The sequence below is a fragment of the Cibotium barometz genome, chromosome 9, assembly GCF_041138505.1.
Source record: "Cibotium barometz isolate CiBa-2024 chromosome 9, ASM4113850v1, whole genome shotgun sequence".
Taxonomy (NCBI): domain Eukaryota; kingdom Viridiplantae; phylum Streptophyta; class Polypodiopsida; order Cyatheales; family Cibotiaceae; genus Cibotium; species Cibotium barometz.
The window spans coordinates 27,321,708-27,465,886 of record NC_141054.1 but is presented as its reverse complement, the minus strand read 5'-3'; the positions used below and the strand labels follow the sequence as shown (position 1 = coordinate 27,465,886).

Below are 144,179 nucleotides of genomic sequence, written 5' to 3'. Positions count from 1 at the left end.
TCATACATTCATGATATGAAGCAATAGTGTCCAAAGCTACAACTTGGACGGGCGCCCGTAATGGTGTGACAGAGTATTTATGGCAATTCCCACTTCAAGAGCGTGTGGTAGCAAGTTAGGATGAAGTCCTAAGTGATTACGATAGCAGTCATTGTAATAGCATCAGGCCTCTTATGAGCCTAAAGTGCTCGGTCAGCCATAGTTTAAGTGAGTGTGAACACTTATGGCCATGTATATAAGTGAATATCTCTCATAATACAAGAGACTCTCCCATTGTGCAATGAGTCTTTCTCTTGCTAATCTCTCTCTCTAATGCATGCTAGTGAATGTGTGTGAGCGAAGTGAGGTGAGAGGAGGGACGAGGACCTGTAGTGGAACGTGACGGAATTGCTTCTCAAGGAGTTGTAGAGTTTGGAGACCTCAAGGGTTATGAGCTCAGCCATTGGAAAGATCCTCACGACAGTTGCGGTTCACCAAGTAATCTCTTTTTGGATGTAATTCAAGTAGGATTAGGGTGAGCCATAACATTTCGGCACCGCTCTGTCGGGGAGCCATCCATTGGCTTTTTCCATCATCTTGCCTCTAATCTAAGCATAACCCATTGCCCATTATCTTGATTAATGGTTTCCCATGGAAAAGATGTGGATTTGATGGTGATTTTTATGAGATTTGGTACTGTTTCTTCTCCTATTAGTAGGTCTGCAACTTCTTCTCCTTCCACAGGTAGCAACAATAGGTCTGAGAAGGCTCTTGATAAAGGTAAGAAAAAAATGAGGTGCAACTATTGTAAGGCAACTAATCATGTCATTAAGAATTGCCCTAAGCTAAAGGCTAAAGAGGCAAAGAAGAAAGAGTCAAATGCAGCCACAATAGCGGATGCTTCTACAAATGCAGATTCTGCAAATGTTGTGCAGGATACAGAATGGGCGTTTAGCATGTATTTCCAGTATGACCCATCTGTACATGATGCATGTTTGGCAGTTTTTGTTGACTCTCATGTATGGTATTTTGACAGTGGTGCTACAAAGCACATTACCTCACATCGTGATATGTTCACTTGTCTTGAGGCTGTCCCTAATGGGAATACTGTCATATGTGCCAATAATGCTTCTTACCCAGTGAAGGGCATTGGTAAAATTATGCTTACTGCTACAAATGGCGGTGCTTTCACACTTTCAAATGCTTTGTATGTGCCAGGGATAAAGAAGAATCTATTGTCTGTCTTTGCGCGCTTGCTAGACTTGGACTTGTAGTCAAATTTGTGGATGACAGATGTACTGTTCATGATTTGACTTCTGGTGATACGATTATTGTATCTGGCACCTTGTTTCATAGGCTGTATAGGCTCAATTCTTATGACAAGTGTGTGGAAGATTCAGGAAATGTAATTTTTGATGAAAAGGCAGTTTTAGATGCAAAACTATGGCATGCTCGTTTTGGTCATCTGAACTTTGCTAGTTTGCTGCGTTTGCAGAAATTTGATATGGTTGCTTCATTGCCCCCTCTTGAGGCACCATTGAAACATGTTTATGAAGGCTGTATTTTGGGCAAAATGCAGCGTTCTGCGTTTCCAAAGGATGGTTCTGTGCGGGCCACTCGTAAATTGCAACTTGTACATAGTGATGTATGTGGGCCTATGCAAACTCCATCATTGGTAAACACTTGTACTTCGTGACTCTCATTGATGATTACTCAAGGCATGCATGGGTATATCCACTGAAGGCAAAGTCTGAAGTGTTTTTGTGCTTCAAACAGTTTTTGCTTATGGTTGAGGGCACCCTCCATTCTGATCAAGGGAGGGAGTACATGTCTAAAGAGTTTGATACATTTCTGGCTAGTCGTGGAATAAAACACCAATGTACAGTGCCGTATACCACCCCTCAGCAAAATGGTGTTGCTGAGAGGAAAAACAGGTCACTTATGGAGATGGCACGATGTATGGTCAAGAGCCAAGCTTTGCCACATGCATTTTGGCTTGAGGCTGTCATGTGTGCTGCATATTAATGTACTCAACAGGTGTCCCACTAAGGCCTTGCAGTCTATTACTCCATACGAAGCTTGGCATGTCAGCAAGACTTCTATTGGTCACTTGCGTGTCTTTGGTTGCTTGGCCTATGCTTTAATGCCTGTGCAACAACGTAGAAAATTGGATGGATGATAAGGCTGTCAAATGCATTTTTGTTGGTTACAGTGCTGAGAGCAAGGGTTACAGATTGTATCATCCACAGTCAAAGCGTATCTTGATTAGTCGAGATGTTGTTTTTGTGGAAGATGCTGTGCAACCTTTGTTATCATGTACCAAAGAGACAGGTGTGAGCTCATGGGATGTATTTGATACGTTGTTGCCTCTATTTACAGTTGAAAATTTTAATGTAAGTCCTAATGAGGTAAATATTCAGCCTATGTAGATTTCAAACGACATCATAGATCAGCCTATTTCTGATGCAGATTTACAGGATGTAATTCATGAGGATAGGGCTGAAAATGAGCAGGCTAGAGGTATGCCTAAATGGCTGGTGCAAACCTTGCGTGATAGTAAAATTGATGCACCTATGTCTAGTCGTACTCGTTCAGGTTTTCAGCATGCCTCTTATGCATCAGATTGTTATGCTTTGGCTGTGTCTAGTGAAGAGGAAGAACCTCTTTCATTTGATGAGGCACAGAAATCAGAAAATTGGTTGGCTGCAATGCAAAGTGAATATGATGCTATAATGAGGAATGGTACATGGTCTTTGTGTGATTTGCCTATTGGTTGGATGTAAGTTGGTTTTTAAGTTGAAACGAAAGCCAGATGGTAGTGTTGATCGCTGTAAGGCTAGACCTATTGCAAAGGGTTATGCTCAAGAAAAGGGCATTGATTTTGATGAGACCTTTGCTCCCACTTGTCATATGACTACCATTCGTAGTATTTGTGCATTGGCAGCTCATAATGGTTGGAATGTACATCAGTTGGACATAAAGTCTGCGTTCTTGAATGGAGATTTGCATGAGGAGGTGTATGTATCGCAGCCTCGTGGTTTTGTTCAAAGAGGGCAAGAAAAGGCTTTGTATGGTTTAAAGCAAGCTCCACGAGCTTGGTATGAAAAGATACGTGCATATTTGACTGCACATGGTTTTTAGAATAGTCCAACAGAAAGTACTTTGTATGTTAAACATGTGGATGATGTACATCTAATCATTGCTCTCTATGTCGATGACATGCTGCTCACAGGACCAAATGAGAGTCATATTACTGATTTTAAGGCTGATTTGAATGCTTCTTTTGAGATGTCAGATTTGGGGCATTTGCATCATTATTTGGGGATACAATTTAAGCAGTGTGATGGAGGTATTGCTTTGTGTCAGACAAAGTATATTGAGACATTGTTGCAGAGATTTGGCCTTGAAGACTGCAAGCCTATTGCTACTCCAATGGAGATAGGATGAAGTTGAGTCTTCATGATGCTGGAGATCACTTTGATGTCACACTCTATCAAACAGCTGTTGGTTGCCTCATTTATGTATGCATTACGAGGCCGGACAGGTGAGGAGGTTTATGCATAGCCCAGGGTCTCAGCATTGGAAGGCAGTTAAATGCATCTTTCACTACTTGAGTGGCACCATACATCTTGGGTTGTTTTATCCGAAGGGGGGATCATCGCCGCCAGATTTACATGCTTTTTTGGACTCGGATTGGGCTGGTTGCTATGACACAAGAGTGTCCACAAAGTGGTTTTTGTTTCATGCTCGGTAGCTCATGCATATCTTGGTTGAGCAAGCAACCTACTGTGGCCACTTCTAGTTGTGAAGCTGAGTACAGGGCAGCTTTCACAGCTACGGTTGAGTGTGTGTGGCTCAGACGGCTTATTGGCTGACTTGGGTGCCAACTTTATCTACACTGACAGTCAGAGCGCATTGGCAGTTGCGAGAAACCCAATTTTTCATGCTTGCACAAAGCACATTGAGGTGCATTATCACTATATCAGGGAGAGACTCTCAGCAGGAGAGATCAGCTTGGTCTATGTGCCAACACAGGACAACCTCGCCGATCTTTTCACAAAGGTGCTTCCTCGTGAGAAGTTCAAAGCTTTTCGCAAAGCTTTGGGCTTGCTTCCCTTTGTGGACTGATCTACTTCGGGCATGACACTTCCCTATACATGAGTGCCAGCTCTCGTTCACACCATCACTCCCAGGGGGGATTTGTTGCCATATATATAGGCAGTGATGTGTGTGAACACACTTAGGACCGCCGAGGCACTTTTTTCCTCTTTAGGAGGTTTTTTTCCCCGGCTTGTATATACGCCCATCATTCTAGGGCTAACTTATCTTTTGTACATTGACACAATCTAATACATTATGTGTTGTGTGCATTCTTGCTTCTTCTTCTCCAAGCTTTGGGTGCTTTCCTGCAACCCTAATTCCAACATGACCAATCCTAGAATATGGTAGGAAGTAGTCTTTTCACACTATGCATAAAAATGAGTTATGTATTAATTTCTAAAAATTTTACCAGAGCTTCGCTCTGCTATTACTGATAATTTTTAATATTTCTAGAAAGAATAAGACTTTGTAATACAATTATGATAGAATAACTATCCTTAGACTTAAATCCAATTTATGGAATTAAATTATAAGTTTACCATAATTTTATTAACATAAAAGCATAAAAAAGCCATTTTCTTAACCTCCAGCTTAACTAGCATAGAGTTTTATTTTTGAATTGAGAATTTATCAATGAGAAGCATCCATTTGAATAGAGAATTAGTCATAGGAAAGACTATTCTTTTGGGAGAAAGAGATATACACAAAAGCATCCTAATTAAGCATCCTAATTAAGATTAACTTTTTTATGATTAATCATTAGAATTCTTATAGAAAGTTTGATTTGCATTGAAAACAATTAATTTGAAACTTCTCAAGCTTGAGAGGGGTTGAGAAGTGAAATCATTTGAGAATATAATCAAAAACCATGAAATTACTTCTTACCTCTAGATTTTGCTTGCTTATTTATCGTAGAAGGAAGCCCCCAACCAATCAATTGGTTTAGTGTGTTGAGAGGAAAGCTCTAAGAATTGTTGAAGAGAGAGAGAAGCTCCAATCTCTCCAAAAGTAGAGGATTTTTAAGGGATAATAGAAAATATGAGTATTTTAATATAATACTGACATGGTCTAGTTCACAGATGAGAATACAAAAGAATAAGGGTCTATTTATAGGTGAGGGTGAGTCCAACTAGGTTCTAGAATTTTCTAGCTTCAGTCTTGGTGAATTTGGACAAGATTTAGAGCAACTTAGCTCTCATTTTGATCCAGTTTGATCCAGGAGAGAGAATAGATAAAAATATCTTAATATTTTTGAATCAAAAACCCTCCCAAACATGTGAAGGAGGCGCCTACCTCAAAGGTCCCCCTCTCCTTACCAAGGTGTCAAAAATTCATCATTCCTCCAAAATATCTCATTTTTTTTAGTAATATCTCTTAATTTTTAACTAATAAACCTTGTACTCAGTCAACTCTTCATCTTATGTGAGCATTTACTCATTTTTGGGTATTTTCTTTTATTCATTGGATTTATCTCATCCCAACACTTGGATTAATCCTATTGGCCCATAGGAACCTTAATTGGACCATAATCCAGAAATTTTTAAAAATCTTGACCCTTAGGCTAAGGTCTTTTAAATCATTTTTAATTGATTCCTAATGCACCTTGGAGAATTTATTTTGAACTTCTGTTTCAGTGAAATATGTTTTTGATATTTGTAGAATTTTTTGTTGAAAATTCAAGTGAATAGGGTATATGCGGGAACAAGCCCTTGGTTAGAGGCTGTAAAAGAGAAGATGTAAATGTGAAAGAACCTGTGAAAAGGTGAGAAGAATCTACTAGGAGAGAATAAAGGGTAGCATGAGAAGATTTAGGAAGTGTGGAGATATTCTGGGAAAGGTGAAGAGGTAGAGAGAATCAGGAAAAAGAGGTGGAGTGAATCATGGAGAAATCAGTGGGATTAGATGCTTGGATGTAAGCTCTATAAATTGAGGCATTGCCCTAATGAGAAGTTGCTGGTTTTTGAGTATCCATGCCTACATTAATTTATTTGTTAATTACCTACTAATTATATCTTAATTATTTGCTAATCACTTTGTTAATGATGTTGATTCTAGTGTTTGATCCACCATAGCTCATCACAATGCTCAAATTTCAACATGGTATCAGAGCCATGCTAATTTGTGAGCCAATTATCTTGCTAATTATTTTGCTAATTAGGATTAGTAGAAAATTATAATTTTCCCTCTTTTTTCAACTCACCTTTGTACCCCCAGCCAGTGGAGGAGCTCCCTCTCCTTGCACATATAAAATTAGGCCAAACCCTTCTAGCACATGATAGGTATCTCATAGCTCTTCAAGCTCATCCAAACAACGTAGCAAACCGCCGTCGGATGAAGGAAAAATCGCTGTTTTAGCAAGCTCCGTTTTTCAGCAGAAGATCTCAGATCTACACTCACTCAGGGTGAATCACTCTAATTCCTCTTAGCCCAAGGTGTTTTCAAGCATGCTCTACAAGCTGGTGAAGACAGAATTCAATTTCATCAAGTCTACAGTGAGATCCAATCTCTTCATCAAATCTGTAGGTGACTTTGGTAAAACAGAGATTAAGCTTTCAATATTTAGTCAAATCTTGTGTTTCTTGGCTTAATCCTCTACTAGACTCATTTCTATTGATGGCTTTGAAAGCATTTGAGCTCATTTGAAGTCTAAGGCACCAGATCTGGACTCCCCGCATACTCTGTTTTTTGCACACAAAATAGTGGATTAATTTGCTAATCAATGATTAATCAGTGCTAATCACTGTATTTTGGTACAATTGATGGTTCAAATCAACCATTAGGTATCTGATACAGATCCCTATAACTTCAAATTGCAATTCGGAGTTGGTTTGATACTCCAACCATTCCGTACAAATTGGTTACCCTTGATTTAATGTAATTTCTGGTAAAATTGTGCTGATAAAATTGTGATAATCATCATTTTACATTTAACCCTTGGTTAATACCTGTAAATCTCACTCAAAATCAAGATTATTCACAGCCAGAGTTGCATTTGGGAATGTGCATGAGAATGAATGCTATATGCATTATGTATTGGGCACATTACATCAGTGTAAAAATGGGAACAGACACTGCCCTTGTCCAGAATAAGGCAAGAGGTAAGACCTCCCACATAAATTTGGGTTTGCATTGCATAATGACATAAGATGAACATCAAAATCCCAAAGGAACTGTCAGCAAAACATTGAAACATGTTGCTCACATGGAGCAAAAAGACCTGACGAACAAGCTCATGGCCCCAACCATGAAAGAAGAAGAATATCTCTTTCCAAGAGGAAGATCCACACCAAGAAGATCTAAAGGAAGACATGGACACGAGAAGACAAGCTGCCACGACAAGAAGACTGAAGAAAAGAGAAGATGTGAGGCTCCAAAGAGTAAGGAGCCATGTGAAAATCTGAGAGAGAGAGAGAGAGAGAGAGAGAGAGAGACCCCACAACCCAATGTAACCTGCCCCAACAAAGTAAAACCACCTCTGAGCCACCGATGATGTAGGCCACGTGGTAGATAGATGTATGTGTGAGCACTTTAGTCAAGGTCGCGGGCACTTATAGTAGCCTTGGACACATAGAGAGAGAGAGTGTCAAGGACTATGGAGTTTAGGGACTTGAGGCACTGGTCGCAGACTATCAAGTAAGAGAGAAACTTGGTACAGGGTCCAGGTGTGCTAAGTTAACTTGAGGGGAGGAGTAGACACTAGTCGGCGGACTATCAAGTAAGAGGAGGCAAACTTGGTATAGGGTCTAGGTGTACTAGGAGTATTCACTTGAGGGGAGGTGTTGAAAATACAAGTGAATAGGGTGTGTGCGGGAACAAGCCCTTGGTTAGAGGCTGTAAAAGAGAAGATGTAAATGTGAAAGAACCTGTGAAAAGGTGAGAAGAATCTACTAGGAGAGAATAAAGGGTAGCATGAGAAGATTTAGGAAGTGTGGAGATATTTTGGGAGATATTCTGGAAAAAGTGAAGAGGTAGAGAGAATCATTGAAAAGAGGTGGAGTGAATCATGGAAAAATCAGTGGGATTAGATACTTAGATGTAAGCTCTATAAATTGAGGCATTGCCCTAATGAGAAGTCGCTGGTTTTTTAGTATCCATGCCTACATTAATCTTTGCCGTCTAATGGACCTAACTCTAATTGCGTGTGGTGCTATGGAAAGGATGTGAGATGTGGCACTCACCTTACCCTTCATTTAGGAGCTACTTATGGCTGCCCCAATAGCCCATCGAGCAGCCAAAGTGTCCGCGCAGAGTTCCTCTTCTTGTTAACTATATAGGAACAACGAACACTTTGTAGCACCGCCATGCCAGCTCTCCTCTCTCTTCGACCTCCAATGTTGGAAAACGCCCCTACAGTTGGCCATGTTGGGCAGATCCATCAAAGCATCAAGCATGCATGCCCGTGATGAAGGCGTGAGGTCTTTCAAATAGGAATGGAAGATTGCATGGGCATGACGATGCACCCCTAGCTTTGATAGTTCTTTCCTATCCCCACTATGGGCCCAAAAAAGGAGGCGGGTGGGTTCTTGTGGAAGAGAAGGGGGCTCAGGAAGGGTGGGTTCATGTGGATTATCTAAAGTAAGGGGTAGTGGGAGGGAAGAGGGCGGAGGGAGAGGAAGTGGAAGAAGAAGAGCAAGGCTTGGATCATCGCCAAACAGAAGGTGTTGCTTGTTGACGTGCTCTCCACTCTCTCTTTCTCTCACGAGCTACCCTTTTACTATCCTCCTCTTGAACTTGGTGGACGGGGAGAAGTCTAGTCCTATCACGTTTCCGACTCCTACGACTTTGAGAACCCATTCTCAAGGAAGCTAAGAGAGTAAAAATTATGAAGGCTCAATGATGGGATAGTACTAGAGATAAGTGTGGGATAGTACTAGAGATGTGTGATTATATAGGAAAAATAGGTTATCCACTTCAAATCTCATTGGATTTCCTATCTAAGATTGATTGGATAATTAAGATAAATATAAAGATAATTAAAGATAAACTATTATCCACTTAAAAATTAATATTATTAATAATATTTATTAACAAGTCTAAATATTTATCATTACTAGATATATAAATTTATCTTTTATTTTATAATTATATAACTGTATTTTCTTTTCTAATGTATTTTTTTAAATTTTATTCAAAGGTTTATCCTACACAAAATATTTTTAAGAAATATTAAATTTAAAATTTTATTTTTTTAAATTGAATAACATGAACTTTAAAAATAATATTATTGATCTAATTCCAAAATATAATCCTTAACAAATTAGTGATTTTAAATTCTTTTATATTAATAAAATATATATATTTTATTATTTAAAATTTATATTTTAATTCTTTAAATTACTAAATTAATTTTTTCAAAAATATGTTTTTGAAAAAAAATGGGGAGGTGAGAAGGAGGTGCCAGGTGTCACATGTGTGCATGACACATGGCATTTTCTTGACATGTGGTACTATTATGGCAATTCCATGATGTGGCATGCCATGTCACCAAGTGCGAGGTGGCATGCAAAGGTGGCAAGAAGATGTGGCATTAATGATGACTAGGATGATGAGGTAGGGAGTCAACTAGGTTGACCATGTTGACATGGAGGGTGGAGATGGTAAGGTAAGGTAGCAAGCTGCTTATGTGGATCCTCTCGAAGCTGATGTGGACATAAAGTGGCATGCATATATAAGATTTGTACCTACCCAAGCCTCACACATGGAATGATATCTAGGCTTTGAAGTTTACCAAGCCTAGATTTCCAAACCTAACTAGGATTTGTTTTAGACTTGAAAAGGGGAGAGTGGACACAATATGGAAATTTTCACTTGGGAGGATTGAAAATGGACCTTCCCATACTCAAATTAAGCCAAATTTTTTTTAATAAATTCATGGCAACAAGCATATTGATCCCTAGAGTTTTTAGATTGAAAGAGTCAATATTTGATTTTCTAGAATTAAATTACAATTGATTTAATGGGCCTCTTACAGTCATAACAAATTTTCCAAAGTAGATCTACAAAAATCCAACCATTAGATTTGTAATTTTACCTTATACCCACATTCTACTAATCTTTCCCAATCTAATCATCACTAGATCCATACAATTTGAGCATTTTAAATGGTAGATGTGGTGGGAGCACAAAATAGTATGTTTTTTAACAATTCTAATGCCTTTTAAATAATATAGAAAATAGTAGAACACATCAAAAATTACTCAATAAATCAAGTTAAGCTCTATGTTATTTGTATTTGTGATATGCAAAGTGGGAAAATCATATGAGTAATAATTTAAAAGTTATAGGCAATTTACTCACATTCAGTGTACCTGTCTAAACCTCCGACAGGGCTTGTATACAATTTTTGTTCCCAAAGAGCAATTATTGGATATTCAATCAGATTATAGTTTTAGGTGCCCAACTTTGCATATGATGTTTCATTAGAATACCTTGAAGTGAAACTCCTTGGCTAACTAGGAGAGATTGGCTATTCTTCTTTAAAAAATGCATGTTTTTAGGCTAAAGCCAAGGGCACCCACTACATACAACTAGATAACCTCATCTTGCAACCACCCAATCACGCCGTACCTTTTATAGATATGAGTTTGGCGACCAGGTCTTTCGGCCTAGTAGGTAGTAGGTTCTAAGGACATAACCTACATCAGGTAGTAGTAGGGGGGATGTTAATCCCATTTTGGAATAACAAATACGCTCCTCCATTTGAGGACATTAATAAGTGTCACACAAAGGCACTATAAAAGTTATACAGTATAAGATATTGGCCACCCAAGGCCTTAGTTATAGTAAGTTTTGGGCGCCCAAGTGTGAATACGGGCCAATTGTATATATAAGACATTTTCTCATAATAGAAGGACACAATACCCCTTTATGCTATGAGAGCTCTTGCCTTATCTTGTGTGTGAGAGAGAGAGTGTGTGGTGTACTCTAGTGCATGTTCCTTCTCTATGCATGTATGTGTAGAGGAGTGGAAGAGAGAGATTTCCTTTTGTTATGGTGTGAGCAACTCTATGGTGACAGTGTGGAGGCGGAGCTTGGAGGATTGGAGCTTCTGGAAGTGAGCTTGGGGACCTCAAGGGACACAAACTCGAAGCATTGGTAAGTACCCAACGATGGTTGTTGTCTATTGCTTCTTTCAATGGTGAATGTTTAAAGTTCTCTTTTGGGAGGTGTGGTAGCCATTAACAATAAGCGATAGCGCGTAAAATGCATCCCTATTTCAACTCTCTTGGATGCTTTCTACTTCTGGTGGATTTGGTAAAGTGACCCTTTGTTTTTACCTTGGCTCTTGGAGTAGTTTAGAGACATTTACACAACTGTTAGCCAGGCTAGGGTTCACACATGCTTGCCTAGGGCACAAGTTAGGCTTATATTTTAACATTATGAAATGCAAACTAGAAAAGAAAACTTGAAGCTCTTAGTGCTTTCACATATAACGGTGCTCTTATAGCCTCACGTATTTATGAAGAGGCCAAAAATGTCAACTCAAAAAGCTATGGATCCAGGGAGCTTGGCAAGGAGGGTTCAGTTTATGTAGACCCCAAGTAGGGAAAAAATTAAAAACCAAGTGCAAGAATTGTGTTGGCCACAAGCTATTGATGAGCTTTCCAGAGCAAACGGCCATGGCTGACACAAGCACTCCAGTAAATATATAAATATTCATAAAATGTACTCCATTGGCTTTAAAATTAGAATAGTATCAGTTTCATATGAGTTGTGTATTGAAGGTGCTCTTGAAGGAGCTTATTTATAAATGCTAGAGTAGAGAATAGTAACTCATAGTTGCAAACTTAGCTACAATTGACTTAATAGATTAAGGCTTGTAATGTTGAAGTTAAAGAAACTTAAGGGGATTAGGGGAGCTTTAACACCATTATAAGAAGATGACTAGCTATGAATATGGAGGTATGAAGCTACGTTGTGGCATTCGTCATGCCAAGATGGTGTATGTCGTCAATATAAGGATACATGTATGTCTAAATTTATTTCGTTTTTGATGAGCCCGCATTGTGGTAATAGTGAGAACTACATCACTAATGTGAAGCTAGCAACAAGTGCACTATGATTGGATGCTGTGGACAAAAATGATGTTAAAGCACAGTAGTGTACTTGTTACAATTGCAAAACAAATGTGGCCAGGCAAGCAAGTATAGTGTCTCCACTTCCAGATTACATATGTCGCCCGCTACCAGAAAACCAACTACATGCGCAGCTCTTAGCATCATAGTCTTATGTTTATTACTTTCGAAATTTGGCACATCTGCAAGCAATTAAGTACCCAAGCATTCTAATTTCTTTCCACTAGTCGTATGTGTTTAGTGCCCTTCATGCTTTTCCAAAAACAATAACAGTTAAATACCAAAATTAATAAACGAAATTAAAGCCCTGCTTTTTAAAAAACAATAACAACAGTTAAATGCAGACCACCATATTGATACAGCAGCATCGTACTTGCGCTCTACACTCGTATGGTTGGGCTCTACGGTTGCACTCTCATCAATACAAAAGAGAAGGTGTGTAGTATTTTTCCTCCATGCATAGCAGAGAGTCTGTCGTGGGTTGCATAATTCCTCCATGCATAGCAGAGTGTCTGTCGTGGGCTGCATAATCTGCACAGCATTAGTGTGTTTACTACAGGTAACACTGTGATTATGTTCTTCTTTGTTTCATGTAGGGTGTGAGGTGAGCCCTCAAGTCAACAGTAATGCTCTGCTACAGTAGTAAGTATGCTTCTTGTCTCTATGCAGGGGTGAGAGTGAGAGTGAGTCCTCAGTTTTGGAGAGTTACACATATATATATATAAACACACATATATATATATATATAAGAGTTCAACCATGAGAAAGGCCAAAGCTGCGCGGGTGAAACGATTCATCATCCCCACCAATGTCTTGGACAAGGCACGGATTATTTTGCAAAGCAGAGATCAAGATCCTGAGAATGATGTAGAAGAAGAAGGCGTGGCTCTTCTCACTGACCTCTCCCTTGAAGAGGCTCTGGTCTTAATGGAAGAGAAGTCCGACATGATCATGTGCTACAAAGGTGCAACTTTATTTGCAATAGATTTAACAACTGTGGAGCATGGAGAGGTGGCGGGAGCCCTCATGCTCGAGTTTTTCAAAGACTCAAGCATGAGGAACTACCTAAAAAATGGGGCAAACATAAATGTGCAAATTGGGCAATATGCTCGTCAACCCGACGAGTATATTGTTCCGATTAGCCGACAACCATCTCTCAAGGAACCCCAATATTGTGATCGAGGCTGCCACATCTCAAAGCTTGTGGAGTTTATATGGGTAAGTCTCTTTATCTTGTGCGAAAATCAATTCTAATGGTGTTTTATTGCATTAGGTCTGCAAGTGACTACCTAAGGCCCAATAGCACTGTAAAAGGAGTCATGGTGACAAAATTGTGGAAACAAGCATCCTCGAACACGTGACGGATGCTATTTATGTACTTTGACTCAAACAACATGGACCAACGGGTCATATTTTACCCAGCCACATCATTTCATTTGGCAATTGGGCTTTGCATCGAGCTACACTGGATAATCTTGAGAGTTGGGGCGTTCCTTCTGGCTCTCTGTTCGAGGGAAGCACCACGGCAGCCAGGACCCTGACTTCGTGGGCCCAAACCAAGCAGTTTATCAGCTCAGTGTTCCAGCGAATGCAGTTTTTTTTGGAGCGACATTTGGCATTCCTCAAGGTGGCGCAAATGGGATACTCATTGATTTGTATCGTGCTCAACAGATAGCACTTTCTTGAGCTAGTTATTCATGTGGAGGGGCACTTCTTATCGTACAACAATGGTTTTCTTTTATTCATAGTTGAGGGTTTTTTTTTTGTTTTTTTTTTTTTGGTATGCTATGACATTGACATCTAAGTCTGCACTAGTTGCACAACGCTTCTAAGATAAGATCACTTGTGGATGAGGTCTTTTTCTCACCAACAATTCTGCCTGTTGAAAGAAGAGTCTTTTAGCTGATATTTTTCTTGGTGGTCTCAACTCTGTTTTGGGACCTTAAAAACTTCTGCTTGCAGGCATGAACTCCTCCATTGTACATCATGATTAGGAGATCAAGAATGAATGTCTGTAAAAGGTTTAGGTCACTGAAATGAACCAGAAGCGGGAAAGCTGATGACATCAACTTTTCCAGCTCTTTGATTCCTTTTTTTGTCTTTTTCCGATTTGATGACATCTGATATGATATGAAGTTCGAAACATTTGCTGAATTCTCTTCTTATTACAAGACAGTGAAGTACAACTGTGGAACCTTGTTCCGGATGCTTGTGAACTTGACTTGAATGCTTCAAACACATGCACTTAAATGCTGAACTGTTATGCATATGAAAATGCTAATGTACCTGTAACAGATGCAGTTCTTACCCCCTTTTGATGCCTGAAAACTGGTTGAAGATTGCTGCTCTGTAGACACTCCAAAACGCTGAAGAAACAGCTCTGAATGGGTGCCTCTATGCTGAAACAAAACGCTTCCTGTGTAGGCTACTTCTGTCCCAACTCGAAGCCAAAAGTGCTGATCCCTGTGGCGCCCTTTAGCAACCCTGTACCAGCCCCTTCTTGCCTGCGAAACGCCAAATGAGTAAGGCTTGCGGTACCGCTGCATGAGCTCTGATTGATATATTGGACGAGCACTGTTTTTTGGTATCAAATGTCAATAACCGTATTTAAATGATAGTTCCACTAGTGTTGAAGTCTTTTTTGACCTCTGTCTAAATGATGTGCCTTCTAGATTTCTGAAGAAGAAGGAAGGTTGAAGAAAGATGAGGTGGAAGTAAGAGAATTGAAGCAGGAAAATGATCAGAAATGGGAAGACACAAGGGTGAATCAGGTATTGTCTTTAAATTTTTTCGTGGCACAGTGCACAGTACAAACTGCATGTAATAAATTTTAGAGTTTTCTTCGGGAGTAAAAAGAAAGTAGACAAAGGCACAAGAGCGTTGCTTTGAGCCTGAACAATCTTTTAAGGGCCTCTTTCCACAGTCGTGGTTTATATTGTCTCTCCCCTGCGGTTTTGCAGCAACATTTCCACTTCTAGAATGTTGGCTCTACAGGCGGCCTTGCAGATAACTTTTTGCTTTGGCTAGCAACATTTTGGACATTCTTCACATTGGTGGTGAGCATGTTCTACCTGCCTTCCTTGGATAGCTTTTATACTTCAGTTGCCCCTTGCTTGTGCTTTTTTGGTGAGTTTAGGTGCTGATTTTGGCCTTGGCAGTAGCACAACATTATCCACCCGCTCTCCTCTTTGGTGACTTTCTCACAAGACTTTAGATTGTTTTAATTCAACTGCACTTGCTAACTTGAAGAATAATCAAAAGAGCTTTCCATACGTGGCAAGCAAGCTCCTTCAGAGGACTTTGCAATTTGTTCTGTAAGGAGTTTCCAATAGGTTTAATAATTTTCTTGTTTTTGTAATAGATTCCTTTTATAGCATGAAGACTGCGTCTCCTTTTGACTCTTGTTGTCTTGTACATGATTCTAGGCTTCATTAATGCATGCCTATTTAGCTCGTGTGTTGCTTGTAGAATCATGGCAAGTGACAAGCAATGCTTAGAATGTAAATAGAATTGAGCTAATTGAAATATGTGTAAAACTTTGTGGTGAGTGTGACAAATATTTTATGCAAAAACATGTCAGCCCAGAAGAGCGCAACTTCTGGCGTTACTGTTAGGCCAGAAGTTGCACTCTTCTTGCCTCACATGTTTTTTCACAAGGTTTGGCCAGACTAGCTCGCAGAAAGCACTTTTAGGCTATTTCATGCAGTCCTATGCAAGCTGGACAAGTTCTATACACATACTATGCGCTAGGCTTCAAAGCACATTCTTCAAGAAGAGGATATTTTGGTTGTAAAATTTGCATACAATGCATGCTCTAGCGCTCTACAATGCATGCCAGAGTGCATCACACTTTTCTAAAAAATTCCCAAGCTAGAAGAGGGCAACTTCTGGCGAGACAGGGCTACTTGCAGGCCAGAAGTCGTACTCTTCTGGCCTGGCATGTTTTCTCGCAAGGTTTGGCCATATATGCTTGCAGAAGGCACTCTGAGGTTATTTATGCCCTCTATGCATGCTGGACAAGGTTCTATGGACATGCTAGGCTTCATAGCACATTCTTTAGAAAAAGTTCAAATTTAGGCTATAAAATTTGCATATATGCATTTTCCTTTACCTAATTGTATTATTTTTGTGAAATATCATTTTCTGTTCTGATTCTGTTCATTTAAAAATACTTAACTTGAAAGAACCTTTAAAAACGTTGGTTTAAGAAATCTTTTTACGTCCAATATGGGTTATTCTGCTTTCGACTGAACTCGATAAATTTTGATATGATAACATTATTGTAAATCCTCTATACATGTTCTGTGTTTTGTAATTATTTAGGCCTAGCCCTAGGCATTATGGAAATGATTACTACGGCTATATGGTAAAAATGACCTTGCTTGAAGATAAGTAAATTTTTTCCATCATTGAAACCCAAAATGGGAATCTACAACTGATTTGACTTAATAGTACTTTCTATAGAAGGAATGCTGAAACCAAATCTCGTGACCAACTAAATTTGTTACGATTGTTATAACATTGGGTGAATGGCCATGCCATGGGTTCTTTTAAGTGCATTCAACAGTCTTAAGTTGTTTTTCTTGACATAGCTTCTGACAAGTCTTAGTGTTCGCCTTCTATTATAATTTTGTTGGCTTTGTGCTGACACTTGGTTAAGTTGGCGTAAGATAGTTTTGTGTTTCTAATACTTAATAGCAGTTATATTTTTAGATTTTAGATATTGAATGCTTACTTGCTGGTCTTGGCCACCTCCAGGTGCACAAAAGCCAGAGTCTTCATGATTGCTGCTGAGGAGTCTTCACCCTTCTCGGTCTTCCGCTTGGGACACTGTCTCCAATAGTGGCCTTTCTCGCCACAATCATTACAGGTCCTCTCTGCCTTCAGTTTCTCGCGGTCAGCGTCGGACTTCTTCTCAGAAGACTTCTCCGATGAAACCTTCCCTTTGCCCGAGTTACGACCTTTCGACCGTTGGCCAGTAAAGGCCTCCGAACATCCACCCTGAGGAGGGTTCGTGACTCGTTCCTCCTGGTCCAGGACCATGGGCACAAGCTCCTCCCACGTGATAGTGCTGAGCCTGCCACTGGTGATCAAAGACGAGTAAAATGCTGAGTACGAAGAGGGCAAGTGTGACAGCAACGTGATGGCCATGTCCTCTGACGATATCTCCTTCCCAGCCTGAAGAACTTCCTGCTGAAGAGCCTGCAGCTTGTTTATATGCTTCTGCATCGTCGACGACTTTGCAGGGCTCATAACCCGCATCTGTACTTCCAAGGAAATTCTCTTCATGGGCGATACCCTGTTGTAAAGTGAGGCCAAATGCTGCTATATACTTCTGGCCAGCGTCATGTGCTTTACATGATTGATTACCTGCGGTGTGCAGTTGAGGAAAAGACTCTTGCCTTGGCTTGCTCTTTGATGAGTATTATCTGTAGGTTTTTTGTATTTGCTGGTTATTGATCTATTCTACCTGTTATATCCCTCTTGCCGCCTTCTAGGCCAGAAAGGCCTTCTCAATGTTGACAAGACAACAAGAGTCAAACAGAGACGCCGTCTTCATGCTATAAAAAGAATCTATTCTTTAGTAACAAACCAAGAAAATTATTAAACATGTTGCAAACTCCCTATAGGACAAATCGCGAAGTCCTCTAAAGGAACTTGCATGCCACATATGGAAAGCTCTTCTTGATTATCCTTCAAGTTAGCAGGTGTATTGAATAAAAACAATCTAAAGTCTTGTGAGAAGGTCACCAAAGAGGAGAGCGGGTGGATAATGTTGTGCTAGTAGCCAAAGCCAAAATCAGCACCTAAACTCACCAAAATAGCACAAGCAACTTAGCAAGGGGCAGCTAAAGTAGAAAATCTATCCAAGGAAGGTAGGTAAAACACTCTCACCACCAATGTGAAGCATACCCAAAATGTTGCTAGCAAAAGCAAAACAATGTTTGCAAGGCCCCGCCTATAGAGCCAGCACCCTAGAAGTGGAAATGTCACTCCAAAACCGTAGGGGAGAGACAATATCAACCAAGACTGTGGAAAGAGGCCCTTAAAAGATTGTTCAAAGCAATACTCTTGCAGCACTAGAATTTGAAGGTTTTGAGGGGGTTAAAACCTTCACAAGAAGGGTAAAAATAAAATTATCCTTCAAAAGAAGGGAAGGGTTTTAAGAAATTTAGTTATATGCCCTTCCAATCTCTTCATAAAGAAAAGCTAGTTAAAGAAAAGCCCTTCAAAAGAAAAAATAGGGGTGCCCTTCAAATTCTAGGCCTGGCTCCATTATTAAAAAACGAACGCAAAGTGCTTTTCATTTTTTTTAGCTACGTTTTGTTTTTAGCAAAAACAAATGTAAAAGTATTTTTAAAAAAAGCAATGAAGGTAGCGTGGCTTTTTTTTTTAAAGCCTTATGCGTGGCTTTTACCAAAGCCATCTTGCATGGTGTTTTTTGAAAAAAAACAAAAACACAAAAGCAACTTTTAAAAAACAGCTTTTGGGGGCTTATAAAATACGCCTAGAGTGGGCTTCTAGCCACACATCTTTTGGAGTTCTCTTGCACCATTTCTTACTTGTAGCTAGGCTTTTCTCTCACTTTCCAATTTTTCCACTTCGAGATGTTGACCCAAGAATCTGAGATGGAACCCATTCCCGAACATGAAAACCTGTTGGGCTACCAAGGCCGCCGATGGAGATCGTTTCGAAGATTTAGTTATATGCCCTTCCAATCTCTTCATAAAGAAAAGCTACTTCCAACAAGACAAGGAAACGATAAAATTGCCCTTCAGGGTTTTGCGAAATTTAGTTATATGCCCTTCCAATCTCTTCATAAAGAAAAGCTAGTTAAAGAAAAGCCCTTCAAAAAAAAAAAGGGGTGCCCTTCAAATTCTAGGCCTAGTGAGAGTGACAAATATTTTATGCAAAAATATGCCAGCCCAGAAGAGTGCAACTTCTGGCCAGACGGGGTTGCTGTCAGGCTAGAAGTTCCACTCTTCTTGCCTGACATGTTCTCACACAAGGTTTGGCCACACTAGCTACTTTGAGGCTATTTCACGCAGTCCTATGCATGCTGGACAAGGTTCTATACACATACTATGTGCTAGGCTTCAAAGCACATTCTTCAGGAAGATCATATTTTGGTTGTAAAATTTGCATATAATGCATGCTCTAGCACTCTACAATGCATGCCAAGGTTTATCACACTTTACATATGAAAAAAAATCCCAGGCCAGAAGACTGCAACATCTGGCGAGACAGGGCTGCTTGCAGGGGCCAGAAGTCATCCTCTTCTGGCCTGGCATGTTTCCTCGCAAGGTTTGGCCACATGTGCTTGCAGAATGCACTTTGAGGTTATTTATGCACTCCTATGCATGCTGGACAAGGTTATATGCACATGCTATACCGTGCTAGGCTTCATAGCAAATTCTTCATAAAGTTGAAATTTAGGCTATAAAATTTGCATATAATGCAAGCTCTAGCGCTCTACAATGCATTCGAGGGTGCTTCACACTGCATATATGAATAAAATTCCCAGGATAGAAGAGTGCGACTTCCGGCCAGACAGGGCTATTGTCATCCTAGGGAGTTGCACTCTTCTGGTCTGGCATGTCTTCTCACAAGGTTTGGCGACATGAGCTTGCAAAATGCAATTTGAAATGGGGAGGGACTGGGCTGCCTTATATAGGCAGCCCCACAACATGGCTGGCCACCTCACGAGTCACGACCTGAAAGGGGGGTAAAAGTGACAAAAAGAAGGTTGGCTAGCCCACAAATGAAGGGCAAATGATGGCCTGTCAAGTGGCAGCCATCAGGGAAAAATGAAGAACCAAAAATGCCCCGGGGGGGGGGGGGGGGGGGGGGGTGGCGGTTTAGAAGCTATCTTACTTCTGAAGCTAAAGCTGGATCAAGAGTCTGGTTCATGAGATATATATATATATGCCCCTGGTTTAACTGTTTCAGTGATGGGATTAGTTCTTGTCATTTCGTATGTTATTCAATACCCGATTCTGTGTTTGAGTAATTGTTGAGATAGAGTAAGTGTCCTAGATTGCTAAGTCTTAAAGTGTGGCAAGCTGTGTTTTTTCTGCATATAGAAGTTACGTCCTTGACAATCTTGTTCATGGTATACGTCCTTGGTTTAACTGTTTTAGTGATGGGATTAGCTGTTGTTGCCATTTCTTATGCTATTCAATACCTTATATCCAGGACAATGGTTGACAAAAGGTTTTCAGGTTGTCAAGGGTGGATGTTTCTTTACCGATTATATCATTTTATGAAATATCATTTTATGTTCTGATTCTGATCATTTGCAAATACTTAACCTTTAACAACATTGGTTTAAGAAATCGTTTTACGTCCAATATGGGTTATTCTGCTTTCGGCTGAACTCGATATAAAAAATGATAACATTATTGTAAATCCTCTATACATGTTCTGTGTTTTGTAATTATTTAGTCCTAGCCCCGAATGATTACTGTGGCTATACGGTAACAATAAACTTGCTTAAAGATAAGTAAATTTTTTCCATCATTGAAACCCAAAATGGGAATTTGCAGTTGATTTGACTTAAAAGTACTTTCCATAGAAGGAATGTTGAAACCGAAGCTCATGACTAAGTGAATTTGTTATGATTGTTATAACATTGGGTGAATGGCCATGCCATGGGTTCTTTTAAGTGCATTTGATTGTCTTGAGTTGTTTTCTTGACATACCCTCATGACTAAGTCACACGGGGTTGGAGTGTTGCCAATGGGATCAATGGCTGATGAAAACGTTGGTGATCACATCTAGCATCGTGCACCATCAGATCTCCGCCGCTGCCACCAAAGTAAACTCGGACCACAAGTTGACCCATTTCACCAGCCTTGCTGACGAAGCAGCAGCATCTAGCTGCCACAGCAATTTCCATCCCATCACTTCTTTCAAGAAACATCTGCATTAGCTTGGTCCTGAGATCAATAGCACAAGAGCTTCGAGCCCATTGATCACAGAACCCACGATAGAAAAATCTGACAATTGACGAGCTTTCGAACAGCAGTAATTTGATCCTATTCCCCTCAACGAAGACCTGGGCCAGTCACTGGAGGATGTGGGAACCTGTCGGAGCGAGATGCGTGCAAAGGAACTAGCCCCTCGACGAATCACAAGGAGGTGGAAAGCTCGCACACGAACCAGAAGGTCTCTACGTTGGTGAACAGTCGGGTAAACTCAGTCTGAAAAAGGAATATTGGGAAATCAAACAAAATCCTATTGTATCCCACCGTACAAACATTAACTAATCATCAATATCACATTTATTCCCTTCACACCCATTGCTCGATAAATCAGAATTGGAACTCAATTTCAATTTCACCTCCGGCGATGGCGTTCCCATCGACCCCCTAGGCCGAGTTTACTTATGGGCCGTGTTTACTTAATGGCGCATGATGCCCGTATCCAACGGATGGCCTCACAGCCATTGATCCCAACACTCTCCCCCCATGTAACTTAGTGCCGATGTTGACATACCTTCTGACAAGTCTTAGTGTTCACCTTCTAATATAATTGATGGCGTTGTGCTGACACTTGGTTAAGTAGGCATAAGTTAGTTTTGTGTTTCTGATACTTAATAGCAGTTATATTTTTAGATTTCAGATATTGAATGCTTACTTGCTAGTCTTGGGCTCTTGCCTTGACGTGCTCTTTGATGAGTATTATGTGTAGGTTTTTTGTATTTGATGGATATTGATCTATTCTACCTATGTGCGCGCGTGCGCATGCATGTGCACATGCGCACACACCCAGTGTTACTCCCACTCGTGTGCGCACGTGTGCACGAAGTGTGTGTTAGAAACACACACTTTTTTTTGTCCATAGAGCCCAACATCTAGCTCATAGAAAGAAAACATCAAAATCCGGAGGGTCGGCAAATATCCAAAATTACTTTCCATATCATCTGCTTCGAAAGCGGCATGTGATATCATTGGCCAATCATCAAAGAAATGCCCTAATGTCCAAACCTAGCTTGCAGGAAACGTTTGTGGAAGAGTAGGAAACGCCGTTTTGGCGTTTCTGTAGAAGGGCCACGTTTCTCACCATGGGAAACGCTTAGGAAACGGCGAGTTTTTACCCCCAAAAAAAATGATTTTTGACCTTGGGTGTGGCCCGTTTTGGTGTAGCACATTAAAAGAAAAACGGTACAAGTGGCCCAGCCCATTAAAAGAAAAACGGGGACCACTTATAAAGTGGTCCGTTTTGTTGCAGTTTATTAAAAGCATTAAAAAAAAAGGGCCAACAGGGCCCGTATATATATATATATATACACTTTTTGGCTTTTTTTCTAAGGTCCATTAAAAAAAAAAGACTCTCCAGCCTTTTTTTTAAGAAAAACGATTTCTCACAGTCTGTGTTCCCAGTGTTCTCTCTACTCGCCTTCATCCTCCATGGGTCCATGCAACCTGAATGAGTGCCTTGAGGATCTAGTTGAGGATGAGGGTGTACTTCCCATGTAATAAATTTGTATCTTGCATTGTCATTGATGGCTGAAATTCAGCCCTTATGGACTCCTACTTCCCATGTAAACAAGTTGTATCTTGCACAATCATTGATTAATGAATTTCAGCCCTTATGGTCTTCTTTTCATCTATTTTGTTACATGCTTTTACATGTTTCCTCCCTTCAAAAACTATATGTAAACATGTGCTATATTTTTTCTAAATGTTTCAAATCCTAGCCTACCCCCGACGTTTCCTAGTAAATGGGGTTCGCGTTTACTTAGGCTTGCCGTTTCCTGAACAGAAACGTTTCGTGCAACCTAGGTCCAAACAATGCCATAACAGATGTGGTATAGCATGCTCCACATCTGTGGCATGTGGCTCCAACTATTCATCTAACATCTCCGCAACAGGGAGGACACCCCCCCTAACATTGCCAAAGAAACAATCTTTGCTTTAAAGGCGGCTTACTTTTCCATACATGATGGTAAATTTTCACATACTGAGTAGCTATTTCCTTCGTCTTTCTTTCGAGGAAAATGAATGGGTACGGAAAAAGAAAGTGGAAATTTGAGGGCTGAACGTCATTCCCCCATTGCAGGCTAATGTGTAGAGTGTAATATAGTGTTGCGTCAGCATCACCCATGGGTCTGGTTGTTCTCAAGCTGCTGTGATGCAGTTTCTTCCTAGTATCTATCTGCCGTAGGTTGTCATTGATGATAAGGACGTGGCTTTACCAAAATCCTACTTGGTGACACAAGTTGCTAATGTCTACTATATCAATGCCTCGAGGTTTTTGATACCAACTTTGGGGGGTGTAAAAACCCAGATCACAAATGCAACAAAATCATCACAAGCAGCACATTTAGTCGACGAATCGCTCACAGAATGGCAGTCAACAATGGTAATGCTCACACATGGCCAAGTTTTGGGGCGTCCAAGTTATGTGACATCATCCGTCTTCTTTTAGCTTTACATGTGAGCGCGCGCGCGCGCGCACAGAAAAAAGGGGCCAGCCGTTTTGCTAGTTGACCTCAAAAGGGAAACAATACAACGAGGGAGGCCAAGTTTTGTGACATTAGCATATTACTTGGACTTAGCTGCGTGGGAGGATCTCCAATCACAATTGTAGGCATTGGTGCTTTATGATAGAGTATTCGACCCAATTGCAGTTGCTGAACAGCAATGCGCTTGTTGCATCCTGTTTGATAACAAAGTAAACAACTTGGGCATTTACTTGTAAATTCGTTCCATGGATTTAGCCTCAAGAGATGCCTATCATTTGGTTTAGTCTCTGTTAGTCCCAAGAGATTGGACAATCCCATTTGCAGCTCATTGTTGAGTAATGCATGCAAGCATTTTGCCAGTTTTGGGTCACTTTTAAGTCTTACCAACATTGAATTATTAGTGTTTTTTTTAAAGAGATCTAGTAACTCCTAAACATGCGAATTGAGATCCTTCCTTAATTTTGTTGTATGAGGGAGTCGGTGAGGTAGGTAAGTCCGCATGGATGGGCTTGGGATATGTATTTTGTGTTGCAGGACTAACAAATTTTTGTTGAACTCCTGCTCCAAGGACCCTTTCACCCCCCTTTTTGTAATCGTCTTAGGTCCTTGCTTAGGTCCTTGCAAGGGTTTTTTAATTGCCCTTGTTGGTAGGCACTTGAGGGGTGTATCGTATTGTAAGTATGAGTGTTCCAGTTTGATTGTATTTTGCAACTTGGTTTTGAAAGTCAATCACCCTAGTAATCTATTCATTAAGATTGGGGTAGATCTTGGCTTGTTCACCCTCTTGCTAGGTTTCATGATCTTTGTGCTCTTTTTGCCAAAGCATAGTGGGTAAAGGGTGAGCAACCAATGTTCGTTTGGGTTCTATGCATTGCTCCCCAATATGCTATTTTCTTTGGCTCTTTTTTATTCTTTCCCCCTCTTTCCTTGGTTTTAAGGTATCTGTGTCTTAGATTTAGTGGAAGTTCTTTGCTCCACGGTGAAAGGAGCATTTGTTTGTGAGCTTGTTTTTAGGGGTTTATCAAAAGGTGTCATGCTAAGGCATGTTGAGGGGAATGATGTTGTTGTATCAATCACATGACTAAAAGTGGATTCACGACCATTGTATGCTGCATCTAGGTTAATTTAATGGGATATTCCAATGTGGATCCTTGCAATGACAGCCATGTGGAGCTGGCCTTGTGCCAACCATGTTGTGTGTATTGCCCCCTTTCTAATGCTAACAATTGGAACATTGGCTTGTATCCTTCTGTCATGTCATGGTTGTAGCACTCTACATGGGGTCATATGCTCCATCTTCATGAGTTGGCTTTGATTCAATTTGCATGCTATATTCAAGATACAATTCAAGATACACCTTTACAGGGTGTTGATAGTGAAGTGTGTTCTTGCTCTCTATTCTCTCTCTTTTGCCAAAACAGATAACAAATCGGCCATTATGTGCACGAAGCATATATGGTATATTTTTAGAAACACCATCATTCGACACAAATGATATAATAGTAAAGAGGACATTTGGCATTGTTTCCCATAGCTACCAAAATCTCATCTCCTATTGGATGTAGGAAGGAATTCCAATATCTATGACTAATCATGTGTTGGGTAGCACCTTATTAATGATCGAATACCAGTGGAGTGAATTAATTTCGCACAAACCTCTTCTATTACAACTCACAATTCAAGCCCAAATTGAGTGTTGTTCTTAGTTGGCACATCATCATGTCATTCTTCTCACTTGCAACTTTCTTTTAGCATTCACTCTGAATGCATCTTGCTTTCTTGCAGTAGAAGTGTTTTATTATCTTCTTCTTTTCTTAAAACTTTTAAAGAAAGTTGCATCCTCTCCTTGTTGGTGCATTTCTTTTCAATGCACTTGCTCTTCTTATAGTATAGAACAAAATCTCTCAAAAGTAAGTGCGAGATCTCTTACATGAGTATTCAAAGTAGTGATGAAACTAGCATACTTTGGTGGAAAATTTCAAATGCATTTTCTTGCAAGGTCTTCACTTGGAATATAAATCCTAGTTGTCACCATTTGGTCCCTCAAGTCTTTCACCCTTATATTAAACTTTTCAACAAATTTTACCTTGGACGTTCTTGCATTAGCCAATTTAGTCTCTCAAGGTTTTGTTTCCTTGTCTTGTTGTTGGTCTTGTATTAGGACTTAAGAATTTCCCACACTTTTGCAATTGTTTCGATGCATTGAATTAATGTGAAAACAATTTTTTTAAACACTAGTAACTATTGAACATAAAGTGCCTACATCCCTTCTACTTGTTGCTAATAGTGTAGTTGGTTTGTGTTGAATGGTCATGTTGGCGTGGTTAGAGTCTTGTGAAGGTATTGGCCAGCCATCCCTCGAAAACTTCTCACATATCTTCTTGTTTAGAGTCTATGGTTTGGGTTGAATGGTCATGTTAGCATTGCTAGAAAGTACTGGCTTCTTATCTCTATAAACTACAATTTTTTGAGCCATTTCTCCAAAATTTATAATTGATCTCCTCGTTTAGAGCCTATGCTCTAATACCATGCAAGAACTAGAGGATTCTAAAAACAAAAGCTTTATAAACCCCCCCCCCTCCCCAACAAACAAAATACAAGGAGGGGTGGTGTGAAATTGTGCATTTTAACATAGTCTACTTTTAGAATTCCTTTGCTGTTAGGTGATACTTAACTCGTCACACAAGAATCAGCCTAGTTGGCTATGTGCCAAATTTCTCTAGAATAATCTCTAGCTATGTGGTCACACTTGGCCACCATAGCCACTATTTAAACCAAGATCTACCACGCACCCATATACTTATAAATGCCTTCTCCTTGTGTAGGGGGCTTAAAAAGGAAAATTAGCCAGTACCGTGTAGTCACCTAAAGGTGGAGCATTGATATCCAATATTGTGTTAGATGTTTTATCAATGGATTTATAGGTGGTGAAGCATTCATATCCAATATTACTTTATATCACTCATCAATGGATTTATAGGTGGTGGGGCATTCATATCCAATATTACTTTATATCACTCGTCAATGGATTTATAGTAGGTGGTGGAGCATTGATATCCAATATTACTTTAGATCACACATCAATGGACTTATAGGTGGCACCACCCTTGTAAATACACATATACTTGTAACCAATCTCAAGGAAGCATGGTTTAATGCTATTTATGCACCAATTGGCAATAGAGTTTTTGGGTGAAAGCATGCTAAATGTGTGCAAAAAAGCATGTCTTGAGACAACTGCTAACAGATGTAATATTAGAAGCCTTTGCCATATCAATATGATTTTGAATATATATACCTACTTGTTTATTGCAGTATTTCTACACATAGATGCACCATAAGAAACATTCAAATCATAACTTATATTCAATTAATGTAGTGATAAATATATATTACACTACTAACTAGCATAAAAAGTGTAGCACGTTAACATGTTTTCACCCTTTTGTATTTATATTTTACTTTCGGAGTGATTAATAGAAAAAGTGATTCGCAACTTGATAGCAAGATTTAGACATACACATGGGCATGGTTGGATGATTAATTGACTACTTTATTTGCAATAGTGCTTATAGTTTTAATATTTATTAGATTTATATCATAAATTGTGTGCTTAGTCTATGGTTTATTTGATGTTTAGGGTGTTAATACTCTATTTATTTCAAGATTAACACAAACACTTATGGGGGTCTAATTTTTTAAAAGGCAATATATTTTAATCATATTAAAATACAAACATCAGGAAGTATGCTTATTCATGTATGGGGGAGATTAAAGTCAGTCTTTTTGTCATAGCTTAAACTCTCTTCTATTTTGAGATCTATTGTTCTATGCCATATTTTTTGTGTAATCTATCTTTTTTATTAGTGTAAGCAAGGTACATGATGATGATTTGCTATAACATGCATGTAAGAAAGGTGACATCTTCATGGAGGGATCTTGAGGTTTATCCTTTGGTTGTTGATAGCCATCCTCACTATCAAGTGAAGTATTTTCCCTCATTGTTTACTCATTAGACAAAATATTTCACCCCAATCACCTTAAAGCACTTTGCTTGGAGTCTCCTTGACTATGGAAGCTTTGAATTTCAAAAGAAACTCAAGGTACAAGAACTAGTTATAGCATATCTTCCTTCTTTTTCCACTTCCATGAAAGTTTGTGCATGTTTAACACTTTATTTCAAGCTTTTGAAAGCTTTAGTGAAGACTTAAAACTAAATCTTTACAATATTATTGGGTTTAAGGGATTTAAAAAGCCTTTCAAAAAGAAGAAATCCCATATTGTTACATCAGGCTCTGTGTGTGTGTGTGTGTGTGTGTGTGTGTGTGTGTGTGTGTGTGTGTCTTTCTCTCACTCTCTTTATTCATCTCCCTTTCTTTTTCTCTCTCATAGACACATACACGCAAACAGAGATAGATACACGCACCTCTCTCTCTCTCTCTCTCTCTCTCTCTCTCTCTCTCTCTCTCTTTGTTTCTCTGTCTCTGTGTCACATACACGCAAACAGAGATAGATACACGCACCTCTCTCTCTCTCTCTCTCTCTCTCTCTCTCTCTCTCTCTCTCTCTCTCTCTCTCTCTCTCTCTTTGTTTCTCTGTCTCTGTGTCTCTATCTCCGTCTCTCTCTACCTTCGTGTGGTGCACACATGTGTGCACGTTATTGACCCTTGATTGACTTTGCACAGTGACCAAATAGGATCCTTAACCCCCTTTTGTGCCTTCTTTTACACAAGATCTCTAATTCATGTCTGCTCCCATATTAACACATAAGTTAAAGAATTTAAAGGAAAGCTACAAAAACTCAATGCAAAGCTTTGAATAAGGCTTTTAAAGCAAAAGCTTTCAAAGAAAAAACTAGACTTAAAGCCTAAGAAACCAGTGGAGCTCACCCATCTACAACAAGACACTGATCGTACAATTATGTTATGAGATCAAGTCACCACAATTTAACAAGAAGCCCTTAAAACACTTCTTTCTTTTCTTATATGGATGAAAACATATAAAAAAATCATAAAATAAACCATTTTCTTCAAAATAAAACAAATACACATTTGAAAAGTTAATATAAGTCAATATGGGGCCATTATATGTCATTCTCTACATTGACGCTTTGATGAAACATTGCACCAATTGAATTTTTTCTTTATGGAAAATTGGTAATCCTTATACCATAAAAAAGCAATATATTATTAGAAAAGGTGGCATGAAACTTGGAACACAGTATCTAAATTAGCATTATATGTAAATGTATGAAAAGAAATCTTCATCGTGTTAAATTTGCAGCAATGTGATGAGCTATGGTGGATCAAATGCAAGAATCAACATCATTAGCAAATAGATTAGATGATAATTAAGATGTGATTAGTGAGCAATTAACTGATAGCTTAATGTAGGCATGGATAATAAAAAACAAGCAAATTCTCATTAGGCCAATGCCTCAATTTATAGAGTTTACATCCAAGCATCTAATCCCACTGATCTCTCCTTGATTCACTCCACCTCTTTTGCTTGATTCTTTCCACCTCTTCCCAAAATATCTCCACACATCCTAAATCTTCTCATGCTACCCTTTATTCTCTCCCAGTAGATACTTCTCACCTTTTCACAGCTTCTCACTCATTTAGAGATTCTCTTTTACAGCCTCTTGCTAAGGGCTTGTTCCTGCACACACCCTATTCACTTGTATATTTCAACACCTCCCCTCAAGTGAATAATCCTAGCACACATGGACCCTATACCAAGTTTCCCTCTTACTTGGTAGTCCGCGACCAGTGCCTCAAGTCCCTAAACTCATAGTCCTTGACACTACCAAGGCTACTACAAGTGCCCGTGACCTTGACTAAAGTGCTCACACATACATCTTGAATTTTTTGCTTGAGTGCCAAATAATTTATTGAGTTCATCCCATGCATCTTTTGCCCATTGTATTCCTATGATGTGATGAATGATTTCATCATTAAACTGAGTGCGATGAGTCCTAATGCTTTCTCATTCCTGCTCTTCCACTCATTTTTTCCACTCACCTCTGGGAATTCATCTCTTCCCTTAAGTCCCCCACCACCACAGATTTTTTCTCATGAGCAAATACATGGTTTTTGTTTGCCATGTATAAAACTACTCCCCATTAAATTTGGCTATCTCTTGTGCCGTGCTCATGAGTGATGATGTGAAGGGGGTCTAACCTGTTGATCCAATTTCAAGACTCAAGGGTAGTTTCTACCCTTTTACAACTCAATCTGGTGTTTAGGTGATGATTACAACAACAAATTTATCAGCCTAAATTCACCGCCTAAATTCACCAGAAATTACATAAAACCAAGGGTAACAAATCTGTACTGAATGGTTGGAGTATCAAACCATCTCCGAATTGTAATCTGAAGTTATAGGGATCTGAAGTTATAGAGATCTGTATCAAATACCCAATGGTTGATTTGGACCCTCAATTGCACCAAAATACAATGATTAGTATTGATTAATCATTGATTAGCAAAATAATCCTCTGTTTTGTGTGCAAAAAATAGAGTATGCGGGTGTCCAGATCTAGGGCCTTAGAGTTCAAATGAGCTCAACTCCTTTCAAAGCCATCAATAGTAGTTAGTCTAGTAGAGAATTAAGCCGAGAAACATAAGAGTTGACCAAACATTGAATGCTTAATCTTTGTTTTACCAAAGTCACCTGTAGGTTTGATGATGGAGAGCTTGGATCTCACTGTAGACTTGATGAAATCAAAAACTCTCTTCACCAGCTTGTAGAGCACCCTTGAAAACTCCTAGGGCCAAGAGGAACTAGACCCATTGTATCTGTGGAAGAGAATATCTCAATTTTGCTTCAAAGAGAAAAGGCGCCTGAGAAATTGCGATTTGCAGCACCAGCAGAGCAGCCGGCAGTTTGACGAATTGAGTAGATGGGCTGATGAAGCACAGGGAGTGTAGCTATGTTTGGCTAAAAGGGTTTGGGCCAATGTTATGTGTGAAGGGAGAGAGAGCTTTTCCACCAGCTGGGGGTACAGAGGTTAATCAAAAAAGAGCTAAAAATTTGATTTTTTCCTAATCCTAGTTAACTAGGTGATTTAGCAAGATAATGGGCTCATAAATTTGATGGATTCTAAGCTAGGCTCTGATACCATGTTAAATTTGCAGCAATGTGATGAGCTATGGTGGATCAAATGCAAGACTCAACATCATTAGCAAAGAGATTAGATGATAATTAAGATGTGATTAGTGAGCAATTAACTGATAGCTTAATGTAGGCATGGATAATCAAAAACTAGCAAATTCTCATTAGGCCAATGCCTCAATTTATAGAGTTTACATCCAAGTATCTAATCCCACTGATCTCTCCTTGATTCACTCCACCTCTTTTGCTTGATTCTCTCCACCTCTTCCTAGAATATCTCCACACATCCTAAATCTTCTCATGCTACCTTTTATTCTCTCCCAATAGATACTTCTCACCTTTTCACAGCTTCTCACTCATTTAGAGATTCTCTTTTACAGCCTCTTTCTAAGGGCTTGTTTCCGCACACACCCTATTCACTTGTATATTTCAACACATCGGTCATGTTAAATAATAAGAAATTAAAAAATCAAGAGAATAAATAATGGTTTTGTACCATGCAACCGTCCGTTCTAGGGTAGGGATCACAACACTTAGAATATGAATCTCTAATTCTTACTAGCCGCTCGTCCCACCACCATATCGGCACAACTGGCTACAGCATAATTAGGTCTACTAAACGTGCAATCATTCTATCTATGAATTGTGTGTGTGTGTGTGTGTGTGTAGTAGGAGGGGGACCCGGGGGTAAGTGAACTCTTCGACGGGTTCTACTAACTCTTAGACGTGCCTTCAACGGGGTGAGCCCACCTTTTAGTGGGTGGGTCTTCATCACTCATGATCGCTTCACGAAATTTGATGGCCGCCAAAGTAGACCCTCTATTAACGACCATAGCTGGTGAGCTTGCCACCTCCAATGACTGGCAGTTATCGTTCACATGTAGTGTGAACTCTCTCTCTCTCTCTCTCTCTCTCTCTCTCTCTCTCTCTCTCTCTCCAAGATATTTGTATACCTGTGCAAATAATATGTAGGAGCCTCTATTAACGACCATAGCCACTGAGCTTGCCGCCTCCAATGATTGGCTACTACCATCCACATAAAGTGTGCATTCTCTCTCTCTCTCTCTCTCTCTCTCTCTCTCTCTCTCTCTCTCTCTCTCCAAGATGTTCGTTTACATGTGTAAATAACGTGGATCAATCTTTTAAAACAAAAGAAGGTATTACATAGGAGACTTACGCACATGAAATGCGTATCAAGACATTTGAGTTCAAAACATACCCATGATCATCAAAATTTTTCCAAAAAAGCATGAGTTAATCGATGAGAAAAAAAATTTGCCGGATATGAGTCCAAATCAAAGCCATAGCGGAAGAATTTGTGACAAAGGACTCTTTGAGTAGACTCACACTTCAGTTTCTTTGTTCACTTGCAAACAAACACATAAGGGAGATAGAGAAGTAGTCGACACAGACACTGGATGGGGTCCCAACCCTCTCAAGGCTCCCCTACCCCGTTACCAGAGTAAAAAAGGTAGGGGTGCACACTCGTGAACTAGAAGTGGTTATGAAGGCATATTATAGCTTGCTCATAAACGGAGTGGTTTCAACCACTGGTGTGTACTTACATGCTTGTGTGTGCATGGGGCAGAGAGAGAGAGAGAGAGAGAGAGAGAACTGTAAAACCACTTGTGTGTACTTACATGCTTGTGTGTGTGCATGGGGCAGAGAGAGAGAGAGAGAGAGAGAGAGAGAGAGAGAGAGAGAGAACTGTAAAACCTTATATATATGACTATTTCTGAGCACATCACCCCACTTGGGCATGCCTCATATAAACACGAGCATGTATGCCCATGTAAACTCGGGCATGCATGCCCATCTAAAGTCGGGCATGTCGTTGCTGTGGAAGAGTTCCAGCGGATCAAAGAGGCCAAGAAGATTGTGAAGGAGTGCCAGGAAAAGTATGAAGCTCGTCTCAAGGCTAGAAATGTTTGGCCCAGCGTGTCAATCAAAGACTTTAAAATGTGGTGCATTCTAATGTTTGGTGACCAACAAAAAGACATCAATCAGAGGATGCCCTTATTATGCATCTTTCATTGACAACAATAGAAAACTATGGGTGTATTTCATCATGAAAGAGGAAAGTGAAGTGTTTACTCACTTTCAGGGCTTCAAAACTATTCAGTGACTATTTGAAAGTATGGGATAAGGAGGCAGTTTACATTCAGGCACACCCCACATCAAAATGGGTTTACAAAAAGGAAAAACATGTATATTGTAGAAGTCACCCATGCATTAATGAATGAGAAAGAGATGCCTCATTATTTTTAGGCTCAAGTAGTAGCTATTGTAGTTTATATCATGAACAAGACATCCACTATAGCAATTCATAGCATGACGCTTGAACCAAGTTCACTAGTAGAAAACCAAGTTTGTTAAACTTGAAAGAATTTGGATGCATTGTTTATGTATGTTTACCAGATGAGGTGAGAAGTCAGTTGGATCCCAAGGGAGAAAAATATATATTCATTGTTTATTTCCTTGAGAAGATATTATAATCCCACTATACGTGAGATGCGAGAGTGAGTAGGGCTATTGTGTTTAAGAAGATGAGTAGCTGGTATATGTCAGTGAAGACCAGAGAGTCCATTGTGAGATCTTGGTTAGGTAAGTTGAGCTAGAAGGTTAGACATTCTCATGTGTCATGTGGTGGTACAACAAGTGCTAAAACTGCAGTAAGTTCACGTGTATGATGCAAAGGAAAAGAAAAGGTGGATCAACCTTTTATAATATGTGATATTATTTTAATAGATTACTCCTTTGTTGATGGAGATACTGGCCCAAAACAGAGTCTTTATATATGGTCAAAGCTATATAAGAGGTAGAGCCCTCATGTTTTGAGAAGACACTTGGACATAAGCATTGGAAAGATGCCATGGATAAAGAGATGGCTATGTTAGATGCTAATGAGATATGAAATTTGGTATCTTTACCTAAGGAAAAGAAGGCAATTGTGAATGTAAGCGGGCTCGAAGTAGAATTCTAATAGTTTTGTTAGCAAGTACAAGGCAAGATTGGTTGCCAAGGGATATGCACAAACATATGGCATTGACTACTATGAGAAGACATTCAGCATGTTGCTAGGATGTCAACTATGAGAACAATCATTAGTATGGTTGCAACTACAAGGATAGTCTTTACATTAGATGGATATAAAGAATGCATTTTTACATAATGACTTTCTTATAGGAGGAAGTTTACATGGTATAACCACCAGGATATGACAAGCATGTAAACTCACATTTTGTTTGTAGGTTGAAAACCCTTGTATGGCACTTTTGGAATTTAAATATCCAATGTTGATTTCTCAATTTATATGAGAAAGACTAATAAGGAGATTATGATAATTGTCATCTATGTTGATGGCTTGATTATCACAGGTGATAGTGATGATGAGGTAAAGATGCTTCTTATTAAGAAGAAGTTTGAAATGAAAGATTTGGGTGAGCTACGATACTTAGGTAATTACATTATGTGACAGGATTGGGTTTTGGAGAGGCAATATGCTTTGCTCATGTTGTCGAAGTATGGGATGACTGTTGAGATTTGAGGTGACATGTGAGCTAGCGAGAAGACTGGAGACTTATCCCACATTGATGTAGTACAAGCCCAAGAGTGTACCTCCTTATATAAAAGGGAACCATTTCAAGCAGCAAAACATGAAGCAAGCTCTCAAGCCTCTTTACGAGTACAAGTCTCAATCTTGTAACCTAATTATGCTTGAGTCTTAAGCTTAGCTAGCATAATCTTTTCCTCATTATTATGTTGTTAATTAGGTTGCACCCACCATAATATTAGTGTTTCTTAATCACATTAATTAAAGTTAACCATGTATAGTGAGGGTTCATCTTTTCTAACATTGTATCAGAGCCACCCTCTCCATTAGCTTAGCCTTAGCTCACATTAGTCTAATTACTTCACTAACCATCTAATTAGCCACTAATCTCAACTTATCCAATCTTTCCATTTGTGGTCCAAATTTTAAATGCTTACCATTGCTCATTTTCTCATTCATTAGCCAAGATATTTTACAAGGTTCTTGCTCATCAACCCGAGGCTAACCCATAACCAAGAGGGTTTGATTAATTTTGCCCTAAACGGCCTGAAATTGATGCTTTTGTCCTAATTATTTTTTGTGTTGATTCTCTACCTATGCAACAGATTGGGCCAAGCCCTTCTAGCTAAAGATAGACTATGTTATAAGCTTTAACTTAACCAAAGGGCTCCTCATTTGATGCAGTATAGCGGCTGGGGCAAGCACATAACCAGTCGCCTAAAATTATAAGGTTGCGCCAGTTTTTTTTTTGACATTCTTTATAGGACACTTTTCCTTATCAAGGGCAACAAGCTGGTGTAAAAATCCCCTTCAATGTCTACTTCCACTAGCTCAATTGAAGGCTCTAAGTTTTAGCTCTCTTAATCACTGTAATCAAGTACTAATCACTATTATTAGTGTAGTGTTCGCAGAAATTGGGCTAATTAAAGTTCAAAATCGAAAAATTAGGGTGTAAATCCACTGTGGAAAATCATCTTGCATCAAATTCATTGCACCCTCTTGCATTACTCAATTGAGGAGAGTTTTTTATCGCCAATCTTGTACCGAGACTAGACACTGGCCGTGAATTATTATCGTGTATAAAGACCTTCTCGACCTTCTCATTGCATATTGTAAAAAGGGATAGACACTCCCAATACTATTGGTAAGACCCCTTTGTCGTACATGATAAAGAAACTCACATTAAAGTAAAATAAGTTTAATGGGGTTAATTTTTACACTTAGCAAATGAAAACCATGTACACATTGATGTGAAAACGGCTATCGGATCTAATTGAGCCTAGTGAAGATAGTGATAGCACATCACTTAACACATTCAACAATCATAAGACACTTGGCAAAGTTTGGGAGATGAAGTCATACATCACATTGCAGGGATAAAAGATTGCAAGAAGGCATGGGATGGACTCAACATAGCCTTTGAAAGTGAAACCAAGAGCTCCAAGATTAACCTTTTGATGTAATTTTACAGATTGGGCAAAGAAGAAGCTGACACAATGGTGGCTCACATCAACAAGTTCAAGGTAGTCAAGCAACAACTAGTAGGAATCAAGAAGAAGGTTAAAGAAGATGAAATGGTTACAGTTCTCCTCAATAGCGTCAACAAAACTCCCTATGATGTTCTTGTGTCCACACTTAAAAATGTCGGCAAAACCCTAACTAAAGTTGAGTCTTCACTACTTGAGCACGAGTATAAACTCAAAAACACATCAAATGGAACGTCAAAATGCTTTGTATATGTAGGAAAAGGAAAAGCTGTAAGATGTAATCATTGTGGTAAGCTTGGTCACATCTTTACAAATTGTCAGTTCAAGAATAAACCAACTTGTGTAATCCATCTTTAGTAGTGCTTGTGGAAGAATTGGACACTTCGAATAACAATACTACTCTAAAAAGAATCAAGAAAACAATTATGTGGGACATGATCACCTTGTGGCAGAAAATGATGTCGCTAGCTCCAAAAAATTCTCTAAAAACATTGTATGTTCTACCCTCTGGCACCGATGATGTATCCAATGTAGAAGAAATAGCCAAAATTTGTAACCTCACTCTTAGAAGAGACCTCTTGACCTCAAAGATAGGTCAAGTCTCTATCAAGGGGGACCTCGCTCTTAGAGATGAGCTCTAGGCCTCAAAGATAAGTCAAGTCACCATTAAGGGAGGGGTGTTGAGATTTGAGGTGACGTGAGAGCTAGAGACAAGAGTGGAGACTTATCCCACATTGATGTATAAGCCCAAGAGTGTACCTCCTCATATAAAAGGGGACCATTTCAAGCAATGAAACATGAAGCAAGCTCTCAATCCTCTTTATGAGTACAAGGCTCAATCTTGTAACCTAATTGTACTTGAGTCTTAAGCTTAGTTAGCATAATATGTTCATCATCATTATGTTGTTAATTAGGTTGCACCCACCATAAGATTACTGTTTCTTAATCATAGTAATTAGGGTTAAGCTAACCATGCATGGTGAGAGTTCATCTTTTCTGACAATGACAAGGTGTAAGCTAATCTTAGTGCCATTCAAGAAAAACACAAGGTTTTGCAATGAAACATTTACAGTATAAACACATTATAAAAGAAGTTGAATCTCGTAGCTATCATAAAAGAAAAACACAAGGTTTTGCAATGAAACATTTACAGTATAAACACATTATAAAAGAAGTTGAATCTCCTAGCTATTGATAAAAACAAGGTTTTGCAATGAAACGTTTACAGTATAAACACATTATAGAAGAAGTTGAATCTCTTAGCTATCATAAAAACATAATATGCATGTTGTCCACAAGTGCATACCTTAGTGGTGAAAGAGGTTCACCTCCCAATCTATGACCTGAATTCAATATGTGACCTAGATTCAATCTATGACCTGGGTTCAATACCCACCTTACTACACCCAAACACAAAATAACTTTATGCCACAAAAAATAAAGGGTTTTTCACTGTTACAAAGAAACCAGGAAACACATCCAATTATCTAAAAAGAAACTCAATATAAATTCTTTGGAAGATGTAGAATTGTTGTTGGAAGATGGAATTTTGGACTACAAGCTCACAACTTTGTTTAATAATTGCATATGATGTCCCCTAAATTCACAAAGATGATCATTGAATATTTTGATACATTTGGCGCTCATGGAGGCACTCGAGTGTCTATTGACCCTCCCCTTGAGTCTGTGATTCAAAGTTCTTGGTGTCTATGATTGTATGGTGGATGTTCCATTAAACATCTCCCAATGGGAATGGATTGAGTCGTCTACCTTTCTTCAGTTACACTAAGAGAAATGCTAAACGATTACTACTTGGACATATTCATAGGATTTCTAGCCTCAAGTCACACTAAGAAAGCTTCCATTAATTCAAAAGAAGTTTTGGCATCGCCTTTGGCACTCTTAAAAGATGAGCTAAATATCCCATTTTTCTTGGTTATTGCTACACGATGGTCTTCCTCTGTTAACAAGTAGAGAGCTGTCTTTGATACAGATCCAACTTACACTAGATGCTCGTTTAAGTTGAAATATGGTGCTCGTCATGTCATGTATGGGGCAGATGTATATGGGAGCAAAGTAGATGGAGCCTATATTGAAATGGATGAAGGCTAAGGTTATAAGGAGATGTGAATGGATGAATGTAAAAGGGAGTCAATGGTCAAAAAGTAGGCACATGAAAAGTACAAGGGTACATGGACACATGGATGGCACAAGGGTGCATGGAGCATATGGATGGGAGCTCTAGAGAGCTTTATAAGCATGTGCTTGAGTCAAGCTAATCTGATGAGATTATTAAGCTTGTGCCTTAATCATTGTGTCATTGCTTATCCTTTATCTTAATCTTATATTAGCATTTTCTTAGTCTTTCATTATGGCGGCCTTGATCACTTGCTTTTTGAACCACCTTAGATTCACATTTTTAACATGGTATCAAAGCATAGGTTTAGTAGGCTTAGTATTTGGTTAAGGGTTTCTCACATCATTAGGGAGTGATTACCATTATGTTCTCTCTTGTAAATTAGGTTTAGAGTGTGTTTTTCTTTTACTATCAATTAAGGCCCGTTGAGACATCAAAGGGAGCATTAGAGTTGTGAGCGCTGGGGGGAGAAGGTCTCGAGGCTGAAGAAATCGCTCGCGAGAGATCTCCCATGTAATTGTCCTCATCGTCAGCCATGCTCTCACCGCACATTGTTCAACACACCTCCTTTCTATAGATTATAGGTCAAGACCGAATACAAAACCTGGAGGTGGTTTTGCTTCCTTGAAGGCAAAGCTGGCACCTGCCTAGCAATGTAGCTCTTCCGAGGAGGACTCTTCTAATGACATTGATGTAAAACAAGAGAAATCAGTCCCTATAAAGCCAAGTGTATTGAAGAAAAAAAAAGTAAGAAACTAGCTCCGATAAGTCATCTGATAGCGATGATGAAGAGCCTACAATCAAGGCAAAGAAGAAACCTCCCAAGAAGATGCAGTAAGACAGTTTAGAAGAAAGTGACAAGGAAGAGCCTGATGATGAGGGTGGATGCAGACTGCCCAAGGGTGTCACAATACCGCCCAGCATATGGGCAGCCAGAAAGTGCCTTGTGCACTCTTGAACGGGCGTACCCCATTACACAACAACTGCCCATGCCTGCTTTTATTAATAAAGTGACTGCCCATGCATGGGCGCCACACCGCCCTTTACACAAAGTGCATCTCCCAAACTTCATCAGACTGACATGGAACAGAGAGAGCAGTCTTGTGTTTGGTTTGATGCCACCTTGTGAAGCACCCTAGACTGACATGGAAAGGATGCATCACTCTGAAAAACTTCTTCACATTTAATATTTCACTCCAATCTACCCCTGCAGGGCTGAACTTTACAGCGTTACTAAGGAAGTTCCCTCCAATTAGACAGCAAAATTGCTAGGTGAAATGTGGAAATTTCTTCAAAAGCAAACATGGAAAACTTGATAATTATGAAAGACTGCAGTCCTGGGAGGTGTGTACCTAGAGTCTGGAGGACCCTATGCTTGTCACCTAAGACACGATTTCATCTCAGAACTGCCTTTGCAATGGGATCTACATTCATGCTGAAGGACATCTATTTTTGATACAAGTCCTTCAAACACCATGACAAGAACTTGACTACTCCAAAAAGGTCAAATTCTTCGAGGTTTAGCTCCATGACACCCTCCTCCCACTGACATGTTGGAAGCAAGAGAACAAAATCTGCTTAAATAAGTGTCAAAAACAATCCAGCATCTACATAATTTACATTAGGGTCAATCTATGCAACACAGACAGAGCTCGCATCAATATCAAATACGTACCCATATCTGTCACATCATCCAATACAGTGGTCATTGTCTCTGCACAATTTAGCATCATTTTAATAAGATTGTTGTTCTCATTGATCTCATTGCTAGAGAGCTCCTTATCTGCATTTGATCTCAAATGTCCCAAACCAAGAACAATTGCATTGAAGGGAACTGCAAGAAAACAAAATAGAGAGTTGGGGACTTGAACCCCATCACCACAGTGAATGTGGCTACACCATGCTCTCTTCGAGAGGAGGGGAGGGGATGAACTAGATTTATCTTACCCCCTCCCCTCCTCCCATCTACAAAAACCGAATGAGTGTTGAAATATACAAGTGAATAGGGTGTGTGCGAGAACAAGCCCTTGGCAAGAGGCTGTAAAAGAGAATGTGTAAATGTGAGAGAACCTGTGAAAAGGTGAGAAGAATCTACTGGGAGAGAATAAAGGGTAGCATAAGAAGATTTAGGAAGTGTGGAGATATTCTGGGAGAGGTGGAGAGAATTAAGCAAAAAAGGTGGAGTCAATCAAGGAGAAATTTGCTTGGATGTAAACTCTATAAATTGAGGCATTGGCCTAATGATCATTTGTTGATTTTTTATTATCCATGCCTACATTAAGCTATTAGTTAATTGCTCACTAATTACGTCGTAATTATTATCTAATCACTTTGTTAATGATGTTGATTCTAGTATTTGATCCACCATAGCTCATCACATTGCTGTAATTTTAACAATGAGGATCAGTAGGCATATGAGATTTCAAAACCAAATAAACATCCTAATTAAATAATCCAAAAGATGTTTGGGAGATATTTTATAAAGCCTACAAAATATAATGTCTTAGAGATAAACAAAATACCAACATTGTGTCCAAAGTCTGAACATCCAAGCACTATTTCATCTCCTATGTTCCCCATTGGCCCAACGCACCACTCATGCATGAGCGCGAGTGGGTGTGTAAAGGGCCTGAGCCTCAAAGCAGCAAAAAACATGGGGAAGCTTTCTATAAAGCCTCCTATGAATAAGATCGAAATTAGTGGCAAGGAGCTTGAGAGTTCAACCCCACACCTCTCCTCTTCATAACCACAACCTGCATTCTTTAACTCTCAATTGTCGAAGCTTGCAAGTTATCATCCATTGCTATGGAAACCTCTATGATCAACACTTGGATGAACTTGTCGCCCCGATTGAAGCAACACGTCGGCTCCAACGAGAAGAAGACGATGGACCACTCATTTTTTAAAAGATAAAATTCTATTAATAAAAATAAAAATAAAATCTTAACTTTTGGTGATAAGGTTAGGTGTAGAAATAAGAGTGTTCTCATGGACTTCCACAATAAAAATGTTTTGTCAATTCTCTTTTACCAATGTCATGATAAATGAGATGATGCTATTGTGAATGATCATTTCCAAATATTATGATCCCCTAAATATCTTATGACTCATGTCTATGATATATGATGGAATTTCTTATGATAATGGATATCAAGTCATAGATTATATTCCATGTCTATGCCTATGTAAGATAATGTTATGATGGAGGTGTCACAAATAGATGTTGATGCCATGATGATACTATGATGGATGTCAACAATAACCTTGGGATTGGATAACCCTTGGTCAAGATGTGCCCATATGTATGTGGTTGTGATGATGTTTATGTCATGTCCTATGATAATGTCTATGTCATGCTAACCTCTACACTCAATGTGAGTGAGACAAGTTAAAAATGGACAGTTATGTCAATGCATGTTCATGATGATATAATCACCTCTAGCCATCAATGTTCATGATGATGTAATCACCTCTAGCCACCGATGATGTAAGCTAAGTGATGTATGTGTACCTCCATTAAGAAGGGACAAATGTCATGTCTATGTATGTCACATTATCTTCTTAGAATGAGACCCATTTGGGCACCAAGGGAAGGTGTTGAAATATGATACCTGTCATGTCATGTATGGGACACATGTATGTAAGAGCAAAGGTGGATGAAGCCTAGGATGATATGAAATTGAAATGGATGAAGGCTAAGGTTATTAAGAGATGTGAATGGATAACTGTAAAAAGGAGTCAATGGTCAAAAAGTAGGCACATGAAAAGTAAAAGGATGTACAAGACATGTGAGCATTTATGGACACATGATGACACAAGGGTGCATGTAGCATGTGGATGAGAGCTCTATAAGCATGTACTTGATTTAAGCTAATATGAGAAGATTATTGAGTTTGTGTCTTAATCATTGTGTCATTGCTTAATCTTTATCTTTATCTTGTATTAGCATTTTCTTAGTCTTTCATTATGGCCTTGATCACTTGCTTTGAGCCTCCTTAAATCCACATTTTTAACAGTTTATCGCTAAGATTGTGCAATACTAACTCTGGGATTGCAAAGTTGCCTAAAGTATATGGAGCTCAATAGCTTATCTTTTAGGCAGAGATACTATATACATCACTTGGTCTCTACTACTTGGCTCACTCACTCTAGACCACAAGTTTTCTATTGCTTGGCTCACTCACTCTGGGCTCTACTGCCTGGCTCAGTTTGAATGGACCACATAGGAGTAGTAGCCCACAATTGCACACTTCACGATATCCTCGATCGCATGCCACATCCCATTTTTCCTAGTTATTGCTACACGGTGGTCTCTGAAAAGATGCAGGGAGAAGAGAGCTTGAGCTCTTGCAAGCACACACACACACTCACAAAACCCTAATAGAGAACACACAAGGTGAGAGGCTGAAAATCTTCTTCTCCTCTACTCAACACTCAACACACCATATACAAGAATAAGAGTACACACAATATAAAAGGTACTCAACCAAATACATACACGGGTTCTTTATAGTGTGAACCCGACTAAATGAGCTGGCGCTATAACTATGCCAGTCTCTAGAATGGCTGTCACACAGCCTGTCATCTCACTGGCCGCATATCACCCAAGATCTCACCAACCATGCCAGTGGTGTAAGTGTGGGGCCTATCCCCCAGGCGGGTCATCAGTGTCCACTGCCTCACTAGACGAGCTCGATATCTCAACACTCCCCCTCGAGCTCAACTCCATCTCATGTACACCAAGCGAAGCCCTGAATCTGCGGAGCTTCTCTGTACCCAATGCTTTGGTGAAGATGTCAGCTACCTGATCCTCTGTGCTGACATAAATAAGGTCAAGGTCTCCTGCCAAGACCTTCTCTCTGACAAAGTGGTAGTGGACCTCTATGTGCTTCGTACGAGCATGAAAGACTGGGTTCCTAGCCAACTGTATACTGCTAATGTTGTCACAGAAAATGACAACTTGTCTATCCACTGAAAGACCCAAATCTGCAAGTAGCTTCCTCAACCAAGCTACCTCACATGCTGCCATAGCAGCTCCTCTGTACTCGACCTCTGTACTCGATAGAGCAACCGTAGATTGCTTCTTGCTGCTCCAAGTCACAGCAGCACTCCCCAAAGAAAACATGAAGCCACTGGTAGATCTTCTATCTGAAATACTACCAGCCCGTACACATATCTCTGTCCCAGTCTCATAGATAGTCCACAATGCAAAGTAGACTTCACATACCTCAGTATGCGTCTCACTGCAAACAAATGCGGTTTCCGTGGAACCTGCATAAACTGACTCACCAACCCAACAGCATAGCTCAAATCTGGTCTGGTGATCGTCATGTAGATCAAACTTCCTACTATGCGTCTGTACATAGTAGGATCCTCCAAGATCTCTCCTGAATCTGCACTCAACTTGCCATTCTGATCCAATGGCACAGAAATAGGCTTACAGCCTGTCATACCATACTTGGACAACATGTCCAAGCCATACTGTCTCTGCAATAATCCAATACCATGTGGTGACCTAATCACCTCAATGCCCAAGAAATATCTGAGCTCCCCCAGATCCTTCATCTCAAACTTCTGTCTAAGCAAGATCTTTACATCAAAGATCTCTGCATCATGGTCCCCCGTAATGATCAAGTCATCTACAAAGATGACAACAAGCACAACTCCTCTATCACCATGTCTCACATACAGCGAGAAATTTGCATTGGCTACATGAAAGCCAATAGTGACAAGATATTCAGAAATCTTGTCAGACCATGCTCTTGGTGCTTGTTTTAAGCCATACAAGGCTTTCTTCAACCTGCAAACATGTTCGGGGTGACCCACATCCTCATAACCAGGTGGCTGCAACATATACACCTCTTCTTGCAAATCCCCATGCAAGAATGCATTCTTTACATCCATCTGATGTAAAGACCATTGCTTTGACACAGCCACTGCTATCACAACTCTCATCGTTGCCATCTTGGCAACTGGCACTGAAAGTTTCCTCATAAAATCAATCCCATATGTCTGCGCATATCCTTTGGCTACCAATCTAGCCTTGTACCTGTTTATGCTTCCATCACTGTTATGTTTAACTTTGTACACCCACTTGCATCCAATGGCTTTCTTGCCTTCAGGCAATTGCACTAAATCCCAAGTCTCATTTCCATATAGTGCATCCATCTCCTCATCCATAGCTTTCTCCCAACACACATTTCCAACAGCCTCATCAATGCATGTGGGCTCTACAACCTGCACAACCTTTGCCATATATGCATAGTGATGTGCCACATAACCATCATATGTAAATCTCTGCACAGGGTTCTTCACTCTCCCTGATCTTCGCAGCTTTTCATTCATGGCTTCCATAGCCTTCTTTACACCAGGTGTTCTCATAGCTGGGATCCCAAGCTCCTCATCAAGGCCCATATCTGAGCCACTAGACTCTCCATCAACATGAGAATGCCCTGCAGAAATGTCAGGCATACCAAGGGGCTCAACCACTTTCTCTTTTCCTTTACGTGATGTAGTAATCACATTTGCAGGGCTGGTATTATGACGCAGCCTGCCACTCCATGGTCTATCAACAGACCTACTAGATGAGGACTCTCCTGGTCCACTCAAAGACTGTGATTGCTGACCTGCATTCTGTGCAACCACATTTCCACTCACATCAGCCCCAACAGCTTCTTTTTCAGCAGCATACCAGCTGCTTATCTCATCAAAGACAACATCCCTGCTTACCCTCAACTCACGTATAGCAGGGTTATAACACCTGTATCCCTTTTGCTCAAGGAAATATCCAATAAACACACATTTTTCAGCTTTCGGATCCAGCTTAGTTCTCAGCTCATCTGGCACATGCACATATGCAATGCATCCAAAGACTTTCAGATGAGATAAATCTGGTTTTCTGCCAGTAAACCTCTCCTCTGGAGTTACATCATGTATGGCTGCAGTTGGAGTCATGTTCATGATGCATATAGCTGTACAAACAGCCTCAACCCAATAGCAATGCAGCATATTCTTCTCTTCCATCAATGCTCGCGCAATCTCAGCAATGTGCCTGTTTTTCCGCTCAGCAACTCCATTTTGCTGCGGAGTGTATCTGCATGTAAACTGTCTCCGAATATCATTCTTCTTCAAAAATTCATAGAACTCATTGGAGAAGTACTCTCCCCCTCCATCTGACCTTAGGCACTTTACATATTTCCCTGTTTGCTTTTCAACCAAAACTCTGAAATTCTGAAAGTGAGTGAACACCTCACTCTTCTCCTTCATGAAATATACCCACACTTTCCTTGTGTGGTCATCAATGAATGTCACATAGTACCTGCAGTCTCCCATAGATATGGTCTTCATAGGACCCCATACATCTGAATGCACAACATCTAGTGCATTTCTGCTCACATATCTATTACGTGGAAACACATACTTTGTTTGTTTCCCAAATTAGCATGCTTCACATATTTTTTGCATACCTTCCACTTTAAATTTTGGCAGTCCTGTCACAATTCCTTTAGTCTGCATAGACTTCAATCTCTGCACATTTACATGTCCAATCCTTTTATGCCAAATGTCTGTGTCTGCAACAATTCCTGAACCATTTGCAAACATCGCAGCACTCATTTCAGGCATGTCTACATTTAATGTAAACATTCTGCCCACTCTGTTGCCTTTTGCAACCAACCTGCACTTGTCTTTAAAATCTTCAACATAACATCCATCAGGGTTAAACCGAACCTGCAAACCCTGCTCAATCATCTGACCAACTGAAACCAGATTCTTTGTTATGTTCGGTACATGAAGTACATCTGCAAGGTACTTCACTTTGCCATCCTGCATAGACAATGGCACATCTCCAACGTGGGCAATTGGATGAGCAGTGTCATCCCCTGTTTCCACAAAACTTGGTCTTTCCAGGTTTTTCATCTCCTTGAACCACTCCCCATGACTCGTCATGTGGTTCGAAGCGCCTGAATCCACATACCATACATTATCTTTTTGTGCTGCATCAACATTTTCAGACATGGCATTCACGACATGCTGCATAACAAACAACCTTTCATTATCCTCATTATTTCTGCTTGAGGATGCATAGTTGTTTTGCTGCACTTTCCCATTTTACATGTCAGCCTGCTTCTTATAACATTCTGCCTGCACATGTCCAGGCTTACCACAATAATAGCATTCACGTGCATCATTATATTGCCTTTGCCAATTTCCACGGTCTCTTTGACTCCCCCTGCCTCTGAATTTGCCTCTTCCACCTGCATGTTGTTGTTGTTGTTGTTGATTCTGGGACTGTTGTTGCTGCTGCTGCTGCTGGTGGCCATAATTCTGATTTCCTGTTCGGCCACCTCCTTGACCGCGTCCACGGCCTCCTCTACCTCGTCCTCTTCCTGAACTCGTGTAGAAGGCCTGTTGCTCTGAACTGTTTTTGCTTTGTGAAGACTGTTGGTCTTCACCCAAGCTCTTCTCTTCGATAATCAGCATAGACACCAAATCTGTAAAGTTGGGAATGTTTTCCCGAGTCTGAATAGACGTCTTGAACGCCTTGTATTGTGGCCCGAGACCACGTAGACAGACTTCCACCTTGTCATCATCATCTACTGACACACTAATAGATGCAAGGGATTCCACAATACCCTTTATCTTCAACGCATAGTCATTCACAGACATGCTCTTTTTCTCCACAGTATGAAGTTCATTCTTCAACTGTATCTTACGTGCCTTGGTATTTGTTTCATAAAGCTTTACCAAGGTGTCCCACGCCTCCTTGGGGGACTTGGCATCCTGAATGTGCCCAATCATGGTGTCCTGTATACTAATGGAGAGCCAATACATAACCTTCCTGGCTCCTTGGTTCCAGTCTTTAAACTCTTTCACATCTGCAGCAGTCGGATTTATATCCGGTATCTCCGGTGCCTCTTCATGCTCACCTTCAATGTAGTCCCAATAGCCTTTTCCCATCAGGAAATTCGTCAACCTAAACCTCCAAGCATGGAAGTTATTCTTGTCAAGCTTCTCAGCCACAATCTGGGTTATCCCATCATTTGACATTTTGCCAAACACACAATTTTACCAAAAACTGCACTCTGGTTTTTCTGCACAAATTGCTGTATTTTCTGCACAGCGGTACTGTAGTACTCTCAAATGTCACAACCAGTGACTTCAATGTGCATACATACACCCAATGGCAACTGTAGACCTCTTTGCAGCACCCACAGTGTCTGCACAGTCAATCTGTCCTCCTGCAGTTCTTAAAACAGAGTTCTGCAGAGAATCGATGACTTACCCGCAGTGCTCGAAATCGCCTGCTTTCTAAAAAACGGAGGCCCAGACGCGCCCGAAACGCGTTTTCGGTCTAGAAAATGCTGTCCGATAAGACAGTGTCCGATAGGACTGTATAGTTGCCCTATAGCTTTACTCCCGCGAAGAAAGCTCCTCAATCAGAGATCGTTGCCGGTGCCTCCTGTAGAGCTCCCGACAAGGGTGTAGTCACCAACACGAATAGGGAAGAGTAGTTGAAGCTCTTACCCTCGTACCGCTTCCTGTGGTTCTCTTGCACGACCCAGGCTCTGATACCATGAAAAGATGCAGGGGGGAAGAGAGCTTGAGCTCTTGCAAGCACACACACACTCACAAAACCCTAATAGAGAACACACAAGGTGAGAGGCTGAAAATCTTCTTCTCCTCTACTCAACACTCAACACACCATATACAAGAATAAGAGTACACACAATATGAAAGGTACTCAACCAAATACATACACGGGTTCTCTATAGCGTGAACCCGACTAAATGAGCTGGCGCTATAACTATGCCAGTCTCTAGAATGGCTGTCACACAGCCTGTCATCTCACTGGCCGCATATCACCCAAGATCTCACCAACCATGCCAGTGGTGTAAGTGTGGGGCCTATCCCCCAGGCGGGTCATCAGTGTCCAACGCCTCACTAGACGAGCTCGATATCTCAACAGTCTCCCTATTAACAAGTGGAGAGCTATCTTTGGTGCAGATCCAACTTGCTCTAGATGCTCGTTCACCTCTGAGACTATGCACCATTGTCTCTAGGATTGCAAAGTTGCCCAAAGTATATGGAGCTCAATAGCTCATCTTTTAGGAAGAGATACTATAACATCACTTGGGCTCTACTGCCTGGCTCACTCAATCTAAAGCACAAGTTTTCTATTGCTTGGCTCACTCGGCCTAAGCTCTACTGCTTGGCTCACTCTATATGGACCACATAGGAATAGCCCACAATTGCACACTTCACGATATTCCTCGATCGCATGCCACATCGTTCCTATGGGGACTTAAAACCACCTCGATACTATTGCCAGCATCACTGCCTGAAAGATATGGATGTACTCAAGCGATTGAGGGCACCCAGATTTATGACACTTAGTGCATTTGTACTATTTGGAGAGAGATTATTCATACCCTCAAGATAACGGACCCATATACAAGGACCTTCTAGATCAACTCAAGCAAAGCACGTCATCACTAGGACTCTCTTGGCATCACCACGCCCCAGACTGGCTGAGCCTACCTCACACTCTGTAGGATTTCGGGCTTCTAGCCATGATTTGGAATTGACTCTTTCATACTTAATAGAGGTCTCTTTTTTGCAAAAAAATAGCAAAATATTAATACATTCATTAATCATAACCACAAACTAAAATGAGATGCTTCCGTCACTAGTAAGAGCAAGAGGAGATGCATCAATTTAATTGAAACATCAACACTATATCTCTTGCAAAGATAAAACATGTTCATGTATTTCTTAAACTTATGTTCATGCACAAATTTGAATGCAATCATTACTTGACCAGGTACACAAAAGTTAGCTCAAGGCTGGATATAGAACAATGCATGCCTGTCAGGCATGGACATCCAGGCCTCTGGAATTCCCCAGCCGACGCATGGGCAGGGAGTGTTTTGATCCAGCCTAAACAGAAGTTGGACTCATGATACATATACAGCCTTCAAATGAGAGAATGCAAACACGAAAATCCAAACAAAAGTTGACCTCAAGATACATATGTAGTAGCCTTTACATCAGAGGATGTGTATAAGAAGTATACCCAGCAAACATAAACACCCTGCAGTGGAGATTCAACACGTACACACATACCAGGAAGCAGGTATACAGACATCTCAAGACTACAGGAAGTGAAAACCATATGGTAACACTTGGGCATGATTGCTTATCCATCCCTGACAATGGGCAGCCTAGATGGGGCCCATGCTGATGGGCAGTGATTGATGTGTAACCAGCCTAAAGAAGATAATAGACACCTCAAGACAGGACCTGAAGTAAGATGCTGGTCTAGATTAACACACCACAAAAAAACAGTACAGGTTTTCTTCCAGTAAAACTGGATTAGCTTGTATCAGTAATCAACATAGTTTCCAATGTCAAAATTCCATTCACTGTTATGGATGCTCAAAAGGTTTCAAGTTCCTTGTCCTCCACAACCAACATAAGCCCAAAATTGCAGAGATTCAAATCTACTGGTGATCAATCCGAGCCTCTATTTCTGAGACAAGCCTTTTGGCCTCCTCGATCTCTTCACTTCCTTGAGGGGACTCCGCCTCAGCTTCTTCCTAATTACAACTTTGTGTTAGAGTGCAGCACATGCATGAGACCATGGTTACCCATGACAAACTAGGCATATAACACCAAAGCTTCTCTTGCAATCGAATATACACATACACATGCGTGTGTACATGGTATATATGTATACACACCTATGTTACATACATGTATGATTTGTTACATAGATATGCACATACATACACATACGCATGCATGCACACATACGTATGCACATACATTTGTATACAAAAATGCATACATATATTGGTTTGTAGGTATACATATGTATGTATGTATCAGATGCAAGCTTTTACAGGAAAAATCAGCCAAGCTTTTACATAAAAATCCAGTCACAACACAGAATCAGCTCCATACTATGTGTACAAAAGCAAAGAGACTCCTGGCATTCGAACAGACTAAGCTGCCAGCACATTGCATGTTGGAAAAGAAGGTAAAATAGGCCAGCTCACTTACAAGGATAGCCTGGAGATCACCCAAAGCTGCTTCCAGACGCTTTGTAGAGTCTGGGATCATCATTTTGGATTCAGCTAACACGCTTTCCTGCTCAGAATCAGAAGAAAGCCTTCCTGTCAAGGCATGAAAGGCACTGTAACCATTGAAATTGCAGGCTTGATAAGTCGATGCATGTTTGTGAATTTTGTGCAGAGAAGGCTGGAGACTACACTTGGCAGCTCAGCATTTTATAGAAGCCTAGGTAAAAGGCAGACACAACTGAGAAGAAGACAATATGGGAGACTCACAATGGTGTATATCATCAAGAAGAAACCGTAATATTTGCAAGAAAGGGGGGCTGGAGTTTTCAAAACCCTAAACAACAGTTGAAAAGGAAAAAACCTACTTCATTTTTCAGAAAAAGCTAACAGGGGGACAAACAAAGGCTCGAAGGTAACGCCTTTGTGGCGGGGCGAGAGGGGAGGGGCAGGGGGAAGGAGAGGGGGGGATGGGGTTGTGTGGTTTGCGTGGGTGGTTGTTCTTATTGCAGGGAATCCCGCCATAGCTTGAACATACAGAAACGCTAGCTGTGAGGAGAAACCCTAGGTGAAGCCATAGAGGAGAAACACAGTGGCTGAAGGAAAGATCGCAACACTAGCCGTAGGAAAGCAGAACGAAAGCTCACCATAGCTTGCACACCCCCGCGGCAGGAAAATTCGCCTCATCTTGCATCAAGAGGAGAAGCCCTAGCTAGCGGCAAGAAGGCTTGAGAACAGAGGAGAACCCTAACTCACCGTAGCTTCATGAGAGAGAGAGAGGGGGGACCTGCTGCTTGAGATCGTGAGGGTCGACTCCATCGTCCTTCATGCGGATGGTCTTGGCAGTCTCGCGCTCCACCTCTTTCTCGTAGGCCTGGAGTTCCTTCAGAAGCCGCTTGCAGGAGCCCGTCTTGATCCTCAAGCTCTTCATGGTTGCTGCCATGGCGATGGCGATGGCGATGGCGACGATCAAGCTAATAAACAGAGCGAAGGCAAGAAGGTACGCAAATGTGGGCTACGAATCGTAATTTAAACCAAAAAATGGTGTGTTTTTTGTGTAGAAAACCGTTGTGTACAACAACCCCGCATACCGTTAACCCGCCCGCCAGAGCAGCCTTTCTACCTTCACGTTCCCCTCCACTCCCTTCCCCGTGGCCTCAACCCTAAGCTTTTCTCTCTCTGTGATCCCCAGGTTTTCCTGCAAACACTACATTTCTCTCACTAAGACATTTTTGTCTCAAACGAAGCCCTACATTTTCCCGCAAACCTGACCTTCCTCTCTCTTGAGATCCTTCATTTTCCTGCAAACCCCCTAGCTTTCGCCTTCTTTTTCCAGCAAACTCTAGCTTAACTTTACTTGCATTTTCTCGCAAAAATCTAGATTTCCCTGCAAACCCTTCAGTTTACTCTCTATGAATCCTAGCTCTCTGTGTGTGTGTGTTGTGACACCCTACCAGAAACAGCTGCAAAGCTCCATTGCTAACTGCACCCGCATAGATGGGAATCACCCTCAAATATAATGTCCCATCCTTCGCCTGCCCTTCCATTCCCATGCAAAGCATTCAAGCAGGATATCTCCTCTTCAAACTGCGTTTAAGAGCAGCACATACAGAATCACATTTTCCACATATCAGTTCCAATGAGACCTGCTGATCAGTAAAAAGCCATGGAGAACCCTACCATTCCCATCAGATACCACTGTCGCAATGCACGCCTCTGTTTACAGAAAGCCTCTTTTGCCAGAAAGGCTGACCTGGTAGCGGAAGAGTTGCAGCACCTCAGAAACTTTGAGACCATTGTTTCAATCACCTTGCCTTCCCATCCTTTGTACAAAAGAGCAATCAAAGAAGTGCTGGAGCTGGAGTTTTACCTTTTAGATGCTAAGAAAAGAGTAGCAGAGTTGGAAGGAGGCTCTCACACCGAGCCTGTTTCATCGTTCCTGAAAGATGTACATACTTCGACTGTACCCAAACGATCAGTTTTGTCATCATCATACAAGCTATTGCCGGGTAGTCAGTCCGAGAAAAGCTCAAATGCTTCTGTGCTCAGAGATTCAAACACGTCCGAGAAGCAAGAGCCTTCAGAAATCAGGCTTCAAAGTACTCATGGTGCTATCTCAGTGCAAGCACCTTTGGCTTGCTGGGAAAAGAGACTGCCTCCTCGACATACAAGCCTTGGGAGCGGAACAAGGGCTACTGATAGCATGGCTTCCAACATGCCCACACATACCATTTCCAACATGCCTTCCCTGCAGTCCACTCATTCAAACAAGGTTAAAACAACCGGCTCAGCTTTTTCTTGCCTCTTACAGGGAAAGTTGGATCCTTCAGAGGGTAGCTCTTTCCCTTCCACACCAAAAAAATTTAAGGTTCAGAATCCAGATGCCTTAGATGAAGAAAGTGATAACAGATTCTTTGATGATGAAGTAACAGAAGAAGCACTTTGTATGCAAAGTCTGGGAAAAAGTTATGGTACTGGAAAAGTTTTCTGTGCCTCACTGGAGGATCAAAGCAGCTCTGAAGGAGAGAGTAGTCCTGAAGAAGGCTTTCTATCAGGGAGCAAATATGACCATCTTAGGAGAGGCAATGGGCATACACATGAAGTCGGCTTGAAGCAGGAGAGAGGGATGACCCGAGGAGCTTCAGGAAACGGAAATGGTTTTTATGGAAGTAAGGGGCCTGCTTCCATTGCCAATCAGCATGAAGATGATGATGATTCTGTTTACAGCTCCTCAATAAACCATTCTCTGAAGAGAACTTTTGACAGGCTCTCTGATGATGAAACCCAAAGTCAGGATTCTGAATCAGGCGATGATTTGATGTCCTTGGGCAGTATATTTTCAGATGAAGATTATGGGTGGCGTGAGGTCAAACCTGAAGCAGATGAAGCCAGCACTTCGAAAGAGGCAACACATCTTAAAAACAAGCAAGGAGCCAGCACGACTCAGGATGGATACAGTAGTCAGTTTAAGGCATTGAAGGCAAAGATTGGGCTTGGTTATGCGGCAGCCACAAAACCTCTTTTTCCTAAAGATGCATATGGAACTGAGCGTGCCAAACCTTCTGAAGAAGAGACAGTTAAGGAGTCCTTTGATGTATGGACACAGGATAAATATGTAAGCAGAAGAGGAAAAGGGGATGGAGGTTGTGGTAAAAGAGGCGTGCTTGCAAGCAGAACCATGGCTCTTGAGTTTGAAAATCAATGCAAAGTGAATGCTCGTGTTGGGGAGTTTCCAACCAAGTCTTGCATCAAGAATGAGGAACTCGAAAGGGAATCAGCCATGCTATTGCCTGATCTTGCACCAGGTGTTGGATTCATTCCCTGTTCTAAGTCCTTGCAACTTCCCAATTACAAAGAAAATCTGAGAAGCCTGAACTCAGAAACAAATTTGTCTCCTGCAAAATGGCCCAACATATCGCTTTGCCATGCGGTAGAACAGCAATCTGATTATTCACATTCCATATTTGAGCAGCCAAAGTGTCCAGCCAGTCCAGGACAAACAACATTTTCCAATCCAGTTTTTGACTTCAACCCACCCGAAGGCAATCGAATGTCCCCTGATGGCAACATGATACAGCAGCTTCAAATAAACATGCATGATGGTGATAAATTTTTACTTGTCTCCTCAATGTAATTTTTATGATATCTTTAATCATCCTTGCGTTAAAGCTTGTTTGTTATGAGAAATATTCAGATGGGCGTGACCTTCTGTCAGATGCACTATTTTTGCATGCGCGCGCGTGTGTTTCTGCCCAGAACTTGGATTTGCAAACTTTTTAATTGTTGTAGTTTGGCTCCACAGACCACAAGCTTGATGATATGCTCGGAGGTTTTGCAAACGTTGCCAGTCAAGTGCGTTGTTTTGTTGAGGAAAAGCCCCTTAGATCAGATATATTTGCTACAAGCTTAAAGAGTGTAGGCAACCAGATTGATGAACAAAAGGATTATAAAGGTATAGTATCTTTTCAAGTTAACGAGGATTGCCAGGAAGGGTCTCGGCAGGGCATGACAGCTGTGTCTAGAAGTTTTGAATGGGGACATTCACTTTTTCTGGAATCACAAGTGGATAGTTTAACTAAGGATGTAAACATCCAAGGAAAGCAATCAAAGTGCTTCCAAGAGCATGCACGACCTATTGAAGGACAATCGTGTGCAGCTGCGAGGCCCGAAGGAGAAAGTGCTGCTTTTAACCATTCACTGCAAAAAGCTGGCATGTCAAATGTTCTTCCTACAGAGCAAAAATCAAGTAGTTCGCAAGATGTTTGGGGCCTAACAGAAACCGAGTATCCCCAGTGCAGGAATAGTGATCAGCGTATAGCCAATCGAATGGATGAGCTAAACAAGTTGAAAAAGGACATGAAAAACGACTTCTTGCTGTTCGAAAGCAGGGTCAATGATAACCTGGATGGAAAAATAAAGAACATAATAAAGGAGCTGGAAAGAAAATGTGCCTGGGCAAACAAGAAGCTCGAAGAGCATGCTTTGCAGGTCTCTTCTTTGAAGGAAGATATGGATACTTGGATGCCAAAGTTGGATACAAACAACAGGGACGAGTATATCACAGCAGAACAAATGAAGAATATTAGTAAGAACTTTGAGGCAGACTTGGACAGACTGAATGATTCAAAGTTGAGGGACTTGAACTGTCTCAGAGCAGAAGTTATTAGCATGTTCAAGGCCTTTGAAGCGAGGCATGATTCCTCAAAAAGAAACCGAAAAGATTTTGAATGGGAGGAGAAACTCTATGATGAAATCCTGCAGATTGTGGATGCTTTCTCAGACAGACAAGATAAGGTAATAGCAGAGCTTAGACAAGAAATCTCTTACCTCAAAGGAGAATGTGAAATGCTTCTGAAAGGGAAAGTGGAGGTCCAAGGCCTGGTTGAGCTAGTAACACAGCTTGCAGAAGAGATGAGAAGTAATTTCGACAGAGAAGAAACACATAGGAGCATGCTGCAAGGCAAGGAGAAAGAAATATTATGCATGATTTTTCAGTTTGATGAGTTTAAAAAAGAAGTGTCTTCTGATTTGTCAAGTGTCAAGCAGTCACTGGATAAGCTGAAGCAAGATGATGCATATGGTAGGCAAGCATCAAAGAAGATGGAGAGAACATTTCGTTTGGAATTGAACAAGTTGGAGAAGATCATTAAGAATAATGTAAAGGATGTTGCTGGCAAGCTTGCCTTGCTAGATAAGTTTGAACAAAACAAGGAAGACCTCGAAGAGGAAAAAGATAGATGGAAATGTGAGAGAGAGAAGGAAATGGCTTGGATGATGGAAAGAATAGAGACACTATCCCATTTATACTTAGGTGGACTTGATGAACTACGGGTGGATCTCTTGAATGTAAAACTGGGCTTTGGGAGTAGAATAGAGGAACTAGGGAAATGTTTGGAACTGTCTTGTGGCACAAGGGTTGATTTTAATCCTACATTAGAACAGACAGAAGTAGAATTCAACTTGAACATTTCAAATCCTAGACAACTTGAAAGAGTTAGTGATAGCGGGCAATCACTCAACCGCGATAAGTGGAATGTCCACACTAAAGGAATCAATGGTGAGATGGCTGTCGTTGGTGCAGCTTCTGATGCTGTTCTGTCCTCCCAGATAGCAGAACAGACCCTTCAAGAAAGAGTGGGTTCTGAGGTGGAGCTTAAAGGAGGCAATGTAAACCATATAAAGAGGTCACGACACCTGCTTTCAACAATTGATGTTGCAGAAGATGCTGATAGGATACCTCTTGCAGTAGTCAGAAGGGACACTAGATGTCAGCAAAAGCAGCTTGAGCAGGAAATGTACAACACAACCTCAATCATGATGAAAGAGAAGGAGATTGTGGAAGAAATCATGCTAGAAGTTATGGATTCTGTTGCAAAGGCCAGAGAGATGCTTAATCAAATAGAAGATGTAAGGAAACAAAGTGCAAAACTGGCTGAAGAGATGGTGGAAGAGTCTGCCAGTATGAAGAGGACCATTGAGCTTGGTCAAGCAGTGGTAGAAGAGATGGAAACTAAAAAGAGGAGCGTCGAACTGCATGAAGTAGCGTTGAATCCTCTCAAAATGAGAGGCTTACAGCTTCAGCTAGCTGGCACAACTGCTTTTGCAGCAGAGGTAGAGGTTTTGACCGATTCCAAACAGGTAAGCAGGAGTTTTCTGCAGCCTCAGGAACTGGCAGCCTCAGAAGGTGCTTCATGGTCAGAAAAGCTTGTGGCTGGGATGATGGCCATGAAAAGCTTAACTTTACACTTCGTAGAGAAAACAGCAGCAGAAGCAGAAGCTCTTGAGATGTCTGAAAACACTTTTGTAGAGATGATGAAGGCAAGCAACTTGCATGCACATGCAAAGCTACACAAGGCAATCAGAGAGGTAACCGACAGAGTCCAGCAGACAGAGAGAGTGGAAATTGATAAAATCTTGGAAAGATGGAAAAAGGTCATCACTGATGAAGCTGCTAAAGTGAGGTGTGTCAATCAAGAGCTTAAGGAAGTGAAAGGCAGAGTATCAAGCATTGTTGACTTGGGAAGGATCTTAACTCAAGATCTTGACCAGCATCTAAGGAGTATTCAGACAGCAATCACCCAGTTTCTGATAATTGGGAGAGCAACATTTGATCTGAAGGTGGAGGCTTTGACACAGTATAATGGTGCTTGCAAGAAAGAAGACATGGTCAAAGTGCAGCAAGAAACAATTACGCAGGATGTAAAGTATATAAATGAGAAGCTGGAAAACATGGCTTCAATGCTTGAAGACTTGAGCAACAGAAAAGCAGCTGCATGCTATAAGAAAGCTGAAGAGTATGTGAAGCAGAACCTGGATAGCACTCAGAAGATGCATGATTTAGGTAAGAAGCTGATGAAAGTGGAGAATTTGCAGCTAGATGTAGCCCACAAGGTGGAGGAAATCCAGCTGAAAATGAGATATGCTGAGTCTTCTGCTGCAGCCTGGGGGCCGAAATATGAAACAGCCACAAGAGTCCTTGATGAGGTGGAGACCCGACTCAGACTGCTGGAGGGCTTAATTTGGAACAAAGATGTAAATGCTGAAAAGATTCGCAGTGAGTTACCCTGTAAAGAACAGTCACTATGCTTGTATATAGATAAAGTGGGTATTCCTTTAGATGCAGGAAGACTATCATCACAAGAAAGGGATAGCATCCTTCATAGTGTAAATATAAGTGACAAAGAAGCCTTCAAGCAGCCTGAGACCAGGATGATCACTCTAGAGAGTCGAATTGAGCACGTAGCATCAGCAGCGTATGCAAATCTACGGTATGCATCATACATTGACTTAAATGTTACTTTGGATTCAATAATTAGAGGATGTAAACTCTAACAAAAACTTTAGTCACCAAAGGTGTGAATTGTTGTCAAATGCATTATGTCTACTAAGGGAACATAGGCTACCAATGGATGCACCGTGTACGTGAGTCATACAGGGCTAGGCCATGTTGAGGAGAGATGATCAGACCCCAGAGTCCTGAAACGGGAGAAGATCACCATAACCTCGAGATGTATATAAATCCTCTCTCTCGCGCTGCCCCTGCCTGTGCCCCCTCTCTCTCACTTCTGCCCCTTCGCTCCAGCTCGCCGCCGTAGCCCCCACTTGGTGGTGGCTTTTCTGGTGTTTACGGGGGCCATTTCTATGCACAGGCATTTCCCCTATTTTATGGGCCTTTGATGTGGGTTGCCCACCCTTTTATGAAGCTTTTGCCTATTTTTCAGGTCGTATAGGGGACTAGGAGGCAGTCGGCCAGCTGCACATACGTAGGGAAATGCGCACCAAACTTGATCCTAAGTCTCACAAATGCATATTCCTAGGATATGGTGACAGAGGTGAAATGGGGTATAGACTTTGGGATCCCGTGAATAGAAAGATTATACGCAGCAATCATGTCATTTTTGATAAAACATGCATGTATAAGGAGCCTGCAAGGCAATAGGAGCTAGGCAGAGTCATCTTTGATGATGGTGGACATCATGGACAACAACAAAGGGCTGTAAATCAGCCCTTACAGCAGCAAAACCAGCCCTTAAATGGTGCTGAAAATGGTCCAAATGGACAGCCAGAGATGGCAGAAGATATCCCTATGGATATACCACAGTTAGAGGAGATACCGGGCATGATTTTTCAGCCTTATGGCATGGAACAGGAGCCACCAATAGGTGATATGCAGGCTGGACAGCAACCTGCAAATGATGGTCATTGGGTACGGAGGTCCACAAGACCCTCCAGAGCCCCTAACAGGTTTGTTCCAGGGGTTGACTACTTGATGCTCACTGACTGTGGGGAGCCCTCATGTTATAAGGAGGCTTTACAGAGGGCAGGCAAGGCTCTTTGGGAGCGTGCCATGAAGTCAGAGATGGATTCTCTGCACAAAAATGGAACATGGAAGTTGGTGCATTTGCCTGCAGGCAAGAAGGTTTTGCCATGCAAATGGGTTTACAGGCTCAAAGTTGCACCTGATGCAAAGCCAAGATACAAAGCCAGGTTAGTGGCTAAGGGCTTCAAGTAGGAATATGGTGTGGACTTTGAGGAGATCTTCTCTCCAGTGGTCAAAATGACCACACTTAGAGCTGTGTTAGCTTTGGTTGCGCATGATGATCTGGACTTGATTCAGATGGATGTGAAGACTGCTTTTCTTCACGGTGATCTCCGTGAGGAGATATATATGCAACAGCCAGAGGGTTATGCAGTGAGTGGAAAGGAGAAGCTTGTATGCAAGCTGAAAAAGAGTCTTTATGGGCTCAAACAGGCACCAAGAGAATGGTATCATAAATTTGATACATTCATGAAATCCCAGAAATTCAGGAGAAGTGACATAGATCACTGCTTATACACCAAGAAAGCTTTGGATGGCAGTCTATTGATCCTCATCTTGTATGTTGATGATATGTTGATTGCCGGAAAATCTCGTAAGGAGATGGATGCCTTGAAGAAGAGGCTGCATCAAACCTTTGATATGAAGGATTTGGGTGATGCAAATCACATCTTGGGTATGCGGATACTTCGGGACAGAAATCAGCATGTGTTGTATTTGTCTCAGAAGGAATACATTGGCAAAGTTTTGCAGAGGTTCAATATGGACGGGGGGAAGAAGACTAGTACTCCTTTGCCTCCATATGTGAAACTCAGTGCTATGGACAGCCCACAGTCGGATAGTGACAGGGCTAATATGGCCAAGATTCCGTATGCTTCAGCTTGTGGCAGTCTCATGTATGCCATGGTTGCTACTAGGCCGGACATTGCATTTGCAGTGGGAGTGGTTTCTAGATACATGGCCAACCCTGGCAGGAAGCATTGGGAAGCAGTGAAAGGTGTCATGAGATACCTGAAGGGCACACAGGATATGTGCATTTGCTTTGGCAAACAGGATGCATTAGTGCATGGTTACACGGATTCGGATTATGCCGGTCATCCAGATAACCGGAAGTCTACTACCGGTTATGTGTTTACATTCACAGGAGGTGCTGTGTCATGGATATCCAGGATGCAGAAGTGCACAGCCTTATCTACTACAGAAGCCGAGTATATTGCAGCCACAGAGGCATGCACGGAGGCATTATGGCTATCTCGGTTAGTGGTTGATTTGGGTTATACAGGGGATGTTCCACTGTTGCATTGTGACAGTCAGAGTGCCATTCAGTTGGCAAAGAACCCTGTTTTTCATGCAAAGACGAAGCATGTGGATGTGAAGTATCACTTCATCAGAGAGGTGATAGAGAACAAGCAAATTCAGCTTGTTAAGATTCATACGAATGACAACCCGGCTGATCTGTTAACAAAGAGTTTGCCTCCGGAGCGGTTTGCTCATTGCAGACACTTGATGGGCATTGGATGAGGCCAGTTTCAGCCTTGATATGGCCTTGTATATTATCATGTACATGCTGATTTTTCTTTTCCTTTACTTAAGGGCACTTTGCCTTTAAGTGGGAGGTTGTTGGGGTAAAGGCATAATGCCCACCCTTATAGTGTGTACAAGCCCATAAGTTATAGTACATAGTACACTTAGTACTTTTAATGTACTAAGTGCACTATGTGTACTAGTGCAATATACATGTGTGATAGGGGAGTCACACACTCACACTTGGTGAGTTGACTTATCCCCACAACTCTCTCTCTCTCTCTCTCTCCCCTGCTTCTCTGTGTATGTCTCCCACACATGAACTCTAACCCTAATTATCTCTCCCATTCACTATTGCCCCCTTGTAGTGCCATAGTCATGGATGAGAGCCTTCTTCTATTCCTCAACCTCACCCTCCTACTTATCATCAAATACCACTAGTGGCACTAAATTCAAAGCGGGCAATAGCTGAACGGCATTAGAGGCTAATGGTGGAGGTGTGTATGGGGATGCTATGGTCACTATTGTGGAAGTGGATGCCTTGGCAGATTTTTCAGCTTGAAACTAAGCGCAATCTTTCTTCCCGTGGCCCATAGTGTGACAGAAGAAACAACGGTTCTCTACCCTGTACTGTGTCTGATCATCCGGCTGGAGGTAATCTCCAGTGATGCCCTCCTTAGCTTTTCTTTAGAAGTCTTCTTGGACGTAGAATCTTTCTTATTGTCCGATTGACCTTGAGAATTTTTCTTTTGGTCCTTTTAGTCTTTGTTGTTTTGAGTCCCCTTACCCTAGGTAGATGATTGTTGCTGGGGCTTAGAATTAGACTGTACTTGCTTGGGCTTACTGCTGTTTAGCATAAGTTCCTGATTTTGAGTGAGGGTCAGTGCCCGTGCATAAGTTTGAGGCTCAAAATTCCTAACTGGGTACCTAATGTTTTTGTCTAAATGTGGACTCAATTATTTTAGCTTGTCATCTTCCACTACTCAGTCATGGTAATGACCTTGTTGAAATAGGTCAAAGCATGGGAACCACCCTGAGTGAGTTTGTAAAACTCATCCTCAAGATTGGTCATATACTGCGTTGCAAGAAAACGGGCCTTGAGGTGGTCAACCACGAAAGTAGCCCAAGCAAATTGGAATTGGCCTGTGAGGGGGTCTGTGTGAAGTTGTGACTAATGCTGCCACCAAGTGACAACTTCCCCAATGAGTTGGGGTGCTACCACATGGACTTTGTCTTGTGGATTTGTAATTTTAGCTAATGGAAAATGTGCTTCAAATTGATGAATGAATTGAGTAACAATAGCATGAGTTTGGAAAGGTTTATATGATGATGGTGGTAGGGGCAGTGGAGGACGAGGTATTTGGACCCATCTTGGGGAGGGATGCTAGAATCTGTGCCATTGTCCTACTGATGATGGATTTGCATAGCCTCTCAATTAGTTGAGTCTTTGCTAAAACTCTCGGTCGGCAGGTTCTCGATGGCACTGGTCTTCCTCATACTTACATGTGGCTTCCTTATCCCTTTGTTCCTTCACACATCTCTGTTCTGCTTTATTTTTTTCTTCTTTAGCTTTTCTTCTTACTTCTTCACATCTTTCATCGTCTTTTCTTCTTTGTTCCTCCAGATCGAAGAACATTTTTGCCAAATCTGAGAGGCCTTCTTTGGCCTTCTCTGTTTCGACGGCAAGCTGCATCTTCAATGAATTTATTTGCTCCATCATTGTTCTCAGGAGTTCTTCTGTGCTTGGCGGAAGTGTACTTTCTTTTGGTGTGTCGCTTTGGAAGCTTTGTGCCTCCATAACTTCCCGCTGGCTTTCTTCTTGATGTGGTGGAGGCCTGGGTGTTTTTTGTAGACCACATTATAACCATCCCCACAAGATGCTCTCACTTCTTTAGGTAGCCGAGTCGGGTCACCAACTTGATGCTCTGACACCAATGTTACACGCACTGAGGTTGATCGTGGTAACACAAAATAGGGCCTTCTTTATACCTTTATGTGGTGAGATCTTTAGCATCCAATTCACAGAGTAGAGAGAGAGAAGAGAATAGAAGAGAAGTAGATGACACGGTATTAGGTCCAAATTCCTCACTGAAGCACCCCCCCCCCCCCTGGAAGCAAGAGTATTTGCTTATATTAATTCTTTAGAGAGCTGTTGTACAATGCTTGAGAACAAGCGATATGATTGCCCAACGCAAGGACGAGGAAGACCGTACATCGGTTGAGTATCCACCAATCCAAGGGCTATGCAGAAGAAGACTCTTCAGGGCAACTTATGCAAGTCCAAATAGCTGTAGGACTGCACATATGCTGGCTGAGAATGGAAATGGGGTCACGGCGTACAACAAATGTTCCTAGGAAAAATTTATTACTTCTATACAAATGTTGCATTGATGATCATGCCAGCGTGTCACTGTGTAACCCAGTGCAAGGTGCACGTGACAACGAGTCTAGATAATCAAGGAAAATTCTGGTTCAAGTAGTTTAGCTAAGGAATTACAAGTGCATACAAATCAAGAAGATATCAAGAAATCTGCTTCTTGCTACATAATCTCCTTCGACCTATGGCTGCCTGTCATAATGGGTGTGTATAGCCCACAAAACCCCTGACAAGGAAAAACAGCCGCCGGGAGGTATCTAGAAGGAATCGTGAAGGAAAACTCAAACTGTTCCACTCCAAAAAACGGAAATCTACTCGGATCAAGTCACTCTCCAAATGAGTACCCCATAAAGTATGACGGCAAAGGATTAACGCCTTGCATAATGAGGTAAGGGTTTGGTGGGGCAAGGAAGCACAAAATATCCTATAGAAGAAAACCAAGCTTCCCCATTGGCCTATTCTATTAAACATAATGTTTGCCAATGCCTGCTTTCTCCTTGTATCTACTCCTCACCTAGAGATGCCTGAGAAGTGAAAGAAGGTGCCACAATAAACAAGTGCTTCCGTTTGGTGATCACAACTGCAGAGCACAAGTGCCTGAAAGAATGGGTACTATGCTGTGATACCCACAAAGAAATGCTACAAGAACTGTACAACACTGTATATGGACAGCAAGCATAAAGGAGAAAAGAAGATCACTGTTGAATATCACCAGAAAAGGTAGTACATCACGTGGAGCAGCATGAGGGAGGTCCCATAGATGCTGCCTATCACTACAGAAGCTGAAAAGAGATATATTAATGATGCTAAGCCTAGCCACCTTTATATAGGTGGGAGAGGAGCTGGTCGGCCAATAGCAAATCAGAGGACTGGCTGACAATGCAAAAAAATCTGAAATAATGTCTAAAAATAGGCAAAAAAATATGTAGTGCCTAGATGCATATGCAGGGCCTCATGTGGAGCCAAATACAAGCATGAATGTGCATGGGAAAGTCCATCTGGGGATGAAATAATTTCGAACACCTCCTCTTCAGCGCCAGATGGGTGGTCCAAGTCCGGTACACTACAAAAAATCCTCCAAAGAGTCTGAAGGAACAACCTCCTCATAAAAGGCACAAAGTTCGCGAAGATATGGTACATCTGAATACCGAGAAGGTCTCCGGGAGAAGCCACAAGAAGATCGAGAAGATATCGAAGACGAAACAACAGGATCAATCTAGAGAGAGAAGCCCTCAGGAGATGGAACCATAGATAGCTCTAAAAAATGTGGTACCTCCTCTGCATCTGCAACAAGTATCAGGACCGAGGTAGAATCCTCCTCTGAAGAAGAAGGAAATGAAACAACCACTGGAACAAACTGATCATCAGTGATAGCTGAATTTGCCAGGTTCGAAGTAGGAACAGACTCCAAGATAGTGGAAGATGCCTCCTCTGAAACATAAGAAGGAGAAGCAATTCCCAGGAGAGAAACTGCCAAAGTAGGAAGCTCCAGAATATGTGAGGATATCTCAACAAAATTATCCACCTGCTCTGTAGAAGAACCATTATCCTCCTTTGAAATTGAGGAGAGAAAATCTGCAATAATAGCATTAGCATGGAACAACACAAGAGAAGGAAGATACTACTCATCCAAAGGGATGAGAGGAATTGATAAGGTCTCTATCAAAAACTCCTGTAAATAATCCAGAGGGAATAGGTATCTATGAAGAGGACACCTGTGTACTGTGAGTAGGGGAAGAGAAGAGAATCCCCAAGAGGGGAGAATGGTGATCTCCAGAAGCCATCACCTCCAAGAGCCCAAGCCTCCTTTAGAAAGACTAGAAGAGAGAATGGGTGGGAGGGAACCAGAAACAGAAGAGAATAGAATGACTCTCCAGTGGTAAAGGCTGTAAAGCAACTCTGTAGAAAGAAATTGCAGCACTTGAGGCAGTCCCGAGTGAAAACGCAGGTTACTGATGAAGAAAACGCAGCAAGTGAACAGTCAACAGCAGCATGGGAATCTTATATGCTGTAAACAGTCAACAGCAGCATGGGAATACACAGGTCCCTGTAGATGTTACCCGCTATGATACCGTGAAAGAATGGGTACTATGTTGTGATACCCACAAAGAAATACTGCAAGAACTGTGCAACAGTGTATATGGACAGCAAGCATAAAGGAGAAAAGAAGATCACTGCTGAATATCACCAGAAAAGGTAGTACATCACGTGGAGCAGCATGAGGGAGGTCCCGTAGATGTTGCCTATCATTGCAGAAGCTGAAAAGAGATATATTAATGATGCTAAGCCTAGCCACCTTTATATAGGTGGGAGAGGAGTTAGTAGGCCAGTAGCAAATCAGAGGACTGGCCGACAATGCAAAAAAATCTGAAATAATGTCTAAAAATAGGCAAAAAATATGTAGTGCCTAAATGCATATGCAAGGCTTCATATGGAGCCAGATACAAGCATGAATGTGCATGGGAAAGTCCATCTGGGGATGAAATAATTTCGAACAGTGCCTATCTTATTCTCGAAAGGGATCCTACTACTGGTACAATTTCATAATAAAATACATGTTGATTCTAGAAATCACAAAAAAGGGGGAGGAACAAACACACGTGATGTGTGAAAATCTGGAAATAATGGCGAGGAAAAACTTACCCTTGTTCCTGTACAAGAGGAGGGTTGCGAAATCTACCTCCCAGCGCTTTTGTCCCAAGTCAACCTCTAGCTTTAACAAAAACATCCACACTGCTTTTTCTTTAAAAAAGAATAGGCAACCCCTTCTAGAATCCCAAAGACGGAAAAAGTTGATATATTTATTAGGTTTCTAAATAAACAACACACATGCTTTCGGTTTTTTTTTCCAGAAAAACTTCCAAAATAGCAATACATGCTTTCTCTCCTCCTGGCAGCCTGCTCAGTCAGCACAGAGCACCTTGCCATCTAAACTTGCATGAACCTGTGGATACGGGATGCTGCCTTGACAACTTCTCTGCTGTTGCCACGCTCTGCTTGCTTTTCTGCCGGCCGCCCCGGTCTCTCTTCCTCTTACTGTCTGTTGCACATGTTTGCCTTGTTGTTTTGTAGGAAGCTAGTTTCTCATGCTTTTCTTCGTATGATAACCAGTCTGTTGCCCACATGAACCTTCTGCGCAACTGGCTGCAATCAGCCATCTCCCACAGGTTTCAGGGCAGGGTAGACACCTGAGTAAAAATCGCAGCTTATCTGGTAGTTAAACCAGAAAAGAGCTAGGGTTTTGTAAGGATTCTTCTGCACATCTCCTATGTGCACGATTCTCACATTGTTCCCGCTCTCACAGGATCCATGTAACCTAACATGTGAGAAGAATCCTAAAAAGCATAAGCTTTTTTTTTTTGAGATGAAAACTTAGGCATGGCGTAGAGAGATACCTTCAATGAGTGCATCAAATCAACCTTAGCATAAAAGCATAGAGAATTCCTGGTTCTTGCGAATATATGGAAAGCAAAACGGAAAAGCTTACTGAGACCACCTTCTGTGCATTGCGGTACTTTCCACATTTAGGTTGCTCTGATACCAAGTGTTACAACCCACGGATCTCTTAATACAAACCCCCTAAGAGGGGTGCAAGCTAGCTCATCTCCCAACCATAGGTTTTATGCTTCGAACCACCTCCGAGCCAGGGACTAAGGTCTCACTCCCACAAATCCATGCCAATCTACCCCATAGAGACCTTCGGCATCCTGATCTATGCTTTGCCACATGCGTGGCCACAATCTTGGTCGAACTCTGACCAATATTGAGGTTACAACAATAACCCATGTTTCACTTCTATAGTGCCTACTGTTGCTATAAATAACCATCCTATTATAAATAGCCAGTACACATGGATTTATTAATAATAACCTTAGCCACCCGTATTAGCCTGCTTTCTCCTAATCTTGCAGCTCCCCTAGCCCTACCAGATTAGGCGACCAATCTCGAGGATTAGCACTAGGTACGTAACAATTATGAGATTAGCATAAAATTGTGCTCTATCTTGTGCACACTTTATGCTTTCTCTTTTGCAAATAGTAACATCTCTTGTTGTTTCAAGAAATCAACAACACTTATGCGAACTCTCTCTAAGCCAATCATCCACGGGGCTCTAAGCTAATAGCCATAAATGAGCATAAAAGGGCTCATCTTAGTAGTAGAATGCTTAGCACTATTGTAAGAAAACTCTACTAGCGGAAGATAATCTTCCCAATCAGACTCTCTCATATAGACATATGTCCGTAGCATGTGGGCTTGCGGCCGTGGGGGAATGATCGGCATCTTGGTCGGCACTACTTTTTCAGATCACACTCCGGTTATTGTGACTTTAGAGGACCCTTGGAGGCAGGACAGGCATGCGAGCTCTAGGATTCCGGACAGCCTTATTGAGGACCCCGAGATATGCAGCAGGATAGAGTAGATTTGGGCAGGATTGGATTTTATTTCAAGCTCTGCTGCATGCACCTTGAACGTGGGCCTCAGTGAGATCAACAGTTTTTTGCAGGAGGACACTCAGAGCAGATTGGAGGGATTTTGTGAGCAGGAAAGGAGTCTGAGGAGGGTTGCCCCATTATCCCCACAAGTGGTGGATGGGAGAGCCATCACCACTCATTTTTTTCGATCTCTCCTCATGGGTGCCCCATTATCCCCACAAGTGGTGGATGCGCGCGAGAGGGTCTGGCGCACACGAGAGAGGTGGTTTCCCTTGCTCTTCGGTCCTTCTTATTGACTCCCTTCATTGCAGAGGAGCTGGCATTGATTGCTCTTCCTAGGGGCAAATGCCCGGGGGCGGATGGGCTCCCATTTTCTTTCTTCCTTCGACATTGGGATCTCATGGAAGGCGGCCTTCGAGCAGACTTCAATGAGATTATGATTAGAGGAGCCATGCCAGAGAGGCTTTCAGAGGGTTTGATAACACTTGATTCCTAAGGAGGGTGGTGATAGATTGGAGATCTGACAGTGGACACCCATCACCCTTCTAGGGACCACCTACAAAATCTTGGCCAAGATCGTCAGCCGGAGACTCCATCCTTTCCTCCCTAACTTGATCCATGACACTCAGACAAGTTTTGTTCAGGATCGAAGCCTTCTAGACAACATCTTCACCTTCTGGGAGGCTACTGTTGCGGCCAAGATGCGGCGACAGGACCTCATAGTGCTACTCCTAGACTTTGAGAAAGCTTATGATAGGGTGGATTGGAGCTTTCTGGAGGGCATGATGAGCCGAATGGGGTTCCCTGTGGAGTGGATTCATGGGGTTTTAGCACTTTACTCAGCCTCTCAAAGCCAAGTTCTCATTCTTCAGTTTTGTTTTTTTGCTTTTTGTTTTTTTTGTTTTTTTGTTTTTGTTTTTTTTTTTTTTTTCCTCCGCCTTCTCCCTCTCCTCCCCTTCCGTCTCGCCCCTCCCCCCACCGCTAGCTCCCCCCCGCCTCAGCTCCCCCCTCCCCCCCCCCCCCCCCCCCCCGCCCCGCCCCCGCTATCCTGTAGCCCTCCGCCTCTCCTTTTCCTCGCAGGGCTGTGTCCCTCCCGTTGGTGACCCCGGTTTCTGGCCTTTTCCCTCTGGAGGACTCCATGGAAGCCGCTCCGACTACCCCTGCCGATTCCGGTCTTCGTCTGGAGTTCACAGCTGAAGATCTTCAGTTGTTTGTTTCCACAGTATCCGCTCTTGAGGCCTCCTCCTTGGTCTGCAAGATAGTGGGTAGCCGTCCGATGCGGAGAGAGCTTCGCGACCTTCTGCAAGGCAGCCTTGTTGGCATGCCCGCCAAGATCGTCAGCGTAGATTTTTTGGGACGTGGCTATTACCAGGTGGATTTCGAGTCCCCCCAGGCAGCTCAGATGGTGCTGGCTCGGAGCCCCATTGCCCTCCGCTCATCCCGGGCGTTCCTGGCGCGATGGACTCATGGTTTCGACCCCGCTTCTGACCCGCTAGTAGGCGCGACAGGTTTCCCCGTCACTATCTGCTTTCCTGGACTCCGTAGGGAGTACTTGCCCCTCTTGTCATCCATTGGCAAGGCGTTCGGGCAGGTGGTGGAGACGCCTCAGACAGCGGCTTCAGTGATTGCTCGGGCAGCAGGACTCCCGGCCATTCGTGTTGTGGTTCCGTCACCGAAGTCCCTCCCGAAGACGATCCTCCTCCCTTGTCTTTCTGGAGGACATCTGATACAGCGCGTGGAGTATTCGGGCCTCCCCGGCCAGTGTTACACATGTCGGGAGATGGGCCATCTTGCACGCGCCTGTCCCCGCAAGGGGGTTCATCCTTCACGCTATGCCGCCTCTGGACCCCCTGCAGGAGACCCGAGTGGTGGCCATCCACCTCAGAGACCAGACATCCCTGGCTCGCCACAGCAGGCGCCATCATCTGACGAGCAGGCCCCGGCGGAGGATGCCGCGCAGACCCAGGAGGCTGGCGGATGGCAGGAGGTTCGCCGGCGGAAACGCCCGGCCCGCAGGGACCGTCGCAGACGCCAGCAGGTAGCACAGGCTGGCGGACAGGCTAGCAGACAGGCGACTCCGGCTGGCGTACAGGCACCTACCCGCACTTATGCTCCAGTCAGGGATAGGCGGCCAGCAGGTCCCACCCCGATGGACGAGGATTCAGACTCAGTGCCCGTTGAGGCCGCTGGTGGAGCCTCCCACGTGGAGACCCCGCTCCCGCCTCCCCCCGCGGGGGGCCCCGCCCCCTCCTTGGAGCAGATTCCTGAGGATCCCAGGCCGCACTCTGCGACCCCCGGCTCCCCTTCCCCTCACCCAGAGAGCACTCCTTCCACCCCCCCCTCTCCCCCCCCCAGCCCCCCCCCTCCCGCCTCCCCCGGCGGCCCCCCCGACACCTATCCTCTGGCAGATGCCTCTCCATCCTCTCCTCGCTCTCCCCCCTCCTCGCCGCGAGCCCCCATCCCTCCCTCGGCCTCTCCAGGATACTTCGCCGGACCACCCACTGCCCCGGGGCAGCGCAGCTGGGTAGGCCAGAGTTCAGTCCAGCGGCTGTTCCACCGCCACTCCGGGCCGGTGGAGATGGCGATCCTAGCTTCGCCCGCCACCACAGAGTTCTCTCCAGCCTCCCCTGGGGGGTCCCCGCGAGTGATGGGGCTACCAGTGGATTACGGTTTTTTCAGGTGCCTCCAGCTAGATGCTGGCCCGTTCGAGACACTGGTCGCGCCCTTGCGAGTTTGCGTGGTGTGCCATCCCTCTCGTTCTCCTTCAGTGGTGAGCAACATGGTGGCCTTCTCCTTTCCTCTCAGTGTTGCCCCAGACACAGCATGGGATTGCAACTCTGTAGAGGAAGTTTTGCGTGATCAGATACTGGAGTTTTCTCACCACTTCAGCGACTTGGGGCTAACGGACCTATTGCAGACCCGATTACACTCAGCCCGCATGAGCTTGTTTGGTATAGGAGATTGGCGGGCGGATCCGGTCCACACCTCAGTTGAGGCGGTGCTACTGATTCTCCTCCATGCCGCCCCGAGGGTGCAGCCGACCTTTAGATACATATATGCAGAGGATTGGTCTCACGCCTATGCCCTGGACAGGGCGAAAGCGAAGTGGGGCTGGACACAGAGACAGGTCACCCTCTTTTTGGAGAGACTCCGCACCCGGACAGACAGTGACTATTCTCCCTCCAAGCCGGCGCCCAAGACTCACAGAGTGGAGGGCAGATCATCCAGGCCGGCTGAGAGGGGTGAGCCAGTGGCGGCTGCTTCACTTGCCATAGCTCATCCATGAGGATCCTCTCATGGAACATCCAGGGTCTCGGTGGACATCGCTGCTACATTGGTCGGGGCAGACTTCGCCAGGAGATCCAGAGGGCTCTCGTTGGAGGACCCATAGATATCCTTTTCATCCAGGAGCACCACCTTTCTGCCGGGCGTACCCACACCTGCGGGAAGATCTTGCCAGGCAGGAGTCACACTTTTTGGTCACCGGCATATGGCTCCTAGGGGAACCAGGGTGGAGTATGCATCTCAGTCAGCGAGCAGCTTCTATCCGAGGTTGTGGACTCTGGCACTCTGGTCCAGGGTCGAGCGCAGTGGATCATCCTTCGGGTTGGGGAAGACCGCATTGGCTTCCTCAACTTCTATGCCCCTAATGGGGCGACCGGGAGAGCCGAGTTCTGGAGCACCATTAGGCAGTCCCTCCCCTTGGCAGACCACTGGTGCCTAGGAGGGGATTGCAACATGCTGGAGGATGCAGAGGACAGGATGGGGGGCAGCCAGGAGACCATTCATGGGCCGGAGCTCGCTGCCTGGGAGGAACTAGTGCTGCAGGTGAGAGGCCAGGATCCGTGGACTCTCCCGGAGTTTGGCAGGTTGCAGGGGAGTCTATCTTTTTCGCGCTCGGATAGACGAGCCACAGGAGTTAACCTTTCCCGCATCGACAGGTTTTACATTGATGAGTGGGCTTGTGATAGAGGTGGCACTGTGGGCATACTTGCAGGCTCCTCGTTTTCAGACCACTTTCCAGTGCTTCTCCAGATCGACGACCCTACGAGAGGAGAGCGGGGCCAGAGTCCGGATTCCAGATTGTCTCATAGAGGAGCCCGAGATTGCGATCAGAGTTGAGCAGGTCTCGCAAGAGCTGCAGTTCAGGAGAGGAACGGCAGCCAGCGATCTTGCCAGTGGCTTGCAGGAGATCAGTCGGATGCTCAGACAGGCTACCTTGGACCGTCTGGAGGCCTTCAGAGAGCAGGAGAGGAGCCTACGGAGGAGTCTAGCGTCCCTCCAGAGACTCCAGGAGAGGGATCCTACGAGCCCTTGGATCTCAGAGCAGATGGAGTCAGCTCGCACTGAGATCAGATCCATCGAGGAGAGGAGGGTGGAGTTCCGATTCCATGCTCGGGCTTCTTTTTGGACACAGGCTGGAGACAGAGTGACTCGAGATTTCTTTGAGGCGACAGGGCCTCGCTTTAGACGAGAGGGTCTCAGGCATCTTCGGCAAGCTGATGGCCAGGTTGTGGTGGATCCCCCCAGGGTTCGGGCGATAGCCACAGATTTTTACAAGGATCTTCTCTCTGCTGAGCCAGCAGATGACAGGGTGAGAGAGGCTCGGGAGGCAGTCTGGAGCTTCACGAGACTGGTTGTGCCGGCCCATCTGCAGCACTCCCTTCTCTCCCCCTTCTCGGATACGGAACTGGAGGAGGCTCTTCAGGCATTACCTCGGGGCAAATGCCCAGGAGAGGACGGTCTCTCAGTGGCTTTCTTCCAGAGGTATTGGGGCCTATTACATAGGGGCTTCAGATTGGCATTCCAGGAGATTATGGAGTCGGGAGTCATGCCGGACAGCATGGCAGAGGGGTTGATTCACTTGATCCCCAAAGAGGGAGGAGACAGACTGGAGATTAGACAATGGAGACCGATCACCTTGCTAGGCACGGCCTACAAGGTCCTAGCTAAGGCGATCAGCAGGCGGCTTCAGCCTCACCTTCCGGACATCATCCACTCCACGCAGACAGGCTTCATCCAGGATAGGAGCATTCTCGATAACATTTTCTCTTTCTGGGAGGCTACGGCTTTGGCTAGATTTCGGCAGGAGGATCTGGCAGTGCTCCTTCTCGACTTCGAGAAGGCATATGATCGGGTGGATTGGGCCTTCCTGGAAGGCACTATGGAGAGGATGGGCTTCCCCCCTCAGTGGATCCGTGGGGTCTCTGCACTCTACACATCGGCTCATAGCCAGGTGCTGATACAGGGCGTGCGCGGAGAGAGGTTCCAGCTCTCGCGCTCGGTGCGGCAGGGGTGCCCCTTGGCGCCCCTTTCTTTTTCTTTTTGTGGCGGAGGCCATGAGCACTTTTTTGACGGCACAGGATACAAGTTTGCGGGGCCTCCAGCTTCCCATCCGCACCTCGGAGGAGCTCCTAGACTCGGAGTTTGCGGATGACACTGCTGTCTATCTTCACAGGGAGGTGAGGAGAACCTCCGCCGCTTCGCCTCAGCCATGGACAGGTTTTGCAGAGCTTCGGGTGCTTTGATCAACTGGCACAAGTCGTGTGGGTTGTGGGTCAGTTCTATGCCCCCCCCGACTTGGAGGCCAGTTGATGGTTTTCAGTGGCTGTCCCCCGGCACTACAGTGCGTTATTTGGGATGCTACGTGGGCATTGACATATCTCCGGAGGAGCAGATAGCCCCCCTTCTTCTGAGCATTCGGAAGAAGCTTCTGTATTGGAGTACCGCTCGTTTATCTCTGGCTGGCCGAGTAGTTGTGGCCAACCAAGTTCTGCTTGCTACCATGTGGTACATCACTTCTTGCTGGGCCTTCTCGCGGGCGTGCATTGGCCAGGTGCAGAGGCTCATGAGGAACTTTCTTTGGTCCGGTGGCGACGGGCGGCCCGCCAGGGCCAAGGTGGCATGGGCTGTGATCACTCAGCCGAAGGAGAGAGGCGGCCTGGGCAAAGGAGTTTCTTGTTTCCAGGATGCTCAGCCGCACTCCTTCTCTTAGCGGCCCCTGGACCCCCAGCATCAGGTGGATCTTTACAGAGCAGCGATCCAGAGGAGTAGGCCTTGGCTTTGAGGAGCGTTTTGCAGCTAGCCTTCTGAGGGCCTGGGCGCATCTGAGGCCGTCACTCTTCCAGACTCCCCCGGGCACCGATGAGGAGCGCCTGAGGCAGCCATTGATCTGGAACCCCTTGATTCGACTTCCCAGCGGCCATATGGTTGGATCGCGGCCTCACGTGTCGTGGGGCCCGTTGAGCTCCGGCCCAGCCCAGTCCCTAGACGACTGGATATGTTTTCAGCAGCTGCCTCTAGAGGCTCAGGAGAGGAGACTCAGTGGGATGAGGGGCAGAGAGTCGATGAGACAGGACATTGAGGCGGCCATCCCCCGGGAGTGGCGGACCCCAGTACAGGACCCTCCACCTCCACAGTGGATGGGTGTCTTTACTCGGCATGAGATCCTTCTAGCGGTCTGCGGCACAGCGGAGAGAGTCGCCCCACTCACTTTCGAGGTGGGAGAGGGTGGCCAGCTTCAGAGGACACGACTGGATTTGGATGGGCTCCAGGGTTGTATTCTTCAGAGGGTGCGGGTGGTCGGCTTTCATCAGAGACAGTGGCATGTAGACCCCTCACCGGCCTCGATAGGGGAGGACTGTTCTTGGAGATTATGGGCTTGGGACAGCAGGCCTCTTATTCGCCTTCAGTGGGATCCAGGTGAGTGGTTTTGGCGAGATCCCTACTCGGCCCCCACCAGCCCAGGCATCCCCTTTTTTCAGTACACAGCGAGGCTGGGGCGGCGGATTCAGAGGCACAGGATAGCGAGCACCCCGGCGGCGGCCGAGCATTGGCGGCGACAGGGGCTCTCCCCTGCCTTTCTTAGGGACTTCTGGCAGCGCCTTTGGGCCAGCTTCCGGCCCCGGAAGGTGACGCTTTTTCTCTGGCTCACAGCGCATAGAGGACTGGCTGTTGGGAGCTTGGCTAGCTTTTGGCAGACACCCAGCGTCCTGCCCTCGGTGCGGCCATGCACAGGAGTCGCAGCGGCACTGCTTATGGGATTGCCCACAGGCACAGCAGGTATGGCAGCGCGCTCTCAGGATGGTTTTTGCAGGCTCACCAGGTGAGATGCTGGTGACGTGGGGTGCGGTGGCTTGGGCCACGGACAGCGGCCCGGCCCTTGGATATGAGGACGTCCCTGGCAGTGCGACCATCCAGGTCTCTGACAGGGCGATGGCGGTGGTTCCGACGCCAGACTTCTCTTCGGCAGCCCCTCAGGAGGGGGTCGGGCACAGATGGGAGATGATGAGCAGCATGACGGCTTGGCACATATGGAGAGCCCGATGCAGGGAGGCCATTGACCGCCAGGCGACTCCACCGGCGGAGGTCATACAGGCCCTCTGGGTGGACATCATTCACACCTTGAGAGGACACTGGGGGAAACTCCAGGGCGACTCGGACCGCATGAGAGGGCGCCGCAAGGCTTTCCTCCGCACGTGGCAGCCTGGCCCTTTCCTCACCACGAGGGGCGAGGATGTCACTTGGCACTATAGGCCTCCAGTTTGGCTTTTCTCACCTCCCACATGTACTACCCACGGGGGTGGAGCTCAGGTGTTCACTGTGTTTTTATCCCTCCTTGCGAGGTGAGCTTTGTAGCCTTATGGCGTTTTCTCATTAACTAATAGAAGGATCGTTTTTCCGAGAAAAAAAAAAAAGTTCTCATTCTTCAGGGAGCCTATGGCAACAGATTCCCCCTTTCCCGCTCGGTATGGCAAGGCTGTCCTCTGGCACCTTACCTTTTCCTATTCGTCGTTGACGCCATGAGTAGTTTTCTCTCAGCCCAGGAGACCGGGCTTCAGGGATTGCGTCTCTCCCTCCGTACTCAAGAGGAGCAGCTAGACTCAGAGTTTGTAGATGACACAGCAGCTTACCTTTCAGGAGATGTGGGGAATCTCCAGAGATTCACGGAGGCGATCGAGATCTTTTGTCGCACATTAGGAGCACAGATCAACTGGCACAAGTCGTGTGGTTTCTAGGTAGGCTCTGCACCCGCCATGGTTTGGTTGGCGCCCAGTTGAGGCTTTCTAGTGGATCCCAAGGGGCACTCCAGTTCGCTCTTGAGCAGCAGCTCGCCCCTCTTCTTCTGAGTATTTGGAAGAAGCTTTTGTACTGGAGTTCTGCGAGGCTCTCCCTAGCTGGTAGAGTGGTGGTGGCAAACTAGGTTCTTCTTGCCACCATGTGGTACAACACTTCGTGTTGGGCCTTCTCTCAAGCATGCATTGGCCAGGTACATCGATTGATCCAGAACTTCTTATGGGCCAACAGTGACGAGAGGCTTGGCAGGGCCAAGGTGGCATGGAGACTCCGAGAGAGTGATCATTCAGCCATGACGTAGAGGGGGGCTAGGCATCATTGACCCTACTATTCAGAACCGTGCCCTACTGGGCAAGCTGATTGTTAGAGGACTCCTTCCTGGTGGTGAGCCTTGGAAGGACTTCCTCTTGGCTCGGATTTTAGCCTGCACCCTGAGCCTAGGGAGCCCTTGAACGGAGTACCAGATGGATATTCACAGAGATGCGGGCCCGCGATTTTAGCCCAGCCTTTGAGGATAGATTTGCAGCCAGTTTACTTCGAGCTTGGGATCACCTTAGGCCGGCCCTTAGGCAGATAGCTCCGGTAGCCTCAGAGGAGCGGCTTCGTCAGCCATTGGTTTGGAACCCCCTAATCCGTTTACCCAGTGGCCACTTGTTGGGGGGCCGACCTCATGTATCATGGGGCGTGTTAAGCATAGGACCTGCTAGGTCCCTTCGAGATTGGATTGCACACAAGCAATTACCCCCGGGGGTGCCGGAGAGAGGCTTGACAGGGATTCGGGGTAGAGACAGGCTCAGCATCGACATCGACTCTGCTATTCCTCAGGAGTGGTTGACTCCTATCCCAGACTTGACTCCCCCAGTGTGGCTAGACGTGTTTACCAGGCATGATATTCTTGTGGCAATCCATGGAGTAGATGAGGCTAGTGGTCTGCTCACTTTTTCTATTGGATCTTATGGCAGATTAGAGAGATCTGAGCCCTCCTTGGAGGATTTCAGTGGCTGCACCTTATAGAGGGTGAGGGTGATTGGATTTCAAGCACAGGAGTAGCACATAGACCCATCACCGGCCAAGGTGGCTAGTGAGAGATTCTGGCGGCTATGGCTGTGGGAGTGCTGACCTCTCACGCGCCTCCAGTGGGACCCAGGCGAGTGAACTTGGCATGATCCCACTAATCGGGAGGAGACTCTGGATGCCCCCTTCTTTGTGTATATAGCATGGCTAGGCTGGAGGATCCAGATGCCAGATATTGATGGCACCCTGGCAGCAGCAGTACATTAGCAGTCACACAGGGCCTCTCACAACGCTTCCTCTCAGATTTTTGGAAGAGGCTTTGGGACAATTTTCAGCCTCAAAAGATCACCCTCTTTCTCTGGTTGATGGCACACAGGAGCTTGGCGGGGGCACGTGGTTGGCCATTGGAGGTCGACCAGCAGCTTGCATGAGGTGCGGTCACCCTCAAGAGTCTCAGCGACATTGTCTTTGGGATTGCCCGAAGGCTCAGCAGGTTTGGCAGCAGATTCTCCGCATCTTCACGATGGATAGGGCCTCGACCCAGATCATTACTTGGGGCACCGTTGCTTGGACCACAGAGGCTGAGGTGTTTAGGGCTTATGAGGAGGATGGTGGGGGGCTAGCCCTTCAGGCCTCTCACCTCCGCATTTCGGCAGTACCAATCCCAGCCCCATCTACAGACACCATTGGAGACCGAGCTCATGTCAAAGATGGGAGATTTGCAGTAGTACTGTAGCTTGGCACATATGGCGAGCTATATGCAGCGAAGCCATCAAGGGTACCCACACTCCGCATGTGGAGTCCATCAGGAGCATTTGGCTCGACATCATTCATACCCTCCGTGGTCAATGGGGGAAGTTGTTAGAAGCGTGCATCTCAGTGTTATGGGACTCTGCCTATTTATTGGGCATTTAGTTATTTTTTCCCTTGATTTAGGTGGTCGTGGAGCAGTCGGCCAGCTCAAGGAGTAGTCGGCCAGTTCATATCACTATATAAAGGCTTCTCATAGTCACTTGTATTCATCCATTCCTTTGCACAAGTTCAACATCTCTTGCTAGCTAATTGCCATTGTAAAGCCTATTGCTAATATAAAAGGTGATCTTGTCCACAAGCTCTCTCTACTCTCTCTCTTGTTCAGTTTATGCTTCCGCCTGTGCATTCTCCAACATGGTATCACTCGCTTAGGTTCATGCCATCTCTTTTTGGTGCCTTGTGTTTTCTTCCATAACTCCTCTTGGCTGCAGATCAGTCCCTAACAGTAGCTGCATTTCACTACTTTGCTCCGTTTTCTCATCTAGCCAGCCCTCTGTTTGTTGTCGGCCAGTCTTCTTGGCTGCGTTTTCTTCTATAGAGGCAAGCTGTGAAGGTTCTTGGTTGCGTTTTCCTCTACAGAGGCAAGCGTTGGAGTTTTGGCTGTGTTTTCTGTTCCGGCATCGGTTGTTGGTGAGTTCTCTTGCATATGGTGTTGCCAGACAAGTGGCACTATTTTTTCTCCGGCATCGGTTGTTGGTGAGTTCTCTTGCATATGGTGTTGCCAGACAAGTGGCACTATTTTTTCTTCCTCCACGAGTCCCTGCCCTTCCGGTAGGATGTTTCCGGTGGTTCTTGGATTGTTTTGCTGCTGTCCAGCCTTTGTCTCTCTCAGGTTTGAGAGGGGGCTGATTGGTTCTGGAGCCTCACTTCGTTGGAAAGCACTTGAGAGGAGTCTTGGAGAGCTGAGATTTGTGTTGTTTGTTGCTGTGGATATGGCTCCCCCTTGTACGAACAAGGATGACAAGTTGAAAGGACCAACCTATACCCATTGGAAGCTTCAAATGCAGATATGGTTCATCCGCGAGGGTTTGTGGGATATTGTTTAGGCTAGTGAGAAGAAGCCCGAGCGTCCCGGCTAGGAGGAGAGACACGAGAGCGGGAGCGTCGTTTGAGACGTAGCCTTGCTTCGCTCTAGCGCCTTCAGGAGCAGCAGCCTACATGTGAGTGGGTGGCGTCCCAGCTGAGCCAGGCACGCCAGGAGGTTAGAGAGGCAGAGGAGCAGAGACATGAGTTCTATTATCATCGCCAGGCCTCTCAGTGGACGCAGCTTGGTGATAGAGTGACTAGGGAGTTCTTTGAGATTACTGGACCCCGCCATGCTCGAGCAGGAGTACGCCAGCTCAGGAGGCAGGACGGATCATTAGCCACCACTGAGCCCGGGGAGATCAGAGCCATTGCCACTGAGTTCTATAGAGACCTGCTTTCAGCGGAGCTAGCCACGGAGGCACGGGATGCTTGCAGACAGACTGTGTGGGCCCATGTGCAGAGGAGGGTCAGAGATCGTATGCGCACAGTTCTGGTGAGCCTCTTTTAGAGGTTGAGCTTGTTGAGGCTTTCAGGGTCCTTCCGCGCCATAGTTGCCCTGGGGAGGACGGATTGACGCCTGCCTTTTTTATGCGCTATTGGGACCTTTTGGGGCCAGGCCTCCGCAGGGGCTTTTAGTATGTTTTGGACGATGGGGTTATGCCACAGAGCTTTTCAGAGGGCTTGATCTTTCTTATCCCCAAGGGGGAGGGAGTGTCAGATGATATTCGGCATTGGAGACCTATTACGATCCTCAATACTGTCTACAAGGTCTTAGCAAAGGCCTTGAGTTTGAGGATCCAGCCCTTCCTTGGGGAGTTGATTCATGCTACCCAGACAGGATTCGTCAAGGAGTGCAGTATCCTTGACAACATTTTTACCTTCTGGGAGGCGACGGCCCGAGCTAGATTTCTCGGTGAGGACCTGATCATGATGCTTCTCGATTTTGAGAAGGCATACGATAGAGTCGATTGGGGTTTCTTAGAGGGCACTATGCTTCACCTGGGCTTTGAGCCAGTTTGGATTCGAGGAGTGGCGGCTCTATATTCCACAGCTCGTAGCCAGGTGCTGATGGCAGAAGGACGGGGGCCGAGTTTTGAGTTGACCAGATCAGTCCGTCAGGGGTGTCCTCTCGCCCCGTTTCTTTTTCTCTTCTTTGCTAAGGCTATGAGCATGTATCTGACGGCAGAGGAGGTTGGTTTGAGAGAACTCCAGCTCCCAGTCCGGGGTGAGGACCTGCTCGATGCTGAGTTTGCTGATGACACGGGATTGTTTTTGCATGGCCAGGAGGCCAATCTTTAGAGGGCAGAGTAGTCGCTACAGGTTTTTGGTGCAGCTTCGGGAGCATTGATCAATTGGCGCAAGACAGTGGCCTTTTGGATCAATAGCGCTCCCACTCCAACATGGAGCCCAGACCCGGGTTTTAGATGGATTCCTCCTGGCACAGCAGTGCGGTATTTGGGATGCCAGATTGGACTAGATTTGTCGCCTGAGCAGTAGATTGCCCCGCTTCTTCTGAGCATTCGGAAGAAGCTTTTGTATTGGATTACAGCTCGGCTATCCTTGGCTGGGAGGGTGGTGGTGACAAATCAGGTGCTTTTAGCGACCATGTGGTACATCACGTCTTGCTGGATCTTCTCGAGCTCTTGCATCAGCCAGGTACACAGGCTAATCAAGAACTTTCTTTGGTCTGGGCGGGATGGTCAGCCAGCCCGGGCTAAGGTTGCTTGGGTAGTTATTACTCTTCCGCTGGCCCCCAGGGGGGCTTGGGCATTATAGATCCAGTTGATCAGAGTAGAGCCTTATTGGGGAAGCTTATTGTTTGGGGGCTGCTTCCAGGCGCTGAGCGTTGGAAGGAACGTCTTTTTCAGTGACTGTAGGCTAGGGCTCCCCCAGAGATACGATGGATCTTCATAGAGATGAGGAGGACAGGCCTCAGTAGAGGATGGGAGGACAGATTTGCCTTGAGCATCCTGCGAGCTTGGGAGTTGCTGAGACCGGGGCTTTCTCAGAGACCTACTTGTGATGAGGAGCGGGCCAGACAGCCGCTCATCTGGAGCCCAGCGGTACGCACAGAGCAGGGCCATATGCTGGGATCTCGGCCTCGTCTAGCCTGGGGACCATTGGCGGCAGGCCCAGCACGCAGTTTTGGAGACTGGCAGGCCTTCTGCAGTCTCCCGAAGGAGATCCGGGTGGAGAGGCTGAGTCACTTCAGAGGGGGGCTGATTATGAGGGATGACATTCAAGAGGCACTCACTGAGGAGTGGTTCACGCCTCTCGAGCCAGCGGCCCCACGGTGGATGGGAGCCTTTACACAGTTGGAGATCCTGATTGCTGTCAGAGCTTGCACTGAGGATGTAGATGCCTCTACTATGAGATCCAGGATGAGGGCAGACTTCAGAGAGTGGAGGCAGAGTCGCCTTTGGCTGCAAAGTGCATCTTTTAGAGGATACAGGTAGTGGCCGCCACTTCCCGGAAGTGGCATATTGATCCAGACCCTGCAGATGTGGACTCTGATTGGCGCATATGGGCATATGCTGCGCGCCCCTTGGCCCGGCTCCAGTGGGACCCTGGTGAGTACGAGTGGCATGATCCTTATGCATCCCCCGAGGCCACAGAGATCACCTTTTTCTAGTACACTGTTCGGTTGGGGAGACATATTTTGACTGCGAGGAGGATGGTCTCTCCAGCTGCATCGGAGCATTGGCGGCTACAGGGACTCTCACAGGAGTTCCTGGAGGATTTTTGGACCAGGCTCTGGGCTAGTCGACAAGCACGCAGGATCTCGACCTTCCAGTGGCTGGTTGCCCACAGGGGCTCTGCAGTTGGCACCTGGCTTGTCTACAGTGGTCTTCCGGCGGCCTGCATCCGATGCGGCCACCCTTTGGAGACACAAAGACACTACCTATGGGACTATCCACAGGCGCAGCAGATTTGGCTGCGGATGCTGCGCATTCTGGCCCCCCTCTCTCCAGAGGGCATGTATACGTGGGGTGCTGCTGCTTGGTCGACTTCGTCAGGGCCTGCTCTGGGATGCAAGACAGCCAGGCCATCAGATTCATTAGGGGCCAGCCTTGCCTTTTTCCTTCACCGGATTTCTCATCCGCCGGCTGGACATAGGAGAGGGATCTACGATGGGAGCTCCTAAGGACCCTCACCATCTAGCTCACCTGGAGAGCCCGGTGTTTCAGGGCCTTTGAGGGGAGACTGGAGCCACCAGCAGAGACTGTTCAGGGGATTTAGCAGGAGTTGATCCACACCCTGCGAGGACAGTATGACCGCATCCAGGGCGACTCGGATGAGGTGATCTTGCGGCGCCAGGCCTTTCACACCACTTGGCGCAGCGGCCCCTTCTATACCCTACACACGGGTACCCCCCGCTGGCACTACAGGCCACCTGTTTGGCTTTTCCCCCCTCCTATTGTATGATATAGCCTCTCAGTTCTTTGTACTGATATTTGTACCTTTTTGCACCTAGGGAGAGTCTCCCTAGCTGCCTTGATTGGAACTCCGCACTGCCTTCTTATGAGCAGGAGAGGGGTTTTTGTAGCCCAACGGACGTTTTTTTAATATAACTAATGAAAGGATCTTTTCTCGGAAAAAAAAAAAAAAAAAGAAGCCCGAGCATCCCCAGAACTCTAGGAGATGGACTCAGGATCAAGAGGACGAATTCATTGTAGAATTCCAAGACTGGGAGAATTCGGGATTCAAAGGCGCGTTCAGTGCTTGTGCGGACTATCACAGAGAAGGTCTCACCGGCCATTGCAAACTCTCACCAGTGCTCATCAGGTATGGTCTAAATTGGAGGATCTCTTTGCTCGAGATTCATCGATGAGAGCAATTACCTTGCAAGGGCAACTCTACGGTTTGTTATTTCTTGCAAGTAGTTCCATGTAGTCTTTTTGTCACATGCACTCTGCACTGTAGTACATGGTGACAAGATGGCTCATCATCAGTGCAACACTGTACAACAATAGAACCCTTTAGGATTTGATATTTGTTGTACGCCATGATCCATTGTAATCCTCAGTCCAAGATATGTCAGCAGGCACGAGCTACGTAGGTCATTCCTCAGCCTTAGAGAGTTAGTCTGTCAGTCAAAGTCCCTTAACCCACTTGGAAAGAATCATTCATGCATATAGAAGTCATAGAAGCCTTAGGGTTTGCATCAGATCATGTTTGCATTTTGCATATCATTCATCCCATATGCATATAGACTATCTAGATCATTGCAGAAGACTCAGAATATCATCCAATATTTTTTCCATATTTTATATCATTTATCTGGCATTTTACCATATTATTATCAACATTATCCATTTAATGCAAGACATAATGCAGTCGGCCAGCTTTCAGCCAGCCAACCTACTCATGAAAGGCATATAAATAGCCTAGCATTGCATTCATTCATATCATTCAATCATCAGCAATCAAGCGTTTCTTCATTCAGCAGAAGGAGCATCCACGATTGAGCATTCAAGTCAAGTTCACAAGCATCCGGAACAAGGTTCCACAGTTGTACTTCACTGTCTTGTAATAAGAACAATACTTCATCGGCAATGTGAAGCAGGCCCTTGAGAGGGTTGGTTGGGACCCAGTGACGGCTTACCATTCATGGACCAAGACCCAAATCAAACAACACACCCCAATACATACAAAGAAGAGAATTCAGCAAATGTTTTGAACTTCATATCATATCAGATGTCATCAAATCGGAAAAAGACAAAAAAGGAATCAAAGAGCTGGAAAAGTTGATGTCATCAGCTTTCCCACTTTTTGTTCATTTCAGTGACCTAAACCTTTTACAGACATTCATTCTTGATCTGCTATTCATGATGTACAATGCAGGAGTTCATGCCTGCAAGCAGAAGTTTTTAAGGTCCCAAAATAGAGTCCAGACCACCAAGAAAAATATCAGCTAAAAGACTCTTCTTTCAACAGGCAGAATTGTTGGTGAGAAAAAGACCTCATCCACAAGTGATCTTATCTTAGAAGCGTTGTCTTTCTTTAATTGCGTCAAGGTGCAACTAGTGCAGACTTAGATGTCAATGTCATAGCATACAAAAAAAAACCTCAACTATGAATAAAAGAAAACCATTGTTGTACGACAAGAAGTGCCCCTCTACATGAATAACTAGCTCAAGAAAGTGCTTTCTGTTGAGCACAATACAAATCAATGAGTATCCCATTTGCGCCACCTTGAAGAATGCCAAATGTCGCTCCAAAAAAACTGCATTCGCTAGAACACTGAGCTAATAAACTACCTGGTTTGGCCCCACTAAGTCAGGGTCCTGGCTGTCATGGTGCTTCCCTTGAACAGAGCCAGAAGGAACTCCCCAACTCTCAAGATTATCCAGTGTAGCTCGATGCAAAGCCCAATTGCCAAATGAAATGACGTGGCTGGGTAAAATATGACCCGTCGGTCCAAGATTTGCCATGTTGTTTGAGTCAAAGTACACAAATAGCATCCGTCGCTTGTTCGAGGATGCTTTTTTCCACAATTTTGCCACCATGACTCCTTTTACAGTGCAATTGGGCCTTAGGTAGTCACTTGCAGACCTAATGCAATAAAACACCATTAGAATTGATTTTCGCACTTGGGGAACTCACACAAGATAAAGAGACTTACCCATATAGACTCCACAAGCTTTGAGATGTGGCAACCTCGATCACAATATTGGGGTCCTTGAGAGATGGTTGTTGGCTAATCGGAACAATATACTCGTCGCGTTGACGAGCATATGGCCCAATTTGCACATTTATGTTGGCCCCATTTTTAAGGTAGTTCCTCATGCTTGAGTCTTTGAAAACTCAAGCATGAGGGCTCCTCCATGCTCCATAGTTATTAAATCTATTGCAAATAAAGTTGCACCTTTGTAGCACATGATCATGTCGGACTTCTCTTCCATCAAGACCAGAGCCTCTTCAAGGGAGAGGTCAGTGAGAAGAGCCACATCTTCTTCTAAATCATTCTCACGATCTTGATCTCTGCTCTGCAAAATAATCCGTGCCTTGTCCAAGACATTGGTGGGGATGATGACTCGTTTCACCCGCGCAGCTTTGGCCCTTCTCATACTTACTACTGTAGCAGAGGGGTAAGAAGCATTACTGTTTACTTGAGGGCTCACCTCACACCCTACATGAAACAAAGAAGATCATAATCACACAGTTACCTGTAGTAAACACACTAATGCTGTGCAGATTATGCAACCCACAACAGACTCTCTGCTATGCATGGAGGAAAAAGACCTACACACCTTCTCTTTTGTATTTCTGTGCAGTAAACACTCTCATGATGTGCAGATTATGCAACCCACGACAGACTCTCTACTACGCATGGCCTTCTCTTTTGAAACAAAGAAGATCATAATCACACAGTTACCTGTAGTAACCACGCTCGTGCCGTGCAGAGTATGCAACCCACGACAGACTCTCTGCTATGCATGGAGAAAAAAGACCTATACACCTTACCAAATCCACCAGAAGTAGAAAGCATCCAAGAGAGTTGAAATAGAGATGCACTTTACGCGTTACCACTTATTGTTAATGGCTACCGCACCTCCCAAGAGAGAACTCTAAACATTCACCATTGAAAGAAGCAATAGACAACAACCATCGTTGGGTACTTACCAATGCTTCGAGCTCACGTCCCTTGAGGTCCCCAAGCTCACTTCCGGAAGCTCCAATCCTCCAAGCTCCACCTCCACGCTATCACCATAGAGTCGCTCACACCATAACACAAGGCAATCTCTCTTGGATACGAGGGGACAGAGGAGCCCAGTTGGTTGGCACTTGGATACCTCTGCTCTTATATGCTGATGATATGTGCTTATTAGCAGACTCACCAGAGGGTATGCAGAGGCACTTGGATACTTTACATGCTTATGCACAGGACAGTGGGCTCTCAGTTAACCTTGGTAAGACCAAGGTTATGGTGTTTAACACTACAGCTCAGTGGGAGATCAGGGCCTATTTTCACATATGGGCAGGAGACAGTGGAGTATGTTGACTCATACACATATCTTGGAGTGGTGTTCACTGGGCCCACATTTTCCATGAGGGGGGCAACAGAGGCCAGATTGACTAGAGGATATGCAGCACTAGGAGGTCTAGAGAGGATGTGCTCACAGGTACAGTTTCAGGAGCCACGCACTAAGCTGTGGCTATTTGACACGTTGATCGCATCGGCTATGCTATATGGAGTACAGATCCGGGGGCCTAGCCTAGATCGTCATAGTCGATCAGGACGCACATATGATGGATGGAGATCGATGGAGAGACCGCTTGTGTCCATGATCTCCAGGATGATTCGGGCTAAGGCCTCGGTACCCCATGAGATTATCCGAGCCGAGATGGGAGCACCACTGATCGTAGTCGAGGCTCTTGCCAGATCAGTGTCCTTCATTCATAGCACCTGGGAGCTTCCCCGACACCGGTACGCACGACATGCTTTAGAGTCCTCTCATCAGCTAGCCATGGAGGGAGACACTTCATGTTGGTATGCGCAAACAGCATCCTCGTTTGAGCTCCACGGGTTCAGCTTAGACAGACTTCCACCCTTCCAGTACTCTCTAGAGGCACCCTCTCTCACCTTGACACATTCTGAGATTAGTAGAGTCATCAGACAGGACCTCATTCAGTTGGACACTAGGAGGACATGGCTAGAGCCCTCACAAGAGTTAGGGACGAAGATGGCTTTCTATAGAGACCATCTTCTCCGCACCACTGAGGATGGCTTTTTACTTAGACCGAGCTACATGGATACCCATTTGTCCCATGGATTGAGGTGTGCCACTGGGCAGATCCGCACCTCTTCACATCAGTTAGAGATAGAGACAGGCAGATTTAGAGGCATACCTCCAGGGGACAGGATATGTCAGATTTGTTGGATAGAGCCAGAGACGGAGGAGCACTACATCTGTCGCTGCACAGCATATTATGAGATTCGAGGGCGCTACCATTGCCTTTTCAGACAGGGATTTGGACCAATGGACTATTGTGATCAGCGATGCTTGGGTTTTTATCTACTGGAGATCCGCAGGCTCAGAGAGTCCATTATGAGGAGCAGATGCCCGACTGGCAGGGAGTCCACACAGAGACAGATCACTGACTCCTCCAGAGGGACTACCCGGGAGGGGACACAGCCGACAGCCCAACAGTGGGCACCCCGTGGGACTCTAGTTGAGAGAGCTATCCAGTTGGGCAGATCCAGAGGCCCGAGGGTTCACGGATCCTTACATCAGAGACGATGCCTACACCGGAGGATTCAGAGCATCATTGCGAGGCATCGGGCTCGTCCGACCAGGCATCTCACTATGGCAGATATCCAGGCCATCCGGCAGAGACCCATGCTAGAGCTCCTAGGATGATTACCACTCCAGCCATATACTGTTGTACTCACTGTCACTTTTGTACTCCCCCATATTCATGTATTCATGTATCCATGTACTCATGTACCCCATTTTGTCTAGTAGCATTAGCTTCCCACTCTCCCTAGTTGCTGCTTCCGGATGCTCCCTACTGATGTATTGTAGGGCTAGATACTTACTTACCTTCAGTCCTTTCTTTTCTTTTCCAGATAGTGTATCAGATGTCATATATGGTTGTAACTTTGGTCTCATAGGTCACTTTGGCCTTTTGAAGATGTTAATATAACATTTCATTTCTCTCTCACTCCTCTACACATACATGCATAGAGAAGGAACATGCACTAGAGTACACTCTCACACTCTCTATCCATGTATGTGTCGAGGAGAGAGATGAGAAGACTTACTCGCCGCAAAAGGCGGGCCTTCACAGAGATACAGAAGCTAGAGAGCTTTCATTTCTTCATGAGTAGAGATAGCCCTGTCTCATGGCGGCACTTCAGAGAGCCCCGGACACCGACACCTATTGCAGACCCATAGACATGGCGCACACATATGCAGAGGGCCTATACCACGCCCCACAGCAGCCACCTATACCTCAGCCACAGGAGCCTCGACCTACCACAGCTAGCTTCTTTACCCACTCGATGATACAGGAAGCTATCCGCCGCCTATAGCATGGACGGGCCGCCGACCATATGGGCCTGCAGGGTGAGCATCTCATATATGCAGTAGATTCTTTGGCTCCTTTTCTTGCACACCTGTTTAACAGGGCACTAGCAGAGGGTTTGCCTGCGGAGTGGACGATGCACACCATTGTGCCAATTCACAAAACAGGGGATATGCTCGATCCAAGCAACTACAGGACGGTTATGGTTGGCCACGTGCTTGCCAAACTCTATGGTGCAGTTTACGCTCATCAGGGCAGGCAGGCTTCAGGAGAGCTTTCTCTACCACTGACCATGTATTCACTTTGAGATGTATGATTGATCAGGCCAGAGTGAGGAAGAGAAAGCTCTATTGCTGCTTTGTGGATTTCCGCAAGGCATTTGACACAGTACCACGAGAGAGGCTCTTTCAGCGCCTGCAGTCTCTTGGCATACCAGCAGATATGACATGGGCCATCTATGCATTATATGAGCAGGTTTTTGGGCGAGTCAGATGTCTAGGAGGTATGTCCGAGACTATTGCTAGCACCATTGGTGTGAAGCAAGGATGCCCACTTTCCCCCACGCTATTTGGGTTATACATTGATGAGGTGGCTGACTTCATTACACGGGGAGGCGGAGATGGAGTTGATTTAGCAGGTACCTCAGTACATATTATGCTTTATGTTGATGATATTGTATTAGTGTCTGAGTCTCCAGGTGGTCTACAGCAACATCTACATGCACTCGATGATTTTGCACACAGAGGGGTCTTACTGTGAACCTTGGGAAAACCAAGGTTATGGTCTTTCATACATCGAGACAGGGCAGGAGTCAGCTGACATTCACTCTCGCAGGACGCCAGGTGGAGGTGGTGACATCATACGTGTACCTAGGGGTTACCTTCTCTGCAACAGCCACACGCTTCACCATGGGTTCAGCAGCCAGAGCTAGATTGACACAGGGATATGCAGCATTGGCTATGCTAGAGAGACAGTGCCACCAGGCACATTTTCAGGAGCCCCGGACGAAGGGGTGGCTATTTGACACATTAGTCACACCGGCATTGATGTATGGAGCAGCGGTATGGGCGCCAAGCCTTGCTACCCATTGGTGGACACAGATAGAGAGACCACAGGCCCTCATGATGGCACGCATGATACGCAGCAAACCGTCAATACCTCATGACATTATCCGAGCAGAGTTTGCTGTGCCTCCTACGATGGTAGAGGCCATATTTCAGACTATATGCCTACTAGACAGATTTAGAGAGATGCCACAGGACAGATTGTCATACAGAGCTTTTGAGGCATCTAGACAGGCAGGAGACAGAGGATCATGGTATGCACAAATCACACATTGGTTCTCACAGCATGGCCTAGACATGGATCATCTACCACCATTCCAGTATGACAGGGATGCACCACATATCCGTCTCTCTCATAGTGAGAGGAACAGAGTATTGAGACAGGATCTATGGCAGCTCTATACACGAGAGACATGGATATCGCCTACACAGCCTCTTCCACCGAAGATGCTATACTACAGAGATCACTTCATGAGTATCACTGATGATGGATTTATAGAGAGGCCTAGATACATGGAGGGCTTTTTACCACACGGCTCCCGAGTGGCTATTGGTCAACTTAGAGTTTCATCACACCGATTGGAGATTGAGACTGGCAGAGCAGCACGGATCCCCCGAGAGGAGAGGGTATGCAGATTGTGCAGAGAGGAGGTGGAGAGTGAGGAGCATTATGTATGCAGATGCAGAGCATATACAGCCATTAGAGAGAGATATCCCATTTTATTCAGAGAGCCACATTCCCTACGCCAGATCTTTGAGGCAGCAGACCAGCGCATACTGGGGAGATTCATTCTAGACATACAGCGCCACAGAGAGACATCATTACAGGCTCAGACAGCTCCAGAGGGGGGACGACAGACACAAATTACTACATTTTTTCAGAGATCCATCCCACTCCCAGCCCCTACACGGCAGGGAATTACTCTCCAGAGAGCAGAGACACTCTGAGCCCGCAGGAGACAGAGGACACCTGGCTTTCGAACACCACGCCTATACCAGAGAGAGATGACAGAGATCAGAGCTCAGTTTCACAGAGAGGGTGCGGAGCGACTGGCTCGCTTCAGAGCACACCCAGGCATGTTCTTCAGGGAGCTGTGGACACCCCCTTCATTGATGTATACCATTTTATACCCCCAGTATGGTACAGGATGGAGCTAGCTAGGTTGCATATCATGATTGTATACTCCATGCATATAGCTTTGCATTCTCCTAGTAGTAGAGCTCCATCCCCTCCACCACTCATTGTACTTATTGCCTGCATCCTCATCCTCAACATTTGCATGTCCCCCACTTGTTCCAGGGACTTTTCCTTTGTCCGCTTTCAGTGGTTCACCGTTTGCGTTTACGCCATACCAACAACCCAACCCAATTGGCTAGAGTCCGCAACCCTCACAAGTGAAGACGGAGATCCCATCTTTGCCTCTAGAAGGGAGAAGTGATGTGGATGGGGCTTCTGCTCCAAAAAAGGTCAAAAAGCTTCCAATAAAACGTTAGAGTCCAACAATCACATGATGCAGAGATGCAGGAGGTTGAAGTTTTCAACAAAGCCCCCGTGACCAAGAGACGTAGAAAGGCCTCAACACCAAAGACCAATGTAGATGAACAAACACGGAAGAGGGAGGTTTGGAAGAATGCATGGCTTGTTGAGCTCATTCACATCCGAGGCTCAATGCACGATGAGTTTGGAAAAACTCCAAAAGCAAGGGGTTGATTTGTGGTCTAAAGTCGCCACTCAACTTGCAGGGCTATTCCTAGAGTGTGACAAAGACTCTGAAAGTTGCAGAAAGAGATGGGCTCATGTGTATGCAGACTACAAGAAGGACAAGGTCCATAATTCGATGTTTGGAAATGATCATAAGGTAACATATCAATGGTTTGATATCATAGTGCCTTTGCGTGACACTTATTAATGTCCTCAAATGGAGGAGCATATTTGTTAATCCAAAATGGGATTAACTTCCCCCCTACCTGATGTAGGCTCTCTCCTCAGAACCTGTTACCTAGGCCGAAAGACCTGGTCGCCGAACTCATGCCTGTAAAAGTTACAGCATGATTGAAGCTTTTTGAGGGTTCTTATAAAGACTACGTGTGACGTCCACAACCCGGTGTCGACCATATCTTCAAATATAATGTGCATGTAACCTAGAAGACACCTTAGGCGATGATAGTATAATATCATGGCTCTTTCATCAAGACCTATGTTCATGTCGAAGCAGAGCTGGTTAGCTACAAATTCATCATATCGTTCCTTAGGTTGATCTATTAGGACCACTATCAGCTTCAGAAATCTGATTGTTGCCACAATATCTGGATCTGGAATATGGTTCCAAACTCGTATCCAGGTGAGCATTTGCTGCCTTTGACTTGCAATATCTGGAAATGTTGATGGTGCAAACCGCGAAAAATTATAGCAAACTTAAGAATCCCGGTGTTTGGCATCATGGAATTGTAATGGGGTCAGCCTCCGCTTGATAGGCATGTATAGTGGATTAACCCTTTGGGTTGGTGGGGAGCACTGGTACTGCTAACTATATTCAGGAATTGTGAGATATTCCTTATGCCATTTTGGTTGTATACCGAAATCCTCAATGCGGGGATTGGTATTATATGTGATGATGGCCGTGTAACCTCCCCTTGTGTGAACGGGATTTACTTTGTGCCACCTCTGAAAACAATAACTAATCATGAGTGTAACAATTCTAATCTCGAGCAGGTCCGCTAAGTGGGGGTTTGCCAGCTTTGTATGCTTTGCCACATTTGCCCATACTGTACCTTCTCCTGTCATCAATAACAGCTCCTCCAAATCGGGCATTGGTGCATGGAGAGGATAGGGCACATAAGGTTGCCATCTCGCATGGTGTTTTTTGAAAATAAACAAAAACACAAAAGCAACTTAAAAAAAACAGCTTTTGGGGGCTTATAAAATACGCCTAGAGTGGGCTTCTAGCCACACATCTCCTGGAGTTCTGTTGCTTGTAGCCAGGCTTTTCTCTCACTTTCCAATTTTTCCACTTCGAGATGTCGACCCAAGAATCGGAGATGGAACCCGTTCGTGAACACGAAAACCTGCCGGGTTACCGAGGCCGCCAATGGTGATCGTTTCAAAGATCTCGTGACTAAATCTAATTTTCAGAAGTTTAAAGTAACTTTCAAGGCTTTTTTCACGGAGCATCAGGCATAGGTCGCCGCGCAGATGTAGACTTTGCAAAATTCCATCTCTTTATTGACCACTACCCTGTCTACTCTTTCGGGTGGTATGGATACCTTGGCGCCTGCTTTAGGGCCCAACATCACTCTGGAGCAGTTTGGGGGCGAGTAAAAGCAATGTACCAAGGAGATTGTGGACACGTGGCTACATAAGTGGCAGGTCCACTTCCAGTTTCATCCATATGGCGATGACAAAAAGATTCAATTGGCAGTAGATTTCCTCTCGGGCAAGGCTTTGCTCTAGTGGAAAGAACTCAAACCTAAATCAACAACCTGGGCGCAGTTTGAAGAAGTCTTCAAGACAGAATTCTTCGAGGAGGAGGATGACTACGACATAGTTGCTCGGTTTGCCACTTTGACCATGACCTTGCAGAACAAGGTCTACCTCCAGAAGTTTAGAGACTTGCAAATGAAAGCTATGAAGATGGATTCTACAACTCTTTTGGGTTTCTTCATAGCAAGTTTACCCGACTCACCATTTACAGGTCAAGAATAACAAGTGTAAAACTTTGGACGAGGTCATTCACTCCGCGCATATTTATGATGATATGATGGTCTCTTCCAAAACCAAGCCCGTAACCGAGTAGGAGAACAAGCACAAAGAAAGTTCTCCGCACCGATGACTAGCACGATAGAAGGAAAGTCTTTGAACCAACCTTCGAAGAATTCTAAATTGTCTTCTCAAGGCTTCGAAGCTCAAGGAGGAGGGATGTGCTTCATCTGCGAAGAAAAAGGACACATGCACACTATGAGCTGTAGAGGGGGTGTTAGAATTGTGCATCTACCTATTTATTGGGCATTTATCTATTTTTTCCCTTGATTTAGGTGGTCGTGGAGCAGTTGGCTAGCTCTAGGAGCAGTCGGCCAGTTCCTCATATCACTATATAAAGGCTTCACATATTCACTTGCATTCATCCATTCCTTTGCACAAGTTCAACATCTCTTTCCGGCTAATTGCCATTGTAAAGCCTATTGCTAATATAAAAGGTGATCTTGTCCACAAGCTCTCTCTCTCTTGTTCAATTTATGCTTCCACCTGTGCATTCTCCAACAGAAGTTGCAGGGTGGCTCTGATTGCATGGGGAAGCTTTCTTGAGGCTCTAGCGGCCTGGCCCTTTTCTCACGGATAGCGGAGGTGATCCCATTTGGCATTACAAACTACCCATGTGGTTATCCCCCCCCCTGTATGAGATAGCCTTCTCCTCATAGAGCAGCCAGTCGAAGAGGAAGTGCATCTTTCTCCACGCCTTTTGATTATCTGACCCGTGCCCTGTACATGAGGCGAGGTTGTATCTAGCCCTTTGTGGTTGTATTTAGTCCATTGTGGCTGTTTTTCATTAACTAATAGAAGGATCTATTTCTCGGGGGGGGGAAAAAAGAGGTACCTTCCCCTACTTCCAGTGATTGGTAGAGTGATCGGGAGAGTGATGGAATCTCCCCCCTACCACTGCTTCGATTCTAGCTCGCACTGCTAGGACACCCTCCCTTCACATTTGCATCGCTTCTCCAGAGTATGTTCCTCATGTCATTTCTCTTCCGTGCCTCCGAAGAGATCCTATTTTGCAGAGAGTTGAGTACTCTGGCCTCCCTAGACAGTGCTTGTTTTGCCCACTGTCAGTCAAGGCGAGCGCCACCAATAGTCCCTCCCTCTGATCCCAGTACAGCTCCTCATCAGGGGGGGAATCCACAACTCGGATCCATAGCACCAGGCCCCGGCCCTCCATGTGAGTGGCAGGCCACTGGTTGGAGGTAGAACCACTACTAAGCCTCCAAGGCAGAGAGGCACCATCACGCGTGCTAGCTTGGTGGGCTCGAGGAGGATACAACTATGTCAAAGAACCGTTTTGAGCATTTATCTCAATAGCCTTCGAACAGCAATGGCCGCCCCCTATCACATCTCAGGGCCCGGCGCCAGCCCCCCCTTTCTGGTGACCTTAACTCGTCGTGACCCTCTTCCCGATGTCTAGATACGTCGGAGATCTTCTGACCCTTGCACGTACAGGCACAGAGCAGACAGAGTTGTATGATACTCAAGAGGCTATGTACCAGGAGATCACGGCAGAGGATGTAGGGTTGCAGAGATCAGCACAGGATGAGGGGGAGATTACAGATTATGGCAGGCATTTTCTCACACTCGGGAGTGCACATGCGTTGGTCATATACAATGGCTTATCGAGATGGCAAGGATCAGATGCTCTCACACACTGGAACTCTAAAGGGGGAGCGAGCACAGTGGACTACTTGATGGGATCTCCTTCATTGATACCTGATGTGCGGGATTTCACGATTTCCAGTAGGCCCATAGGCATAGCAGCCGATCATGCATACCTAAGTTTCACACTAGTAGGTAGATCCCCGAGAGATGGGCCAGCCACTCATCTACCTAGGTACCCGAGATATCAGTTTACACGTGAGACAGTTGGGGTCTATCGAGATGGAGTATCTGATGGCTTGTTCGCTTTAGACCCACATAGCCCTCTGGACGAGATCACGAGAGGATTGGCAAGTGTACTACATGCATCCGCCTCATATGCGTTTCCCTGCACTATTATCCCTTCCACCCACCCCCGCAGCACTGCCCCACAGAACAGTTGGTATGATGATGAGTGTCGTGAGACACGAGCACAGCTACAGCGTGAGATTGCCATTGGGTCTCACACGCATAGACAGGCTAGGATGATCTTTCGGCGCCTTGTGCGGAGGAAGAAACGAGCCTATCTGGCTAAGCTAGAGGAGGAGATCTACCAACTCTTCCTGGGAAAGGACAGCAAGAGGGCATGGAAGATGTTTCAGGAGAGACAGCCTGGTACTCCGATTACTGCACCTGAGGCATGGCATACTTATGCTAGAGAGCTATATGATGCACCAAGACAACCCCCCACCCCCCCTCCATTGGGAGCTAGACCGGCTAGCAGCACCTTTTTTACTATGTGGATGGTGCTAGATGCGATAGACAAGTTACAGAATGGAAAGGCACAGGATCATGATGGGCTAGTTGGAGAGCACTTCTCATATGCACGAGACACTTTGGCTCCGCTCATCGTACATGTGTTTAATCGTGTCATTTGTGAGGGTTTCTCGACAAGCTGGACAGAGCATATCATTGTACCACTCTTTAAGAGTGGGGACCCCATGGTACCAAGCAACTACAGGACGATAATGATTGGTCATTACTTGGCCAAATTATATGGCTCTATATTGGAGTCGGAGCTGAGCCGATGGGCAGAGAGGCATGGTCATCGAGCACATGGACATGCTAGCTTCCGGAGAGGATTTACTACCTTGGATCACATACTGACACTTAGGGCACTTATTGAAGAGGGCAGGGCACAAAAGAGAAGGATATACTGCTGCTTTGTGGACTTCCGCAAAAGCCTTCGATACCGTACCACGTGCTAGGCTTATGCACAGATTGCATGACATTGAGGTACCCAAGGATATGCAGTGGGGGATATATGCTTTGTATGAGTCTGTGACAGGCAGAGTCCGATCTCCAGGCGGACTATCTGATAGGGTGACCAGCACGATAGGGGTGAAGCAGAGATGCCTGCTATCGCCCACCCTCTTTGGATTGTACATTGATGCGGTCTCTGATTATGTAGACAGATTGGGAGGCCCAGGGGCATGCCTAGCAGGGGTGTTGATACCCATCTTGTTATATGCTGATGATATTGTTCTAATCTCAGACTCTCCGGAGGGATTACAGAGACACCTAGATGCATTACAGGCTTTCTGTGCGGATAGAGATCTGACAATGAACCTTGGGAAAACCAAGGTTATAGTGTTTAACACCACACAAGCATGGGTGACGAGATCAGAGCCTCAGTTCACTTTCCGAGGGGAGCCGGTAGAGTACGTCAGGTCATATGTCTACTTGGGAGTTACTTTCACAGGACCGCGCTCTTGGTCGGTCACCGGGCGTCCACACTTAGGTGCTCGCCCATTAGGGCGTCCCCACTTGGGCGCCCGCTTGTCAGTTCATCCCTAGCCCAACTCGCCAATCAGCCTGCCTAGCTCCAAGCTACCCCAAGCCTCAAAGCTAGTCTTGTGTGCATGCTGCACATGATAGATACACTCTGTGCACATGACAATCTCCGTGTATTTGGGCTATGCCTATTTATTGGGCATTTATGTATTTTCTCCTTGTTTTATGAGTCGTGAGCTGGTTGGCTTGTTCCAGAGCAGTCAGTCAGGTTCACATTCCCTCAATGTATTTGGGCTATGCCTATTTATTGGGCATTTATGTATTTTCTCCTTGTTTTATGAGTTGTGAGCTGGTCAGCCTGTTCCAGAGCAATTGGCCGGTTCACATCCTCACTATAAATGGAGCCTCCCCATTATTCACTTTCTCATCCAATCCCTTGCACATTGTTCAATATCTCTTATTGGCTATTGCCATTGTAAAGCTGTTCGCTATTATAAAAGGTAATCTTGTCCACAAGCTCTCTCTACTCTCTCTCTTGTTCAGTTTATGCTTCTGCTTGTGCATTCTCCAACATCGATGTCTCTTTGGAAGATGAGAAGCTCGTCTTGTGCAAAATTGATAGTTTTCATGGCTTGTGGGAATGGAGAAGGATTGGCTTGGGCAGAAGCCATAATGCCAATCAAGGGACAGGCGGCCAACTTGAACACAAAAAGAATTTTCCATATGCTGCTGCAGGCAAGAAGCGGGAGAGGCTTATCTACACAGGAGGGGAGAAAAGGTGAGGACATCTGTTATATTGGGCCATGGTCTTAATCAAATTTGCCAAAGGTATCTCATTACAAAACCAGCTCAAGGGTGGGATGATGGATGCTCCCAATGACCACATCGCATTGCAAAAGACAGAAGGAAAATTACTGATGTGAATAATTTAAAACACTGACTTTTTTATAAATTTAATGAGCACAACAGTGAGGTCTTTGAGATCATTTTCCAGATTTTTATTTTGTAGGTCATGGTTTTTAAATATTAATTCAGAACTCTTTGCACCTGTGCTACTGCAGCATACTGGATGCAAAGGTGGAGCGCATTAGCATTGGGATACAAACAGCCTTGGAAGGTGCTGCAATTGCAGAGAAAAAATGCAATGCTCTTGGTGCTGAGCTTGTTAAAGTTTTTCGAAATCTTGCAAAATCAAGCAAAGGCAAATTTTTGTATGGAAACAGAGCAAACAATGGTGGCTATTCGAGAGCTTCTGCTGTAAGATGCCAGAATACAGAGACTAGTGGAAAAGGAGGAGGATCTTCTTTAGCAGTGGTTCACCATTGCAAGAAGACCTCTCTGAAAAGTTTAGTTGGAAGTCTACACTGTCGTAAAGAGAACATGGTTTCAAGTGGTAAAAGCAGGAACTGCAAGGTAAACAGATCATCTAAGAAAGCAGAAACTGCTATTAAGAACACTGGATTTGTAGATTCTGTGAAAAGGTTGAGTTCACCTTGGTCTGAGGAAGAGTCTAACAAGCATCATGAGAAGCTTGTGGATCCAAACTCTTTATCAAGGAGACCCTCTGATGTAGATCCAAATCCCACATCAAGGAAACCCTCTGATGTAGATCCAAATCCCACATCAAGGAAAGTCTCTGATTCAGTTGAAGACCATTTTGAGGATTCCATTAACAAATCTAACACATCATCAAGGTCCTTTTCCTCTGAGCAAGGAAGAGACCAAATTTTTCCAAACCTTTTAGGGAAAAACGGAGAAATCAGAAGAAATTTCTATAAAAAGTGTGATAGTGGCAAACATCACCACAGGCATGGGCAAGAAGAGGCATCATCTGTAGGTCATTGCCAAGAAAGAAGGGCCGAGCATGAAAAGCTTACAAGTTATATGTGTCCATCCAAAGACTCCCAGAAGACGAGCATTAAAGTTAATTCTGGACAATTACAGGTGAACGTGAATCATCAATCACATAAGACGAGAGGCATTCACTCCATCACACACAGTGATTCAGTTTTCTCACTATTTAGGAGTAAATGTGCTCCAGACTGAGAGATCACGTTATGCATTGAAGCAGCTTTGACATGCAGAACAAAGCACATAGTTAAGGCCAGAAGGATGCAAACCTTAGCCAGTTGGCTCTGCCGCCTTGTCCCCTGGTGCATTCCAGCTTTGTATGATAACAAAGAAAGCGCTTGTATTGACATGTAACATTGTTCAAATCGAATCAGTCATGGATTTCCCAACTTTGGGAGAAATTCTCCCTGAAGTATGTTCATACTTCAATAAAGTTATACACTCATGTGGAGTACGGTTTTAAAAGGAAATCTTGGTCAGTTTCTCCACAAAAACTTCCACATGAACCAGTTTAAGAACCGAGTGGACTAAAGATAGGGTTTGAAATGGAAATCTTGGTCAATCTCTTCACAAAAACCTCGACATGAACCAGTTCAAGAATTGAATGGACTAAAAACTTATTCCAAAGACAAAGCAATCTCATGGCAGATTAGTTGCCTGTAGAATGAGGTAAACAGGAAGCAGAGGCTGTTCCTAATTGTCACATGTGGAAGCCTTGTACTTGGATTACTGGGTTAATTGTGCAATTATTGTGGTGCATTAACTTGAGAGAAGAGAGGAGAGAGAGTACACAGTTGGCTTCCAAAACCCTCCATTTTTGGTGAATTAGCTCATACTATGTAATCGAGATATGTTTTGATCTTTGACCTTGACCTTCCAATGTCTCCTTCCTTTTTGACTCTGGCCTGTGGTATCCAAACTGTTGGTTTGTCGATCTTGCTACTCCAACTAATCATTATCAGAACAACTTTCCTTAGTGTAATGCTGGCCCATGCTGTTGCCCAGCCTGCAAGCAGGATCCAAACTGCCCGTAGCAGTTACATTTTGCATGTCACATGATTTGACCTGATCTTGGTGATGTTTGGTGCCTGGGCACATGGCTGCCAGACTTATGTACATGCATCAATCTGAAATGGATTAAAAAACTCTGCACTCGTTGAAAACTTCTTGGACCTACCCAAGCCTACCCTAATGGAAATCGACTTGGCATGTCCCTTGACTAGGGGTAACAACGGGGCACAGTGCTCATCACTAATCCAAATGGCACATAATGGTGACTAGAATGCCACAAGAGGAAGGTGCACGTGATTCGTTGTGATATCCCCCCACCCTCTCTTAGCTTTATGATGGGAGTCCACCTTCTGTTGAGTACCATCATGGACTCTGGGCATTGCTTGGACAAAACTCCACACCAAACTCTCCACATTTCTTGAGGGCAAAATTTGCATCATCTGGATCTTCTTGTACCATCCTTCTGCATATGCAGCAACTGTTGGCTTGCTTCCCATTGGTGTAGTAAAACTTCCATCTTCCCTCTGCACTTGACTGCATGCAACTCCATAAAATCCTTTGATTTGACCCTCCCTTGATCAACGCTCCAGAGCGATACCACAGCCTCCATATTGTTCTTTGTGGTAGCAACAGCTGTCTCCATTGTTCCTTATGGTCATGAGAGACATCCTCATAGCCTTTGAAGAGTCCAAGCATATTGGTGTTCCCTGAAAACGGTGAAGCTGTCAAAGTCATGCAGCAACAGCACGCACACCACCCTAGGACATTGAGCAACGTCGGTGGCTGGGCTCCCATCTCCTAGCCGTTGCCCCCCCCCAAAAACCCGGCCTGAGGAGATATCTATGACAAGGTGCCACCACACCCTATATATGGCTCTTCGACTTCCTATGCTCTTGCGTATGGGATAATCCACCACAACTTCTAGTCATGCGATAACCCAAGAGTAGCTACAAGAATTGCCACCTCCAACACCCTCCTTCAATTCGAGCACCTTGATGAAACAGAGGTTAGGACTGCCCAGGACCCCACAAGCCGAGCTCTGATACCATGTCAAAGTCATGCAGCAATACGCACAGCACCCTAGGGCACTAAGCAACATTGGTGGTTGGGGTCCCATCTCCTAGCCATTGCTCCCCCCCAAAAACCTAGCCGGAGGAGATATCTATGACAAGGTGCCACCACACCCTATATATGGCTCTTCAACTTCCCATGCTCTTGCATATGGGATAAACCACCACAACTTCTAGTCATGCGATAACCCGAGAGTAGCTATGAGAATTGCTACCTCCAACAGAAGCATCTGAGTAAATTCACTAACCGTGACATTTAAAAAGAGTAAATGTCTAGGGGAGGATGGTTTCAGCTGTACTGTAAAAAGTCCAGTCCAGCTTCTTCTCAAAGTCGATCAAATAAGTATTGCAAGAGATCCTCTCCATGTCTGTAATGGCAGAATGCGATCCACTCAGAATTTTAAGGGACTTGTCTCTAAATCCTCTGTAGACCATGAAACAAGAAAACAAGGAGGCCCAAATAAGGGTGCACAGTCCTTGAGACCAAAGAGATCATCTCCATGTCTGTGATGGCACAATGTGGTCCACTCAGAATTTTCAGGGCTGCGACATTGCCTTTGAGACACATCAGAGCCCAAAAAGAGGTTCACCTCATGTATTGAGCTACAATTGGAAGTCAGTCTGCATAAATAAGGCATGATAGGAGTCAAGGGTCATCTTGGAGGGAGAAATACTTGTCACCCCATGGCTCCCTAACCATGTTTAGCAGGGATTTGAGTGCATCATAAGCACCAAAGCTAGTGTCACTAGCCATTGTGTCTGTGTTTGGCCAGTGTGATTGGTACTTCTTTACTCTCGTGTGACTAAAGCCAGGGCTTGTGTCACTAGTATTCCTCGGTGTGTGTGAGAGAGGGTTTGAGCGTGTGTGTGAGTGTGTGAGAGTTCGTCTGCCTGTCGTGTCGTTGAGGTGTTCAGCTTCTGCACGAGGGCTTCTTTCAGCTGTGTGGGGCTTCACGTGTCTGTTTATACGCACGTGCGTTTCAGTCGTTCCCCTTGCTGTTGAGAGGGCTGTCGCCTTTTTTGGCCGTGCCGACTGAGACGGAAGTCTCCTGTACCTGCCATAGAGAGGGTTTTCGCCGACCGTTGCTGCTGACGTCGCCTATACTTGCTGCTCGCTTTCTTTACCTACTAGCTGTGGCCTTCACGTGTTTTCTGTAGTTCTTCCCTTCCAACCTGTGCAGAGAAACCACAATGCCTATAGTGGGGAAATTTTCACAGCAAGCTGTGATATTGTTTTTCTTGGGACATATATGCCCTCAGCGAGGAGTATCTCTTGGCCGAAGAATGTGTGGATGGAGTTTACTATGCAGCAAGAGGATTCTCAAAATCCCTATTGCAAGCAAAGCAAAAGTTGTTTGAGATTGCACCTCTCTTTTATGCCAGGCAAATGGTGCCATGGGTACCTATTATTGCTGACTATCAAGGGCTGCTAAAACATCAAGGCTCGGTATGGGTCATTTCCCCACGGATGCACTACCACAGATAGGGAAAAGTAGTGTGTGCACCCAAAATCATTGGCAATAGAAATAAATTATGTGTGTGGTGGGATACAAATGTGCCAACTCTTGTAAGGATTGAAATTGAGATTGTTGATTTTCCCATGGAAGAAACGCCATAGGAATTAAGCTCGTCTCCTTTTGCTAGGTCCTGTTTTAAATGTCACAAGTTTGGGCATTTTGCATCGTAATGTCCAACACTGAAATTGCAACCCCTTGAGAACTCAATTCCTCCATTATTGGTGTGGGCACAACCGAAATCTACCAAAACAAACACCGATGGTAAATACAGTGAATGCAAATGCAAAATAAAGTGTGCGAAAGCAGCACAGCAAGCACAAAATAAAAGCAATGTGCAAAACAAACAAATCAACCAAAGAAAAGATGATGATGGTTGGATGACACTAAATGCTCGAAAAACAATGACTTAGCCATTGATTGTGAGGCATTGGGATAAAACATCTATGGCCTCCATCTTGGGCAAACCAACCACATGTACATCCATGAATTGGTTGAACGCAGTGAAAGGAGGAATGGAATACTTGCAACAAATGCATAGAGAGCTATAGAGAGATCTGGTATTAGCAAATGATTATATGCAAGTTGCATAATGGACACCACCATGTAAATATGTAACATATAATGTACAGCGTTTGTCTGACCCAAATAAATGGAGGTTGTTTTGGAATTATGTTGCTTTGGCAAATCAATGTTATTTGCTTACAGGAACATAATCAACATGCTTTCAATGGAAAAGTAGGCTATTTTAGAGATTTTGGTATATTTTATGCAGGAATTGCTGATTACTCAGGCACGTGCATAATGATACGGACAGCTTTAAGTCCAACGCTCGCCTATAATGATCCTCTCAGTAGATTCATTGTCTTGCAATGTATGCTAAATGAGAAAATGCATAAAATTTGTGAGCACCGACAGCGTCAGCCAAAAGTGCAGAACTAGACTAGCTATCTATCCATGGTTGACAAACACATTCATGTTACAGGACTTTGATACCTCCATCATTGCAAGATAACACATCTGGTAATTCACACATGATTGCATCAGAAAAAGTGGCTTGGCAATCATTTATTAGAAACACTATAGCAATGGATATGTGGAATGTGAATTGTCCAGACAAAAGAGGATTCACATTTCAACATAATGCTAGGTTAGAGTATCAAGCGAGACACAGATGCTACATGTTAAATGTACACAATGGGGATCCAAGCCTTACAAAGGTATGGGTGGATTATACAGATTATACATCACAATTATCGGATCATTATCCATTATAGGTGGGGATGCATTTTGAATTAGCTATGGACAATGCAAGACTGTCATGTAAATGGTTGTGTATAGTCAATAGCTCCTATCTATCACATGATGTGTATCGAGAAAAGGTGTACAAAATCATTACATTACTTAGAGACGATGCCTACTATGATCTGGACTTAGCATAGAGAAACTTTGCAAGGATGCAATCTATCATTATAGAATATGGTGGATGGTATATGGGGTGGCAAAGAGAGTAAATAAACAGTTGCAAAGTAGATGTGCAGGCATTGCATGAGGTTGCACAAACAAGGCAATTAAATCCAGTCAAAGAAGAAAAGTTGTTTAATGCACGATATATGATAGATTGCAACAATCTCAGGAAATTGAAAAAATGGGAAATACGAGTGAGGCAAAAGCCTCTATTAGATAAAGGCTGCTCGTCGAAACAGTTTTTTTAAAGCTTGCGTGCTAACAGACAAAAGCAAAGCATACATCATGTGCAAAAAGCTTGATGTCAATCGACCAATGATGTAAATGATCTTGAAAGGGAATGTGTGGCAAATTTCCAATTAGTTTTTGCTACACCACGTCACTTGCGCGAGAAGAGTTGAAAGTAAAAGCCAAGATGCTTATAAATGTGACACCAATTCTTAATCAACAAGAAGCTGTAGAGATGGAATTCCCTTTCACAAATATGGAATTGGAGAGTGCTTTTGCCAAACTGGCAAGTGTAAGTCACCAGGATGGGATTGATTGAGTGTGGAATTTTTTCAACATTTTCAAGAGGAATTGGAAGACATTCTATTGGTGGCAATGATGAGTGTTACATGGTGACAAAGAGTGATGCCTACTTCCTGGTAAGAAGGCCTTGTGAAATTGGTTCCAAAAAAGAATGTATGCATAAATTTGGCTGATTGGAGACCTATAACTTTAATGCCAGTGCTATACAAATTGGTGACAAAGATGATCTCTAATAGAATAGCCAATGCGCTTGAAAAAGAGTTGCATTTTACCCAATACGGGTTCACTCCTAGATGATAAATAATATATAACATAATGCAATGCTTATGTGGGAATGGAGTATGCCAAATATAATGGTCAAGAGGTGTTGCTGCTACAAGTAGACATTGCCAAAGCATTTGATACAGTGCATTGGGAGTGTATTGCTGCCACCATGAAACATCTGGGGCTTGGTCCTAAACTAAAAGAAGTCATGTACTCGTTGTATGCAAGTAGCACAACAAGATGTATCATTGGGGAAAAGGGTTATCTTCACCCTGGACTTGGGAAAATCAGTGAGGCAGGGCTGCCCACTAAGCATAATGTTGTATGCAATTGCCACTTATCCTCTGCTAATGTATATGGATATTCTTACTCGAGAAGGAGAATTACATGGACTAGTGCAACCAAATGGGTCATTACTGGTTGCACGGGCATATGCTGATGACTCTTTTTTCTTCCCAGTAGATACTCCAAGGGATTTAACAGTGATTATAGATGTTTTGTAATTATTTGGGCTAGCAATGGGGCTGAAAATCAACGTTAGAAAGTCGAAATTGCTACCACTAAAACAAGTTGACTGGCATAGTATACTCTGGCCAGGAGATATACTACCCTCGGGCTAAATCACTTTGGGTTGGAACATATCCTTCAAAGAGGCAATTGCTTGGGTGCTCACAAAAGTTAAATTAAAGGTTGATTACTAGCACTTGTCTACATGGCCTGTGCATGTCAGGCTACAACGAATAGTACAATCCATCATAATGCCTTGCTTACAGCTCTTTTTGCTCGTTGTTGATTTGGGAAAAAATTTTGACACATTCATGTCATCAGCAATGGAACTGTTATGGAAAACAAGCACTAATAGAAAGGCTTTAAGGCTATTGAAAATGGAGCGCACTTGCAACCCTAAAATTCATGGTGGGCTGAATATCTTGAATGTGCATTACCATGCATTGGCTCGCAAAATTACCATGATAATAACTTTCTTGGAACAAGGACAGCCATGGGCACATGCTGGCTACAATGTGTGCATGCTACAAGGTTGATTCTTTTGGGCATTGGAATCTCTCCTACTGGGATATCTTGGTAGGTCGAGTACAAGGAATAATCCCAGGCTACCCCTACTCTTCTAGATTGCTGCAAGACTAGAAATTTGTGCTCGTATATTTGCATTGTGCATATTGGCTAGTGCCTCCTGGAAAACACATTGGTAGCTGAAAATGTTCATTGGAGTAGAGCATTTGATATGCCATTGGCTCTGGGTAAGCCAAGAAAAGCTTATTTTTTAGCACACACAAGAATTTGCATGATGGGAGATGTCATATCGGCTGAAGGTAGACCACTATCATTTCCACAAGCACGATGATGGTGGTAATTGGAAGCCCATTACCGCCCTATGTGGAGACTCATTGTTGATCAGCCTAACAAGACATGGAGATATGTCCTATATATCGATTGGGCAAAGACAGAGTGATTGGTTGCTAAAGAACAACCAACTCGGTTATATTACACAGTACCTCTTTATGAACTGAGAGGCGACAAGGGCATATACACTATTGCTTCCACAGCCATGGATAAAGGAACATGCGGATCAAGTGTGGCGTAAAGGTAATTTGGGAAAGATATGGCAAAACAAATTGCCTTTAAAATAGAATGTTTTTTTATGGAGATGCCTCACGGGATCACTCCCAGTAGGAGAGTATTTGGCAAAAGCGGAAAATTATGACCCCGACTTGTTTGTGGTGCCATCATCACATGGAGAGTATTTATCATTTGCTATGGGCATGCACTAACACAAAGGATTTTTTGAATCGTCTATTTTCGGATACGCGAACACAAATTCCTTGGGTTGACATTTGAGAAAATGTTTTGGATGTTTGGAAGATATCCTTCCACACTACAAGAATATGCAATTTTCTTTGCCTAGGCAAGATATTGGGCTATATAGACAATATGGTTGGATTGTAATTATGAGGTGTTTGCACAACCTCGGATCAACAAGTATATATACTTCGATCGATCATTACGTCAGTCATTGCATGACAGTTTTGAGCTACATCAGCAAAGTGATCAACAAAACTATGAAGTGTTTTCCCACTATTTTTAGATGTGCTTTGATGAGAGCCTCTCACTTTGAGGGTTCTCGAATATAAAATTAAAATAGTGGTTTCACAAAAATAAAGTGACTAGTATTTCTCATTTCGAGCGTGACTAGAAACTAGCTAATGTGACTAGCCATCTTCTCTCTATCTAGTGTGTCTCGATGAGAGGCTAGTTTGACTCGGAATGCACACCAGGGTAGTCCCATGGACAAGGACATGCTAAGGTAATGGAAGATTTCCAATGTATGCATGTATATGCATATGCATAACTCATGTTTGCATGCATGTTTAGATGATTTGCTAGTTGTATGACATGTTTTCGTGTGCTACCTGCATTGGTGTGGGTTAGTCTTGCAGAACCAACGACACCAAGAACTAGCGTGTGCATGGCCATGTGGATGATCCTGTATGTTGATAACAAATGGTTGGCATTTTGCAGGACTCCAAATCTAGGCTAGAAACCATGCCATTGAAGCGTGGACATTTTATCAAGTGGTGAGCACCCGAACACCCATGCATTATTGCACCCTCTCTTGGGCATTTTTGAATTAGTCCCGAAGTATTGGGAAACTTTGGGCGCTCAAGTGGAGGGCTGCTAAACACGTGGCGATTCACCCATGCACATTTACTGGTCAAGCTTTCGTGAGAGTGTGCAAGAATACGCAATCATCACCTATACGAAAACGCAAGAATAAAGTGTGCAAGAATATGCAATCATCACATGTACGAAAATGCCTCATCACCCTTTGTTGTACGAACATCAATACGGCTGTTGTGCGATCCTCAGCACTATGTGCCATGAGGTCTTTAAGACCCCAGTCAGGTGGCATCGGCGGCCAAGAAGCAATGCAAAAGTTGGCACACAATTAGTAGTCGTCGATTGCTAAAAGTAAACTCGGCGTGGTGAACTATGTAGTGCCAGAAAATAGCCCGGCGGCCTAGGAAAACATGCAGAAGGAATAATTTTCCAAACGTGAATAAAAAGACATACACAAACTTTTAGGTGGATATAGAGGGAATAATCAAACTTTGAAAATTGTAAAATTTTGGAATGAGAAGGGATTTTGGAGAAAGAATTAGGGAGAGGGTGTGAGTTTTTCTTGTGTATGATGTCCCAAAGTAAACTACGTGTCCAAGTAAAGTAAACTACATGAAGACTTCAAGTCAAGGTAAACTAGGGTAGCTTGTGTGGTAAACTAGAAAAAAACCTGGGAATGAGCGCTCTGTGTAAAGTAAAAACTAGTAAGTAAACTAGGCCAGGTGGGGAAGTAGGAAAAAACCTGGGAATGAGCGCTCTATGTAAAGTCAACTAGAAAGTAAACTAAGAAGTAAACTAGGCCGACCGATAAAGTGGGAAAAAAACCTGGGAATGAGCGCTATGTAAAGTAAAGTAGAAAGTAAACTAGGAAGTAAATTAGGCACGGGTGGTAAACTAGGAACTAAACTAGGCATGGGTGGTAAGCGGGCTTCATCCCTCTTCTCATCACTTTTCTCTTGTTTGATATCTTGTGTAGATGAATGGATCGGCTTGAAGATGATTCAAGTGATTTTGTGTTCGAGGAGGAGGAGGATTGAAATGATGATACAAGCTCCTACAATGAAATGAGTGATGATGCTGAAATTGAAGAGCTTGTTGAAGACACCCTCAAAAGCAAGGAAACATCAAGTAAACAAAGCATTGTTTCTTCAATGGATCCACATCTCTATGTCTCTCCTACCTTCTACTCTTATGAGGATAAGAGAAGTTACAAAGCGATAAAAAGTGCAATCCAAAGGGATGTCACTATAACCTTAGAGACTTTGAAGTCTTGTGATAGTAGAAACATGCTTGATCTACGGAGATGGGGCAGAATGAAAGAAAACATTTGCTTAGGACAAAATAGGGATGGTTCCCTTTGTCTTTGTCTAAAGTCTCCACCAAACTTGAAAATTCCCTACATAGAGGAAGGAGTGGGAAAGCACAAACCAAGATTGTCATGTACTCTCAGATGGAAAATATCATCAAGGGATAGATGACACTCTTCAAACTCTAAAGTCTACATGGTGTGTAGACATCAAACGCCATGTAAATCCTATCTCTTATGTGAAGGATTATCTCAAAGCTTGTGATAGTAAAACAATAATAGAAAAAGTCTATGTTGAAAGCCATGGCTTACTGCTTCCAAAAAGAGAGCCAAAGAAGCTTCCTACACATCAAAAGAGTGTAGAAAAGAATGAAATTGATAGAGCTTTGGAGGAGATAATCATTGAGCATAAAGCTAGGCTAGTTTTAGGGTTCGTTCAAGTAAGAGCTATGGCCAAGGCAAGACAATTGGTTATTACTCATGCCATCTAGGTGGAAAACCTTATAAGAGAGGAAAGATTGAGGAGCTCAAAGAAATGTGGTTGTCCATTCAAGGTAAGAGTGGAGTACTCTACTGAGACAAACATAGCCTCCATCTTAGTATTGAAGACTCATGAGGGACATGTTCCTGGCACGCATAATGATTTATATCATCTTCCTACCCATCCAAGTGTCATTTAGTGTTGCATGGAAGATTTATTTGGTGTTGGTGGTTCGTGGCATGTGGAAATCTACTTGTTACTTAACCAAAATGTTCATTAGGAATTCAATGGAGTCTTTTTGGGCCCTTTAATTTGCCATTGCCTAATGGAGGTGATTAAGAAATAAACAAATAGGGAGATTACATGTGGACTGAAACCAATGGTTTGTAAGAGCCTAGAAGGTAGTGGTCAAACTTAGAATAATAGGCTAAATAGGCTCTTTTTTAATTTTTAAAATCACCTAAAACTCAAAAAATTTATACGTATATGAATTTTTCCTCTATTTTTTATAGAAAAGGATAGCTGCAGCCATCATTAAGTAAGGTCTCTAAAGTGATAGAGGCCCAAAAACGAGCTCCCATCATTATCTTGCATTCAATGCACATTCCCCTTCACTTTCCACTATCCCTCTCTCCCATCTTCCCTCCAAAACGCTCTCTCTTCCCCCTTTCTCATAGCAGGGCATTTTTCACTCTCTAGACTACTTCTTTTAGCTATCTACCTCTTGATCTACCTCTCTCTTCACTCAGAAACCTAGATCTATAGCTATGGAAGCTTGATCTGCAACCTTCTCTCAGAAGCTATGGAAGTTTGATCCTCACTTACATTTCCTTACTTCATCCTTTCTCATTTACAAATAAAAAGATTTGATTCTCTACAAGAGAAAAAATCTCTCTTGAGATGCAAATACATTGGTAACCACTTGGCCATCCCCAATATGTCTCTCATCGTCTATAGATTCACCATAGTTTATAGACTTAATTTTACATGTCACACTCGGAGAAATGATGAAAAGTCTCACGCTCTTGTTGACTGGAGTGGAAATTGTTTCAATTGGAGTGTGTCTTGAGCTTAGAGGCAGTAATGCATAGCATGTGTGGCATGAGATGGTAACCAAAGGTCTATCATTAAAGTCTTTGTGCAACAATGAGGACACCAAATGCATGGCCTTTCTTCAAAGCAAACACAATACCTCTCTCATTGATGCTTTCACCATAGCACACCAGTTAAACAAGCATGCTTAGCAGGTTGGAGAAGCTCTTTATCTTGAAGGGGTTGCGTGATATTACAAGAATCCATCTTCTTTCCATGGCCAAGCCTTGTTCGTGTAAAACTAGCTTTTATTTGTCAAATGCTGCCCCTTAAAGGTATCACAATCTCTTTGGGGGTAATAGAATTCATGAGGCTCTCTTTGCAAACATTGAGTTGCTCTAGTAGTTAGTGACTTCTTTTGGGTTGAGTCCTTCTCAAGGTCTTCTTCAATTTTGGAAAGGAGGTTTTTTAATTCCTTGATACAAAGTTGCACTTCACCAATTGGAGTTTCCTCTAATGTAGCATCATCAACTCCAATGCTAGGGATCTCAGTATCTTTTGTGGGTTGAATGGTGCCCAATGCATGAGCATTATCAACAATTGGAAGAATTGGTTGTAATTGTGGAAAGTGCTTTAAGATAATCAGGGGTACTCCATATAGGTGCTTGCAAATCACTTGTCCAATCTGGACAATCACAATAATTACATTGCATGTTCACATAGTACCAATGATGTGGATTAGAAGCACTTTGAATTTTAAACAACAAGATCATGTCATTTATAATTTGCAAAGTGCATGGATCATTCTCATAGCACCATAAAAGTGTTTCCTCCTCATGTAACCTTGAGTTATGCTTCTTTAAGGAGCCATGGATGTTGAACCATTTCGAATCAATTGGCAACATGTTGCCTTATTTTAGCAAACCAAAAATACAATCAGACGTTAGAGAAATGATATATATGTATAGTTTTAAAGTTTACCTATCTCTTGCTTTTTCTTGAAAAACTCTAATAATGTTCCACCCATGCGAGAGCCAGTTGTGGAATCACCGACAAGTGCATGTAGAAGGTCCAAGACTGACCTATTGATCCTTGCATCCAATAGCATGTACTTCATATATTGCCATCATAGCCTTTCCATCAAGTTGGTGGTATTAACACTTCCATAGTTGAATAAGCATCCAAACTTTGGCCATCATCTTCGCCAAAGACAATCATGCCCACACCATCCATTGTTGGTGAGATATTTTTGAACATTGTCATATGCCTGGTAATGTTGTAGAAGTTGTTGATACTTTTTTTCACAAAATCAAATTCTATAACAGTATGCATTAGATTTGTCATTGAACTATAGAGATGATCTTGCAAATCCTTTGGAACATAGACTTGCAATCAGTTCTTGCCTAGTAAAATATATAAACATTGCTTGACTAATAAAGATTGGCATGCTTACGTTTAAAAGAAGATTCTCCACCCAAGCCTTTTTTGTATGAAACCAACAAACAATGATATTACATGCAATTGTTGATATATTCCTTGGCCTTCGTAATGCCAACATGTAGGGTCTTCATTGACAACCTTGAGCAAAGCATTTAGTTCTTGCTGGGATTCATCAATCACGAGGGCCATGGGTCGTACTCCATTTGTCCTAGATAATACCATCTTTAGTGTCATCTCTAGGGCAATATTTTCCTGATTAGTTCCCGGATCATTGGTACACATCATGAACCAAATGGGTATACCAACCCCTTGTTAGTTTGGCAAGACAGCTACATATAATAGAAGACCAAAAACATTTATTTTGAAAGTGCTATCAATAGCCCATGCATTGTGCCTAGAAAAACGAATTGCCATCTCTAGCATCCATTTATCTTGGATTATAACAATGAACGGTTTATCTTTATCCTCCTCTACATGAGCATTATATAGCTGGCAATATGATACCTATTTAAAAAACAAGGCAAAGTAAAAGCTTAATAAAAATATGGTCTCATTAACCACTTGTTCAAAGATTGAAGAGCATACCTTGTGTTTTCAAAATTAAGGACTCCATGTACATTGCCTTCTAATCATCCTTTGAAAGATTCCCTGTATAAATAAATAGGATCAATATAATATTTATCAATGTACATTGCCTTCTAATCATCCTTTGAAAGATTCCTTGTATAAATAAATAGGATCAATATAATTGAAATGTAAATAGAATGACATACTTGATAGACAAACAATTCAGCTATCACCATTCATCATACCTTTATTGCGTATTTGGTTAGATAGCATGGAGACCTCCTTTGGAATCATAAAGAACATGTATATTATTTGATCAAGTGGGGAAGCTTTTTCCTTATGCAATCTTTCTTTTAATGTGGACATTTTTGCCACATGCCACGAACTACCATCAAATAAATCTTCCATGCAACACTCAATGACATTTGGATGGGCAGGAAGATGATATAAACCATTACGCGTGCCAGGAACATGTCCCTCATGAGTCTTCAATACTAAGATGGAGGCTATGTTTGTCTCAGTAGAGTACTCCACTCTTACCTTGAATGGACAACCTCATTTCTTTGAGCTCCTCAATCTTTTGATTGTTCCTCTCCTATAAAGTTTTCCACCTCGATGGCATGAGTAATCAACAATTGTCTTGCCTTGGCCATAGCTCTTACTTGAACGAGCCCTAACTAGCCTAGCTTTATGCTCAATCATTATCTCCTCCAAACCTCTGTCAATTTCATTATTTTCTACACTCTTTTCATGTGTAGGAATTTGGCTCTCTTTTTGGAAGCAGTAAGCCATGGCTTTCAACATAGACTTTTTCTATTATTGTTTTACAATCACAAGCTTTGAGATAATCCTTCACAATAAGAGATAGTAATTCCATGGCATTTGATGTCTACACACCATGTAGACTTTAGAGTTTAAATAATGTCATCTATCCCTTGATGATATTTTCCATCCGAGAGCATGAAAATCTTTGACTATGGTTTCCCACTCCTCTATGTAGGGAATTTTCAAGTTTGGTGGGGACTTTAGACAAAGACAAAGGGAACCATCCCTATTTTGTCCTAAAAGCAAATGTTTTCTTTAATTCCTCCCCATATCCACAGATCAAGCACGTTTTCTTTCATTCCTCCCCATATCCACAGATCAAGCACATTTATACTATCACGAGACTTCAAAGTCTCCAAGGTTATAGTGACATCCCTTTGGATTGCACTTTTTATCGCTTTTTTGTAACTTTTCTTATCAAAAGAGTAGAAGGTAGGAGAGACATAGAGATGTGGATCCATTTAAGAAACAATGCTTTGTTTACTTGACATTTCCTTGCTTTTGAGGGTGTCGTCGAGAAGCTCTTCAATATCAGCGTCATCACTCATTTCATTGTAGGAGATTGTATCATCATCTAAGTCCTCCTCCTCCTCGAGCACAAAATCACTTGAATCATCTTCCATACGATCCATCCATCTACACAAGATATCAAACAAGAGAAAAATGATGAGAAGAGGGATGAAGCCCACTTACCACCCATCCTAGTTTACCACCTATGCCTAGTTTACTTTACACAAAGCACTCATTCTCAGGTTTTTTTCCTACTTTACTGGCCAGCCTAGTTTACTTCCTAGTTTTTTTTCTAGTTTACACTCATTCCCAAGTTTTTTCCAACTTCCCCACCCAACCTAGTTTACTTTACGCAGAGCGCTCTTCCTAGGTTTTGTCCTAGTTTACCACAAGCTAGCCTAGTTTACCTTGACTTGAAGTCTTCACATAGTTTACTTCACTTGGACATGCAGTTTTCTTTGGGATACCATACACAATAAAAACACTCACACTCACACCCTCTCCCTATTCTTTCTCCAAAATCCCTTCTCATTCCAAAATTCTACACGTTTCAAAGTTTGATTATTCCCTCTATATCCACCTAAAAGTTTGTGCATGTCTTTTTATTCACGTTTGGAAAATTATTCCTTCTGCACATTTTCCCAGGCCACTGGGCTATTTTCTGACACTACAAAATTCATTAGGGCCGAGTTTATTGGCCCTAGTTTACTTTTAGCATTAACAGCTACAATTTGTACGTCAATTTTTGCATCACTTCTTGGCCGCCTATGCCACGTGACCGGGGTCTTAAAGACCCCGTGGCACATAGTGCCGAGAACCAACTAGCCCCTACCCAAATGACGCTATATGGTACTGCCACGTCGGCCCTAAGTCTAAGTATCTTGTGTGTTGGAGATGTCACGTGGTTGTACTTTAGTACCCAACTTGCTATGCCAGATAGTTGAGATGCCTATCACGTGGGTTGTACTTTAGTACCCAACCTGTTATGCCAGATAGTTGAGATGCCTATCACGTGGATTGTACCTGTTGTACAACATGTCACGTACCTTTCCTATATGGCATGAAGCAACAATACTAGTAAGTGCTCCCTCCTACTGCTATTCTTAATTTGATATTTGATGTTGTAGCGTCACTTTAAACATCCGTTCCTCATTTTGAAACGAGGAAGTGGCATTGCCTTTCTTCTTTTTGCTGAGAAAGAGGACATTGACATCGTTGCATGCAATTTTTGTTGCTCTTCGATTTATATTGTGTTTTGGATTGTCACAATCGATAGTGTTGGATCACAATTCAATAATCAAAATCATTACGATTGCTAAATCAGATGGCTCAATCGTTGTTGTAGAGATCTCTCTTCTCATGACACACATGATGGAGACACTCTCTAGCTTTGTAAAATGAAAATATTTCACCCCTACTCTCCTATAGAGACAATGTCTCTTATGGGAGATCTAACCATAGAGAATCTCTCCTTCTCTCTTATAGTTTTTCTCTCTCTTTTTAACCATGAACCAAAAAAAATAATCCCATAGGAATTTTGGCATGAGTTTTAAAAAATATCTATGGATGCATTTTTTTCCATTAACTGTATCTTGGGAGAGATAATTTTTGGAGGAATGACATCTCTCGCTCATTGCTTTTTTTAGGGTGATTTTTTATTCCCTCTACAACCTATCACTTGCTCTCTCTCTCTCTCTCTCTCTCTCTCTCTCTCTCTCTCTCTCTCTCTCTCTCTCTCAAACTCCATCCATCACACTCCCTTTGCCATTGTTTTCTTTAGGTTTGGTGTGTGTGTGGATCAAGAGTGGTTTGGACAGTCGAGGTGTGTATTTTCCACCCAGACATCCCAAATGGACCCTAAATTCATGGTTATATAGGTCTAAGTGGTGCATGACCTTCCAACTTCAGCCCCTTGACCTTTCATTGGCTAACATTGCCTTTCATTAACTAAATGTCTCTTCAGCTACCCCTAGAAGGGGGCACCCTCTTTTGTGTCCCTTGGGCTTCCATTGTGCACCATTTACTTCCCCTATTACTTTAACTTTAATGCATATTAGCCATTTCTTAGGTATTTCCTATTTGAAATCCCCTAAAACTTTTTTATATGCAAACAAGGAGTCTGCCAAAGCAGGAGAGGTCGGGGAGGGAGGTAATGCATAATTTGAGGGCCACTTAAATACTTATGTTTTACCTTAGCGTTAATCAAGAACAACCACTTAATTACTACCCAATTGAGTGAATAGGATGCAGTTTTCCTCGTAATTATAAGCTACTTATGATGCACTTTCCTCATAATTGTGAGGTACTCAAAAGGTTGCCACCACTTAATTAATATCCAAATAGAAATTGAGTGAATGTAGGATGCACTTTTCTCTTCGATCACACATATACCAATTCACGAGCTACCCAAAAACCATTTTTTAGCCACTAGGCCATTCTTTTGTTTCATCATCATTTCCAACGATCTCACACATATACCTAATCTTGAGCTAGTCAAAATTTGTTTTTATAATTTATTTGTGCCTGTCGTTCAATTCTAGTTTAAAAGGTAAGTGAGTGGTTAGAAATTTCTCTTTGTACCAAGATCCTCACGATAGAGCTTAGGTTAATTTCAAGGGAAAACTTTAAAGCTTGGCAAACATAAGGGAAAAAAGTAAGAAGCTTCAGAAAGAAGACCCTTGGGCAAAGGAGAAGACACCGGAGGGACCTTTGGACAAAAGGATACAAAAAGGATACAAAAAGCTTAACTCAAGTCTTCTATAATACATGAGCAAAAAAAATTTCTTCACTGCAAGATAATGGCACCTATCATTCTACATAATGGAATTTGCTACATGGCATCACTTCAAGGTCTGATTACACAGGGTGTTTAGGAATATCTTAAAGGTTTCATATATGCAAAGACTTTGGTAAGCACAGAACAAGGAGCCTATCCCCTATGCCAAATTCATTTTTGTTCATAGGGAAGCTTATGTTTTCTTAATCATGCTTTTGGGATTATCACAAGGTTTAGGTAGCCATATCAAAAATATTTAGTATATTTAGCCTTTTCAAGTATGCAAAGCCCAAAAATCTTATCTTTCATAAGTGGCATATCCCCGTGTCACTCTAGCATGTGCTGCAGGAAGCATGGTGAAGCGTGGGCCACTGAAAGTGACACCAAGGTAGACATAGGATGAGACAATCTCCACAGGATCCCTAAAGTTGTTCATAAAGCCTCGACGAGTGATGAAGTTGACAGTCCTTCTCATCCAAGGGTTGTGATGCCAAAATATTATTTTTGTCATGTACTCAAAGGTGGTACTCAAAGGTAACCAATCTGTGACCATGAAAATATATGACCTGATCATATAAGCGTAGCTATTGATGAAATGTGGGGACTTTGTTGATGTTAAATAAGAGCCTTTCCCTATTTGACCAAAAATGATGTGGTACAATGTTAAGAGTAAGGATGCGTAAATCAAAGAATCAGCAAACAAGTAGCAAGCATCACAGGGTCTAGGACTTCACCTTTAAACTTGTTAAAACGAAATGTTTTATGATTTGTATTATCTCCTTCCCTATTTGACCAAAAATGATGTGGTACGATGTTAAGTGCAAGGATGCGTTAATCAAAGAATCAGCAAGTAGCAAGCAGGGTCCAGGACTTCACCTTTAAACTTGTTAACGAAATGTTTTATGATTTGTATTATCTCCTTGATTGTTGTTGGCCATGACTATGGAATGTGTGGGAAATTTTATGTATCGGTCTTGTCATACCTTCATCCTTCACTTGTAGATACACTTTCCAAGGACATCGTTGAATCATTAGCATATAGAGGAGATTAATCCTCTTACCATTAGAGATTGGCAATAAATTTTCCAATACTCTAGATCCTTTAAAAAGGAAACTCTCCAAGTTGATTGAAGCCCTATATCATGCTCAGTGATGACCTACAATGTAGAGTCAAGTGGCTGGAACCCTCCTCTTATATGAGGTAGGTGTGGTTAGCTTAGGTGGTCGGCTTTCCAGGTTGTGAACATTTTTCTAACCTTCTTTGATAAAGTTTCCAAGGGTATAGTATCATCATTTATGAGGCTTTTTAAATGAGAGATAATTACCTTGGAGTTTTAATTCTTTATTTTAAGGTAACTATGTCTCTCTGATCTCTGATTCTGTGAATGTTTGAAGCTCAACCACCACTGGTATATCCTGATCTTCTATGGCACTTGATTAAAAGGTAACTACGTCTCTCTGATCTCTGATTCTATGAAAATGTTTGAAGCTCAACCACCACTAGTATATGTTGATCTTCTATGGTGCTTGCATCCATAAGTTATGGCTTCATCACAGCCTGTAGAGATGGTGAGACTCAACATAAGTAATCTGCAAATCATCAATGCATCTGGATTCTTGGACACCACATTAGGTGGAGAAGGCGGCAAAATAGACAAGTTAGTCCGGAGGTGAAGTGTTAGTGGGAGATTTATTACAGATGTGTATGGATGTGAAGGGTTTTTGAGTTGCCTAAAGTCCTGAATTGAAGTAGAGATATCGTGCATTGAAAGCTCAACAGGGTGAGCAACATGTAGATCCTCTATAGTAGATTTGCCATTTTAAGACCATGGCTGATATAAGCTGGTGTACTTTATTATAAAGTAAAATGATACCCATAGGGTGATATACATTGCTTTGCACACTAGTGAGAGATGCACTAGTGTTATTTCCTTTTTGCCACACTGATTCAATAAGCCATACCATGGTGTTGTGGAGATAATGGTAGAATTAGCGAGGGAAAATCTAGCCCTTCAATTGTATCCATTTCTACAAAGCATTCTTCACATGACAAGTTTTGTGAATGCTAAAGTTGTGTACACCATCCCAAGAGGTTGTGATAAATGAGGTGTTAAGGCATAGCACAAGCCCTCGCACCATCATGAGAATGCATTGTCAACCGTGTCAAAGGATGTAAAGGACAAGATTTCACTCTCTAAGTTCAAGGGTGATGGTTCAGCCCCACATGAGTTGGAAGAATGGATGAATAAGTTGGATACATACTTTCAGCTCTATCCGAAAAGTGAAAGGGACAAAGTGCATTTTGCATCCTTGCATTTGGAAGACTATGCACATCAATGGTGGAGACATATGCTCAAGGAAGGAGTTATGCCACATACTTGGGAAGAACTCAAGCATGAAATGAATACGACATTTGTGTCGCCTTTGGTTCTTGATCGATACCATGAAGAATGGTATAAACTCACACAAAAGGGCATGTCGGTTAGGGAGTACATCAAGAGGTTCATGAAGCTCTCTATGTTTGTGGATGGACTCAATGAAGGCATGCGATTGAAGAAGTTTGTGCATGGTCTAGATTCATACATCAAAGCGGATGTCTCGGCACAAAGACCAAGCACTATCAAAGAGGCTATAAGGTTAGCGGAGCTATATGAGCCAAAGTATAAGAGGGTTCAGCCCAATGTACCTTTTCATAAGCCATTTCACACTTCTTCAAATGTGGGGAAAAGTTTACCTTCTTCTACATCCACTTACACTTCCAAATTCCATACATCTTTTGGAAGTGGACAGTCCACAAGTGGAGTTCTCTAGATTCATACATCAAAGCGGATGTCTCGACACAAAGACCAAGCACTATCAAAGAGGCTATGAGGTTAGCGGAGCTATATGAGCCAAAGTATAAGAGGGTTCAGCCCAATGTACTTTTTCATAAGCCATTTCACACTTCTTCAAATGTGAGGAAAAGTCTACCTTCTTCTACATCCACTTACACTTCCAAATTCCATACATCTTTTGGAAGTGGACAGTCCACAAGTGGAGTTCATAATGATGCTAAGAAGAGCAATGGGTTTGTCAAGAAGCCTCCTCAACCATTCAAGAAGACAATTCAAGACCTCTATTATCTCTCTTAGAATAATCACAAACATTCTCCTTGAGATTCTTATAGATTAAGAATTTAGAGGTTATTAATGGAGAATGCACTGCTTCTCTAATCAAGGTGTCTATCAATGCTACCTCCTTTTTTGTGATGTTCCTAAGAGTGATGGTACCTATGTGGAAAACCTTCTGGTAGTGTGAATGTGGAAATCCTTCTGGTAGTGTGAATGTACTTCAGCATAAGTGAAACATCTAGTGACCAAAGTGGTAGTTTATGGAACACTTCTAATCCTGATCGATCAAGATATGGAGCTAAAGGAGTGAATAACATTCAGAGGTGTGGAATTGAACTGTGTAAATTGTGTCATCCGTCACCATGTGCGGGGTTCAGGTAACCTACCCTCGAACTTGTTGAAGAAGTTTGTGTCCAAGCGGAGATATTTTCATAAAAGTTTCTTCAAGTCCACGAGGTCACTTTGTTGTGCGAGATGCATTTGAAGTGGTGTTAGAATGGGCGGCCATCTTACTAATGATACATTTGATTCAATATAAGGTAGATTAATCTTACTAGGTTTTTATGCAAGGTACAATGAATAAAAAAGATGTACCAAAGAATGAACTTTATAAAATAAACACTCACTCAGTCCTCTTTTTTGACATTTTCCTCCTCCTCCAATCTGCTTTCTGTGACTCTCTTTTTTCTCTCCTCTATTTTTTCTCTTTTTCTTTTTTTTCGTTTCTTTCTTTTATTTTTCTCTCTCCTTTTTTTTAAACAATAAAATAAAAATACCTCCCCTAAGTATAGCTGTACATTTGAGTTCCTAACCTATACTTTTTTGTACATTGAAATGTAGTTTTATGACATAGAATACTAGTTCCTAACCTATACTTTGTACATTGGAATGTAGTTTCATGACATAGCGTACTAGTTATAGGTATCATTTGGATAACCAAGAAATGAAATAGGAAATTAAAGTAGGTTTCCATGCTTTTGGACTGATGTTTGTGATAGTGTTTGTTGACTAAATGATATTGATGTGTCATTTGTCTCTTGTTCACCTTTGTATGCCAATGTGTCCTCAGTTTTGTTGGGTTTTGGGAGTGTAAAATTATCTTGCACTTCTAATATTTCCATCTAAGTTTATACCTTACTTAGTGCCAAGGGAGTTTCCCAAGATGGGTTCTAAGAGATATACGGTTCTTTGATAGTGATTCCAGAAATAGAATCGTTGATAGAAACAAGCTCTGCTTTCAGATTTGAAGGATATTCTCGTGTTGAGTCCTAGTCTTCTTGTTGGGTTGTTGGAATTTTTCCCCTAGCTTTTACTCTCCATTTGGGAAAGGTGTTCGTGTGCTTACTTCTAGGATAAATTAGGATTGGCAAGTGCTTTGGCACCCAAATTTGACCTTTCCCTTTATAGTATCCTTGTGCTTTTGAGCAAGCTCTTTATTGATGTATACTCTCTTCTCCCTCTCTCCTTCTTTTGTTTACTCTCTCATAATTTCACTCACCATGGCATAGAATTTTTCATAGCTCTCTCTCTCTCTCTCTCTCTCTCTCTCTCTCTCTCTCCCCATGTGCAAAGCTCCTTTTGTGGTGATAATAAAGGAGGCAACGTTAAGGACCCTAGCTCTCTCTACAAGAGAGAGTTACTCTACCAAGAATGGCTTAAGGTCAAAATGAGTATGACCCTTGCATTCTCCTCTCCTTCTCTCTATCTTGCAAGGCTTGAGTGTTCTCTCCTATGAATACCTTTGGTGTCGCTGCCAAGAGAAGTGCCTTTGCTTAGGACTCCCTAGCTATATTTTACATTTGGAGTATTGACATAGCGTGGTTGAAGTACAAATCTACCAATTTCGACCTTTGGTTATTGATGTTTTCTGGTTTATTTCGTTTACCTTGATGCAATGGAGCATGGAGCACCCTTCAGGCTTGAATTACATGGATACAATTGAGTGTTCAATTTATTTTCCTTTGATTTTGGTTGATTTATTCTTACATTTGTAATTTTTTGAGTTTTTTTTCCATCATCTCACCATTAGTCTTTGTATAAACACCATTAGGATGCATTGTGCACATCATTAGTAGATAGGTTAGGGAAAGCTAAAGCATGTATTTATTGGTGACCTCACTAAACATGCAGGTGCACAACCCGCTTCTTACTTTTAAGGAGTTCAGCGAAATGTTGGTAGAGAAGGAGATATGTTTCAAAGCCAAAGCAGCAAATCCAAAGAAAGACAAGGAGAAAGGTTTTGGTAAACCCAATGCTTCTGGAAAGAAAAACAAATCAAGGTAAAGTTTTTCTACTATGACATGCCTGGTTATGTGGTCAAATAATGTAGACTAAAGGAAACAGATGAGAAGAATGGCACTTTAAAGCCTTGGAAAAAGAATTATGAGAACAATATTGAATCGGAATTAGAGCTATTTATGGTAATAGAAGAAATCTATACAAATGTAAAATATTCCTCAACATAAGGTTCATGGATCATTGACCATGGAGCATATAACTAATCAAAAGGCCTGGTATACCTGCCTCGAACCAATGGGAGATTCCATCTTGGTAGCAATCTCATGAATGATGCTAAATGCCTCACCATGGGTTCAAGTACCATTTCTTTTGTTTCTAACAGTGGTGACACTAAGAAGTTCTTCGATGTCTTTTATGTGCCAATAGACATCACAACCGACTGTGACTTGAAAGTTCTCTTCAATAAGGTTTGTGCAGTCATCACACAGATGCCATTGGTAATGTTATTGGGAAAGGAATTTGGGCCAAAAAAATCTCATAAAGGTTCTTTAGAACTTGCCATGCTTTAGAAGTTGTGGTAGTATGCTGAATCACGGTCATCACCAAATCAATGATACTAATGATGATGGCACATAGCATATCTGCATTCATTTACCTCCACGCAAAAGCGAAAGCAAGATTTGGCGGTATGGTTTATAGTGGATTTGTTGGATCTGGAGTAGGATGACCTGGCTTTGCATTAGCCCCTATTGCAATTCCCCACAACTCAAATGAATCAACTCATATGGTCTATCGTAGTGGATTTGTTAGATCTGAAGTAGGATGACCCGCATTTGCATTAGCCCCTATTGCAGTTCCCCACAACTCATATGAATCAAGAATAGACCTAATCTTAAACTTCCAGAAGTGTAATTTGTCCCATCCAACTTCCCATCACCAAAATGTGGAGGGGGGCACGAGCAGCTACGTTATTTGCATGTTGGGCCATCTCTCTAGATTTGTTTAAATTTGCCTTCGAATAGCAAACTGCCAAAACAAGCTTTGCCTAGTCTATGCTTTGATATACCATGTAAGAATGCAAAATAACAAAAGCATAATCAACACAATACAAAGCACTGAATTGCAAAAAGAAGTGGAGAGTAGACATATTACTGTGTGCAAACTTAATTACAAATTGATGGTATCCCACCTATGTGCTCTAGGTAAGGAGCCTTATTATTTATTTAAAAAGATGCTAGATGGAGAATGTTTTGCTTACAAGAGTGCATGAACATAATGGGTTGCCGAACTACTCTATATATAGTACCCAGGGTCAGCACGGATATAGGTCGACCACGTCGGCCAACCCACAACTTGGTCCAAAATGACCAGCCGACCATATCAACCGATTGAGACCATATCAAAGTATAACATAGTCCAACAAGGAGCTCCCATAACCATCTCAACCGTCAAATGGGCCCTGCAACCCTAGAACAATGTGCCTTGGTACACCACTCACTAATATAGTCACATAGCCCACCCAAGCATGCGTTCTACTTGGCAGACAGGATGTCAAGAAATAGAAGTCCCTCAACAAATAGTGTAGTTAAAGCTAGATCAGTAGAACAAAGTAGTATATCTAAAGAAAAAACTACAAGACCAGTTAGCTTCAACATTTTGGAAGGGCACCCATCTAGGAGTAGAAAATTATAGTACATGAAGATAACACAATTGATTTTAGAATAAACAAGTGTATACACAGACAATAATTCGAATATGTAGCTTCAATTTGTTTGTCGAATATGTAGCTTCAATTTGTTTGTCGAAAATGTACGTCTATTATCTCAAATGCAAGTGAGCTTTGCAGTTATGAATGTCTTCGATCCATCACTTGCAACATATCCAATGCAAGTGAGCTTTGCAGTTATGAATGTCTTGGATCCATAACTTGCGCTACCCAAGCACACTACCAAAAAAAAAAAAAAGGGGGTTTAGTGGCCGGAAGGCCATTGAGAGGTTCGGATACGGGCGCCCAGTTCCAATGTAAACGCTCTCATCATCAGAGGTTGAGGTCTATAAACCCTACCCTTCTCCTACGTTAATTCTTTCTTCTTGTGTGTCTCCACAGCGATGGCGTACGACAGCTATGGCGGAGGGGGGTACGACGACTCGTACGAGGACAGGCCAGAGTTCCAGAACGCGCGCGATCTGCAGCAGCAGGAGCCCGACTACGACACGACCTTCGTCCCGGACGTGGTGAAGAGCTTCGTGGTATACCTGTACCGCTACATCCGAGAGAAGAACGTGTACGAGATCCACCAGATGTACGAGGGCAGTTTCCAGAAGCTCAGCGAGCGCATGTTCAAGCAGTCCCCATGGCCTGTCGTGGAGGCCATCGCCCCTTATGTGGACAATGACCATGTGTTTTGCCTACTCTACAGAGAGCTCTGGTTCCGCCATGTCTATGCCCGCCTCACCCCTACCCTCGCTCAGCGCATGGAGTCATGGGACAACTATTGTAGCCTCTTCCAGATCATCCTCCACGGCAATGTCAATATGCAGCTCACTAACCATTGGCTATGGGATATGGTGGATGAGTTCATCTACCAGTTCCAGTCTTTCTGCCAGTACCGTGCCAAGCTTAAGACCAAGACCGACCAGGAGCTCGCCCTGCTTAGGCAGTATTCGGAGGTAATCTCTCTCTCTCTCTCTCTCTCTCTCTCTCTCTCTTTTGTTTGGGACTTGTTTCTCTCGGTTTTTGTATATTTTATAGTTCTAGGCACTGTCTTTGATGAGAAAGGGTTTGCTATTGTTTTGTTTATTGGTCTATGGTTTGGATTTGGCCTTCTGACAAATGGCTTGTTTCAACGTTTTCAGGTTTGTGTTTTGTCCTCATCCCGTGCCAGAGTTTTCTCTTTGTTTTCTTGCATTAGGGTTTTCTTTTGTTTCTCTCTCTTTATTGCCTTCTGCTGGTTTGAAGGCTTTGTGTGGTAAACTCTCTCTCACATCAAACCGTTGCTAGAGAGTTACTGTCATGTCAAGTGCTTAGGCCACCAAGGAAGCACTGATAGTCTAAATGTAGACTCATCCAAAATTGCAATTTTCAGCGCAAAGTTTCCTCTTCTTTTTTTTTGGGTTGTTGCGAAAAAGGGACTTCCATTAAGTATGAAAGAGTCAATACAAAATCATGGATTGAAACCAGAAATCCTCATCAATGAGTGTAAGGTAGTCGCAGCCAATATGGGCGTGGCGATGCCAAGAAAGTTGAATGGGAGTCAAAGAGAAGAAAATTCCATGATCCCACTCCTTAATGAAGGACACACGCTTTGCTTGCGCTGATCTAGAAGGTCCTTGTATATAGGTCCAAGTGGCCATTGGGGTATGAATAATATATCCTCAAATGGTACAAATGTATTGAGTGTCATAAATCTGGGTGCCCTCGATTGCGTCAGTACATCAAGCCTTCCATATTTGCTCGGCAGTGGTGGTGGCAATAGTTTCCGAGGTGGTATCAAGTCTCCCCAAGCACAATGTGGCATGTGACCGAGGAATACCTTGAAGTGTGCAGCTCTGGGCCATCTCTATGTGAATCATGATGGCGGAGTCATGGTCCTCGCCCTCAACGAAAACCTATGGTCCAGATTGAGTGAGCCAGGCAATAGAGCTCCAAGTGATGTATACAGTACCTTTCCTCAGCTTGGCTAAAAGCTGATCTATGGAGCTCCATATTGTGTAGCAACCCTAATGATAATGCTGTACAATTTCAAAGCTAGCCATGGAGCTCCATATCCTTTGGGCAACTCTGCAACCCCAAAGACAATCCTGTACAGTCTCAAAGGCAATTGAGCATCTAGGGCAAGTTAGATCTGCACTGAAGATAGCTCTCCATTGGTAAATAGGGATACCAATGTGTAGCAATAACTAGGAAAAATGGGACATGTGGCTCCTCCTGTAAGAGTGCCAAAGCTGATGCCAAAATCTCTTTTGAATCAATGGAGAATCCCAAAGCTTTCTCGGTGTGGCGTGAGGGTGGAAATCCTCGGAATGTGTTCATGTAAGTTTGGCATTTCTCATAGTGTAACTGAAGAAAGGCAAACTCTTCAAGGGATTGATTGCGGAGCTCTAAGGTGTTATATGTATTGTTGCATCGAAACACGTTTCATTAGGATGAAACATGTAAGAAACATGCAACAAGAGTGGGGCTCATCACCAAGCAGAGGAATGGGAGTTGGAGGATCTTGAGGAAAAGGGAGAGTCTTGAGCCCTCTTGGGGCAGATTTCACCTAGGTCCATTATCCATTCTACATTGTAGCTTGAGTATTGTTGATAGGTGTTAGAGTTGAGACGCCATCAGGGTCCAAAACATTGTTACATTTGTGATTCTTTTTTTCTATCATGCAGCATGCGGCATGCCGTGGCATTTCCCATGGATGATAGACCATATTTTATTCTTTCTGTTCTCGTATGGTCTTTTACTACCAATTTGCATCACTTTTGTACCTATTTAAATGTTTGTACATTAGCTAAAACTGACATTTATACCCCCTTTATTGCATGAAATGTTATAGGGACACTTCCTAAAAATATGAAAAGTTATGGAAACACGTTTCATACGAGGTGATTTTGAAATGCCTGAGAACACTGGTTTTATATAGGATAAGTTCTACTCCTCAGTTCTGGAAGGCTGCATGTGATACACCCTTTAGCTAGGAATACCCTACTGTCTTACCATCTCCATGAAAAGGATAGGACATATGTATACATTATCTAGCTAGGAGTCTCCCACCATTGTGTGTGGAAAAGTGAAGAATGCAGAATTACAGCCTTCGATACTTTGTGGGTAAGAGATTGCTGTGAAATTGGGGTGTAGTATACAGTGACAAATGAATGATAAGCAGCACAATGTACAAAATTTATGGTCCTTTGGCATGATGCTTGTTGCAACCAAACAGCTGGTTGACGTCTCCTTATTGCTGCAGTGCATACTTTTACTGCTGCTACTACTTCTGCCGTTTTTGTGGGATTACAATTTTGTAGTGTGCACTAAATTTCAGTCTCTACTTTAAGTCTTGTTCATTTAATACTGGAGAGAAATCCGCATGAGGTGTGTAGCAAGCCACTCAAGCATTCTTGCACCATCTCAATGTCTTGTACTGATGATGGATGAGCATTCTAACTGTATCTTATGTTTTCTTGTTTCAATTATGAACTAAACATGAAAGTGGCATGCTCAGATGCATTCGACTGTTATCAACATGCAGTAGTTAAGGTGGTTGATTGGCAATGCGTGGCTGAAGGTTGCCTGCCCATCAGTCATAGAGTAGAATGGTTGTGATTCTCCCACGTCAAGGCCTGGAGCTTGGGTACACTTTCAGCAGAATGAATTCCAATGGAAATACTATAAAATGCATCTTCCATTTCCTGTCCGTTTGGGAGTGCGAGTTTTAGTCTGAGTGTGTTTGGTTTGTGATACATATTCAAAGTGGCCATAGGGCACTGCAAAAGGTCTCAAGTTTGAGGCTTGTGGAACTTTTATTTTCTGTTCTGACGGTGCTGAAGGTGCTGACCGTCTCTGAGCTGTATACACATTGCATATCTAATACTGTGGTTTGGGACAGGTGTGGAATGTGTATGGGGTACTTAACTACCTACAAGCACTCATTGAGAAGTCAAATATCATCCAGATTTTAGAGGAGGAGAAGGATGGCAGCGTGACATTCACTGCAACTGAGGGCTATGATTACCAGGGTGGCAGTAATGTCCTCAAAGTGCTGGGTTACTTCAGTATTGTGGGACTTTTACGAGTGCATTGCCTCCTAGGGGATTATTACAGTGGCCTCAAATGTTTGATGCCGATTGACATTAATCAGCATGGGGTTTACAGCACTGTTGTAGGGTGCCACATCACAACGATCTATTATTATGTTTTTGCCAATCTTATGCTGCGAAGGTAAACTCTCCACTTAACCTTGGGTAGAGGGGTCTAACCCCTCATTTGGGTTGTCAGGCAAGTCTTGGTGTATCATGTTTCCATTTGTGTAAAACATTGTTTAGAGCGAAGGGGGGTGATTTTCATGCTGTTTTTTGTTTTGTGCTGGCTCAGGTATATCGAGGCAATAAAGGCATGCAATCAAATCCTGCTTTACATACACAAGACAAAGCAGTACCATCAAACATCATCCCAATTTCAACAGATTTTAAAGAAGAATGAGCAGTTGTATGCGTTGCTGGCTATTTGCCTCTCTTTGTGCCCACAAGGGAAGCTTGTGGAAGAGAATGTGAACAGCCAGCTGAGAGAAAAACAAGGAGAGAAAATGCTGAGAATGCAAAGAAGTGACGAGGCTGTCTTTGATGAATTATTCTCTTTTGCCTGTCCGAAATTCATCACCCCTTCACCACCCAATTATGAGGAGCCGCTTGTGAATTATAATCAGGTATTGGGAGGGAGGGAATTGATGCTTTCTGTGTGTGCGTGTGCATGGGTGTCATGCCAATTCATGCTTAATTCGACTAGATTAGCCTGTGTTAATACAAAATGGCTGCTTTTTGGATTCTGCTGTTTCCGATTTGAAGTGATTTTTTTTTGGGTGGGGTAATTGTGCAGGATGCCTACAGGTTACAGCTGAAGCTGTTTCTATCTGAAGTCCGGCAACAGCAGTTGCTGTCTAGTATCCGTAGCTTTTTGAAGCTTTACAGCGCAATTCCCATCACAAAATTAGCATCGTTCATGGATGTCGACGAGCCAACTCTCAGGTGTAGTTTAAGCTTCTAAGACGTATTGAAATGCCGAACTGATCGTTCACATTGATGTCTACTTCATGGGCTTCGATTACCATATCATGGGTATTAATGCCAACTACATCAGGGTCCTTAGGCATTCATACTGTTTGGTTTCAAATATGCATGATTTTTTGGGTTGCTTGGCAGGATGGCTCTTCTTACCTACAAGCATAAGACCCATGTCCTTGACAACGATGGGAGAATAGTCTCAAATGCAGATGTGGACTTCTATGTTGATAAGGTAGCACTTTGCTGCATCAATAGCTTCATTGTTTTATTTGAGCTTGTGAGAATTATTCTATGCTAAGGCTGGTGCTTTTGCATGTCTTCATCACAGGATGTGGTGCAAATTGTTGACAGTAAGGTAACCAAGAGGTTTGGGGACTACTTTATTCGCCACATACTCAAGGTGTGTTGTGGTCTCTGTGCTTGTGTATGGTCTGCTGGATACTAATGGTTTGCTGTATTTGCACTGAAGAGACTGTTTATGTATGCAGTTTGAAGAGCTTATAGGGGACTTGGAGTCCGTGAAACTCTGATGAGGAGCAGTTGCTACAGCCATCAAAGTTTTGTAGGTCAACTTTCCAGGAAATGTAGGTTGATTATTAAATGAAGATTGTATGTGCATAATGACTTCCAGAGCTTTTTATTAGTGGCAAGAAGTGTGCTGCAGAGGTCTTTCCATCCTTGAGAATGTGTCATTGCTAGTGGGAGTGATACCAATTTCCGAGATTCAAGTCTTGCTGCCGAATCTCTTCTTTAAGGTTTTTAATATGCAGACCAAATTAGAGCTTGATGCAATGTGTTTTATGTCTTGTTTGCTTGTGAATTTATGTGAGTGATAATCTTCCGAGAATAGTTTGTGTGAGCAGTGTTCTGTGCATCTGGGAGTATTCTGACATGTTGAGTGTTACCTTATTTTTGGGCCTTACTGTTTTTTATTAGTAATATAGATTGTAGTTCGGATAGTCCTCTGATTAGAGTGAAACAATTTAGAACCTGTCATGTGAATCTGTGTTTCTCATTGCATGAGAGCGTTTTCAACGTGAGTGGAAAGCCAGAATGCCAAGATCAAATTGGTACTGAATGTGTGCTAATTGAGGAAACCTACAGTACATACCCTAAAACTATCATAAAAAATGTAGAATGAAGTTGTGAGGTGAGCATGTGATTATTCCATTTTCCTTTGGAAGCTTGTGGTGTGCTGTAGGCTTGCTCTTTATTATGGCACCCACAGACAAATCAAAGACATGTTTCTAGTTCACACCTCCTTGGTAAACACGACTTTCAAGCACCCTTTGAAACCTCTATTACTTGGTGATCTTCTCTGAGTAGATGTGGTTTCAAAGATCCCAGGTTGGGTTTATGGTTGTCTCCAAAAATGTATATGGAGGTATTTGGTGGTTCTGAGTTGTGGTAAGGGTACCTTGAGTTGTGCTCTTGTTGAGTGTCTGTATGTTATCCTCTTTGCACATGCCTATGTAACTAGGCGTTAGAACAGCTCAACCCATGTGGATTGCATCCAATCCACTCCACAAATGAGACACTAAATGTTGTGAGCATCATTGCAATCTTTGAGATGCCATCAGGAATAATTTCCACTTACAGAGGTCCTTGTCTTGTTGGCCAGCCAACACTGTATGTTTGCCTTTGTAATGACCTGACGGAGAGGTCAAGCCCCTTTCTACGAAAGAAGTGAAGCAGCCTCAGAGTTTATTGTATGCAGAGCATTAAAGAATGGCGTGAGCTCCTCAGACTCAAACCTCGTGCTCTTTACCAATCTGGCACACTTACAGCTTGTGGTTCTCAAGTGTACCACTTACAAGCCTTCTCTCTTCCAAGGGTCTTTGTGGAGTCCAAGTGATACGCCCCAATTTAATCCATGCAGGTGCATGTTGCCAAGTATTTGTGACACCCGGCCAAACTTGCTATTGCCTCCATAAGCAACGCTTGGATTGTACTAAAAGCACTCTTATTAATAAATGGGTCCTTTCCCACTAGCCGTCGTCACAAGGGACCCATAAGTCACTTATAGCACATAAAATGCTGTGGACGAGACTTTGTGCACATAAATGAATCCCAATGCAATAATTAGGCCCTACTCTTTGCTTAAGGTACTTCCTACATTTATATGAATTTAGCTTGTCTAGATCATATTCAATATGCTTGAGTTGTAGATGTATGCTTGATGTGTAAGTTTGCAAAAGCTGAATTGTTTTTTTATCGCATTTGGTCTAGATTATGTTGAAATGATTCTTTTGAACAGGAAAGTTGATGTTTTTTTTAGTTGGAAAGAGATTGGAAAAGTGACTTGGTGTTGTTAAAAGTGCCAATACGGATGTGGTTTGACGTGTGATTTTTATAACTTCTACCACAATGGGCAGGGAGTGTCACCTGTGGCTTCAAATGGGCAACTTTGTCTGCCTCTTGCTTTTTTCCAAACAAATTTCAACATCTTGCTTGACGGCTCCCAACATGTCTCTTCTTGTCTTTGTTGAGAAATGTTCTCTTTTGCATCCGATGGATTTTGTGCTTTATAGAACGAGTCTTAACACAAATTTGACATGCTTTGCTGTGCGGGACCAGTTGTTGAACAGCTTTAACCACGTAACTCGCTTTCATTCTCTACACCTAGGCCTCTTGCTTGGTGCACCTGAATTTGAATCCCAAGGCAATTTAGTATTTAATAAGTTGTATTAAAGCTTGCACGCTCAAGAGTCCAAACCTTACAAAAAGCCACCTAGGATCCATCGTTTAATACGTCGCTCTCATGGCACCGTTGGTTGAAACTTGACCCATTTCTCAAGACCAGTGTTATATTTTTCAGACAATCAAAATAAGGACAACTCTTAAATCTATTCGGTTTTTGTTTTCAAAATCTCTACTATATGTTGGTTTTATAACTAAAATCATTCTTTTAAATAAGGGCTACTTAAAATCTCAACTAGTTTTTTTCTAATTTTGGTCGATATAAATACATTAGAATGTCGTTTTTTTCAAGTATTGCTCAGGACATTGTAAGTTGGAACTTGAATCATTCTCAAAGGGAGAAAAAGGAGGGAAAATTGATAAATTGCTAAAAAAATAAAAGAATGTGCAACTAAAAACTAAAAGCAAAATTTAAACCACTTCAATGACCAGGTCACTATGACTTGCTTAGTTATCCATCTTTAGAGTGAAGTTTCTTTTTATTGATGTAGAGCCATAGACTTAACAAATGCAAAGAATATTACACATTTTATTTTTGTAGAAGTCCTTATGGCATATGTTAACATAGTTTCACTTGTTTGACCTACTGTAAGGTAATTTGCCATCTTACTTGTTTGAATCGCACTTATCTTTTTGTAAGACAATGCTAGAACATATAAAGTGGCCTTACCTTGAGCTTACTTTCAAATAGGCAAGGTCATTAGACTTCGTGAAAACTAGTCATTTTTAACACTAATAATGCAGAATCTTTCCCTTGTAGTAGAATACTTGTGAGCTTTCCTTCTCTATTCTTACTTGCATGTAGATTATTGAACCTTTGCTTCCTTGATGGATGAATGCTAGATAGCTTTGTTTGTAGGTTTTCCTCTTGCATTAGCTTTTTTTTCTTTCTCCACCTTTTGTGAGAGAACCACTGTGAAGAATCTCTATTTGTCTCCATCTAGGCAAAGAGAGCTCTTCCTTCACCCTATTGGCAAAGGAGCATTTCAATGTGACAATGGAGTGAGGACACAAGGATGGGCAAGCTGGTACACCTATATTGAGAAGTTATAATTGTGGTTGTAAAGCAAGGCCCAAATAACACTTGAGTGAGCAAAGGCTAAGGTAAGCTCGACTTGAACATATTTGGTGCTATTGACGGGGACTAGCCTAGGGCTTAGCTCTGTTCACCAATCTATTCCAAGCTATTGGGATTAGTTAGTATTGCCTAATGTTGCTTAGGAGATCACAACACTCTGAAAAATACATGGTGTTGAAGCCTTGGATGTGTTTAGTTTTATTGCTTTCGATTTTGTTTTGAAGCTTATTCGTATTAGGGCATTCTAGTTTTATATCTTGTAAGGAGAAACCTTATAGGTTTTTATAATTTTGGACTTCTAAAGGCTTAGATTTAATTCTATTGAATAAAAAAATAGCTTAGCAATTGTGATTAAGAGTGGAATCCACTCCAAAAACATAAGCATTGGATCCATTAGGTGTGGATTAGTTAATTTCTATTCATGAAATTCATATTTTTTTAATGCATTGTTGGAATTGGTAGCTTGGAAGAATGCAAAATCAATAAAAAAACAATCAAAAAATACTTAATTACATGTATAATCATCATTAATTAAGATTAAGGATCATAATAACCTTTCATCAAGTATAATTCTTAATTACATGCATAATTGCCATTAACTAAGATTAAGAATTGTAATCACCCTCAAAGTCTAAAAAATTCTAAAAACTTCAAAAATCAGGTCAACTAGCTCTCGGGTTGAGAGAGACGTGAGCCCTTAGTCTCATGAAAAAAGATGTAAGTCAAAATACGTGAGTATGGAGATGTCAGAAAAAACACATGAGTCTAGAGACGTGAGCGTGAGCTTGGACAGCCGTGAGTTTGGACATGTGACTCATTAGTCTGGAGATGTGAGTCACCAGATATGTCAACCACCACTAGATGTGAGTTGAGAGGTAGGTATACCTAATGTTGTACCAATCAACTATTACTGCTTTGAAGACTTGTAAGGACATACATACCCATATCCTTTAAGGATATTCCTGTCATATAATCTATACAAGGTTCAAATTCCAAGGAAAAGTCTTGTCCTTTTGCAATTATTGGATTGTAATTATTGGGACATTATCGTACAATTATTACCTAATAACTACACACCAACCCTATTATATGATTATAAGTCTATACCTAGGAAGGCTTAGTTCATAAAATAAAAATCCGTGATATAAAAAAGATGTGAACGTACATAGACATGAACCTACATAGTACAATTATTACCTACTAATTACACACCAACCTTGTTATATGATTATAAGTCTATACCTAGGAAGGCCTATTTCATAAAAATAAAATCTGTGATACAAAAAAGGTGTGAATGTATAGAGACATGAACGTACATACGACGTGAGCCTTCATATGTGAGCATGCATACCTGAACTTGCATATATGAGTCTAGAGGCGTGAACCTAGAGACGTGAGCCTAGATTTATTTAAACAAAATACTAAAAACTTAAACTTAAAAAAATAAAAAATAAAAAACTTATTTTTTCTACCTCGAGAAGAACAAATGTGTATGAAATTATTTTAGACCTACTTCAAAAAGCTCATGAGACCATTTCACCAGAGTGAAATCTTTGATGTGGACCCGATATGGACTAATTATCGAAAACTACATTAGACGAAACTCTCATTTTTGCCCCTTATGGATTTCCACGTTTCGTCTCTCTAGAAAAATGGGTCATGGTAAAAATTTTTCAAATCAACTCAGAAGTAAGAAAAGTTTGGACATTTGGAATCTACTCTTCGGGACCTTTCCAATGATATATAGCATAATGGGTAATTTTGCATATTCAAGAAGTCCCCAAATTGGTGATGATGTGGCATGATGCAAAATTTCCCATCATGCTATATATCATTGGAAAGGTCTCGAAGAGTAGATTCCAAATGTGTCAACTTTTGATTTGATTTATAAAAATTTCACCATGAGCCCATTTTTCTAGAGAGAGGAGGTGTGAAAAGCCTTAAGGGGCAAAAATGAGAGTTCATATTTCGCCTAATAAGATGATATAGACGATTGTAGTATATCAAAACATATTTGCTTAAGCCCACCTAGCCTTCGATCCTAGCAAACGACTAGCACTTGATAGAGCGCTCTCATGTTAAGAAGACTAGACTCCTTCAGATCCACCTGTTGATAAGCAAGGGGATTTGGAAAGAAATGAGCTAATAAAACATAGACATGATGAGTAGAGGAACAATGGGGTAACTAGAAACAGGAGCCATCCAGGTTCTCCGAGTCCTAGATTTACTAACTAGCTCTGTAAACAATGCCATAAATGTTCTGAAAAAGGATGATTTTTATCCAATTTTTGGGTGACTCTCCAGTGAAGGAGCGAGAGAGTAGGACTAGAAATCTCAAGGTTCACTCCCTCAAGAAGAAGTGGTCAAACCATGTTAGACGCCATGGTTCTTTAAACATTTGGTGTCGATCTTGATATAGGTTTATCCCCCTAACCATAGCCAAATAACCCAATAACCACATTTACAGAATTGGGACATGTCTCTTTTTGTTGTACCATTAGGGATAAGTGTTCCTTAAAACACACAACAACAACCATGCACAATGCAAGCAAGATTCCCTTCTTCTCAAAGAGCTCATTATAGAAGCTCTTCACCACGAAAATAAACAATTAGGAGACAATCAGGACATGTCTCTTTTGCTATACCATTAGGGACAATTTCCTCAAAACACATAATAGCAAGCAGGCACACTGCAAGCTAAATTCTCGCCTTTTCAAAGAGCTCATTATAGAATCTTCTTCGTGCGAGCCAAGTTCTAGTTCTACTCCATTTGGACTAGGAGGAACATGGAACACGGGGAAGGGTAAAAAGTCAATGTATGGGTTTACCTCAAACCAAATGGATCCACAAGGGCATTCACATAACATGTCCTCAATCATGCAACAAGCTTACAACCTCAAAGCCAGGATGATGTAGGATGAATGTTATTGGACACCTCACAAACCAACCCCATGGGGCAAGAAATCCCAAAACATGAAACATAAGGTTTTGCACAACCACCACTATGCCTCAATCTAAGACAGTGACTTCCCTATCTGCATGTATCTCTCACAACTACCCAAAGGTGTTGCTTCAAAATTAGAGAGCCACATGAATATGTAGAAGACATTCTTAGGATGGCGTTTGAAATGGAAAGAGGGGTTGCGAACAAAACACCTAGAGGCTAGAGTTGGGTAAAACCAAGCCAATTCACATCTCAAGGATAATGACTGAATTTGATGGAACTACTAGAGATCCCATTTAGTACCTAGAGGAGTTAAAAGTTGTGAGGCCATGGGAAGCATTGATGATCCCATAACAAGATATCTGTTTATTTGGACTTTGCCTTGAAGGTAAAGCAAGCCAATGTTTCTGGTCTATAAACCCACTTGAAAAGGCTAGCTATGAGATCTTGAGACACATTCATTGTGGGACTATCACCCAATGGAGCCAGATGCAACCCTATTGCATAGATCTAAGACCTCAAGAAAGAGGAGAGAGAAATAATGTGAGATTACATTGCTAGAATTATGTACCTCCACATGAGATGCATCCCCACTAAGCGACTAGATGACTTATCACTTATCGTTTAATTTATGATCGATCTCAAGAGCAAGAGGCTTCATGACCATCTCTACGGGTCTAGATATTACATTTTCAATAGGAGTGTTGTTTGTGAGGCAATAGACCTAGTAGACAATATGCAAGATAAGGATGTAGAAGTCATCCACAACCAAAAGAAAGGGGAGACATCATCCAAAGCCTCACCAGCTAAGAGTGCCAACCAGCCTTGGCTAGTCAAGGGCATGAGCATGAATAAGTTGCCAAAAAACTTGCTCAATCATTTAGGCGAGGATTCAAAGCCCAACCCCAGTCAATGATTGAGCAGAAAATCTGCTCAATCATTTAGGCTAGGAGTCAAGACCAACCCCAACTAGTTCCTCAAGCACGAGACCCACCACGAGATATGGTTTGGTGCGTAATTTATCATCAACATTATACAAGTATGGAGTGTCTAATGTTAAGGCCTAGACATCAATAATTTTGTGCTCATTGTATGAGAACCACGACACATCCCATTGTTGGTACCAAAGGAAATCCAACAGGGTGAACTTCAACACCATGATAGGTGCTCCCGACACTAGTAAGGCAACCATTGGTCTTCGCCAATGTGGGGAGCATGACAGATGCTCCCCACACTTGTAAGGAAACCATTGGTCTTTGCTAACTTCACCTATTACTACTCACAATAGGCATAAGCTCCAGTGCCAACCTATCAAAACCCCTTATATTAAGAGGTATCTATAAACCTCAACAATTGCCATATCCAACTACCACTTTAACTAGTTCCTCTAAGAATCGCACCAGTACAACAGTACTCAGTGACTCTTCCTATAGAGATAGAAACTTAGGAACAAGAGAGCTATGAGTCTTATGAAAGCATCAATCGTATAATCCCTATGGGTATCTTGACCAAGCTTTACCCATAGACTATGCCTCTGTGTTTGAAATAATATGGTACATAGGCCCACTAATGCAATGCTTTTTCTATGTGAGGTCCCACACCGTAGTGCAATGTGTCCTAACAAAGACCTTGCACCAAAATTCCCCTGAGTGCTTCAAGCACTCTGAATCCTATGCCAAAACCTATTGCAGGGGAGATTAATGTAGCAACACACACATAGATGCAACAAGAAAGGGGAGAGAGATGGAAACACAACACTCAAAATAGATTGACAAACCATGTAAGCAGTCTTTGTATGTACTTTGACTACAACATCATAATACCATCATTACATCGCATAAATTGTATGCCCAAATAATAATGCCAACGGAGCCCAAATGTATCATCTTAAATGACACATGTAATTCAATCTTGAAGGTTGAAATATTCTCCTCATTAGGGACTGTGAGCAACGCATCATCAACGTATAAAATGATGACCAAAAAATAATCTTTACTTATCTTTACATATAGAGGATACTCTCAGCAGGACTTTTGTAAAAACCTTTGCACAAAAATCCTTGCCTTCTTGTAGAGTGATCAATGCTACTATTAGCTTTGCACTTAAGCTTACAAACCCATTTCGTATCAAATGACCCTTTTACCATAAGGCAAATAAGTGTCATTTTTAAGGATTGAGTCGTACTCATTCTACATGGCCTGCATCCAATAATCATTTTTCTATGCTTCCTCAAAGGAAATAGATTCCTCTTCATTACATATGTTAGCAATGAGAGCATGATCCCCACAAAAGAATAAGATGCATGATAAGAACCTATACGTGTTGTCCTATGGTCAAGGTGTAGCTAATTTACTATCATACAATGTCTACACCAGTTATTTTAGCACACTTTTGGATGCTTGTATGTTTGCTCTTTCTTCATCCATTGCATCATCATCAATAGGTTGATATGTGGCTAAAATTTGAGTTGATTTTCAGCTAGTATGGGCTGATTGTGCAGCACCTTTGTGAGCATTGATTTGCTCCACATATGGCTGCTTGGCATTGTACAAAGATAAGAGTATCAAAGATGTCCTAGGAGCATACATTGTGCCATTTTTGCATAAAACATGGGCTGAAAACTGAGTTCTCAACAAAAACAAGATCTCTACTCAAGAAAATCCACTTTTTGTGGCTGGATGGTAGAGTCTATACCCTTTGCTTTCTTAGATGTATCCCACAAAAATATGTTTTACTGCATGCGTTGTTGCGCAGGCAGCACAAGAGCATAAGCCCGACAACCAACATCACACAAATGAGCCACAGAGGGCTTACTGCAATTCTAAGCTTCATAAATAAGGGTTACATGTTGCAAGGTCGTGTGGGCATCTATTTAGCACATAAGTGGCACATATAACTGCCTCTAACTAAAAAACATGAGGCAAATCCTGGGCTTTAGCCATGCAACATGCTATCTCCATGAGATATTTATTCTTCCTTTCAGCCACACCATTTTGCTAAGGTGTATAAGGTAATGTGCATTGATGTTTTATGCCTCTTGCAGCCATATATACATGAAACTCCTTTGACATATATTCCCCCCCTCGATTTGTACGAAGAAGGGTGTTAACTTTACATATAGATACATTTTGAGCCATAGAAACAAAGTGTCTAAAGTATGTAAAAACTTTTGAATTTGCCTTTAATGGTGGATACACCTAGGTGTGTTTGGAGTAGTCATCAATAAAAGTCACAAAGTAGAGATATTCCCCAATCAATAATGACCTCATGGGACCACATACATCACTATGTATAAGCAATAATTTTTGGATAGCCCTAACTGATCCATATTTTGGGAATGATGCCCATTACATCTTGTCTAAAATACACCCCTCATATACATGTTTGATAGGCACATCAAGCTTTGGCATCTCTGACACCATTAAGGCATAAAAGTTGCCAAAATTCAAGTGACCAAAGCGAGCACATGTGTAGTACCTAAACAAACATTATGTGCCAATCTCTCATACCTGTCCAACCTGTAAAGCCCACGGCTTAGAGTACTAGATACCACATTGATGTCTCCATCACTTTGGTCATGAACTCTATACACCTATCATTAATAGATCTAACCACTAGGCATGCCCCAACAAGTTCTTTTTTATGCCTAGCATAAACAATACTTCTGAGAGAGTGATTATCCCACCATTTATTAGTAGTGAGAGAATAACCTTACCAACTCCTTTTATTGGATACGAGGAGATGTGACTATCTCAAGTGAGGAAGATAAATCATGCTGACAACAAGTAATGTGCTTGCTAGCACCACTATCAAAGTACCAAACATGATGCTGATATGTCATCACACCGACATGCATACATCATGGATGGAAGGATCATAACTGTAGTAGTGTGCCCAATCATCATGTACATAGTTTGTTGACTCGTCCTTTTTAGCACTTGGTGCTAATGCATTAGCCATGCTTGAATCTTTTTTCTTCTCCTTCTCCAACCTTTTTCTACGTTCATTGATGTAATGGCATGGCTTCCAACAATAGTTATATTTACCTTTCCTTTTAGGCTTATCATCCCATTCTCGGCATTCTTTCATGAAGATTAGGTTGCTTCTACCTTTGGCTTATAGCTGCCCCCCCATGAGAAAAGGCTTTACCTTTATCTTTTTGACTTGTAGCAAATGCATGATCTCCCACATGCATACTAGATTGGTTTTACCCAGATTGCTCTTCAACACTGCAATTAACTCGTCAAAATTAAGGGCATTGGGTTTACTCATCATCATGAGCCAAAGTGTAGAAACCTTGGTATATGAATCCGATAGAGCTATGAAAATAGTAGGCAGCACCAAAGAACTGTCTGGATAGGCCTCATCAATACATGCTAGCTACTCATTGACATCTTTAATCCTTATGAGGATTTCATCCATTAAGTCTCCCTCATTCATATGTTTGGACTCTATTTTCTTGCATAAGTAGGCCACTTGTGTCTCATTACATGCACCTAGTAAAGCAAAACAACAAGTGCATCCCAAGCATGTTTTGCAATAATGCTCCTTTTCACTGAAAGTGCCACTAATGCATGTGCATATGTATCCCTACCTTCCCACTTAGCTTGTTCCGTTGTGGAAGAGGTGGATGCCAGAGTTACATTAAAACTCATATCACCATCCAAAGTACTTGTACTATGGTATTGTGCCAATGAGGTAGGGCATGCCTCAATGCCAAAAACAACATTCTAAATCCCTTTGGCGACCAATACATGTCACATCATATAGGACCACAATGCATAGTTAGTCATGTCCTCAGCAAGACAAAAAGCATTCTAAATACATCATTGCTTGCCATTATGCGTCTGCAAATAACTAATCTCTAACACAGAATGCAAATATCCAACTATCTATAGTATTGTCAATGCCCACTAAATGTAACTGAAATGTGTGCCTACAAAGTGTATGCAAAATTGTAGTGTAGAGTTTGGAAATTATAATTAGCAAGAATGTAGAAAATAATAATAACGTTGACGATGTTGTTGAAGCTATTAAAGATGGGTGCCTGCAAAGTCTATGAAAAATTACCATGTAGAGTGTGAAAATTATAATTAGCAAAAATGCAAAAATCGGATAATGTTGATAATGTTAACAGTTGAAGCTGTTAGAGAGAGAGAGAGAGATTTGATGTTGAGGATGACAATGGCCCCTTCTGCGCACCAAATGCTGATATGCTATGCAAAAAACCCAAAATCAAACAAAAACGGTTTGAATTGACACTCCCCTAGGATGCCCATGGAAACCTTAAAACTTGCGAACAAGCCTTGAAACGTGCTTGAAATGCTCCGAAACACGTAAAAATATACTGTACTATATGGTATACCTTATTCACCTAAGAGGATAGTTCAATCAAAGTCAAGAGAACATGCTCTGATACCAATGCTTAGAGTGGATATCAAACTAGCAACACACACATAGATACATCAAGCAACAAGAGAGAGATGGATGCACAACGCTCAAAGTAGATTGATAAGAATGAGTGAGCAAAGTACAAGTGAAGTGACATGATAAGTTCACTTACAAAAACTTATAAGAGTGCATATATATGTTCATGAGAAAAAAACCTCCTAAAGAGGGAAAAAGTGCCTCGGCCCATTAGCCTACATCATCCACATATCACTACCATATAAATGGCTATAAACCCCAATGTATAGAGACACATGTTACAAGTGAGGATTCGCCCATGCTTATATGGATTGTCCCAATAGAGTGACAATTGTGCTCATGGTGGGTAGAAGCATATGTTACCATTTCAACAAGCGTACAAGGAGGAATTATTTGTACATTCCCTCTTAATGCAATCATAAAACTCTAAGTCAAGACAAGGGAATCATTCAAGAGAACATCCAAGGTCGCCAATATGCAGAGCACTTAATCTTCAAATTTGAAACAAGTAGTAAAAGAGCATGAGGTGCAAGAAGCCCCAAAGGATGCACTAATCCCTAAAAAGGACAACGAACAAAAATTAGAGGTCTAAAAGAAGAAGACATCCGAGAGCACACAGAAACGCAATGCACGATCAATTATTAAGAACCCTGCAACATTAAAGTTGTAAATCTAAAGCCACCTCCCTTGCGAGACAAAGACATCACATGATCTCCCACACAAACCCGCTCTTACTAGGAAAAGAAGCCCATAGATTATGGAAAACTTCCAAAGAACTCAAGTAGTATCCCAACCCTGTGTTGGAGAAAGAGGGAATGAAGCAAGCCCAAGAGCTTATGAGGAAGGTGCAAGTCAAACTAGAGCTAGTACTAGACCAAGAGGTTGAGTATGAGCCACTAACCTTGATTGAGCATATCCCTAACCCTATCCCATAGACCTTCCTTGAGTATATCCATATTCCTATCCCATAACCAATCAAAGACCTAGTGATGAAAACTTAGAGTATGCAAAAGACCTTAAACAAATCCATAACCATTCTTAAGAAGCTACAAAAAAAAAACCAATTCTAGATTCTCTTCCTCTGGAACCAATTCAACTAGGTTCCACATTGATAGATGTAATGAAGGAGGATTTAATGGGAGGTGAAAGTTGGGCTTCTATGGGTCATCATAGTCATGACAACATTTTCTACGAGGTAATTGACGTTGACTTTATTTTGTCCCTCACACATTGGAAGGTCCTAGCTCAACTCATGAGTGCACATCCCTTACACATTGGGAGGTCCTAGCCCACCTCATGAAGAAGTATGAACCAAGAGATTGCAAATATCGTCCCGCGGGACATAACAGGCATAACAACCTTCTTATCCTCAAAAATTCAAGTCTTGATAAGTTCTCTTTTGCAAGAAATTTCCCAACTTTGGAGAGACTTATCTGATCGGATGAATGGGAGCCTAAGAGCCCACACAACTAAATCGGAACTTGAACAGGAGGAGGATGAGCCATGCCTTAGTGAGCACCTTCCCTCGATAAACAAAACCAAAGGACATCCAAAAGTGCCCATGAAAAAGCTAGGGTAATATTTTGAAAGTGATAAAATGGATGTCATGTTACCTATTATGTATATAGGAATGACGATCTACATGATCTTGGATGGTAGTGCTGGTGTCATCTCATAATAACCAAGAACTACTAGGGGGCTAGGGGAATCCCACCACTCCTCTAAGTATAAGCCTCATGGGGGTCAAGCTTGCCAATGGGAACACAACCAAACCCTTAGGCATCTTGCAAGATGAAAAGATCAAGATCTTTGCACTAAGCTTCCACCAGAAGTTTCGTGGTGATAGATTTTCAGAGGAGAGGGTCATACATACAGGATGATCCTTGGAAGGCCTTACATGAGGGAAGCAAGGCTGGTTCTCATGATTGGGAAACCAATCACATTTATATATGCGACGGAAACCAATCCTTAAAGGTAAACCTAAAGACAAGGAAGACTCATACCATGGGTTCTAGCCCAAGATCATACATAGCTTCTTCAATAAAGACACACACCTAGGATCCCCCATTAATGTAAACCTTGCTCACTTTCCTACCATGAACCCAAACATCCGTAATAGGAAATATATCAAAAACCTTACTCAATTAAACTACATTAGCCTCACGTATCCTAAATCTAACTCTCCTAACATTTGCAAGCTTGTGCTACTATCTCCTTATGCTAGAATTCAGCTACAAAAGCTGACCATAAGTGATGTCATCCTTCTTATGTTTGACATCAAACAGGAGACTATAATGCGACTATCCCTCTCCTAATTGGAAGTCATCCATACCAATCTTCCTTCTTCTAGCCCTAGTCTTTCCTTGCTTGCTAGATTCAGCTTGTTCCATGGTTGCCTTCCCCTTCTCTTGCTTCTTCTTGGCTCTTGTTTCCTTACTTGCATCTTCTAATTCCAACCTTTGCATCCTTGTCCTCTTATTGGCCAACACATCAGCCTCACCTTCCTCTTCCATAATTGTTTCAATCATATTCACATTGCCCAAAGGTCCTTTAGGCTACATTGGTCATTGTTTGGGCACTTGATTTCCATTAACTCCATCCTTATTGGCAGCATCTCTATTACCCTATGGTATTTGAATAATAGGATACATTCCTCCTAGTTACCTTCTTGGTTGAGGACATTGAGGCATTATCTGACCCCTCTCTCCACAATTGTAGCATTGAACCAGATCCATTCTATTTCTTGGTGGTCTCTCCCCTTGTTGTCTTCTCACTTGATTCTGAATAACCTGCATAGCAAGATTCAGGTTTCCAATCTACTCGGTCAACCTTTGAATCTCTTAAATGAAGCCCATCTTGCCCTCTATTTGGCTCTACAATCCTTGGAGCCTCCACATGGGGCTCCCTTTCCACATGCATATCCATAGGGAAAGGTTCCACCAAATGTTTGCTTGCTTCCCTCTCCTTTCTTGCCAGCTCTTGTTTCTTCATCTTCTTCCTCCATTGCTTTGTAGCTATCTTCATTGCCTTAGCATAAGTATCTAGATCCTTAAGCTCCACTTTTTCTTTAATATTTCCATGCAATAATCCTATAAATCTGTCTTTCTTCAGGAAGTCTGGTGGCACCTGATTTTCTCCGAAAACCCTCAGAATCCTTCTCCAAACTGCTTCAAATCTATTCACAAAACCTGTAATTTCTTCTTCCTTTGCTTGATACAACCTACTCAATTCTCTCCAACGATCTTATGAGATCTACATGCACAATTCCCCCTTCTAATCATTGCATGGCCTTCATATTTATCCTTTTCAAACTACATCAGCTACACACTATGTCTTGGACTAGCATATTTACATCCTATCCTTCTACAACTTGTTTTCTCCTCCTCTAGGCTTGTGCATGTCATGGTTCCATCATTGGGCTAAGAAAATATCTCACAACGTCTACCACCACGCTCCCCTTTTCTCCTTTTTTTTACCTGAAGTCGCTTGGCTATGGGGTCACTCAATCCAAGGAGTACCATCACTAAGGGTCACTTTGCATGGTATATGTTTCGACAGCCCCCACACCCAAGGCCACTAATCATGACCTCACCCACACCAAGCCCCGAAGGACCCGAGTCAAGGTTGGTTAGGCCCTAAGCTCACCATTCTCCATGATGAGTGTGAACTCTCTTGCCACCCTTGTCCACCATTTCAACCAGCTCTGAATTTCAAATCTCTATTTATTAGCAATTATGACATTCTTTTGTCATAACCTTGTATAAAAACTTAATTATAACACTTTGGAAAGCTACTTAACCATTTTTATAATCTTCTAGGATAAGTGGATTCTCTTAGTGGTTTATGTGGTGATTTATATCTCCTTAACACAACTACTCAGCATGTTGTCTTCAAAAGAGTAAACTATGATACTTAATTAATATTTTAATTACTAATACATTGTTCACAACAATGATGACATAACCGAGATTAAGAAAAGATAATTCTCTTTACTCACACACTCCAATCCTCCTTGTTTAAAGAATGACTAAAGTCATCTAATGTGGAGAGGGAGGGGCCTCACATCCTTCCCCCTAAAAAGAACACGCTACCCTTAGCTCAAGAAATTAGGATATGCGTGTCAAACATCTTCAATCTTTTTCCAAGTAGCATTCTCTCATATAGGATATGTGTGTTGAATATCATCGGCCTTTTCCCCAAGTAGCATCCTCTAATGGTAAGTACTTCCACTTCACCAAGATTTCTCAGAGAGAAGTCTATTCCAAAGGGGCTTCTCTTAGAAGTCTAAGATCTTATAGCTCCACTTTAAGCTCTCCTTGCATGGATGATCACTTGAGAATCATCATCTAATATATGGGAGGGGTCAACTATATACCTCTTAATAAGAGACTTACATGAAAGATGCTATGAATTCTTAGATGAGGAGACAGTAGCAACTCATAGGCCTAGTCACACAATTTGCCTTGTGATGATCACATATGGATCACAAAGTTTCCTAAATTTTCCTAAAGATATGGAACTCTTCTTTGGTTTGACTCATAAAAAACACCATGTCCCTGAATAGTCTCTTGGTTCTCTTTATGTCTACATTACTCTTTTGTTGATCCTTATCAACTTTAAGATCTTGTCGAATCAGCTTGACTTGACAATCCATTTCAACATCTTCTTAGTGGACTCAACTCTAATCAAAGGATCATACCGTCGTATGTAATACATTCTTGCCCATACAAGGCTTTAAAGGGAGACATTCCCAAGCTTCTATGATAAGAGGCATTATAAGCAAATTCTACCATATGCAAAAAATTAAACCATTTCTTAGGTTTTTGATTGTAGTAAGCCCTAGGTATATCTTCAATAACCTACTTAACCCTCTTTATCTATCTCTAGATGATATGCTATACTCATATCCAAAAGAGTACCCACCATCACACCCTCTTTATCTATCCATCTATCTCTAGATGATATGCTATACTCATATCCAAAAGAGTACCCACCATCACACCCTCTTTATCTATCCATCTATCTCTAGATGATATGCTATACTCATATCCAAAAGAGTACCCACCACCACACCCTCAAATAAAGTAGTCCAAAAAATGAGAAATAAACATATTGTCTCATTGACAATGTAGTGAGGTAACCCATGAAGCTTTACTAATTCTTTTACAAAAATATGGGCAATGTCAACTATAGAAAAGGTCTTCTTGAGTGTTAGCAAATGGGCTACCTTAGTCAATCTTGTTTGTATACACTCAATGCATGGCTCTCAACATGTATCTTACATCAATGTTTGGTACACATTTGTAAAGGCCCTGATTATGAGGAGAAGCCATTGGTGCACATCTTTGGTGGGGACCTCGGCTTAGATGTTGATGGGGTTATTATTGTGGCCATTGATGGTTAGGAGATGGTCAGGGCTTCCAGCATTAGCTAGGGCTCGGGGGTGGGGGGAATCCTAGGGGGGATTCCATGGCCCAATGGTATGTGTTCATTATTAGTGGGTGATAGTTAGTCACATTGAGGGTGGTGCCATGTCTATGCGTCTAATAGCCCGCATTGTATACCCAGATACCAGACCACCTACAACACTATATATCTGGACATAGTTATCACAAACTAAGGTATCCAATACTTATGAGTATCCAGAGCCTTTACACTTAGTACATCCTCCATCCAGAGTCTCTCTAGATCGCCATCTAAGCCCTACTTAAGAGCGTATGGGTGGACAACACCATCACATTATTATACCTATCTAAAATAAATAAATTCTCTCCATTCTCTATTTATTGCATTGTGTTATACTTTGTTTTTCTATCTATCTTTCT

General features: G+C 42.8%; 4 protein-coding genes across 6 annotated transcripts; 2 read left to right on the top strand and 2 right to left on the bottom strand.

Moving 5' to 3' along the window:
* Positions 1 to 49,220: 49,220 nt before the first annotated feature.
* KIS (tubulin folding cofactor A (KIESEL)) lies at positions 49,221 to 51,011 on the bottom strand. Its single transcript, XM_086802677.1, has 3 exons — positions 50,786 to 51,011; positions 49,982 to 50,068; positions 49,221 to 49,515 (listed from the first exon to the last, which is right to left on the bottom strand). Exons 1-3 carry the CDS (start codon positions 50,939 to 50,941, stop codon positions 49,420 to 49,422), a joined length of 339 nt encoding a protein of 112 aa, XP_086658803.1. The 5' UTR covers positions 50,942 to 51,011; the 3' UTR covers positions 49,221 to 49,419.
* A 242-nt stretch (positions 51,012 to 51,253) lies between these two features.
* On the top strand, positions 51,254 to 96,957 carry LOC147635404 (uncharacterized). 2 transcript variants are annotated; one of them, XM_086802673.1, is made up of 3 exons: positions 51,254 to 53,600; positions 53,801 to 57,266; positions 95,869 to 96,957. In XM_086802673.1, exons 1-3 carry the CDS (start codon positions 51,665 to 51,667, stop codon positions 96,851 to 96,853), a joined length of 6,387 nt encoding a protein of 2,128 aa, XP_086658799.1. In that variant the 5' UTR covers positions 51,254 to 51,664; the 3' UTR covers positions 96,854 to 96,957. The 2 variants fall into 2 exon arrangements, with proteins under 2 accessions (XP_086658799.1, XP_086658800.1); XM_086802674.1 differs by lacking the exon at positions 95,869 to 96,957 and adding an exon at positions 95,430 to 95,799.
* On the bottom strand, positions 82,638 to 100,035 carry LOC147635403 (uncharacterized). Of its 2 annotated transcripts, none has more exons than XM_086802675.1 (3): positions 96,928 to 100,035; positions 83,205 to 83,711; positions 82,638 to 83,134 (listed from the first exon to the last, which is right to left on the bottom strand). In XM_086802675.1, the coding sequence occupies exons 2-3, from the start codon at positions 83,366 to 83,368 to the stop codon at positions 82,828 to 82,830; spliced, it is 471 nt and encodes a 156-aa protein (XP_086658801.1). In that variant the 5' UTR covers positions 83,369 to 83,711; positions 96,928 to 100,035; the 3' UTR covers positions 82,638 to 82,827. The 2 variants fall into 2 exon arrangements, with proteins under 2 accessions (XP_086658801.1, XP_086658802.1); XM_086802676.1 differs by having other exon boundaries at positions 83,448 to 83,711; positions 96,928 to 97,060.
* A 21,412-nt stretch (positions 100,036 to 121,447) lies between these two features.
* LOC147635402 (uncharacterized) lies at positions 121,448 to 126,990 on the top strand. The gene is made up of 7 exons (XM_086802671.1): positions 121,448 to 122,107; positions 125,035 to 125,366; positions 125,520 to 125,850; positions 126,021 to 126,169; positions 126,344 to 126,437; positions 126,534 to 126,605; positions 126,694 to 126,990. The coding sequence occupies exons 1-7, from the start codon at positions 121,547 to 121,549 to the stop codon at positions 126,733 to 126,735; spliced, it is 1,581 nt and encodes a 526-aa protein (XP_086658797.1). The 5' UTR covers positions 121,448 to 121,546; the 3' UTR covers positions 126,736 to 126,990.
* The last annotated feature ends 17,189 nt before the right edge of the window (positions 126,991 to 144,179 follow it).

Coding starts and splice junctions, on each gene's coding strand:
- KIS (XM_086802677.1), bottom strand. CDS start 50,941: ATGGCAGCAACCATGAAGAGCTTGAGGATCAAGACGGGCTCCTGCAAG. Junction 50,069..50,785: donor CTCACGATCTCAAGCAGCAG/GTCCCCCCTCTC, acceptor GATTCTGAGCAG/GAAAGCGTGTTAGCTGAATC. Junction 49,516..49,981: donor GTGATCTCCAGGCTATCCTT/GTAAGTGAGCTG, acceptor AGTTGTAATTAG/GAAGAAGCTGAGGCGGAGTC.
- LOC147635404 (XM_086802673.1), top strand. CDS start 51,665: ATGGAGAACCCTACCATTCCCATCAGATACCACTGTCGCAATGCACGC. Junction 53,601..53,800: donor TCAAATAAACATGCATGATG/GTGATAAATTTT, acceptor TTGGCTCCACAG/ACCACAAGCTTGATGATATG. Junction 57,267..95,868: donor GCAGCGTATGCAAATCTACG/GTATGCATCATA, acceptor GTGCTACTGCAG/CATACTGGATGCAAAGGTGG.
- LOC147635403 (XM_086802675.1), bottom strand. CDS start 83,368: ATGAGGAACTACCTTAAAAATGGGGCCAACATAAATGTGCAAATTGGG. Junction 83,135..83,204: donor AGCTTGTGGAGTCTATATGG/GTAAGTCTCTTT, acceptor TTATTGCATTAG/GTCTGCAAGTGACTACCTAA.
- LOC147635402 (XM_086802671.1), top strand. CDS start 121,547: ATGGCGTACGACAGCTATGGCGGAGGGGGGTACGACGACTCGTACGAG. Junction 122,108..125,034: donor TGCTTAGGCAGTATTCGGAG/GTAATCTCTCTC, acceptor GGTTTGGGACAG/GTGTGGAATGTGTATGGGGT. Junction 125,851..126,020: donor CGCTTGTGAATTATAATCAG/GTATTGGGAGGG, acceptor GTAATTGTGCAG/GATGCCTACAGGTTACAGCT.